Raw genomic sequence first — 144,179 nt, forward strand, 5'->3', positions numbered from 1 at the left:
CATTAGGGATGGTACCACGAGGCAGGAAAACCCAGTAATAACCCATATTTCTTTTTATTGAAATACTACACTGCAATAGAGAGACAACGGTTGGCTTGTAGTTGCGGCGCGGTCACATCAACCTCAATGGGCAACTTTGTCGTGGAAAAACCCACTATACGCTTTTGCGCTAATAAGCGCCCATTTCATCTAATGGTATAAGGCATCTTACCTATCACTCTATTTCCCGCATATCCCCAAGTAAACATACATGACCACCGCTTACGGCCTCATCTCAGCACGACTGCCCCCCACCGAGCACCGCACTGGCTCTTTTATTCAAAGACAACAAAAGTAATCACAAACAGGAAGTCATGGCCCCACAGGATATGACCTCACAGGATATGACCTCATGGGATATGAATGTCAACACAGGAAATCCTTCCAACAGGATGAGGTTATACAACAACCAATGAACAATGACTAGGGGAGTCTTATGGGCGTGTCTGGGCAGGCACAGTGTGTATGTTTTACCTGGAAGCCATGCTCTTCAACCAAACAAAGGAAGCCGCATGGCTAACAAACGTGAACTCCGTCCCTGACCATAACAACTCAAAAGCTCACGTTTTTACCGTTTTCCGTGAATCCTTATTCTGCTTTGTTCAGAGAACAAAGCATACCCGGACTATACTACCGTCCAGTGTGGGTGGGAGATTATCTGCAGGTGTAAGCCATGGCACCCCAAATATGTTGATTGGGCACACAGGGGTGACACGAGCGCACATCCGCTAAACCGATAATGTCTTTGCAGAGCGAACACATCCCCCCCCAGACGATCGTTCTGTGCATCACACAGGGGTCCTTCCCTGGCGGACAGATCCTCACTCCGCAAACACTTCTCTACATCCCCAAGGAGCTTTCCACTACCCAACGGGTCTCAACCAGCATCAGTCTGCCCCAGTCAGCTCTTTAGAGCGGCCTGCGGGAGAACGAACACTGGGAGACTCTATGACAATACATATTAAAATACATCTTCATAAAACAACTTTGACTCAGTAAGCCAAATGAAATTTGCCACGGCCATAGAATGTGTTTAGACCCCTTGGCTGCCATGTCTACTTGAAGGTGGGTGGTTCGGGGGGTGCTAACATTTTACAGCCCCCTGGGTGCCTGTGTGAAAGAGGCCTAAGAGTGCAATGAGCTTTATGTGGTTCCTGAGTATTGAATTTATTTATTTATTTATATATTTTTGTGCATTTTGTTATTTAACTTTTCAGCAAGAAAAAAAGTAATCACTGACCATCTTCCAGAAAGTTACCTGGCTGTCCTGCTGCTCCTCCATCTTCAGTACTTCCCGAGTCACCATAAATGTACCAAGATACCTTAGGTGTGTTCTAATTTGTTTATGGCACTGCGATAATCCCACTCTCCCTGTTTCCTCATATACCAAGGTACATCTATAAATGGTAGAAAAGGGGTTTAACCACTCGCCCACTGCAATACATATACTGTATATATGTCACGGCTTGTAAGTGGTTTGCCAAGGTTATGGTTGAAGCTGTCATCCATGATGCATAACTTCAGTATTTTTTTTTTTTTTCAATCAGCGATTGGCTTTCTCTTAATAGTAATCTGAGCAGCTAATTAGCTACTGGATTGTTTACCGGAGATGATCAGAGACTGCGGACGAATTACAGGAGATGATCAGAGACTGCGGACGGATTACAGGAGATGACCAGAGACTGCACACAGATTACAGGAGATGACCAGAGACTGCAGAAAGATTACAGGAGATGACCAGAGACTGCAGACATAGTACAGGAGATGATCAGAGACTGCAGACCTAATACAGGAGATGATCAGAGTCTGCGGACGGATTACAGGAGATGATCAGAGACTGCGGATGGATTACAGGAGATGATCAGAGACTGCGAATGGATTACAGAAGATGACCAGAGACTGCGACTGACTGTTATACACTGACCTTCATTTTCTGGTGCAGTCCAGGGCACTGAGGGCAGGAATTGGTCCTCTTCTCCTCCCACACCCCTCCTTGCAGTACATTTGAAATTTGTGAAAAAGCCGCACAGTGTGCACCAGGTCAGAGGACTGCCCCGTCCCCCCCACCCAAGCCAAACCGAGATGTCAGAGGACTGCCCACCTGAGCCAAACCGAGATGTCAGAGGACTGCCCCGCCCGAGCCAAGCCGAGATGTCAGAGGACTGCCCCGCCCGAGCCAAGCCGAGATGTCAGAGGACTGCCCCGCCCGAGCCAAGCCGAGATGTCAGAGGACTGCCCCGCCCGAGCCAAGCCAAGATGTCAGAGGACTGCCCCGCCCGAGCCTAACCGAGATGTCAGAGGACTGCCCCGCCCGAGCCAAGCCGAGATGTCAGAGGACTGCCCCGCCCGAGCCAAGCCGAGATGTCAGAGGACTGCCCCGCCCCAGCCAAGCCGAGATGTCAGAGGAACACCTCGACCTCTGCCCGAGCCAAGCCGAGATGTCAGAAGCGTAAGGCACGTACACATATGTAAACGGTGTTCGCACTACACATGTGGGATATTGCCACAAACGTTATATAGGGCAAAAATTTTAGCACTAGACATTCTCTGTAACTCTAAAGGGGTAACCTGGAAAAATTTTAAAAGCATCGCCTATGGAGATTTTTAAGTATCCTAGTTTGGTATTTATTTACTCTGCGTAATATCACCTTTTATATTTTACCAAATTTTGGGTTATATATTGTGTTTTTTTTTCATTATAATTAATTAAAGTGTATTTTTTCCCCCCAAAAAAACTGCATTTGAAAAACTGCTGCGCAAATACCGTGTGATGTAAAAAAATCGCAACACCCACCATTTAATTATCTAGGGTGCCTGCTATAAAAAAAAAATATATATATATATATATATATATATATATATATATACAAGTAATTTTCTACCAAAAGAATACAGATTTTTACTAGTAAACAAAAAGTGCCAGAAAAGGCCAGGTCCAATTGCCCCGGCAGGTAAGTGGTTAAGGGTGCGCCGCGCATGAAGAACTGGAGTGGGTCTTGCGGTGATTCAGCTCCTGCAGTCCATTAGAAGTATTCAGCTATTGATTACGTTTGTAGAAACATTAACAACCATACCATTTGTTATTTACTTAACAGAAAGTGTAGATTGCCATCGCTAAGTGGCTGATTGAACAGCTAGCGGTGAATGACTCAGCGCTCGCTTGTTTCCCCGTCTGCTCCGTTCTGCTGCTGGAAACATCATATTTAGCGTTGGATCGCCGTATCTGTATGCTCGCCGTGTAACTTCCAGCCCCAACAATTGCTTCAATTTAGAACACTTTCCTGCTGTGAATTTTGGGTGCTGAGCCGCTTGTGAAACGCGTCGGGTCGGCCTCTGCGAGACCCCACAGGGCGGCTAAGTGGTGCAAAAAGGAATTTGCGGTACCGATAAACATATAATTCTACAGCGTTCGAGTGTTTAAGATAAATGGCTACATAAAATACGATGGATTATTCAGCACTAGAAATGTAGATCACTGAAAATGGTCCATTTCCTTTCTTTCTCAAGACTTGTTAAAGCAAAAGTTCAGCTACAAATAACACAATAAACAAAAAAAAGTCAAGAGGTATAAGTGTGGCAATAAAATAACAAAGTCCTTGATTAGGTTGATCTCAATGGATATAAGCTGCAGCACTTCACAGGCTAAGGAATATCAGTAGAGACATAAGGAATAACATACAGGGCATCCAGAAAGTATTCGCGACGCTTCACTTTTTCCACTTTTTGTGATGTTACAACCTTATTCCAAAATGGATTCAATTCATTATTTTACAAACAATCTCCCATAATGACAACGTAATAGAAGTTTGTTTGAAATCCTTGCAAATTTATTAAAAACAAAAAAGGAAAAAATCCCATCTACATAAGTATCACAGGCTCCTCCCATGTAGATAAGTATCACAGACTCCTCCAATGTACATAAGTATCACAGACTCCTCCCATGTACATAAGTATCACAGACTCCTCCAATGTACATAAGTATCACAGGCTCCTCCCATGTACAGAAGTATCACAGACTCCTCCCATGTAGATAAGTATCACAGACTCCTCCAATGTACATAAGTATCACAGGCTCCTCCCATGTACATAAGTATCACAGACTCCTCCAATGTACATAAGTATCACAGGCTCCTCCCATCTACATAACTATCACAGACTCCTCCCATGTACATAAGTATCACAGGCTCCTCCCATGTACATAAGTATCACAGGCTCCTCCCATGTACATAAGTATCACAGGCTCCTCCCATGTACATAAGTATCACAGGCTCCTCCCATGTACATAAGTATCACAGGCTCCTCCCATGTACATAAGTATCACAGGCTCCTCCTCCCATGTACATAAGTATCACAGGCTCCTCCTCCCATGTACATAAGTATCACAGACTCCTCCCATGTACATAAGTATCACAGGCTCCTCCTCCCATGTACATAAGTATCACAGGCTCCTCCTCCCATGTACATAAGTATCACAGGCTCCTCCCATGTACATAAGTATCACAGGCTCCTCCCATGTACATAAGTATCACAGGCTCCTCCCATGTACATAAGTATCACAGGCTCCTCCCATGTACATAAGTATCACAGACTCCTCCCATGTACATAAGTATCACAGACTCCTCCCATGTACATAGGTATCACAGGCTCCTCCCATGTACATAAGTATCACAGGCTCCTCCCATGTACATAAGTATCACAGACTCCTCCCTTGTACATAAGTATCACAGGCTCCTTCCATGTACATAAGTATCACAGACTCCTCCCATGTACATAAGTATCACAGACTCCTCCCATGTACATAAGTATCACAGGCTCCTCCCATGTACATAAGTATCACAGGCTCCTCCCATGTACATAAGTATCACAGGCTCCTCCCATGTACATAAGTATCACAGGCTCCTCCCATGTACATAAGTATCACAGGCTCCTCCCATGTACATAAGTATCACAGGCTCCTCCCATGTACATAAGTATCACAGGCTCCTCCCATGTACATAAGTATCACAGACTCCTCCCATGTACATAAGTATCACAGGCTCCTCCCATGTACATAAGTATCACAGGCTCCTCCCATGTACATAAGTATCACAGGCTCCTCCCATGTACATAATTATCACAGCCTTTGCCATGACACTCAGAATTGAGCTCAGGTCCATCCTGTTTCCACTGATCATCCTTGAGATATTTCTACAACTTGATTGGAGTCCTCCTGTGGTAAATTCAGGTGATTGGACATGATTTGGAAAGGCACACCCCTGTCTATAGAAGGTCCCACAGGTAACAGTGCATGTCAGAGCACAAACCAAGCCATGAAGTCCAAGGAATTGTCTGTAGACCTCCAAGACAGGATTGTATGGAGGCACAGATCGGGGGAAGGGTACAGAAACATTTCTGCAGCATTGAAGGTCCCAATGAGCACAGTGGCCTCCATCATCTGTAGATGGAAGAAGTTTGGAACCACCAGGACTCTTCCTAGAGCGGGCCGCCCCGGCCAAACTGAGCGATCGGGGGAGAAGGGCCTTATTCAGGGAGGTGACCAAGAACCCAATGGTCACTCTGACAGAGCTCCAGCGTTTCTCTGTGGAGAGAGGAGAACCTTCCAGAAGAACAACCATCTCTGCAGCACTCCACCAATCAGGCCTGTATGTGGGTTGTGGGGTATTGGGAAGTCAAGGTGGTGTAGGGGGGGCAGTTTTCCATTTTCGCCCTGGGCACTGGATAGGGTTGCCACCTGTCCAGGATTATCCCAGGCTTTAAATCATGTTCCCGGGTTTCAGTCTGCCTGATACCCGGACACGTCATTCAGCCCGGACTGCTGCTCCTCAGCTGGGTTGCTGGCTACAGTTGTAAGCCGAGAGTGTCAGTTACACTCCCTCTCACTGCCCAGACCCGGCACTGACAGTTCCCTTCCCCCCCTGCAAAGACTGGAGAGGAGAGAGCTGATCTGCTCCTCCTCCTCCCGCCCCTCTCCTCCCGTGTCTGCCCCACCCACACTCCAATCCCCGGCAGTGCTGTGCTTCTCTCAGTGCTGTGTAAGGGGATGAGGCTGGGAAGTCTGAAGCCCAGCAGCCGCAGCTACATCCTGCACCAAAGATGCCGAAGTCTGAGCCTCCATCCTGGGGTGATTGAGCTCACCATCCATCCCCGGTCTGTGACTGAGTCTCCCTCCTCCCTCCCTTTTCTCTTCTGCCCCTGAGTTACTACACTAATGTAAGGGGGGCTCGGATGTAAGGGTTGCTCTGCGAACCCTGATGTAAAGGGGGCTTTGATGAGCAGAGACACCCTTATACCAGAGTTCTCCTTACACCAGAGTCCACAAAATTCCCCCTTTTATCAGATCCCCCCTTAAATCAGGGTTTCCAGAGCACCCCTTACAGCAGAGTTCCCCTTTACATTAGAGTCCACATAGCTCCTACATACAGTGGAAGTTGAAATACTGCGGACTCCAATGTAAGGGGGGCTCTGGGAACCCTGATTAATGGGGAATGCTGCAGGGCCATGCTGGATACTTGTGCTGTTGTATGAATCTTTTATGGTTTTTCTTTTTTCTTTTTGTGTTGTCACTTTACAAGTGTCATGTTTGTACGATGCTTAAAAAAAGGGGGGGGATACTGGGAAATATGATGTAAGCGGGGGCTCTGGTTACCAGAGATCCCCTTACATCAGATTTCTCCTTTACACCAGAGTCTGCAGTGTCCCCCCCCCCCCCCGACATCAGAGTCCCCTCCGTACATCAGAGTTCTCCATGTTCCTTCTTAATCTAGAGTCCCCAGAATTCTCCCTTAAATCAGTCTGCAGAGTCCCCACCTTACATGAATGAACGAATGAATGACTTGTATAGCGCTGCAATTGCCAACTGAATCGCCTCAAGGCGCTTGGTCCATCCTGTGGTCCAGCTTGTTAGAAGAGGAAGGTCTTGAGTTTTTCCTGAAGGCCTGATGGTTTTCTTCCATGCGGATGTTGGTTGGTAGAGTGTTCCATAGCCGTGGTCCTTGGACTGCGAATCTTCGTCTTCCTTTTGATTTGTAGCGGGATTTGGGGACGTGGAAGAGGTTTTGGTTGGTTGATCGAAGACTGCGATTAGGTATGTAGCCTTTTATTTTCTCGCATAGGTATTGAGGAGCGTTTTCTTGTAGGCATTTGTGGGTGAGGCAGACTACTGATCCAATTTGTGCATCCATCGTCATTTCTGAGTTCGTGTAAAGGGAGCTCTGCGGACTCAGATGTAAAGGAGAACTCTACTTATTCAGATGTAAAGAGGAACTCCACTTATTCAGATGTAAAGGGGAACTTTGTGGATCCAGATCTAGAAGAGAACTCCGTGGACTCTGATGTAAGGGGGGGACCATTGTGATTAACTCCCTATGATTTAATCACAAAATATATGTATAGTATATACCACAAAAAAAAATTGCTGTGCGCTGTTTTTGTTTGAGGTTTGGCTTGAAGAAAAGGGGGCGACCCTGGAGCTGGATGTCCCTGTCCCGGCATTGCCTGGTACCCTGGAGCTGGATGCCCCTGTCCCGGCCTGGCCTGGTACCCTGGAGCTGGATGCCCCTGTCCTGGCATTGCCTGGCACCCTGGAGCTGGATGCCCCTGTCCCAGAATTGCCTGGTACCCTGGAGCTGGATGCCCCTGTCCCGGAATTGCCTGGTACCCTGGAGCTGGATGCCCCTGTCCCAGAATTGCCTGGTACCCTGGAGCTGGATGCCCCTGTCCTGGAATTGCCTGGTACCCTGGAGCTGGATGCCCCTGTTCTTGCATTGCCTGGTACCCTGGAGCTGGATGCCCCTGTCCCGGCATTGCCTGATACCCTAGAGCTGGATGCCCCTGTCCCGGCATTGCCTGAGACCCTAGAGCTGGATGCCCCTGTCCTGGCATTGCCTGGTACCCTGGAGCTGGATGGCCCTGTCCTGGCATTTCCTGGTACCCTGGAGCTGGATGCCCCTGTCCTGGCATTTCCTGGTACCCTGGAGCTGGATGCCCCTGTCCTGGCATTGCCTGGTACCCTAGAGCTGAATGCCCCTGTTCTGGCATTGCCTGGTACCCTGGAGCTGGATGCCCCTGTCCCGGCATTGCCTGGTACCCTGGAGCTTGATGCCCCTGTTCTGGCATTGCCTGGTACCCTGGAGCTGGATGCCCCTGTCCCGGCATTGCCTGGTACCCTGGAGCTGGATGCCCCTGTCCCGGCATTGCCTGGTACCCTGGATGCCCCTGTCCCGGCATTGCCTGGTACCCTGGAGCTGGATGCCCTTGTTCTGGCATTGCCTGGTACTCTGGAGCTGGATGCCCCTGTCCCGGCATTGCTTGGTACCCTGGAGCTGGATGCCCCTGTCCCGACATTGCCTGGTACCCTGGAGCTGGATGCCCCTGTCCCGGCATTGCTTGGTACCCTGGAGCTGGATGTTCCTGTCCCGGCATTGCCTGGTACCCTGGAGCTGGATGCCTCTGTCCCGGCATTGCCTGGTACCCTGGAGCTGGATGCCCCTGTCCTGGCATTGCCTGGTACCCTGGAGCTGGATGCCCCTGTTCTGGCATTGCCTGGTACCCTAGAGCTGGATGCCCCTGTCCTGGCATTGCCTGGTACCCTGGAGCTGGAGGCCCCTGTCCCGGCATTGCCTGGTACCCTGGAGCTGGATGTCCCTGTCCCGGCATTGCCTGGTACCCTGGAGCTGGATGCCCCTTTCCCGGCATTGCCTAGTACCCTGGAGCTGGAGGCCCCTGTCCCGGCATTGCCTGGTACCCTGGAGCTGGATGCCCCTGTCCCGGCATGGCCTGGTACCCTAGAGCTGGAGGCCCCTGTCCCGGCATTGCCTGGTACCCTGGAGCTGGATGCCCCTGTCCCGGCATTGCCTGGTACCCTAGGCACAAATGAGCATTGAACCCTTACAGGGCAGGGGACCCCCATCATAAAGGTGCCTCTTTTTTCAGCTTTAATGAATTCTCTGACTTTCTCATTCTCTCTTGGTGAAGCCTCCTGTCCATCACTCAGCACGCGGAGCTCTCATCAATGCCGGAGCCATGTGTCTCCAGTCGGAAAGGCGTCCTTGCAGTTAGGGATAACAAACATTAGAGGACAGCAAAGATTTTGGAGATTAACCTATTTTCCCCGGCACGGCTTATAGTGGCACGGGGCTTTATTTTAAGGATGAAGGAGGAAGCTGACTCCCTTTGATGTAGAGATTCTTCCCAACCATGAAATTGAGCCGCGCTAAAAGCTGCTGTAGGTGATTACAAAAGGAGCCGTCCGCGTGCCATAGGCTCTTATCCATTGGCTTCTGATAAATGGAGCAATTGTCGCTTTCATAGGGAGCAATAAAAAGTTTTCATTTTTGCTTGGACGGCAATCTCCACAGCCCGGAGTCACATGGGGCGGCGCCAGGCGTTTTTTTCCGACAGCTCAGCGAGTCTGAGTGTTGAATTGTTGCTGTGTCTACGTTGTGCCGACTTGTTATCGGTGTTAATGGTTGATTTGGTGATTGTGAAGATTTTTTTATTATTATTAATTCCAATAATGTGAAAGGGTGCAGAGAACTTTTTACTGTTTATTTCGGCAATCTTGGTAGATCTTCTGGACATTGATATTGATTATGCTGGTAGGTAATTTCCCTCAATTACATACACCGATCAGCCATTACATTCTCACCACTGACAGGTAAAGTGAATATGATTGATTATCTGGATACAATGGCACCTGAAAGTGGACGGGATATATTAGGCAACAAGAGAATGTTGTCCCTTTATTTGATGTGATAAAAACAGAAAAAATTGACAAGTGTACGGATTGGAGGGTGTGACGAACCCTTGTCCTCAACAGGACTATGTCCACTGTAAATGCTTCCTTTGTCCAGAACCAGCACTATCCAAGACCCTTTAGCCCACACAGTCACTAGTCGTAACACAGTGTAGGGTGAAAAACATCAAACTCCCTTTATTCAAGCACATGTTACAACAGATATACAACTCAGAGACACTCCCCCCACCCTTGGATTCAGGTCAAGAGTCAACAAGAGTCCACAACAGAATGAGACAATATACAATATATATATATATATATATATATATATATATATACACACACACACACAACATTCCAGTGGTTGTACAGTGAGTCTGATTAGTACAGATCATAGTGGGGTTCTCAGCCACCCTGTGCCCCTAATGGACACAGGGTGATTTACACATAAGTGGGCCTGGGGAAGCTGGACACGGAGTTTCCAGAGCTCTCCAAGGTAAGCTGAGTTTCACAAGCCCCCCACCCAAAGTGACTCCCATCACAGAGGGACTTTGACAAGGACCAAATTGTAATATTTAGACAACTGGGTTACTAGCAACTCCAACTGTTATGGAAATGATTAAGAGCTACAATCGAGCTCAAGGTTATCTGCTGCTGTCTCTAATTTGAAAAGTGTTGATATGCATGCATATAAAAGTAAACACTCTGAGACACGCTCATAGCATTACTGTTACACTTCTAATTTATTCAAGGCGGTGTTAATGTTTTATACACACAAATACGTCATTGCTATGTCAGTCTAATAGGTACATCTCATTGGTTAAGATAGAAAAGAAGATGGATAATTTTCATAACGAGGTTTGGCTCTCTCTGGTCTTATCTCCAGTTCCGCATTCTTTTGATGTGTGGGAGGTAGGGGGTAATCGCCATCTTAAGAAAATATAGGAACAGAGCAAATCTGTATACTTATATAATGAGTAAGGAGAAAAATATGTATGCACATAAGAAAATAGACATTTTCAGATTACTATTATTATCTACATCACATTCCTTCACAATCCCCCCTAAAATGACTATTTTCTCTTTTCTGTCCCTAATACTAAAGGTCCCACTTTGGCCTGGCCCTTCTCCTCAGCAACTCTTTTAGGCTGTATATAGAATTGGGCAGTAACTGTTCACTTCCCTCCTCGATACAGCTGGAGAGGTGCAGTCAGGCGCTATCTATCCCTATAACCCTATAGGATTGTGAGATTATGGACAGGGAGTGACTGTAGAGGAGTGAAAGGGTTTGTCATCTTCCATCATAAGGGGGTCCTCTTCTTCTTGGTGGAGAAATGTAGGTGTGCTATTGTCTACAGCCTTGTTCATTAACTTTTTACAAAAGGTAGAATACAGCATACAATCAGGGCTAAAAGAACCAGGATTATTAATACCGTTACCCGTATCTGGGCGAGCACCTTCTGCCACCCACTCATCCAGCTAAAGTATTGATCCCATGGGTCTGTGATACCTGAGTTCTTCTTCAACTCCAGTGACAGATCTTCTCATTTCTTTATAGCTAAAGTAACCTTACCATTTGGGCCAATATTATCAGGAATGTATGTACAACAGGTTCCCGGTTTTTCCTATGATTTTACAGACACCCCCCTTCTCGGCTAACACCATGTCTAAGGCCATCCGGTTCTGGAATGTCATGTAGGTAGTGGGGGCTAGCTGGTCAGCAATTCCCTGGAGGGCGTCTTTAGTGTAATTTACGAATCTCTGTTGGTTATAATATGTGTAGTGTCAGGTCACCTAGAGGCTGGATGACAGATGCACTCCGTTGGGATCAGGAATGCACCGCAAGGTAGTGGACCCTAGCACTGACTGCTGCGGATTGTACCCTGGGAGGTTCAGGAAGCAGGTCTACTGGATCACTGACACAGATCCCACTGGGAGCTAGAGCATAGATTCCCCAGGGCGCGGAGTCTAAGAGCCAGCAGGTGTTCACCAGAGCCTCTAGTGGTGAGGATGGACTGCGCTGCAGTCTGGCTCCAGGTCGCGGCCCCCAGGGTCTCACAGCTCACGCTCACGGTAGACTACAGGAGCAGAGGAAGGAGGGAGCTGGCTGGAACATCAGGGTCACAGGCAAACAGGGATGGCCGGGAACAGGCCAAAGTCGGTAACAGAAATCAGATGTAGGAAACATAGCAAGTACACACATAGGCTAACACACAGTGGTTGATCAGCACTGCTGGCTTGCAGTGCACAGGTTAATATAGGGTTCCCTGATAGGGCCTGGGGTGGGGCCATGCTTAGAGGGGAGGTTACAAAAGCAGTCAGGTGAGGGTCAGCTGGTCTCTAGAGATGAACACATGGAGACAGGTATGCTGATCGACAAACTCTATTGCATAACCATGACATGTAGTTAATCCAATCTACATTCTTGCTGACAGTTGTTATGGGGATCAAAGACTCAAAACCAGCTTTTACCAGATCCCTGGCTTTAAATTCATCAGGGACCCCCCTTGAAACCCCTATGACATGTATGTATACATGAGGATCAAAAGCTTCCGGAGAGAGCTGCTCGCTTCCTCCTCTGTGTGCTGGGTCAGTGCATGTATCAGGGGTATCTTTGGTTAGGATATGGGGGCTTTCTATTTTCATCTTTTTTGTCTAATGCACTCTGTGGTCGCCCATTCTGGCCCTGTGTTCCAACCCACTGGCCCCCACAGAAGCCACAACTCTGTCCCCAGTAACTGTCTGTGTGGCATACATATATGTCCTTACCGTCAGGGATATCACTGTACCAATGGCATCACCATGAAGGGTCAAACGGACAAGGTACTATGTCACAGTAATCTAAGGTAAAGGTGGTCACATGTGTACCTGAAGAGTTACACCAAAACGTAATTATGTTATCATTTTTGTGATGGCCACCTCCTGGGCCCCTCCCCCCTAGATCAAACAGAAAAAGGATATGCAGCACCCGAAAACACGCTCTCCTGCAGTGATAAGCGTGCATTCAGGTGTTCTTCCTGGCCAACTTGACTGAGGTGGCTGTGGTCAGCAAAACTTGGAATGGACCATCATAACTTGGCTCAAGGATCTCCAGACAGTAGTTGGTGTGTTCCTGTATCTGATTCAGGATCTGGAATGGAAGAAAACACCTGGACATGCATTCAGGTTAATTCTCGTGATAATGTGGTTACATAATTAGTCAACACATCAGACTGCAACTGTAACTGTTGTGGAAAGTAACAACCAAGTCTGGGGGCTGAACCAAACAAAATTTCATAAGGGGATAGGGCATGTTTCCCCCGGGGGTGTGTCTGACACTAAACAGGGCAATGGGCTAACTGTCTGGCCAACTCATGTTAGTCTCTTGGGCCATCTTTAACATCCTGTTTTTAGTGTCCCATTCATCCTTTCTACCTTCCCGCTACTTTGAGGGTGGTATGGGATGTGTAGTGCCATCTGAACCCCCAGTGTTGCCCAAATCTCTTTTGTAAGGGTTGTTGTTAGGGCTGGTCCCTGATCTCTCAATATCACCTCTGGGACCCCAAATCTACATACTATCTCACTCAGTAGTTTCTTAGCTGTGGTCCTGGCAGTCGTGACCACTTCCACTAGGGCGTTTTCAAATCTGTCACTTCTTGGCACTTGAGAATGATCAATTTGCATCCTCTGGAATGGGGTATAGGGCTTTTGCCAGGTGCTTCTTCTGTGCATTCTGGGTTACATTTGGTGCAGATAATGCATGATCTGCAGAAGCTGTCGGTCAGTGGAGTAACTCTTGGTGCAACACTTGTTGATAAGAGAGTTCATAAAAGTCTTTGTCAAGTGGGCAGCTCCATGTGCCCATTGCACCACGGCTGGGTACATACTCCTGGGTAGACAAGGCTTCTTGTTGCACTCGAATAGTCCATTTCTGAGAGTTGTTCCTCTCCGTTTCCAGCTTTCCTTCTTATCCGCACTTGTTGTTTCCTGTAGTTCTTTTAGATAAACTCTGTCCACTGGGAAAGTCTGTAAGGTAAGCACGGGGTGGTCTTCTTCTACCACCCTGCTGTCCACTTCCCGTGGACCACCAGCTGTCTGTTTGGCAGCTGAATTGACTAGATGATTGCCTTAAGCTTCCTTTGAGTTCATTTTGTCGTTTGCTTTTACTCAGAATAGTCACTTGGGTTGGGAGAAGCAAGGCATCAATCAAGTTTTCACAGGTGTTCCTGCAGCCATCAGGAATCCTCTGTCCTAGATAACACCATAATCATGGGCAATGCTGAAAGCATATCTTGAGTCAATATGAATGTTGGCTCTTATTCCCTCTGCCCATTTACATGCTGTAGTAAGTGCTTACAGCTCTGCCTCCTGTGTAGACATCACTGGTGGTAAGGCTTCAGCTTGTAGAACAGTGTTTTCAGTGGTGACCGCGTGTCCTGTGTGGTCATGGGGTGACAAGCCAAGACTCTACTCCTCCTCCTTTTCCCCCCTCGAGAAGTGGAAGAAGGGTGGTAGGGTTCAGTGTTGGATCTTGGTTGAATATGGCAACAACATCATGGGGGGCAAGCACAACGAGGCAGTGTCCGAGGACCAAGTTCAAAGTTTTGTCAAGCAAGGCTTGTGTAGCGAAGCCAGCTCACAGACACAATAGGCCTCCTCTTGCTACCGCATCCAGCCGACAGGAATAATATCCTATAGGGCGTAGGCTGATGCCGTGTGATTGGGTGAGTACACCTGCAGCATGTCCCAGACGTTTGGATACAAAGAGCTTGAGCGTTTTGTCGTAGGCTGGGAGCCCTATCGCCTGAGATGGCACACTTGAGGGCCTCAAACGTAGATATTTCTTTAGGAGACATCTGGAAGGGGTCTGATTGCAGAGCATCAGTAGGAAGGCTTCTGGAATCCATGCTCTGCACTAGGAAATTAGTCCAAGGAAAATGACAGGTGTTGAGCACCACTGCAATTTGGGCTTTGAGGCTCTGCACCCCTGGTTGGCAAGATAGCACAACAGGCTTTCTGAGGTGACTTCAAGAGGGGGTAAGTCAGCTACACAAAAGAGAAGGTCATCAACATGTTGGAAGAGAATCACTTCCGGGTGTTCCTTTTGTCATGTGTCAAGGATGATAGCCATAGCTTTTGCAAACTGGCTTGGAAAGTTCTGTGCCCCTTGTGGCACAACTGTTTAGGTATGTTGCCGTTTCTTTCCGTGGATGAATGCAAAAAGGTACCAGCAGGAGGGGTGAGGGTGGACACTGAAGAAAACGTTTGTAAGGTCCACCTCTGTGAGGTATTTTGCAGTCAAAGGCATCCACAGTAGGTACCTGGTTCTCTTTTTAGGATTCTCTTCTTGGGGTTATTGTGTGGTTTCTGGGGCAATGATGCGCCCTCTTTTAGCTTGACTGAAACTGGTGGCACCTTTAAGTGACCGTTGTCTTCTGGTCCTGTGGACCATAGGCACGCAGGGATTCTGTCAAGTACTTCCTGCAGTATTGAACTTGAAGTTTTTTTCTTCATTAAGTGTCATCAGGAGAGACAGAGAACACAAAGCAGATTAGTCTTCTAAAGATAGGGGAGTATGTAACTTCATCCCCCCTTCAGGCGTGTCCTGATTGAGGCCTGTAGTCCGGACAACACGTCAGCTCCTAGTAGATTCAAGGGACATGTAGAGGACACCACAAATCTGGCAAACAAATCAGGAAGTGGACTGGAGCGGGGCACCCCATCCATTCCTACGCAGGAAACATCAATAGTGGAAAGAAAAGAATTATTAGGCAGATTCACCACCCTCAACACACTTTTGGCTGCACCCCTGTCCATCTCTGGGACATCTTGGGGCTCTGCATTCTTTTTTGAAGTGACCCCGTTTCCCACAGTTGTAACAGGTGATCCTTTCCCTGGTATTGGGCAGTGGTGGTGGACTAGTGTAGGCGGGATCTTCGTCATGGGTTACCATGAGGGGCGTTGGTTTTTTACCTTTTTGATTTTCTATACCTCTGGTCACCAACAATAAATCAGACATTTTCATTGAATGGTATTCAGGGCGGGCCACCATCAGGCCTTTTCTGATATCCTCTCTGAGCCCTGAAACAAAAGCAGTTGATAACATGTGTGTGTGTGCCTTTATGAGTCTAGCATGATACTTCTTCACAGACTCCCCTTTATCTTGGGTAATATCTAGGATTGTGGTCTTCTGATCCGTCAACTTCTCCTTTGCCCAGTCGTGGAGCTGTGCACAGAACTCCACGCCTGAGGTGTAGGAAGTGGCACTTGTCAGGCAGGCATCATTGAAGGCCATCTGCATGACTGGCCAAAAGACATATCCTGCTTTGATTTGGCATAGGCTGATCAAGTCTCTCCAGGCAGCTGAGTAAGTTTCTTGTATCTGCACTATCCTGTGGTAGAAGGGAATTGGCTGCTTCTCTGGGTCAGGCAGACTTGTCACTAAGGCCGCTGCTTGTGATAGAGTAAAAGCGACATACATCACTGGTGCCCCTTCTGGTAACCGAGACTGTTGTTGGGGCAGGGGCTGGCAAGGGGCACTGTTCTTTACGGTTGCCAGCATGTGTTTGAGATCCTCTCGGAACTGAGAGTCTGGAGCCGGATTGGGGGTTAAATCAGTGGGTGGCCTTGCTGCCTGCTGTCGGGCTTCCCACTCAGATGCTTCTTCATCATTAACATATCCGGCCTGGGAATGTGATGCTCCCGTATTGGGGAAGACAGGTGTGTGGTATGAACCATCTTGGTTTAAAACAGGGAGGGCTGGGTACAGGCTGTTTAAGCTTACTGGGTGTACCAAGATGGCCGCCGGCAGGAAGTGCACTGGACTGGGTAGAAAGTGAAGGCATGGGTGCACTAAGATGGCCGCCGGGCTGAGTTGTCACAGTGGGTTGTGCTTGGGTGGTGAGAAAGGAGTGGTTGTTAGACGGAGGGCAGTGCTGTCCCTCCCCTCCTTTGTTTAAAGTTCCAACATATCATCAGCTCTGTGACACACATATTAATACAATCGCCATCTTTCTTAACTTCCTTTATCCAATTTTCTTTATCACACAGGATTTTTCTCCCTGTCTCTTCAGCAACATAACTTTTGCCATTTCTTTCAACTTTGTTAACTATTTCAACATCTTCTTTGCAATATCACTTTCTTTTCCTTTTTTTTAAAAGAGAAAAATCACTTTCTTTTTTCTCTCGTACAACCAAGGGGTTAATATTTTTCTCAGCGTTCTTATCAGCAAATTCCTTCGGTGGGAGCTCATAAGACTAATGTACGGTTAATCTCAGAACAAGAACAAACACATCAGGGGGAGTGAGGAGCTACGGCCCGCGACCCAACAGATCCTTCGGGTAGCCTCCTTCCCCCTCTCGTGTATATCAAACAATAAACCACAAATACAATCACGACAGGACATTACACCTGCCACTCTTCGAACTGCAAAATTTCAGCAGGCTAAAATAACCACAAGGGCAGACCACCCTGCAAAATAAACACGTTTATAGACGTTTGCCACAAGGGAAACAATCTCATGCCAGAGATGAGACTACCCATTCACACATGTAGCACTTCAGGCTGCAAAGCCAGCAGCTGAAATTCCCCTCAAAGGTTCGTCGAACCTAGAGTAACAAGTCTACAACGTTTGCTACACGGGAAACAATCTCATGCCAGAGGCCAAAAGCTCATCTGGAGATGAGACTACCCATTCACACATGTAGCACCCTTAGACTGCTGAGTTTCGTAGCCCAAAGAATGGCAGACAGTGAACAAAGAATACAGTCAGCAGAAACCCATTGGCAGGTTCGTTAAAACAACCTCAGGCGAGGAAATACCTGCCTCTAAGACAGTCTCAGCATACCGACAGAATCCAGCCGTCAACCGAAAGATAAGAGAGTCGTACAGTGGTAAGAATATAAATCAACTCACCGGTACTGTTAGGGCTGCGCAAAGACCCCCTCTGTTATCTTTCAATTAGCGCCCGAATGCTTGTCGCGGTATAACTTCGACCGTAGCCTGAGGTCCCGGGTTTCGGCACCATCTGTTATGGAAATGATTAAGAGCTACAATCGAGCTCAAGGTTATCTGCTGCTGTCTCTAATTTGAAAAGTGTTGATATGCATGCATATAAAAGTAAACACTCTGAGACACGCTCATAGCATTACTGTTACACTTCTAATTTATTCAAGGCGGTGTTAATGTTTTATACACACAAATACGTCATTGCTATGTCAGTCTAATAGGTACATCTCATTGGTTAAGATAGAAAAGAAGATGGATAATTTTCATAACGAGGTTTGGCTCTCTCTGGTCTTATCTCCAGTTCCGCATTCTTTTGATGTGTGGGAGGTAGGGGGTAATCGCCATCTTGAGAAAATATAGGAACAGAGCAAATCTGTATACTTATATAATGAGTAAGGAGAAAAATATGTATGCACATAAGAAAATAGACATTTTCAGATTACTATTATTATCTACATCACATTCCTTCACACAACAATGCTGCTCTTGTGGGATGTTCCCGGTCTGCAGTGGTCAGGACCGTCCACAAGTGATCCAAGGAAGGAAAACCATACATACAAGTAGTGCTTTCTACCCGGTAAATTGTTTGCAACTGTATTTATCATTTTATAAATATTTATGTAATTATAGCATTCCCCTGACACCTCAGAGGCATGGTGGCACCTCCAGAAACAGGGGTGGGCCAGCATCTCCATGGCTAAAGTGCAAGTTTATGGCTAAACTGGGGGACTGAGAAAGAACATTGGGCGCCAGTCACTTTTGTCTTTTTTAAAGATTTGTCAAGGAGGTGAGGGTTGGCGCTCCCAGATATCAAGTAGATCCCTTACAGACTCACCAGATCCAGATCCATTTCCAGGTTCACAATGCCAGAACCTTTAAGCCAACCCGGCGACACTGTAGGAAGTAACTTCTCTCTCCATTCCCTAGGCTCAGTGAGTCCTCCTCCAAGCGAGTCACCAGGCCCTTACGACAACAAGGGTCCTCCCCTGGGGCTCCTTGGCACAGCTTCCCCCATCTACAGGTAAGACAGCTCCAGGACCACTTCAGGCCTAGATCTATATTCAGCACATTAGGCCCACCCAGGCGGTGGGGCCTAATAGCAGAGCTCAAGCCAGCAACACACCCCCCCCCCCCAGGCCTCAGTCTGGGAAGGGGGGGGATAGAGAGAGCACAAGACCTGTTCTATATATTTATTCCATCCCCCAGCAGGCACCAGTGGACTGAACCTCCTACTGAGTTGGCTGAAGGAAATATAAATATTCATAACTCAGTCTTGTTATGTAATCTCATACTATTACCAGTGGTACCAGTGACACCTACTGGCAGCAGTAAGAAATCACAACCCAACCAAACACAACCAAACTTAGGGAAAGACCAAGTAAGACGCTATACAATCTGTCTGGGCCAACTACCACCCCGCCAAAAACAACATTTATGCAGTAGCCCCGGTTTAAGACAGGGAGCTACATAATAATTATCATATTGGCATGCATTAAATAGGGGATCAACTCCAGAGATAAAACGATAATTCTCCCGCTCTACAAGACTCTGGTCCGGCCGCACCTGGAGTATGCTGTCCAGTTCTGGGCACCAGTCCTCAGGAAGGATGTACTGGAAATGGAGCGAGTACAAAGAAGGGCAACAAAGCTAATAAAGGGTCTGGAGGATCTTAGTTATGAGGAAAGGTTGTGAGCACTGAACATATTCTCTCTGGAAAAGAGACGCTTGAGAGGGGATATGATTTCAATATACAAATACTGTACTGGTGACCCCACAATATATAAATACCGGACTGGTGACCCCACAATAGAAATAAAACTTTTTCGCAGAAGAGTTTAGCAAGAGTCGTGGCCACTCATTAAAATTAGAAGAAAAGAGGTTTAATCTTAAACTACGTAGAGGGTTCTTTACTGTAAGAGCGGCAAGGATGTGGAATTTCCTTCCACAGGCGGTGGTCTCAGCAGGGGGCATCGATAGTTTCAAAAAACTATTAGATAATCACCTGAATGATCCCAACATACAGGGATATACAATGTAATACTGACACATAATCACACACATAGGTTGGACTTGATGAACTTGTGTCTTTTTTCGACCTCACCTACTATGTAACTATGTAACTATATCATAATTACAGATTTGTTGGTCTTCCCCTTTCCTCCTGAATAAGAGGAATATTCCTGCAAAACACATCAAAGTTCTCACCTCCCTTGGACATCCCAGCTCACCATTTTTACATCCATTGAGGCACATGCCTAGTTTCCTTTAATCAAATGGTCTACAGTATGTACAGTATATGGAGCATTTGTATTGTAAGTGTGGGATACTAAGGGGGTCTCCAATTAGGAGGGAGTTGTATACTTCTGCCCAGTACTTTAGGCAGAATGATGCTTTTTAAGGCTTTAAAGTGGTTGTAAACCTCAGACTGAAATATGAACAAAGCATCTTCCTCTATAGTGTGTACTTATCTCAGCTCAGAGCACTAAGTGTCATTTCTGTCTGCTGCCTCCTTCCTCTGCTATCAGCATGAGTCCCTTCTGAGAAGTTTTCCTGACACCAAGAGAAACATGGTGACAAGGGAGGGAGCATCCAGCACACAACCTGCGATTGACAGCCTCAGCCCTATTCCTTTGTGCTGTGTGAAAGGGGGTGTGTCGCTTCCCACCAATCAGCTCTCACTGAGCTCCACAGAGTGTAACGTCAGCTCCCCAACTGTTTTTTTTTTCTAAAATCCCAGACAGGCTTATAAATTCAGCGTTTTGAAAGGATCTAGAGAAAAATGTGGATTAACAGGTACAACTTATGTAGGAGGATTTTTTTCAACTCTGTGTATCACCTGAGGATAGTCTCTTCACTGGGTATATGAAAGGCTTTACAACCACTTTAATGTTTGTGAATGTTTTTTGTTTTTTTTTTGCATTAATAAACTTTGTACAGTTTTAATTATTTGTGTTGTACGCATTAATATTGATATATATCGAATATATAATATTTGTATCGAAGTTCAAGAATGATTTTGTCCCGGTAAACTGCTGTAATTAAAAGGAGGAAAATAAAGCATTGTAATACACCGATGTTCAAAATACAAATCAAGGGCCAGTAATTAGGAAAAAGGTTCACTTATCCCCGCTGCATTCTTCATACTTTCATTGTTCTTTCATTGTAATTAACCTTAAAAAGAAGAGAATTCCAACAAAGAACAAGTCTTTCATCTCTTTATGTCTCCCTTTGGTTTCTTTGTTCTCCTCTATAAGCTCCTCGTGACTTTCACAGGTTTGCAGAGATAAATCTGAGGCTCTGACCCATGTCAACTTCTCCGAGCCGCCTGGTGGGTCAAGTGATGCCTGTGATTCCACTTCTCCAACATAAAACACTTCAATATAGTAATGGCAATCAACCAAGGCTTGAGGTTTAAGAATGTCGTAGGAACGGCGAACGGGCGAGACGTCATTGAAGAGAATGGGTATAATTTCATTTTTTTTGTGTGTGTGTAAAGGTCAGGAGGAGGCTGACACCAATCTGCTGCAGGGAGGGGGGGGGGGGGGCGAGTTTTTGGAAAATGTTAGAGGTGATCGGAGACGTATTGGTTCTCTTGCAACAAAAACAATCGACTCTTTGATACTTTCTTATTTGCGCTGAAATCCAAGTTTTCAGGACAGGTTTTTGGGCTGAAAGCTGAAGAAGAATGATAATGGTGTTTGGCATAAAGGATAAAGGACTTCATGTGGACCTCAGTTTTCTAAATCCCTACCCAACAGTTTTATGATCACCGTCACCTCTACCCAACAGTTTTATGATCACCGTCACCTCTACCCAACAGTTTTATGATCACCGTCACCTCTACCCAACAGTTTTATGATCACCGTCACCTCTACCCAACAGTTTTATGATCACCGTCACCTCTAGAGACTCTTCCCCCTCTCCAGGCCACAGCTCTCTCCTTTCCTTATCTCACCAACTATCCAAGTTTAATTACCATTGCTGTATATATGTGTGCTTTTTTTTTGTTTTCCCTTGGAGACCGTCTAAAGCTGGATATACGTTAGTAGAATTTTTAACAAAATTTTTTTATGAGAATTCATACGAAAATTCTCAGTCCATTCAAATGTCATTTAAAAGTAGTAAATGAAAAAAAAAACTGCTCTATTAACTAAATATACCAAGCTGCAACTCAAAAATACATCTGACTTAAACCCAATTGAGCATCTCTGGAGAGACCTAAAAATGGCCGTCCACCAACGTTTACCATCCCCCCTGACAGAACTGGAGAGGATCTGCAAGGAGGAATGGCAGAGGATCCCCAAATCCAGGTGTGAAAAACTTGTTGCATCTTTCCCAAAAAGACTCATCAAAAGGGGCTTCTACTAAATACTGAGCAAAGGGTCTGAATACTTAGGAGCATGTGATATTTCAGTTTTTCTTTTTTAATAAATCTGCAAAAATGTCAACAATTCTGTGTTTTTCTGTCAATATGGGGTGCTGTGTGTACAATATGGGGTGCTGTGTGTACAATATGGGGTGCTGTGTGTACAATATGGGGTGCTGTGTGTACAATATGAGGTGCTGTGTGTACAATATGGGGGGCTGTGTGTACAATATGAGGTGCTGTGTGTACAATATGGGGGGCTGTGTGTACAATATGGGGTGCTGTGTGTACAATATGGGGTGTTGTGTGTACAGTATGGGGGCTGTGTGTACAATATGGGGTGCTGTGTGTACAATATGAGGTGCTGTGTGTACAATATGAGGTGCTGTGTGTACAATATGGGGGTGCTGTGTGTACAATATGGGGTGTTGTGTGTACAATATGGGGGTGCTGTGTGTACAATATGGGGTGTTGTGTGTACAATATGGGGGTGCTGTGTGTACAATATGGGGTGATGTGTGTACAATATGAGGTGCTGTGTGTACAATATGGGGGTGCTGTGTGTACAATATGGGGTGCTGTGTGTACAATATGGGGTGATGTGTGTACAATATGAGGTGCTGTGTGTACAATATGAGGTGCTGTGTGTACAATATGGGGTGATGTGTGTACAATATGAGGTGCTGTGTGTACAATATGAGGTGCTGTGTGTACAATATGGAGTGCTGTGTGTACAATATGGGGTGCTGTGTGTACAATATGGGGGGCTGTGTGTACAATATGGGGGGCTGTGTGTACAATATGGGGTGCTGTGTGTACAATATGGGGTGCTGTGTGTACAATACGGGGTGCTGTGTGTACAATATGAGGTGCTGTGTGTACAATATGGGGTGCTGTGTGTACAATATGGGGTGATGTGTGTACAATATGAGGTGCTGTGTGTACAATATGGGGTGATGTGTGTACAATATGGGGGGCTGTGTGTACAATATGAGGTGCTGTGTGTACAATATGAGGTGATGTGTGTACAATATGAGGTGATGTGTGTACAATATGAGGTGCTGTGTGTACAATATGAGGTGATGTGTGTACAATATGAGGTGATGTGTGTACAATATGAGGTGATGTGTGTACAATATGGGGGGCTGTGTGTACAATATGAGGTGCTGTGTGTACAATATGGGGTGCTGTGTGTACAATACGGGGTGCTGTGTGTACAATATGAGGTGCTGTGTGTACAATATGGGGTGCTGTGTGTACAATATGGGGTGATGTGTGTACAATATGAGGTGCTGTGTGTACAATATGGGGTGCCGTGTGTACAATATGAGGTGATGTGTGTACAATATGAGGTGCTGTGTGTATAATATGGGGTGCTGTGTGTACAATATGGGGGGCTGTGTGTACAATATGGGGTGCTGTGTGTACAATATGGGGTGCTGTGTGTACAATATGGGGTGTTGTGTGTACAATATGGGGTGCTGTGTGTACAATATGGGGTGCTGTGTGTACAATATGAGGTGCTGTGTGTACAATATGGGGTGCTGTGTGTATAATATGGGGTGCTGTGTGTACAATATGGGGTGCTGTGTGTACAATATGGGGTGCTGTGTACAATATGGGGTGTTGTGTGTACAATATGGGGTGCTGTGTGTACAATATGGAGTGCTGTGTGTACAATATGGGGGGCTGTGTGTACAATATGAGGTGCTGTGTGTACAATATGGGGTGCTGTGTGTACAATATGAGGTGCTGTGTGTACAATATGGGGTGCTGTGTGTACAATATGGGGGGCTGTGTGTACAATATGAGGTGCTGTGTGTACAATATGGGGTGCTGTGTGTACAATATGGGGTGCTGTGTGTACAATATGAGGTGCTGTGTGTACAATATGGGGTGCTGTGTGTACAATATGGGGTGCTGTGTGTACAATATGGGGTGCTGTGTGTACAATATGGGGGGCTGTGTGTACAATATGGGGTGCTGTGTGTACAATATGGGGGGCTGTGTGTACAATATGAGGTGCTGTGTGTACAATATGGGGTGCTGTGTGTACAATATGGGGTGCTGTGTGTACAATATGGGGTGCTGTGTGTACAATATGGGGGTGTTGTGTGTACAATATGGGGTGCTGTGTGTACAATATGGGGGTGTTGTGTGTACAATATGGGGTGCTATGTGTACAATATGAGGTGCTGTGTGTACAATATGGGGTGCTGTGTGTACAATATGGGGTGCTGTGTGTACAATATGAGGTGATGTGTGTACAATATGGGGTGCTGTGTGTACAATATGAGGTGCTGTGTGTACAATATGGGGTGCTGTGTGTACAATATGGGGTGCTGTGTATACAATATGGGGGGCTGTGTGTACAATATGGGGTGATGTGTGTACAATATGGGGGGCTGTGTGTACAATATGGGGTGCTGTGTGTACAATATGAGGGGCTGTGTGTACAATATGGGGCGCTGTGTGTACAATATGGGGCGCTGTGTGTACAATATGGGGTGCTGTGTGTACAATATGGGGTGCTGTGTGTACAATATGGAGTGCTGTGTGTACAATATGGGGGGCTGTGTGTACAATATGAGGTGCTGTGTGTACAATATGAGGTGTTGTGTGTACAATATGAGGTGCTGTGTGTACAATATGGAGTGCTGTGTGTACAATATGGGGGGCTGTGTGTACAATATGGAGTGCTGTGTGTACAATATGAGGTGTTGTGTGTACAATATGAGGTGCTGTGTGTACAATATGGGGTGCTGTATGTACAATATGAGGTGCTGGGTGTACAATATGAGGTGCTGTGTGTACAATATGGGGTGCTGTGTGTACAATATGAGGCGCTGTGTGTACAATATGAGGTGTTGTGTGTACAATATGGGGTGTTGTGTGTACAATATGAGGTGTTGTGTGTACAATATGGGGTGCTGTGTGTACAATATGGGGTGCTGTGTGTACAATATGGGGTGCTGTGTGTACAATATGGGGAGCTGTGTGTACAATATGGGGTGCTGTGTGTACAATATGGGGTGTTGTGTGTACAATATGGGGTGCTGTGTGTACAATATGAGGTGCTGGGTGTACAATATGAGGTGCTGTGTGTACAATATGGGGTGCTGTGTGTACAATATGAGGTGCTGGGTGTACAATATGGGGTGTTGTGTGTACAATATGAGGTGCTGTGTGTACAATATGAGGTGCTGTGTGTACAATATGAGGTGCTGTGTGTACAATATGAGGTGCTGGGTGTACAATATGAGGTGCTGTGTGTACAATATGGGGAGCTGTGTGTACAATATGGGGTGCTGTGTGTACAATATGGGGTGCTGTGTGTACAATATGGGGTGTTGTGTGTACAATATGAGGTGTTGTGTGTACAATATGGGGTGCTGTGTGTACAATATGGGGTGATGTGTGTACAATATGAGGTGCTGTGTGTACAATATGAGGTGCTGTGTGTACAATATGAGGTGCTGTGTGTACAATATGAGGTGCTGGGTGTACAATATGAGGTGCTGTGTGTACAATATGGGGAGCTGTGTGTACAATATGGGGTGCTGTGTGTACAATATGGGGTGCTGTGTGTACAATATGGGGTGTTGTGTGTACAATATGAGGTGTTGTGTGTACAATATGGGGTGCTGTGTGTACAATATGGGGTGATGTGTGTACAATATGAGGTGTTGTGTGTACAATATGGGGTGTTGTGTGTACAATATGAGGTGTTGTGTGTACAATATGGGGTGCTGTGTGTACAATATGGGGTGCTGTGTGTACAATATGAGGTGTTGTGTGTACAATATGAGGTGTTGTGTGTACAATATGGGGTGCTGTGTGTACAATATGGGGTGCTGTGTGTACAATATGAGGCGCTGTGTGTACAATATGAGGTGTTGTGTGTACAATATGAGGTGCTGTGTGTACAATATGAGGCGCTGTGTGTACAATATGAGGTGTTGTGTGTATAATATGGGGGGCTGTGTGTACAATATGGGGTGCTGTGTGTACAATATGAGGTGTTGTGTGTACAATATGGGGGGCTGTGTGTACAATATGGGGGGCTGTGTGTACAATATGGGGTGTTGTGTGTACAATATGAGGTGCTGTGTGTACAATATGAGGCGCTGTGTGTACAATATGAGGTGTTGTGTGTACAATATGGGGTGTTGTGTGTACAATATGAGGTGTTGTGTGTACAATATGGGGTGCTGTGTGTACAATATGAGGTGTTGTGTGTACAATATGGGGTGCTGTGTGTACAATATGAGGTGTTGTGTGTACAATATGGGGTGCTGTGTGTACAATATGGGGTGTTGTGTGTACAATATGAGGTGCTGTGTGTACAATATGAGGTGCTGTGTGTACAATATGGGGGGCTGTGTGTACAATATGGGGTGCTGTGTGTACAATATGGGGTGCTGTGTGTACAATATGAGGTGTTGTGTGTACAATATGGGGTGTTGTGTGTACAATATGGGGTGCTGTGTGTACAATATGAGGTGTTGTGTGTACAATATGGGGTGCTGTGTGTACAATATGAGGTGTTGTGTGTACAATATGGGGTGTTGTGTGTACAATATGGGGTGCTGTGTGTACAATATGAGGTGTTGTGTGTACAATATGGGGTGCTGTGTGTACAATATGAGGTGTTGTGTGTACAATATGGGGTGTTGTGTGTACAATATGGGGTGCTGTGTGTACAATATGAGGTGTTGTGTGTACAATATGGGGTGCTGTGTGTACAATATGGGGTGCTGTGTGTACAATATGAGGCGCTGTGTGTACAATATGAGGTGCTGTGTGTACAATATGGGGTGCTGTGTGTACAATATGGGGTGCTGTGTGTACAATATGGGGGGCTGTGTGTACAATATGGGGGGCTGTGTGTACAATATGGGGTGCTGTGTGTACAATATGGGGTGCTGTGTGTACAATATGGGGGGCTGTGTGTACAATATGAGGTGTTGTGTGTACAATATGAGGTGCTGTGTGTACAATATGAGGTGCTGTGTGTACAATATGGGGGGCTGTGTGTACAATATGAGGTGTTGTGTGTACAATATGAGGTGTTGTGTGTACAATATGAGGTGTTGTGTGTACAATATGAGGTGCTGTGTGTACAATATGAGGTGCTGTGTGTACAATATGGGGGGCTGTGTGTATAATATGGGGTGCTGTGTACAATATGGGGTGCTGTGTGTATAATATGAGGTGCTGTGTGTACAATATGGGGTGCTGTGTGTACAATATGGGGTGCTGTGTGTACAATATGAGGTGCTGTGTGTACAATATGGGGTGCTGTGTGTACAATATGGGGTGCTGTGTGTACAATATGGGGTGCTGTGTGTACAATATGGGGTGCTGTGTGTACAATATGAGGTGCTGTGTGTACAATATGGGGTGCTGTGTGTACAATATGGGGTGCTGTGTGTACAATATGGGGTGCTGTGTGTACAATATGGGGTGCTGTGTGTACAATATGAGGTGCTGTGTGTACAATATGAGGTGCTGTGTGTACAATATGGGGGGCTGTGTGTACAATATGGGGTGCTGTGTGTATAATATGGGGTGCTGTGTGTACAATATGGGGTGCTGTGTGTACAATATGAGGTGCTGTGTGTACAATATGGGGTGCTGTGTGTACAATATGGGGTGCTGTGTGTATAATATGGGGTGTTGTGTGTACAATATGGGGTGCTGTGTGTACAATATGGAGTGCTGTGTGTACAATGTGGGGTGCTGTGTGTACAATATGGGGTGCTGTGTGTACAATATGGGGGGCTGTGTGTACAATATGGGGTGCTGTGTGTACAATATGGGGTGCTGTGTGTACAATATGGGGTGCTGTGTGTACAATATGGGGTGCTGTGTGTACAATATGGGGTGCTGTGTGTACAATATGAGGTGCTGTGTATACAATATGGGGTGCTGTGTGTACATTAATGAGGAAAAAAATGAACTTAAATGATTTTAGCAAATGGCTGCAATATAACAAAGAGTGAAGAATTTAAGGGGGTCTGAATACTTTCCTTCCCCACTGTAAATCTGAAAATTGCACTGAAAGCATCAATTCAGAAAATATCCCAATAGTGTTAAAATAAAACTATACAATTAAAAAAATGGTAATGAATATGAAAACACATAATAACAATTAACAACCTAATTGGGTGACAATAGTGAAAATTGTTTATCAACCAAAAATAGTGTTAAATAATATCATAAGTGAGTCCATATAAAAAATATAAGAAAAAAAAATATGAAAAAAAAACATTTTAGTGGTTATTATAACTAAATGTGGTAGTAGTGACTGCTGAGTCTTTGGTTGATAAAGATCAAAAATAGTAGTCCATGCAAGATGTATCAATGAATTATCCACGGTGACATATATTCCAGACACCCCAGAAAAAACTGAAAAAATAGGAAAATGCCTCCCCCTGAGCACAGGCTGCCGCTTACCAGATCGGTATGATCCCTTATTACAGGGGACCAAGGAACGCCTATGGCTTGTAACCCAGCCTGGGGTCTCTGTGCCGTGCACCGAACTCCTCAGCCTCAGCGGTAATAATCCTCATACAGATGGACACGATTAATGGATCCCCATATAAGAACAAAAGACTTGCATAGTATAAAACCTTTTAAAATTTATTAAGCTTTAAAAGACAAGTGGACACTTAGGCCTCTTTCACATGGACGATCCGTATGTCCGTTTTTCATCCTTCCGTTTTCGGATGAAAAACGGACATACATTCATCCCTATGGAGCGTCGGATGTCAGCGGTGACATGTCCGCTGACATCCGACCCCACTCCGATCCGAAAAGTGTAACGGAGGAAAAACCTACTTTTCCATCCGTTTTCGGATCGGATCGGGTGACGACGGACACTATGGTCTGTCATCATCCGATCCCCCATAGGGGAGAGCGGCGCTCTGACAGGTCCGTCGCTGCACAGTGTGCAGCGATGCACCTGTCATCTTCCTGCTCAGCGGGGATCGGCGGAGCGATCCCCGCTGAGCCAGCGGATGTTCACGGGGCGGATCATCACTGATCCGCCCCGTGAGAAAGAGGCCTTACAGTTACGTAGAATAAAAACAGCAATAAGATAATCGGGCCGGCCGGCTCTCGATAGCAGCCCGTTGCTTCCAGGACTGGCGTAACATGCGGTGATGTCAGCACATCGCTCCTCCCTACGCGTTTCGTCACTCAAAGGACGTCATCTCGGGGCACGGGCGGCATCCTGACGCACCGCTTAAAACAGATAACCAAGCCTCGGTCTGAGTCCCGGGATGCCGCTGAATGGCTGAATAGTGCCCCATTGTTGGTGTCAATGGAAAGATTTCTACCCCATCACTGGTGTCAGTGGGGGGAATAGTGCCCAATTGTTGATGTCAATAGAAAGAATTCTGCCCCATCATTGGTATCAGTGGGAGGAATAGTGCCCCATCATTAGTGTCAATTGAAGTTATTGTGCTCTTTTGATAGTGCTCCACAGGAATTATGCCCCATTGTTGGTTTCAGTGAATGGAATGTCGTCCCAAGGGCCAGATAAAGGCAAGCAAAGGGCCACATCCGGCCCCAGGGCCACAGTTTGAAGACCTCTGATTTAGATCAAAAGCGGTGGAGGATAAATCATACAAAGAATTTGCTACTTACACTTGTGGGATTGAATATAGTTTATTTTGTACTCTTTTTTTGACACATATGTTTACCAACAAAATCATTTTTTGGCTACATTTGTTGGCACTAAGATTTGAGACTTTTATGGGCTTTTGATTTTTGTTTCTGTTCCTTGGTTATATATATATATATATAGACACATATACATTGAGGGGGGTGTTTTTTTTGTGGGTTTAGTCACCCACTTTTTTTTATTACATATTAGCGTTCATAGATTACATTATAGCAATTCGATTAATTACTTTGTTTTTATCACTTAATCTGATAGAGATTATAGTATTATTAAGTATTTGATTGAGATTTTAGTATTTGGATCACTATATATTATATATACACTCTTCACCTTTACATACACTTGGTTAAGCTTGGTCTCTTTTTATTTATTTCTTTGATGTTGAGATTTAGACAGCAGCTGGACGGGATTAATTCAGTATTATCACCTCAGTGCAGCCTAATTCTATATTTTATTATTAAGCTCTTATACTTGTACCTTTTGTACTAAAACTTTTGTTACCTTCAATAAAAATATTTGAACAAGAAAATAATAATAATAATAATGTCACTGTATTTCCAATACGGAGGGTGCAGATTTATAAAGAGATAAAAAGCTGATTGACTTTAATTGGGATCCAAAGTATATGAACGATCGCACCGCGTTCAATAATTAGAGGCCGGCGCGGTCTAATGCCTTATCGGAATGCCGCGTTCATGTTGGTGTGTTTTTCTCAAACGGCTGTGATAAGATGTCATCGTCGATGATTAAAGTACCAACTAGTAAGTTAAATACAGAGAAAAAAAAAAAAATTAGAATAAAATCAGCGCTAAGGAAAAGAAACACGATCCGGCGTCAGCAGTCAAGTGGTGTAATTACCAGCCGCATTCATAGCGGTGAGAGTCTCTCGAGATTCTTGTTGGGATTCTGTTATGACAAGGCTCACCAGCAGAAGCGGCAATGACTTTTATTATTAGTCCGGGACTCAGAGCAGATATTGAGGATTACATACCGACTTATTGGATGAAGGAACATCAGTTCACTGGGGGGGGGGGGGAGAGATCGGGGAGATCAGCATAGGGGGGGCAAAGTCTTGGCTTTAGATATTCATTAAGTGAACCTATAAAAAGTCGGACTAGCTCTGCCAGTTACCTGAATTTCATTGTCTGTTGGTGCCCCGCACTCCCCTCCCCCACCAACAGGGATTTGGACAAGTTCTGCCCATTGGAAAAGGACCGTTAGGCCCGGGTCACACTATCTGCGGCGCGGCTCGCGGTTTACCGTTTCATGTCCCAGTTAAGTCCAAATTTTTGCCTAAAATTGGCCCTGAAACTGAGCCAAAGAAGCACAAGACCTGCATCCAGGTGGCGGCTGGTGTTTTTTTCTTTCATGGGGGCGGCAAACAACAAACCCCCCCTCCCCGCTCAGAAGGAAGAGGGTGGGCGGGTAGCGTGTCCAGGGAGCGGCAGCTTTCTTTCTTCCACCTCCTGTGCATTACAGCAACTTCCACTGTGCATTTCCCTCCTCCTCCTAGGCGTCCAATAGGATGGCTTGTCCTTTCAGCCGGGAAATAGGTATCAGACCCGCGCTTCCTGATTGGTGGAGAGGCGATTCAGTGTTAGAATAGTGAATATTCATTCGCTATTCTAGCACACCTGGGTAGGCTCATGATGCAGTGCTCTGCGCCCCAAGTCCACCCTATTAGAGCCTTTGGCTCTAATCAGGTGCTTCAAACCCCCCCGCCGCTGTAATTCAGGCACCCTTCGTCCTGAAAGGGGCCAGACGCATGAATAAGAGAAAGGGGAGACAGTGCCCCATCATTGGTGTCAGTGGTAGGAATAGTGTCCCATCATTGGTGTCAGTGGGAGGAATAGTGCCCCATCATTGGTGTCAGTGGGAGGAATAGTGCCCCATCATTGGTGTCGGTGGGAGGAATAGTGCCCCATCATTGGTGTCAGTTGGAGGAATAGTGCCCCATCATTGGTGTCAGTGGGAGGAATAGTGCCCCATCATTGGTGTCAGTGGGAGGAATAGTGCCCCATCATTGGTGTCAGTTGGAGGAATAGTGACCCATCATTGGTGTCAGTGAGAGGAATAGTGCCCCATCATTGGTGTCAGTGGGAGGAATAGTGCCCCATCATTGGTATCAGTGAGAGGAATAGTGCCCCATCATTGGTGTCAGTGAGAGGAATAGTGCCCCATCATTGGTGTCAGTGGGAGGAATAGTGTCCCATCATTGGTGTCAGTGGGAGGAATAGTGTCCCATCATTGGTGTCAGTGGGAGGAATAGTGCCCCATCATTGGTATCAGTGGGAGGAATAGTGCCCCATCATTGGTATCAGTGGGAGGAATAGTGTCCGAAGAACCAGATAAAGGTAAGGACGGGGCTGTATCTGACCAATGGGTTGTAGTTTGAAGATCACTGCCTTAGACAAAACCACACAGGTTCAGAAAATGTGGTCTCTCTTTTTTGGGGTATGTAGCATTGGGGGAGGGGGTGATATTTAGTAATCATATCCGGTAGGAAGAGGCAGAATAATCGTTGTTATTCTTTTGTTGTATCTCTTTAAATGAAAGATCAAACGGGAAGAAATCTTGTATAAATCTCACATTAGTGACTCCCAACTTATTTACAGAGTTTGTAAATCTGATGATAAAACAGACACTTTGTAACAAAGAACTCCAAACCACATCCAACTCTGTATCTGCCGTTTTTTTTGGACATCATAAAGTGTCTCCCGGCGGGTTGTAAAAAAAAAGAGCGTGTGATGCGATTTTGGCTTGTAAAAAAAATCCATATGAGACAGAAAGAGGGAAAACAGCAGTAAAATACGGAGAGACGGGAACGAGGGCCGCGCATGCAGCTGCTCAACAAACGTTTGCAGAATCAAAAAGCTAAAAGCGCTTTTTTCTGAACTTCAGACGATCTCGGCGGTTCTAATGAACCAGCTGTCTGCCGATTAAAAAAACAAACGAATGCAAAACCAGGACGGAATATTGTCCTCCACATGTAGGATATCGGTCACATCTCTATACCCCGACCCAGAATTAGGAAACAAGACGCCCGCCATGTCCTGATCAGAGGAGGAGAGTCACCCGGGAATACCGCAAAGTACTGGAGAACATCAAACACCCCCCCTCCCCCGATTCACCAATCCGGGGCTCATTAACCACTTGCTTACCGGGCACCTAAACCCCCCTCCGGCCCAGACACATTTTCAGCTTTCAGCGCTCTCACACTTTGAATGACACTTACGCGGTCATGTGACACTGTGACACATTTTTATCATTTTTTTCCCATAAATAGAGATTTCTTTTGGTGGTATTTCATCACCTCTGGGGGTTTTATTTTTTGTTTAAAAAATTTAAAAAGACCGAAATTATTTTTTAAAAATACAAAACCGTTTTATATTTTGTTAATACATTTTGCAAACAGGTAATTTTTCTCCTTCATTGATGTACACTGATGAGGTGGCACTGATGGGCACCGATAGGCTGCATTGATGGGCACTGATAAGGCGACACTGATGGGCACTAAAAGGCGGCACTGGTGGGCACTGATAAGGTGGCACTTGTGGGCATTGATAGGTGGCATTGGTGGACACTGATGGGTGGCACTAATGGGCGGCACTGAAGGGCATTCATAGGTGGCTCTGAAAGGCACTAATAGGTGGCATTGATAGGTGGCACTGATAGCTGGCACTGATGCATAGCTCCCAACTGTCCCTGATTTCGAGGGACTGTCCCTGATTTGGAGCAATGTCCCTCTGTCCCTCTTTCCTCCTCATTTGTCCCTCATTTTGGTCTGATCTCTATAGTTGTATATAAAATGCACTTTTTATCTATCAAAAAGTGTTTTCCAGCACTAAAACCTTTCATCTGATTTCTAAATTTCTGTATTTTGAAATTCCAAAAGCCAATATAAAGGAATATTAGTGGTAAAAAAAAAAAAACTTGTGGGTTTAACCAATCCTTTTTTTTTTTTTTTATACAATTCTCCTTTAAGGGGGCGTGGTCAGGGGTGTGTCCTATGCCTGCATACTTTTGCTGATAGGTGTCCCTCATTCCCATCTGAAAAAGTTGGGAGTTGTGCTGATGTGCACTGATGGGTGGCGGTGATGGGCACTGATCGGCACTGGTAGGTGACAAAGATAGGCAGCACTGCTAGGTGGCACTGATGAGGCACTGATTGGCACCACTGGTGGGCATTGATAGGTGGCACTGTTTGCTGGCACTTATGTACTGGTGGGCACTGTGGGCACTAATTTGTGGCACTGGCAGACGGTACTGGTGGGCACATATGAGGATATTTTCCTATTCAGGACCGATGTCCCTTCAACAGAAGTCGGCGATCGGCTTTTTCTTCTCCTCATGCTGTCAGTGTGAGAAGAAAAACAAACTGATTACCGATCTTCTGTTTACATCACGTGATCAGCTGTCATTGGCTGACAGCTGATCACGTGATAAGTGGCCGGGATCGACCCCTCACTCCGATCTGTGATCACCCGAGTCTCATTGACTCAGGTGATCACAGCGCGCACCGCGAGCGGCCTTCTGGGGGGGGGGGGGCGAGCGTGCAAAAGGGGAGGACATCTATTGACGGCCTCCCGGCAAAGCAGATCGGCGCTGTAGCCGTCATTCCTCTAAAGCACGGATCTGAAGGAGTTAATACGAGAGCTGTACTGAAAGTAATGCAAAAGCGGGCATAACTCTTTTATTAACCACTTCAGCCCCAGAAGGTTTTACTTCCCCTTCATGACCAGGCCATTTATTGCGGTACGGCACTGCAATACTTTAACTGACAATTGCGCGGTCGTGCGGCGTTGCACCCAAACAAAATTGATTTCCTGTTTTTTTTCCCCACAAATAGAGTTTTCTTTTGGTGGCATTTGATCATCTCTGCGGTTTTCATTTTTTGCGCGATCGACAAAAAAAAGAGCAACACTTTTAAGAAAAAAAAAAAAACAATATTTTTTACTTTCTGCTATGAAACATCCAATAAAACAAATGTAAAAAATCTAATTTCTTCCTCAGTTTAGGCCGATATATATTCTGCTACATGTTTTTGGTAAAAAAAAATCTCAATTAGCGTATATTGATTGGTTTTCACAAAAGTTATCGCGTCTACAAACTATGGGATAGATTTCTGGACTTTTTATTTATTTTTTTATTGTTTTTACTAGTAATGGCGGCGGTCAGCAATTTTTAGTGGGACTGCGCCATTGCGACAGAACAAATCTGACACTAAGTGACACTTTTTGGGAACCAGTGACACCAATACAGTGATCAGTGCTAAAAAAAAAAAATGCACTGTCGCTGTACTAATGACACTGGCAGGGAAGGGGTTAACATCAGGGGGCGATCAAAGGGTTAAGTGTGCTCCTAGGGAGCGCTTTCTAACTGTGTGGGGGATGGTCTGACTATATGAAGACAGAGATCGGTGTTCCTACTTAGCAGGAACACAAGATCTCTCTCCTCCTCTCTGACAGAACGGTGATCTGCCTTGTTTACATGGACGGACAGCCATTCTGCCTCTCCAGCGAACGACTGGCGGGTACCAGCGGCCATTGCAGCTGCCGGGCCCGCTGATTGGCTCCCGTTGTGTTCAATCCCAGCGAGACCGGGCCGCCGGCGGTGCATGCACGCGCGCGCGCCCAGTGCCCCGATCTGGATGCAACGTACAGGTATGTTGTTTTGTGCATCCAGGCCGCCCTGTCGCTGTAAATGTGCGGTCCGGAAGCGATTAAAGTGTTCTTTTTTTTTTTTTTCTTTAAATAACAAACATGTCATACTTATCTGTTCTGTGTAATGGATTTGCACAGAGCAGCCCGGATCCTCCTCTTCTCGGGTCCCATGCTGGCACTCCTGGCCCCTCCCTCCTGCCGGGCGCCCTCACAGCAAGCAGCTTACTGTGGGGGCACCCAAGCAGGCACGCTCCCGAGCCGCATCTCTGTTTTCTATTCCCACACAGAGCCGTGGCTTGGCCCCGCCCCCTCCTGATTGGCTTACTGCCATTGATTGACAGCAGCGGGAGCTCCCACTGCTGCCAAAAGCCAATCAGGAGTGCGAGTCTGTCAGGGCTGGGCTCAGCTGTTCCTTCTCTGAGCTGGCTGCTCAGCTGTCGGCTAATTGCCAGCTCCTATCTTGCCACAGTTACTCGGCTGTTGATGATATCCTGCTCGTCAGTCCTGCCTACTTAAGCCAACTAGTCCAGAGGATCTCTGCCTTCACCTTGGTCAACATCACAGAAATTATCTCCTGCGGTCCTGTTTAATGACTTGCTTTGCTGACAACCTTTCTGGCTCCAGATCCTGCTTGCTGTTCCACTACTTTGATCCCTGACTTCTGGCTTGGCTGACTATCCATTCCGGTTACTGAACATTGGGTATGTTTTGACTATGTTTGTTCTTTTTACTTTTATTATTAAATAAGTGTGATTTAACTGTACTTTTGCCTCGGCCTGATTTCATGGTGTCTGACAGAGTCCCCGGAGAGCCAAGGTTCTCGTGGACATCACTGGATAGAGAGGGGGCTCAGGTGAGTATTGGGGGCTGCCTGGGGGGGGGGGGGCTGCTGCAGGTTTTTTACCACTGTGACGGACCCATCCAGCACCCAGCTTTGGTGCTTCCATCAGTATACAGCTTCCTCCAGTCTGGACATAGGAACCAGATTTATAGTGAACCATACAAGACAAGCTGACAATAGCTTGTATGAGAACTGGAACTCTTTATAGCTTGTATGAGAACTGGAACTCTTTATTGAAAACTCACACAAAATTCATAGTACACCAGATCAGATGTGCCTGATTCGATTATCGTATGTAAAGTATGTAACTGTATACAGGAATATAATTAACATAGCGAAGAACAACCAACATATACTATAAACATTAGGTTAATTAAACAACTAGTCACCCAGACATTTTGCAATTTATTCAGAGATCTCACTCCAGGTCAGACTGCCCGGCCCCCTAGGTCACAACAAAGGTACATTACACCTTACCATAACATCCCACTATAGTTTGCTAGCAGACAGACAGAAACAATAGGTGAGTTAATTAGCACAATTACCAATGGGTGAAAGACAGGTGACTTGAGCTGATGATATTAACATCTGATATGAGTCCCACAGTGTGAAGCAGTCATTATTTGTAGTGCTAGGCCCTAAACATGAATCCTGGGCCTAGATTCCCAGAGTCTGTGCATTTTGCGGAGACATGGACTTGAATCAGACCACTCCAAGGGTCCCCCAGGCATACTGTACATCTCCCAAAGAGTAATGTTCCCTTCAGGGCCAGGGCCCATAGTCAGTGGGTAAGAGGCTTGCCCCTAGTCCTCTCCAAAAGCCCCTGTCTTGGTTGGGTCTGCCACAACCACTTTAACTTACATACGTAGGTCCTTCAAATTTCACATGTTGGTTGGAGTAACTCTTCCTCTTTAGTAATTAGTCTTCTTTTTCATTGAAAGTAAATAATGGATTCCTAGCAGAAGCATCTTGTTGTCATTGAGTTCTTGATGAAGGAGGGATGCAGGATATCTGACATCCACAGAAGGCTTCAGAACATTGTCATTGTATCATCTCTGTAAATATTCTGTTGCCTTCTGTAGATGTTGGACAGCCTGCACCCCTCCTTGGTCAAGAACTCAATGACGGCACGTTGCTTCTGCTTGGAATTCTTTATTTACCTGCAAAGAAAAATGAGAGTTACTATAAAGAAAGAGTTGCTATAGAGCAGTGGTTCTCAACCTCAGTCCTCAAGTACCCCTAATAGGCCATGTTTTAAGGTTTCCTTTACTTTGCACAGCTGGTTTATATCAATATCAATGACATAGTATTGATAAAAGCTATTTTATCTAAGGGAAGTTCCCAAAACATGGCCCGTTGGGGGTACTTGAGGACTGAGGTTGAAAACCACTGCTATAGAGGAGGAGTTACTCTACCAACATGTGAAATTTGAACGACCTCTAGCAAAGGTATTAGCCTTTGTTAATACAAAAGTTACACTCACTTTCAGTACAGCCCCTGCATTATTATTTTTTTCAACAGGAACCCAGTTTCTGCTCCTCCAGCACTGAATGTAATGGCAAGTGGTGGTGGGGTGTGCTGGAGGGTCTAGGAATACTTACTGCTGGGGAATCTATTGTTCCTGGTGGGGGGGTCTATTGTTGCTGTTGGGGAATCTATTGTTGTTGGGGGTGTCAGAAACCATGAAATCAGACCGAGACAGAAGTACAGTTAAATCACACTTGTTTAATAATAAAAGTAAAAAGAACAAACGTAGTCAAAACATAGCCAGAGTTCAGTAACCGGAACGGATAGTCAGCCAAGCCAGAAGTCAGGGATCAATGTAGTGGAACAGCAAGCAGGATCTGTAGCCAGAAGAGATGGCAGCAAAGCCAGTCTTTAAACAGGAATGCAGGAGATGTTTCTTGTGATGTGACCAAGACGAAGGCAGAGATGCACTGGACAGGATGGCTTAAGTAGGCAGGACTGATGAGCAGGATTATCAACAGGTGAGTAATTGTGGAGAGAGATAGGAGCTGGCAATTAGCCGACACCTAAGCAGCCACCCCAGAGAAGGAAGGGCTGAGCCCAGCCCTGACAGCGGGAGGGAGGTTTAATTGTTGCTGGGAGGGATCTACTGTTGAAGGAGGGGTCTACTGATGCTGGGAGATTTATTGTTGTTCGGGGGTCTTATGTTGCCGAAAGGGAGGATCTACTGTTGCTGGGTGGGGGTATATTGTTGCTTGGGGGTATATTGTTGCTGGCTGTAGGGGATCTATTTTACTGCTTTTCTTGTTATCATTAACAAATTCCATACAAATTACTTTGTACCACAAAAATTACACCACAAAATGATACTTGGTTCTCTAAAAGAGGCAGTATTGGGAGGTGGATAGGGGGTGGAAGCAAGGGACAGTGCTGGGAGGTGGGTAGTAGGCAGAGACAAGGGGTGACTCAGAAAGGGGGGTGTACCTGCACCTATTCTCTGAGAAAAAGCCCTGGTGCTAACAATTTGTGCAGCACTTTACCAAATGGGAGGAGACAGTGCAGTAACAAAACAATACAATACAGGAGAGATTGGAGGACCTGCTCTTTAGAGATTAAAATCTAAAAGGAAGGGTCAAGGGATACAAAAGGTAATATCTCTAGGGAAATGAACTGGTGGAAAACGTAATACCCCTTTATAAGTCAGAAGCCAGATAGGCCTCTCTGAAGAGATGGGATTTCAAGGAAGGTGGATAAAGTGGGGAAAGTCAGGCAGATTGGGGTAAGGAGCTCCAGAGGATGAGAGAGGCTCTGGAGAAGTCCTGGAAGTAAGCATGATAAGAGGCTACAAGAAAGCTAGAGAACAGGAGGTCCTGGGAGGGACAGAGAGGTATTGGAATCAAGGTTACTTATATAGCTGGGGGAGGAGTTGCGGATGGCTTTGTATGAAATGTATCATCTGAGTATGCAGCTTGGTAGAAATGGTAGCAACATGAGCATGCAGATGCTATGACCTAGCCCATGTAGGACAAATTTGACAAGGTCTCTGCAAAGGTCCCCCACTGCCAACTGACTTATACTGACCTTACCAATGCTCTCCATCTACTTTGTCCACCACCATAGTCGATGGCATTACCCAGTGCTTTCATGTACGTAGAAGCATGTGACCCCCTACCTTGTGAGAGTACTTAAGGTTAGCAGCCAATCACTAGGCCAGCATGACTAAGGGGGTAACCTCACCAGTGGTCACCACCATCAGTGATTTCAGTGCCAGCAAAGTTTCTGATCACTCCTGATCACCTTTGAATGCTGTGGTTCCACCTGCTAGACATAACACTACAGGACAGAGTTGTTATGTAGGGGATGGGAGATGAAACCATCGTGAAGAGCCAAGCATTTGTCACAGTGCAAGGGTTAAAAGCTCAATTAGGTCTAGGGAATGGGAAAAGCAGTTCTACACACCTGATCAGGAGCAGGAGACAGCACTCCTCTCTTGTGGTGGACCGTTCCTGGGCTATGAACCCTGCCGTGAATTTGATGATGCAGCCGCCAGAGTATAGGGGTGGCCCCCTGGACCTAAACAAACAATTGACTCTGGAAGTGCCGGGGCAGCCCCACTACAAGGCAGCATTTTCACTTTCCCCGTTCGGCTTTAATTATAAATCTTCTTCCAGCGATCTGCAAACTCTATAGCGACTTAGCATAGAGCTGTGTGGGAAGTTGTGGTTCCTGAACTCATTTTGTTAATAAAATCAGCAACACATCATTATCACAGCAGCAGATGACAGTCACATACCACAAATTATTTTAAAAAATTCATTCCAGACAAGTACTCAGTGGGATTGTACAATTACCGATGTGACACTTTCTGAGTGGAGATGACAGCTTAGCAGTGATATTATTTACTAAATGTAACAAAATAACGTGACATGCTGTATTTGGAATAATTGGAAGTACTTGTCCATGCAGTATTAATGAATGTTGCTCAGAAACGACTATATTTCCTATATAAAGCTTCATTAAAAGCAGATAATATCACCGAAAGCAATAAAAAGCCTTATGGTTTAAAATCCATTGGGTGCAAGTCTTGACCTGTGCTGGCCTTCAGTTGATGTTAGGAAGGCCAATTTCTACTGACCTTAAAATGACCCCAATTAATTGTGACCTTCTCCTAAAGTTGTGGGTTCTATAAACATTATTGTTCTCTATGGGCATTCAAATGCATCTCCTACGCTTCATGGCCAAAAGTCCCTCCTCCTAATGATTGAGTTCAGGTGTCTCCCGTGACCTCACAAATGTTCTGTTGGATAATTGGGGTTCTGGCCTTCCCCGGTGCCTCCAGCCTTGTGTCAACAGTCTTGGAAAGGTCCTTTTCCGTTCTGGTATAACTGAACACAAAGCCAGCTCCATAAAGGAATGGTTTGACCGGTTTGTTGTGGAGGAACTCAAATGACCTAGCCCTGACCTCAACCCTACTGAATTGGAAGAGCCAAAAGAAAAATTGGCCAACAGGTGAACCTGTTGGTCTCACTGAACTCACAACCAGAATGATGTCTCACTGCACACTGTTACTAAGTATTTCCTTGGTGATGCTGATGTAAATACTGTTGAAACTTTGTTTCATTTGCTGCTCTTTTACAGGGCTAGCTGCTCTGTTGATGCTTTGCAGCTCCCTTCCTTGTTCCCGGTAGAGTTGCATAGGTGTCCTAGGACCTACCCTCTGATTTGAATGTCTCCCAGGGGGTTGCCCAGTAGCTGACAGGCTGGGGAAGAAGTGATCACACGTCAAAAAACGTCTCTAGTTCAGCATGGTGCATCACACAACACAGGTGGGCAGCTCTCTGCTCCAGGGTCTGGTTCCCAATGAGTCCATCCCTCTGTATCGGTAGGGTTACAGCCATCTTGGGCCTGTCCCCAGTGGAGGCTCCATTCATCTGTACCGACAGTGTCCATCACACGGACCACCCTCTCCTCAGGCTGTGGCCAGGGCTGGGATCCCTGGTTGCCTGTTTCTGGTCAGCAGTCCAGCTATTTGTCATGCTCAAGTACCAATAAATTGCTTTGTGAGTTCAATATTTTATCTTGTTTTAATAAATCTTTTCTAATTTACTACACTATGGGGTGTGCTCTCTCTCTCTCTCTCTTTGTATCCCTACCGAATTGGAATGCTGATTGAAAACCAGGTCTTCTCATTTAAGGTTCCAACCCTTTCCCACTCTATCCAAAGCTAAAAGAAAAAAAAGGTTTGACTGAAGTTGGCCATCATACAACGTACAATCAAAATGTGAATTAAACATAATAGGAAACCGGGTTCTATGAATAAAGAATGTAATGTATGTGGCCATCACAGATAAAACACTCCAACATCTTCTTGTTTCTGTGTTGAACTTGGACATTCTGTAGTTCTTATATCTTAGTGGATCAAACACCCGCAACAAAAGCTGTTTTATCCTATGGGGCTAACATGCATTTTAGCGAGAGTCATTTGTTAAATATGAACATTGCTTTAGGGAATCAAACAGAAAAAGTGAGACAAGCTGCAGAGAGCGCTAAAATACAGAAAATGAAGACGGTGTGAGTGACCTACATTGTCATTGCCAACAATGAGGTGACACCAAATGAGGAATGATCACAGGTCTCCAACATCTCCAAGGAATCCTATAATACAGAGATTCTATAGTGGGATCAGCAAACTGAAATGTTACACGATGTATAAGAAAGGGGGTGAATGGATGGATGGAAGGAAGGATGGTTGGATGAACTAGGATAGTTTAACCATAAAGCAAGGAGGTATCTAGTACTATACTCCCAGGCGCCTGGATATATAATACTAGAGAAAGATTATCTGTGGGGTTGAGTGTGACACAGCTTTCCCTAAGGTGGAGGAGTAAAGCTGGCCATCCACCAGCAGAATTTCAGATCTCAAATGGCTTGGATGGGTTGTGCCTGAATCCAACTGTTCTCTGATGTTTTGTGGAAGATAGATAGATGCAGTAGATAGACTAAATGAATTTCACATTAGAGGCCCCATTTCAGAGGTCTCCCCTTCACATCAGACATCTCCCCATTGCATCAGAGGTCTCCCCTTTGCATCATAGGTCTCTCCTCCACATCAGAGGTCTCCCCTTCACATCAAAGGTCTTCCCATCACATCAGAGGTCTCCACATCACATTAGAGGTCTCCCCTTCACATCAGAGCCCCCTTTACATCAGGGGTCTCCCTATCACATCAGAGCCCCCTTCACATCAGAGTTCTCCCTACCACATCAGAGGTCCCCTTCACATCAGAGGTCTCTCTATCACATCAGAGCCCCCTTCACATTAGAGGTCTTCCCTTTACATCAGAGGTCTCCCTATCACATCAAGGTCTCCCTATCACATCAGAGCCCCATTTACATCAAGGGTCTCCCTATCACATCAGAGGTCTCCCTATCACATCAGAGGCCCCCTTCACATCAGAGGTCTCCCCATCAAATCAGAGCCCCCTTCACATCAGATGTCTCCCTATCACATCAGAGCCCCCTTCACATCAGAGGTCTTCCCATCACATCAGAGGTCTCCCCTTCATATCAGAGTTCTCCCCATCACATCAGTGCCAGCCTCACATCAGAGGTCTCCCCTTCATATCAGAGGTCTCCCCATCACATCAGTGCCAGCCTCACATCAGAGGTCTCCCCATCACATCAGAGGATTCCCCTTCACATCAGAGGTCTCCACAATCACATCACAGGCCCCCTTCACATGAGAGGCCTCCCCATCACATCAGAAGTCTCCGCTTCATATCAGAGGTCTCCACAATCACATTCACAGGATCCCTTCACATCAGAGGCCTCCCTATCACATCAGAGGTCTCTGCTTCATATCAGAGCTCTTCCTATCACATCAGTGCCAGCTTCACATCAGAGGCCTCCCCATCACACCAGAGGTTTCCCCATCACATAAGAGGTCTCCCCATCACATAAGAGGTCTCCCCTTCACATCAGAGGTCTCCCCATCACACCAGAGGTTTCCCCTTCACATCAGAGACCTCCCCTTCACATCAGAGCCCCCTTTACAGAGTATCCCCCCTTCAGAGGCCCCTATCAAGTCAGAGGTCCCCCGTGACATCAGTTTCCCCTTTCATACTAGATGCCCCCTTTATGTCAGAGGCCCCCATTATGTCAGAGGTCCTCCCATGACATTATATTCCCTGAAATTAAGGGTAGGAGGAGATGAACACCGCTCCAGGGTCTCTTCATAGGCAAAAAATGAATCGATCTCGGTTTGGAGGTCACAGGTGCTGGCTTAATGCTGATAGCAATAGGTATGAATAGGTTCTGGACAGCCGCACTCAAATAATAGCCGAGTTTATTGAAGGATACACATCAAAATACAAAAGATCACAGCAGACAAAAACGAGCTGACGTTTCGCACTGGCATCAGTGCTTACTCATAGCTATGAGTAAGCACTGACGCCAGTGCGAAGCGTTAGCTCGTTTTTGTCTGCTGTGATCTTTTGTATTTTGATGTGTATCCTTCAATAAACTCGGCTATTATTTGAGTGCGGCTGTCCAGAACCTATTCATACCTATTACATTATATCCCCCCCTATAGATCAGAGGCTCTCATCCTGTCATAGGCCCTCCGACACATCAGAGCCCACTCAATACACCATAGGGCCCCTATAGATGAGAGTCACCATCACATCAGAATACCCCCATCACAGAACCCCCATCACACAGTCCCTTCATCACAGAGCCCCACAGTCTACTCATCTCAGAACCCCCCCCCCTAATCACATAGTCCCATCATCACAGAACCCCATAGTCTACTCATCTCATAACCCCCCCATCACACAGTCACCTCATGACAGAGCCCCCCCAATCACACATTCCCCGCTTCACAGAACCCCCCATCATACAGTCCCTTCATCACAGAAGCCCCCATAACACATTCCCTGCATCACAGAGCCCCCCAATCACACATTCCCCGCATCATAGAGCCTCCCAATCACACAGTTACTGGCACTGCATCACAGAGCCCCCCCAATCACACAGTCCCTTCATCACAGAGCCCCAAAGTCAAACAGTCTACTCATCACATCAGAATACCCTCATCACAGAGCCCCCCAATCACACAGTCTCTGCATTACAGAGCCCCCCAATCACACAGTCTCTACATCACTGAGCCCCCAATCACACAGTCTCTGCATCACAGAGCCCCCCCAATCACACAGTCTCTACATCACTGAGCCCCCAATCACACAGTCTCTGCATCACAGAGCCCCCCCCAATCACACAGTCTCTACATCACTGAGCCCCCCAATCACACAGTCTCTACATCACTGAGCCCCCCAATCACACAGTCTCTACATCACAGAGCCCCCCAATCACAGTCTCTGCATTACAGAGCCCCCCAATCACACAGTCTCTACATCACAGAGCCCCCCAATCACAGTCTCTACATTACAGAGCCCCCCAATCACACAGTCTCTACATCACAGAGCCCCCCAATCACAGTCTCTGCATCACAGAGCCCCCCCCAATCACACAGTCTCTACATCACTGAGCTCCCCAATCACACAGTATCTGCATTACAGAGCCCCCCAATCACACAGTCTCTACATCACTGAGCTCCCCAATCACACAGTCTGCATCACAGAGCCCCCCAATCACAGTCTCTGCATTACAGAGCCCCCCAATCACACAGTCTCTACATCACAGAGCCCCCCAATCACAGTCTCTGCATCACAGAGCCCCCCCCAATCACACAGTCTCTACATCACAGAGCCCCCCAATCACAGTCTCTGCATCACAGAGCCCCCCCCAATCACACAGTCTCTACATCACTGAGCTCCCCAATCACACAGTATCTGCATTACAGAGCCCCCCAATCACACAGTCTCTACATCACTGAGCCCCCCAATCACACAGTCTCTGCATCACAGAGCCCCCCAATCACAGTCTCTGCATCACAGGGCCCCCCATCACACAGTCCCTTCATCACAGAGCCCCACAGTCTACTCATCTCAGAACCCCCCCCCCTAATCACATAGTCCCATCATCACAGAACCCCATAGTCTACTCATCTCATAACCCCCCCATCACACAGTCACCTCATGACAGAGCCCCCCCAATCACACATTCCCCGCTTCACAGAACCCCCCATCATACAGTCCCTTCATCACAGAAGCCCCCATAACACATTCCCTGCATCACAGAGCCCCCCAATCACACATTCCCCGCATCATAGAGCCTCCCAATCACACAGTTACTGGCACTGCATCACAGAGCCCCCCAATCACACAGTCCCTTCATCACAGAGCCCCAAAGTCAAACAGTCTACTCATCACATCAGAATACCCTCATCACAGAGCCCCCCAATCACACAGTCTCTGCATTACAGAGCCCCCCAATCACACAGTCTCTACATCACTGAGCCCCCAATCACACAGTCTCTGCATCACAGAGCCCCCCCAATCACACAGTCTCTACATCACTGAGCCCCCAATCACACAGTCTCTGCATCACAGAGCCCCCCCAATCACACAGTCTCTACATCACTGAGCCCCCAATCACACAGTCTCTGCATCACAGAGCCCCCCCCAATCACACAGTCTCTACATCACTGAGCCCCCAATCACACAGTCTCTGCATCACAGAGCCCCCCCCAATCACACAGTCTCTACATCACTGAGCCCCCCAATCACACAGTCTCTACATCACTGAGCCCCCCAATCACACAGTCTCTACATCACAGAGCCCCCCAATCACAGTCTCTGCATTACAGAGCCCCCCAATCACACAGTCTCTACATCACAGAGCCCCCCAATCACAGTCTCTGCATTACAGAGCCCCCCAATCACACAGTCTCTACATCACAGAGCCCCCCAATCACAGTCTCTACATTACAGAGCCCCCCAATCACACAGTCTCTACATCACAGAGCCCCCCAATCACAGTCTCTGCATCACAGAGCCCCCCCCCAATCACACAGTCTCTACATCACTGAGCTCCCCAATCACACAGTATCTGCATTACAGAGCCCCCCAATCACACAGTCTCTACATCACTGAGCTCCCCAATCACACAGTCTGCATCACAGAGCCCCCCAATCACAGTCTCTGCATTACAGAGCCCCCCAATCACACAGTCTCTACATCACAGAGCCCCCCAATCACAGTCTCTGCATCACAGAGCCCCCCCCAATCACACAGTCTCTACATCACAGAGCCCCCCAATCACAGTCTCTGCATCACAGAGCCCCCCCCCAATCACACAGTCTCTACATCACTGAGCTCCCCAATCACACAGTATCTGCATTACAGAGCCCCCCAATCACACAGTCTCTACATCACTGAGCCCCCCAATCACACAGTCTCTGCATCACAGAGCCCCCCAATCACAGTCTCTGCATCACAGGGCCCCCAATCACACAGTCTCTGCATTACAGAGCCCCCCAATCACACAGTCTCTGCATTACAGAGCCCCCCCCAATCTCACAGTCTCTACATCACAGAGCCCCCCAATCACACAGTCTCTGCATTACAGAGCCCCCCAATCACACAGTCTCTGCATTACAGAGCCCCCCCCAATCTCACAGTCTCTGCATTACAGAGCCCCCCAATCACACAGTCTCTGCATTACAGAGCCCCCCCCAATCTCACAGTCTCTGCATTACAGAGCCCCCCAATCACACAGTCTCTGCATTACAGAGCCCCCCAATCACACAGTCTCTGCATTACAGAGCCCCCCAATCACACAGTCTCTGCATCACAGGGCCCCCAATCACACAGTCTCTACATCACAGAGCTCCCCAATCACACAGTACCCCAATCACTAAACCCCCCCCCCCCATCACACAGACCCCTCTTCACATCAGAGCCCTATGCTTTGGCTCCAGCATCATGTGTTGCCATGGTGCAGGCAGGCTGGTCACTATCACCATATCGATGATTGATGCTGTGAGCCCGCCCCTAGAGCATGATTGGTTGCTATGGTGCTGGTGGCTGCTCACTTTGGAGCAACTTCCTCTCACTTCTTGTTGTATCTTCAGCATGGGAATTGAAGGGAAGTTTCCCCCAATGAGACGCGGACAAAAAAAAACGTTCCAGAAGTTTTATCGATTCTCTGCTCTATCAAAAGTGCAAACAATTTTTAATTGAAATAGATCTGAACCGCCTATTTATGTGGAAGCTGAACATGGAATACAATCAAATACAGGTATATAGGGAAGGCTGTACATAATAAATCGATCTGGGTGAAGAGATTCCACTGATTAGAAGACTGGAGGACCTTCGGCTTGCAACTGATGTGATGCTGAAAACTTCTAAGCTGAATACAATGTGATTATTCATAATGAGATGTGATTTTCTGAAGTGCATTTGTCACCCGAGACTCGGATCCTCCGATTCATTACGCTGCCTACCTTCAGAAGACCTCTTTGCAGCATGGTATCAATAACAAGGATGTATATATATATATAATGTGGACCTTCCACAGATACATTCAAATTGTTTGTCAAGAAAGTGAGTGAAATAAGAGCCCATACGTTAGCACCGGTGACGCCTGGTGGCAAAATAGTCATTTTGCAGTCAAATCGATGATTTCTCAAACAGTTTCTGCTTTGCCATCTGCCTGTCCTGACATACCATCTACCGGCTCCAGAGTGTGCCTACCAGAATCATACAACTGATCCCCTTAGGGCAGCAAAGGGACAGTAAAATCAGGTGGTTGAGCTGTATTTTTACCCTAAACCGCCCCGCCCCCCCCCTTTCCTGACTTACCAATAAATTGATGGTTGCTCAGAAGAAGAGTTGCTCTTCCAACATGTGAATGACCTATGTAAGGTAAAGTTTTGCCCCTTTTTTCATTTCTTTAGGTAGTCTTGGATAATCTCTTGGATATTCAGCCGATTCTTTCTGCATTAACATTTTTCATTACAGTGAAACCTCGGACGTGGTTAACGAGCGTTTCGAAATACGAGCTTTTATTTTTTTAAATCCTGACTCGGTTTGCGAGTGTTGTGTCGTGAAACGAGCAGGATTCAAGCCTATGCGATGTGAAGTACCGCATTTGGCCAGGGGGGGCGCTGGTGACGTTCATCGCCGTTCGGAAATACTCAGAAGCACTCGGAAATACTCCGTTCCCGAGTGTTTCCGAGCAGTGGCGGCTGGTGCTCAAAATTTTTGGGTGGGCGCAAACAAACTGAAAAATTCTGAATACTTTAAAAAAAAAACATCAATTGCAGCCTCACTGTGCCTATCAAATTCAGCCACTTTGCCCATCAAATGCAGCCAATGTGCCCATCATATGCAGCCACTGTGCCCATCAAATGCAGCCACTGTGCCCACAAAATACAGCCACTTTGCCATCAAATGCAGCCCCTATGCCCATCATATACAGCCACTGTGCCCACCAAAAACAGCCACTGTGCTCATCATGTGCAGCCACTGTGCCCACCAAATACAGTCACTGTGCTCATCATGTGCAGCCACTGTGCCCACCAAATACAGTCACTGTGCCCACCAAATACAGCCGCTGTGCCCATCATGTGCAGTCACTGTGCCCACCAAATACAGTCACTGTGCCCATCATATGCAGCCACTGTGCCCACCGACCCCCCCACTTGCGGGATTCGCGGCTCTGACAGCACACTTGCACCCACGTCTCTGGGCTCTGACAGCGACACCCCCACCTTGGAGCTCGCAGCTCTAACAGCACCCCATTTCGGGGCTCGCGGCTCTGGCAGCAACCCCCCACGCATGCGGCTCTGACAGACCCCCTGTGGTCAGGCACTTACCGCCAGGCAGAAGCTCCTCTTCAAGTGCACCAGAGCGGCGGTCACCTCCACTCCAGCATGTGTCTTCTCCGCTCCTCTTCCTTCTTGGCCAATCAGGAAACAGGTCTGACACCCTGCCTCCTGATTGGAGGGGAGGAAGGTTAGTGTGAAAATAGCGAAAATTAATTCGCTATCGCCACACAATTGGGTGGGATCAGGGTGCACTCTCTGTGCCCCGAGCCCACCCTATTGTGAAGCCTATTAGATCCTCTGGCTCTAATCAGGTGCTTCAAAACGTACCACCCCCTCCTGCCCCCGCCATATAAATCCATGCGTCTGGCGTCCTGAAAGGGGCCGGGCGATTGGATGGGGGGGGTCACAATGCACGGGCCGCCACTGTTTCCAAGCCTTTGCAAGGGTTTCCGAGTGCATCTGAGCGGTCTCTGAGTATTTCCGAGTCTCTCCGGTGCCCCACCCCCTCACCTCTGGCCACATGCAGTATTGCATGCAATAGAAGTCAATGTGGAACAAATTATCTTCGTTTCCATTACCTTCTATGGGGAAACTCGCTTTGATATGCGAGTGCTTTCGATTGCAAGCATTCTCCTGGAACGGATAACGCTCATAATCCAAGGTTCCACTGTAATATAAAAAATTAGGTACATACAGTGCCTTAAAAAGTATTCATACACCTTGAAATTTTCCACATTTTATCATGTTACAACTGTAGCACCCTGAGGTTTAGGCAGGGCTGCTATCAAATTTAGTTACCAGGCTATCATTTCCTTGGCCAATTGTTAGGAGATCAATTGATTTCCGCCTAATTGCTGCACTTTTCTCTTCTGTCACTAGATGGCATTGTAGCTGGTAACATTAGATAAGACAAGGGCATAGCAAGGCCAGATTAGGAATGAATGGGGTGTCTCAGCCAATGGGCAGGGATTTTCTTAGGTCCCTTCACCTGCTGGGAGAGCCTATTTATTTGGGTGGAGTCAGGTGACCGGGGTTCTGTGCCACCTGGGCGGCTGTCTGGGTGGACGTGTGTTATGCTGCCCTGGGCTGCTGATATCCCGGGGACATCTGGCTGATAGGCTGTCTGAGGGCCTACCCAGAAGCAGGAGAGCAGTATAGGGTTGGGACTGCGGGCTTGTAGTCCAAGCAGAAGTAACGGTTCCGCCGGACAGGGAGCCAGCTGTGGTCGGAGGTAGAGGGGAAGCTGTCACCACTAAGGGACCATCCACCTCATTACCAGAGACCATTGTGATCAAGCTGAGGCCAGTACCAGAGTAGACTTCTCACCAGCCGGGGATGGTGAAGAAGTGGGAAAACTTCAGCAGGTGCCAAGCCAGGGACCCAGCGGGACAGCAGAGGTGAAACTTGAAGAGCATCAGTGAGTGCCAAGCCAGGGACCTAACGTGTCAGCGGGGTAAAGCTTGAAGAGCATCAGTGAGTGCCAAGCCAGGGACCTAAGGTGTCAGAGGGGGTGAAGCTTGAAGAGTATCAGTGAGTGCCAAGCCAGGGACCTAACGTGTCAGCGGGGTAAAGCTTGAAGAGCATCAGTGAGTGCCAAGCCAGGGACCCAGCAGGGAAGCGGGGGGGGGGGGGGGTGACCCTTGAGGAAGATATTGAGTGCTAACAGTGGAAGAGATCAGGGGATCCAGTGGCTATCGGATCTGAAGTCTAGGGAGAGAGACTGGGAGCTCGTTGAGTGAAGACCCACACAGGAGTGATTGTGGGGTAAGCTGAGAACTGTTCGTGTTGTAAATAGGTAAAGACAATTCAACAGCTACAAGATTGTTGCCATAGGAGACAGCGGTCCTAACTATACAGAAGTGGTGTCCAGCTGGAGGCCTTCACTTGTATAGCTGTAGAAGTCTCGGAGTCTGACAATTATCATTGCACCTACCCAAGGGTGTCCTGGCCCTAAACCCTCTCTCCCACAGTTCTGTTTAAGAGACAATACATCTCTTTGCATTCAAGAAGTGTCTGGTGCCCACCCTTTCACCTTGCATTACACCCACCATGCCTTGTAACCCTCTCTACACAAAAGGATGTGTAGCGCTGACAACTTCTGTTTCTAGTCATATGTGTGTTGTACAGTACATAAGTTGTGTTAGTGCCATCTTGTGGACATTTGAAAAAGTGCAATACGTTTACGTTTCATGATTAAGTGACATGGAAGTGATTTATTGTTTACTTCGGAACTTTAGCTCTGACCCACCCACAATGCTCCTGGACAAGGTGAGAACTGAACTGCATTGTGGGAGGATATAAAAGGGGAAGGAGCGGCCATCTTAAGTCTCTTGTTCCTGGGACGCGTGGCCTGCTAGCAGAACTCTGTGGGTGTGTGTGTCCTACAGGGTTGCGGCCTACTTTGCGAAGGAGCGGAGCAGCTGCAAGGATCCTGCCATCGCATCACAGCGTGCTGGAGCAGCAGAAGTGATCGTTCCGGAGACCCATGGGGAGATAACCGAGGACTCCTGGTCGTTTGTGAACGGAACAGTGTGACGGCGAGGTGGTGCCTTCATATGGACTGAGAACTGCTGAAAAGGAGACATCCCTCTGCCCGGATCCTGTGTGGTGAGAGGGTTAACACCCAGAAGTTTGTTTAACTACTACATACACGTTTAGAACTGTTACAGAGTGTTGCTGGGACTGATAGTCCCACGGAACAAGTGAAGTTGGAGAACTTTACATCTGAATAGACTTCAGTATTCAAGAACGGATGCTAGATGCTTGTTTTCTTCATATAAGAACACTTAGTCGATCTGTCGGATTACAATTGTTTTAGTGTGTTATATTACACTGCGCAACACCCAGGAGGAACCCCTTGCGGATTACAATTATAAAAAGCTAGCGAAGACTGAAGACGTCAGAACTACCTTTTCATTGCAGGGCCCTGCATTTAGTTACAAAGTATAGTGACTTTAAGGTCTAGAGCAGGGGGAAATCCCGGGTATAGATATATATAGTTAAATATATTTGTGTCTGTTACTGATTGTCATAACCATTTCTTATACTGTTACACTACGTTGGTGTGATAGTATAGTCATTATAATAACTTTTTATATAAATATATTATTTACTCAAAGAAAGAAGTTATTTTTGGTTATTATTGAAGTTTGTGTGCAGTGTTGTTGTTTCTCCTGCAGGTGGGGCTACCAGAACCCAGGTAGAGGTAAATATAACTATAAGTGTGTATTGTGGGTTAAAGTTAATACTCATATTATTACAACACTGCACTACATTTGTGTCAAGGGGATTGAATAATTTAAGAAGGGTGAAGAGTATAGAGGACAGGCCCGCTTAAACCAGCAGCTCCCCTGAGAGTTATTGCTACAGATGTCAGCTGTCCCTAACTCTGGAGGTCACCATTAGGCCTTCAGCCCCGGTTCACACAGGGGCGGCACGACTTGCAGGTCGCCTCCCCGAGGCGACTTGCGAAAACGAGTTCTGTATAGAAGTCTATGCAAGTCGCCCCCAAAGTAGTACAGGAACCTTTTTCTAAGTCGGAGCGACTTGCGTCGCTCCTATAAGAACGGTTCCATTGCACAGAACGGGAGGCGACTTGTCAGGCGGCTAGGTCGCCTGACAAGTCGCCCCTGTGTGAACCGGCACTAAAGGGCCCGGTACTTTGCTACACAACCAAAGATGTAAATGTATTTTATTGGGATTTTATGTGCTAGACCAACACAAATTGTGAAGTGGAAGGAAAATGATAGAAATAAATATGTGAAAAGTTTGTGTGGGGGGTACATTTGTATGGCGCCCCCCGGAGTCAATACTTTGTAGAACCCCCTTTCTCTACAAGTCTTTTTGGGGATGTCTCTACCAGCTTTGCACATCTAGAGAGGACATTTCTGCCCATTCTTCTTTGTAAAATATCTCAAGCTCTGTCAGATTGGATGGAGATCGTCTGAACAGCAATTTTCAAGTCTTGCCACAGATTCTCAATGTGATTTAGGTCTGGACTGTGACTGGGCCATTCTAACACATGAATATGCTTTGATCTAAACCATTCCATTGTAGCTCTGGCTGGATGTTTCGGGTCGTTGTCCTGCTGGAAGGTGAACCTCCGCCCCAGTCTCAAGTCTTTTGTAGATTCTAACAGGTTTTCTTCTAAGATTGTCCTGTATTTGTCTCCATCCATCTTCCCATCAACTCTGACCAGCTTCCCTGTCCCTGCTGAAGAAAACCATCCCCACCACATGATGCTGCCACCACCATGTTTCACGGTGGGGATGGTGTGTTCAGGGTGATGTGCAGTGTTAGTTTTCCCCACACATAGTGTTTTGTTTTTTAGGCCACAAAGTTGAATTTTGGTCTCATGTGACCAGAGCACCTTCTTCCTTCTACATGTTTGCTGTGTCCTCCACATGGCTTCTCACAAACTACAAACAGTGTGCCATACTCTTTCCATTTTCTGATGATGGATTGAACAGAGCTCCGTGAGATGTTCAAAGCTTGGGAGATTTTTTTATAACCTAACCCTGCTTTATACTTCTCCACAACTTTATCCCTGACCTGTCTGGTGTGTTCCTTGGCCTTCGTGATGCTGTTTGTTCACTAAGGTTCTCTAACAAACCTCTGAGGGCTCCACAGAACAGCTGTATTCATACTGAGATTAAATGACACACAGGTGGACTCTATTTACTAATTAGGTGACTTCTGAAGGCAATTGGTTCCACTAGATTTTAGTTAGGGGTATCAGAGTAAAGGGGGCTGAATACAAATGCCCCTCCCCCACACTTTTCACATATTTATTTGTATCATTTATCATTTTCCTTCCACTTCACAATTATGAGCCACTTTGTGTTGGTCTATCACATAAAATCCCAATAAAATTTATTTACATTTTTGGTTGTAACATGAGAAAATGTGGGAAATTTCAAGGGGTATGAATACTTTTTCAAGGCACTGTATATATTTACACAAACTTAGATAGATATAAACAAACAGTGTAACAATGTATAAACTAAAAAACAACTAAGATAAAATCATTCTAGTTTCTCTCACGAGTCAGCCTTGGCCAGATCTCTACAATTAAGGCCTCGCCATCTTTTTTAGAAAAATTAGCATCAGAGATTCGCTTACCACTCATGTTAATTTATGCGTTACCTAAAAATAAAACCAAGCAGCCAATTAAAAAAAAAAAAAAAAAAAAAAAAGTTCTAAACATTAACAGGAATAAATTTTAAGCTCAGGGCCCATCTGCTATTATGTGCAAAAAAAAAAAAAAAAAAAAAAAGTAACAGTAATTATAGTCAGAATTCAACGCTCTCCCTTTTGTGCGCCATACATTGGAGCCTGGGGTATTTTCACTTACCAACATTTAATGTGGATTGCACACGACTATTTAAACTAGGATTCAAAATAGAATATTTGCTGTAGAAAATAGTTGCCATGGCGACAGGTGCATCATACGCTATTACCGCTGCTTATTTGTACTTCTGAGATCTGCAGAAGCCTTTATGATGGAACGTTGTAATGATTGCTGTATAAGTAACGTGGTTGTTTATATCTGTCTTTTTTTCTCTGTACAGTAGGTCATTCCAGGATTCTCCTTTTTTCTGTGTTTATGTAATAAAAAAGCAATTTATATACTGTACATACAGTATCTGACAAAAGTAAGTACACCCCTCAGTGACATTTTTGTAAATCTTTTCTTCTCTCTTTTCATGTGACAACACTGAAGAAATGACACTTGTCTACAATGTAAAGTAGTGAGTGTACAGCTTGTATAACAGTGTAAATTTACTGTCCCCTCAAAATAACTCAACACACAGCCATTAATGTCTAAACCGCTGGCAACAAAAGTCAGTACACCCCTAAGTGAAAATCTCCAAATTGGGCCCAATTAGCCATTTTCCCTCCCCGGTGTCATGTGACTCGTTAGTGTTACAAGATCTCAGGTGTGAATGGGGAGCAGGTGTGTTAAATTTGGTGTTATCGCTCTCACTCTCTCATACTGGTCACTGGAAGTTCAACATGGCACCTCATGGCAAAGAACTCTCTGATGCAGGGGCGTTGCTAGGGGGTGGCTTTCGGGGCTATAGCCCCGAATCTGGGGCCAATAGCCCCGAGTCTCTGCAGGGGTCCCCAAGGGGAGGGGAGGCTCTCTGGGGACCCTAATGTAAGGGGGGCTCTCTGGGTACCCTGATGAAAGGGGGAGGCTCTCTGAGGACTCTGATGTAAAGAGGAGGCTCTCTGGGGATCCTGATATAAGGGGAGGCTCTCTGGGGATCCTGATGTAAGGGGGGCTCTCTGGGGACCCTGATGTAAGGGGGCTCTCTGGGGACCCTGATGTAAGTGGGGGGCTCTCTGGGGACCCTGATGTAAGTGGGGGGCTCTCTGGGGATATATATACACACACACACACGTATATTACTGTATATACATGTGTATGCTCGCCCAAGCGTATGACTTTCTTTACTTTCTTTACTACGCTGCTATGGGCTCTAGCCCCAAATCTTTTGTAGACCTAGCAACGCCCCTGCTCTGAGGATCTGAAATAAAGAATTGTTGCTCTACATAAAGATGGCCTAGGCTATAAGAAGATTGCCAAGACCCTGAAACTGATCTGCAGCACGGTGGCCAAGACCATACAGCGGTATAAGAGGACAGGTTCCACTCAGAACAGGCCTCGCCATGGTCCACCAAAGAAGTTGAGGTCACGTGCTCAGCGTCATATCCAGAGGTTGTCTTTGGGAAATAGACGTATGAGTGCTGCCAGCATATATATATACAGTATCTGACAAAAGTAAGTACACCCCTCAGTGACATTTGTGTAAATCTTTTCTTCTATCTTTTCATGTGACAACACTGAAGAAATGACACTTGTCTACAATGTAAAGTAGTGAGTGTACAGCTTGTATAACAGTGTAAATTTGCTGTCCCCTCAAAATAACTCAACACACAGACATTAATGTCTAAACTGCTGGCAACAAAAGTCAGTACACAAAATTGGGCCCAATTAGCCATTTTCCCTCCGAGTGTCATGTGACTCGTTAGTGAATATAGAGAAGGAGGGGTTCCCCTTGGGGTAGGACTTTAACGGCACTTGGATAGATATCACAAATCAATGTAATAGAAAAAATGTTCATATACATAAAAACATATGTAATGGAGTGTACATGGCAGCCACTACTGATGATGCAATAGTTACAAGTAGATTTATCCTTCACCCGACACGTTTCGGAGTCTACTAGAGTTACTCCTTCCTCAGGGAAGATAGGATATAAAAGCTCTACAAAAATAAGTACAAGCACTCAATGCCTATACATATCTTTAACAATAGAATTTCTATACATATATCTATTGCATTCAACACTTATGCCCCGTACACACGATCGGACATTCCGACAACAAAATCCATGTTTTTTTTTTCCGACGGATGTTGGCTTAAACTTGTCTTGCATACACACGGTCACACAAATGTTGTCGGAAATTCCAAACGTCAAGAACGCGGTGACGTACAACACGTACGACGAGCCGAGAAAAATTAAGTTCAATAGCCAGTGCGGCTCTTCTGCTTGATTCCGAGCACTTTGTGCGTCGGAATTGTGTGCACGCGATCGCAATTTACGACAGCGGATTTTGCTGTCGGAAAATTTGAGATCTAGATCTCAAATTTTGTGTGACGGAAATTCCGATGGAAAATGTCCGATGGAGCCCACACACGGTCGGAATTTCCGACAACACTGATATAAGCAACCATTTTTTGCTGAATGAAACTGAATAATTCCGTGTGTTTTGTTGTAATTAGCTGTAATTGGCCACAGCTGATCACATGGTACAGATGGGCTGTGAATGGCCGTGTCTGTGCCATGTGATCACTGTGACCAATCACAGCTAGCAACACAATTGTTCACAATGAATGGCATGAAAGGAAGCCATCCATTGTTTACAATTGTCATGTGATCTGCTGTGATTGGTCACAGCGATCACATGGTAGCGGCAGTTGGCTGTTACACTGATCAGTCATCAGCCGTGTCCAGTGGATTGTGCCGGAGTGTGGCCTGTGGGGTGCGCAAGAGACGCGTTCCAGGAGGACATCAATAAGGTCCACCTGGAACAACAAACGTTCTGCCCAGCCGTCATTTGACAAATAGGCTGGGTGGGAAGTGGTTTAAAAACAGCAGGGATAATTGGGGAGGAGATTTGTGCTCATGGTGAACTTAGGGGGGGGGGGGGGGGGGGGGGTTGTGCTAGGAGTGGGAATTGGGGATGGAATGTGTGCTAGGAAGGAAACTCGCTCATCCACACTATATTGCCAAAAGTATTGGGCCACCCCTCCAAATCATTTGGTGGAGGGGGGAGATTATGGTGTGGGGGTTGTTTTTCAGGGGTTGGGTTTGGCCCCTTAGTTCCAGCGAAAGGAACTCTTAAGGCGTCAGCATACCAAGACATTTTGGACAATTTCATGCTCCCAACTTTGTGGGAACAGTTTGGGGACGGCCCCTTCCTGTTCCTACATGACTGCACACCAGTGCACAAAGCAAGGTCCATAAAGACATGGATGAGCGAGTTTGTGGTGGAGGAATGTGACTGGACTCAACCCAATAGAACACCTTTGAGATGAATTAGAGTGGAGACTGCGAGCCAGGCCTTCTCATCCAACATCAGTGCCTGACCTCACAAATGCTCTTCTGGAAGAATGGTCAAACATTCCCATAGACACCCTCCTAAACCTTGTGGACGGGGCGGAGCCAACTCAATATTGAACCCTACGGACTAATGCCCCGTACACACGGTCGGACTTTGTTCGGACATTCCAACAACAAAATCCTAGGATTTTTTTCCGACGGATGTTGGCTCAAACTTGTCTTGCATACACACGGTCACACAAAGTTGTCGGAAAATCCGATCGTTCTGAACGCGGTGACGTAAAACATGTACGTCGGGACTATAAACGGGGCAGTGGCCAATAGCTTTCATCTCTTTATTTATTCTGAGCATGCGTGGCACTTTGTGCGTCGGATTTGTGTACACACGATCGGAATTTCCGACAACGGATTTTGTTGTCGGAAAATTTTATATCCTGCTCTCAAACTTTGTGTGTCGGAAAATCCGATGGAAAATGTCCGATGGAGCCCACACAAGGTCGGAATTTCCGACAACAAGCTCCGATCGGACATTTTCCATCAGAAAATCCGACCGTGTGTACGGGACATTAGACTGGGATGCCATTAAAGTTCATGTTTGTGTAAAGGCAGGCGTCCCAATACTTCTGGTGATATAGTGCATGTTCTACCTGAAAGCAGAGGCTTTCAGAAGTTTAATGCTCATCTCATAAGAGAAAATAAGGATTCCACACAAAAATGAGGAAGACTCGGCCGGCAGCTTTGTCTATTGATGTTGGTTACATAATTAAAAAGGTTTCAAAACTATGAAGCTTTTTTTTATTAATTGCATCGTCTTACTTTACCAGTGAATCCCGGAAGAATAACACAAGTCCTGCTGTCCAATCTCCCCAAACGATTACAGAAAGTAACATTCCAGAAGGACATGAACACCGTACAATGTAGAAGGAATGTGTTGCTCCCCGTTTTAAAAGTGAGACTTCCAGGGGTCTGTTTAGACCCCCTGATATCTCACCAAAGACCCCCCCACATCAGCATTGTGAAAAAAAAAATTATAAAATTAAAATTGTAAAAAAAATATAAATAAATAATGAAAATAATGAAAATGCCCATCCCATATGTAGCATAATTTAGCCACACCCACTGTTTGCTGCAATGTGATACATAGTAGGGGCCCCAGAGCATTACTTTGCCCAGGGGCCCATAATACTCTTAAAGTGGTTGTATACCCTTTTTTTTTTATATTTTTACCTACAAGTAAGCCTATAATAAGGCCTATGATAAGGCTTACCTGGAGGTAAAATGAATATCTCCTAAACCTGTGTGGTTTAGGAGATATTCACTTTGCATGCAGCCCCTGACGTCAGCGGCGCATGCGCTGTAAAGGCTCGGCTGAAGGTCCAGCAGAAGCGGCTCCGGCCACTCACAGCGCCGGAGCCGCAAATCCCAGAAGACACGCCGAGGGGAAATGTCAGCTCCCTCGGCGTGGACTGGGATCAGCTGCCGACGCCAAGTTCTAAGGTAAGTATTTCATAATGAGCTAGTATGCGGTGCGGAGCGGTGCGGTGCAGAGTGGTGCGGAGCGGTGCGGAGCGGTGCATACTAGCTCATTATGCCTTTTGCCTTACAGGTTTTTTATTTTTTTAATTTTGTGCGGGTATACAAGCTCTGTAAGGTGGCACTGTAGTTGCTAACAATTAAAAATGAGGTCCTTACCCGGGGTCCAGAGCTCTCTGCCCACTGCAGGTCTCCAGCACCACCATTTTAGATATGGGAGCAAACTATGACTTCCTGAGGAATCAAAGCCAACTCCTCACTGCACACGTGCAAGGGCAGGAGGCACGGGCATGGGGGTGTGCCTAAGTGCACGTCGTTCTTGCCTAGGTAAGTATTGAGGAAGTTGGAGCACTCACCTGTCAAAAAAGGTACCCCCCCCGCCCAAAAAAAAAGTGTTACAGATGGGGGTGGGGAGCTGAATAAGCGTCACTATCACTTTGAGGTAGAAAGAAAGAAAAGAGGGATGAGGAAAATGACAGGAAGCATGGGAAAGGAAAGATGGCAATGACAGGAAGTATGATGAAGGAAGGAAGGGAAGGAAGGAAGGAAGGAAGGAAGGAAGGAAGGAAGGAAGGAAGGAAGGAAGGAAGGAAGGAAGGAAGGAAGTATGATGAAGGTAAGAACAGAAAGGAATGAAGAGATAGAATGCATGGGGGAAGAAGGAAGGAATAGGAAGTATGGGGAAGGAAATCACAAGAAGAATGAAGGGAAGGAAGGGAAGAATGAAGGATCTATAAGGAAGGAGGGATTGGACAGAATCATAGAAAAGGAAAGTTGGAAATGACAGAAAGGAAGGGACATAAAGTTTGGGTGAGGAAGGAAGTCAGGAAGAAAGGGGAGAAGGATAGAAAGAATGGAAGGGGAGGGAGGAAAAAAATAATAGGAAGTATGAGGAAAGATGGAAGGAAATGACAATAGGAAGTACGGAGAAGGAAGAAATAGAAAGAATGGGAATGGAAGGAAGGATAAAGAAGGTAAGAAGAAAGGAAGAATGAGGAGGGAAAGAAGGAAATGACATGAAGAAATGAAGGGAAGGAAGTGAAGAATGAAGGAGATGTGAAGAAGGAAGGAAGGAAGAGAGGGAGGAAGAAATTATTGGAAGCATGATGAAGGAAAGAACAGCATGGAATGAAGAGATAGAATAGAATGTATGGGGGAAGAAGGCTGGAAGGAAGGAATAGGAATTATGGGGAAGGAAGGAAATCACAAGAAGAATGAAGGATCTATGAGGAAGGAAGAAAATGGCCGGATTCATGGGAAAGGAAAGCAGGAAATGACAGAAAGGAAGGAATACAAAGTTTGGGCGAGGAAGGAAGGAAGACCGGAAGGAAGTAAGGAAGAAAATAATAGGAAGTATGAGGAAAGATGGAAGAAAATGACAATAGGAAGTATGGAGAAGGAAGAAATAGGAAGAATGGGGATGTAAGGAAGGATGGGGAAGCTAAGAAGAAAGGAAGTATAATGAAGGAAAGAGGGAAATGACAGGAAGAAAAGAGGGGAAGGAAGTGAAGAATGAAGGAACTATAAAAAAGGAAGGAAGGAAGGAAGGAAGGAAGGAAGGAAGGAAGGAAGGAAGGAAGGAAGGAAGGAAGGAAGAAAAAGAGATTAACAAGGAGTTGAAAGTATAGAAAGGTGAACAAAGAATACAGAAAGGAAGGAAGAAATGAGGGGAAGGATAGGAAAGAAAGTAAAAAAAATAACAGCACCTATGGGAAAGGAGGGAAGGTAATGACAGGAAGGAAGGAAAGAAGGGTGAGAGAAGAGAAGGAAATGATAAGATGTATGGGGAAGGGAGAAAATGACAGGAAGTATATTATAGCACCCACATCCGGTACTCACTCCCAGAGATCGTCCAATGTGTGTGCTCCATGAGATCGAACGTCTATGGGCAGTGTGGCCCAGACCAGATAATTACCCTTCATCCATAGCTGTGTGAGGAGAAGTTTTCTAATCCCGGGCTCGGAGTTGCAGTCTTCTGCTCTCTGCGGCGTCTCTTCTTCCCTCCGATATAATGAGGGTTCTCCAAGGAAATGAAGAATGTCTTCCTGTGGTCGGGCCTGACCCGCAGAAAAGAGAACTTGCATCTTTCAGCACATACGCTCGCTTGTTAGTCTGACAGTAAATTGCAAATTTTATCACATCGCTGTTTACCAATTTAATAATAAAGAAAAGTCTGCAAAAAAGAAAAATGTTTTTCTACACGCTCCCAATCCACAGCAGGAAATAGTGGATGGGAAGTCAAGGTTCTTCCTCTATAGACATTGCGCTGGGTCAGCAGAAAGGGCAATAGGAAGCCAAAAGTTTAATGTCTAGACATGTGCACTGACAAAAAATGTGTTTGTTTTGGTTTTCGTTTAATTCGGGATTTTCTTTTTTGGGTCATGCGTTATGATCACGATTCGTAAATTCGAAAATTCGAAAGAAAATCCGAAAATTCGAAATAATAACTAACTAATAATGACTAACTATTAAATTATAGGTATTGGAATTTCCTTTCAAATGTGGCTGTTAGTGGAATGAATTAATAATAATAAATAATAATAGAACGTTTTTATTATTGTTATTTATTATTATTAATTTGTTGCGTTCCATTCGTTCAGATGCGGCATTCGTTATTTCGGATAATTCGTAACTTCAGATAAATTCGTATTCGTTACGTTCACTAACAGCCAAATTTGAAAGGAAATTCCAATACCTAGAATTTAATAGTTAGTTATTATTTCGAATTTTCGGATTTTCTTACGAATTTTAGAATATATGAATTGTGATCATAACGCATGCCCCAAAAAAAAAAAAAAAATTAGAATATACAAATTTCGAATTTTAAAATTTCGAATTTACGGATTTATGAATTTTCGTTAATTCGGATATTTCCGAAATAACGAATTTGTCGAAATTCTTTAAAAAACGAATTTGGAACGAAACGAATTGCACATGTTAATGTCAGACTTTGAACTGTTATTAAAGCTCCAGGTAGATAAAGAACTCCAGTTCATGCAGGTAAAGTGTTCGCTAAAAATCTTTAAGTGTATTTTTTAAAGAAAATAGTGTAAGTACCTGAATGTGACCTGGTATTGGCCTCTTGCAAGCCTTTGTACAGCTGTGCTTAGACTTGGAGAGGGAGAAACAGCACAAGGAGCCAATCAGGTGTGCTGTCATTCTTGTATGCTAAAAAAGAGCCCCCTGCTTAAATTCCCACTTCCAGCACAAATCTTTACCCCTCATCCCCATAATCCCCCCAACACAAATGCCCCTCCCCCCCCCCAAAAAAAGTCACCCCTCCTAGCATAAATTCTCTACCCCTCAAATTCCCCCTCTGCACACACATCTCCCCCCCCCACACTACAAACCCCCCTCCTAGCACAAATCCACCCCTCATTTTAAAGGCTAATATGCAAGTTATTGTCATAAAAAGGGTTTGGGGACCCGGGTCCTGCCCCAGGGGACATGGATCAATGCAAAAAAAAGTTTTAAAAATGTCAATTTTTTCGGGAGCAGTGATTTTAATAATGCTTAAAGTGAAAATATAAAAGTGTAATATCCCTTTAAATTTCTTACCTGGGGGGTGTCTATAGTATGCCTGTAAAGGGGCGCATGTTTCCCGTGTTTAGAACAGTCTGACAGCAAAATGACATTTCTAAAGGAAAAAAAGTCATTTAAAAGAACTCGCGGCTATTAATGAATTGTCAGTCCCTGCAATACAGATAAAAGTCATAGAAAAAAACGGCATGGGATCCCCCCCTAGTCCATTACCAGGCCCTTTGGGTCTGGTATGAATATTAAGGGGAACCCCGAACCAAAATTTAAAAGAAAAATTGCGTGAGGGTCCCCCCAAATTCCATACCAGGCCCTTCAGGTCTGGTATGGATATTGAGGGGAACCTCACGCCAATTTTTTTTTTTTAAATAGCGTAGGGGTCCCCCTCAAAATCCATACCAGACCCTTCAGGTCTGGTATGGATTTTAAGGGGAACCATGAACCAAAATGAAAAAAATTGGTGTGAAGGGTCCCCCCAAAAATCCATATCAGACCCTTATCCGAGCACGCAACCTGGCAGGCCGCAGGAAAAGAGGAGGGGACGAGAGAGCCCCCCCCTCCTGAATCAGGCCACATGCCCTCAACATGGGGAGGGTGCTTTAGGGTGGCCCCTCTGACGCACGTGGACTTCCCAATGGCTTCCCTGTGGTGTCAGAGGAGGGTGGGGCCACCCGTTTACGTACCTGCTACCATTTCAAACAAGGGGGGGCGGGATCTGGGGGTTCCCTTGTTAAAGGGGGCTTCCAGATTCTGATAAGCCCCTGCCCGCAGACTCCCACAACCACCAGGCAAGGGTTGTGGGGATGAAGCCCTTGTCCCCATCAACATGGGGACAAGGTGCTTTGGGGGCTACCCCAAAGCACCCTCCCCATGTTGAGGGGCCTGGTACGGTTCAGGAGGGGGGGCGCTCTCTTGTCCACTCCTCGGGGAAGCCATTGGGAAGTCCCCGTGTGTCAGAGAGGGATATGGATTTTGAGTTTGACCCCTACGCCATTTAAAAAAAAAATTTGGCGCAGGGTTCCCCTTAATATCCATACCAGACCTGAAAGGCCTGGTATGGAATTTGGGGGGACCCCACGCAATTTTTTTTTTCATTTTGGTTCGGGGTTCCCCTTAATATTCATACCAGACCCGAAGCACCTGGTAATGCACTGTGGGGGAATCCCAGGCCATTTTTTTCAATGACTTTTATGTGTATTGCAGAGACCCGACAATTCATTATTAGTCGCGAGTACTTTTCAACTTTTTTTCCTTTAGAAATGTCATTTTGTGCAGGGACTGTTCTAAACACGGGAAAAAAGCGCCACTGTACAGGCATACTATAGACACCCCCCAGGTACGAAATTTAAAGGAATATTTCACTTTTATTATTTCACTTTAAGGATTATTAGAATCACTGCTCCCAAAAAAAACAAAACGGCCATTTTAAAACTTTTTTTGCATTGATCCATGTCCCCTGGGGCAGGACCCGGGTCCCCAAACACTTTTTAGGACAATAACTTGCATATTAACCCTTAAAATTAGCACTTTTGATTTTTTACGTTCGTGTCCCATAGACTTTAACGGGGTTCGCATGTTAGAACTAATTTTTTGCCTGTTCGCATGTTCTGCTGCGAACCGAACCGGGGGGTGTTAGGCTCATCCCTAGTGAGAAAACAGAGGGAGTGAGCTGAGGGGTAGAGAAATAGATTTGGGTGTCGTCAGCGTAGTGATGGTATTGGAAGCTGTGGGAGGCTATCAGCTGACCCAGGGAGGAGGTGTAGATTGAAAATAGGAGAGGTCCAAGAACAGAACCTTGGGGGACCCCAACAGAGAAAGGAAGAGGAGAAGAGGAAGTAGAATTGTAAGTAACGCTAAAGGTGCGATTGGATAAGTAGGAATAGAACCAGCGAAGAGTACAGTCATGGAGACCAAAGGTGTGGAGTTTTTCTTGAAGAGGAGGGGGTGGTCAACCGTATTGAAGGCAGCAGAGAGGTCCAGGAGTAGGAGTACAGTATAGTGTCCATTGGTTTTGGGTCCAGGAGTAGGAGTACAGAATAGTGTCCATTGGTTTTGGGTCCAGGAGTAGGAGTACAGAATAGTGTCCATTGGTTTTGGGTCCAGGAGTAGGAGTACAGTATAGTGTCCATTGGTTTTGGGTCCAGGAGTAAGAGTACAGAATAGTGTTTATTGGTTTTGGGTCCAGGAGTAGGAGTACAGAATAGTGTTTATTGGTTTTGGGTCCAGGAGTAGGAGTACAGAATAGTGTCCATTGGATTTGGGTCTAGGAGTAGGAGTACAGAATAGTGTCCATTGGTTTTGGGTCTAGGAGTAGGAGTACAGAATAGTGTCCATTGGTTTTGGGTCCAGGAGTAGGAGTGCAGAATAGTGTCGGTTGGTTTTGGCTGTTAGTAGATCGTTTGTTAGTTTTAGGAGAGAAGTTTCTGTGGAGTGTTGAGGACGAAATACAGACTGAAGGGGATCAAGAATGTTATTATCAGCGAGGTGGTCACTCAGTGGGTTGTAGACCAGACGTTCGAGGAGTTTGGATAAGAAGGGGATCAGGGAGATTGGGCATAGGTTGTTAAGATTGGATGGGACCAGTGAGGGCTTTTTAAGTATGGGGCTGACAAGTGCGTGTTTTAGGGAGTTGGGAAAGATGCCAGAAGAGAGGGAGAGATCGAACATGTGAGTTAGAGAGCGTAGCACAGAGCCAGAGGGTGAACGTAGCATTTGCGAGAGAGCAGGATCCAGAGGGCAGGCGGTAAGGTGGACATTAGCAAGTAGTTTAGCAACCTTGTCTATAGTGGTGGGGTTGAAAGAGGGAAGTAATGGATTGTACCTGTGGGCATGAAGTGTAAAGCGTGGAGGGTACCTGAACAGTAGAGATCTCCTCGTGAATTGTATCAATCTTCTGTTTCTTCTGTTCTCCTTTTATCATCCAAGCAGGAACATCTGCCAGGATTGAGAACCAATTACCAAGCTCATCGATCGAACTCTGATCAACCCTTTGGACATTAATTGCAAGTATTCTTCTTCCCTGATTTTACCTTATTTCTTTGTGGCTGTATATTGTCGTTATCTCTTTGAAACATCTTTTTTTCTGTAAATGTTTTATTTGCACCAACTTTGACCTTTTCATAACCTTGTCTCTAAAGCTCTTAAAGTGGTTGTAAACCCTTTACAACCACTTTATACAACAGGCAAACATATATTTGTGCTTACCTGTAGCTGCACTGGATATCTTCGAAACCTGCACGGTTTCGGAGATATCCCTGTATTTGCATGTGCCGACGTCTTCGGCACATGCGCACTTAAGCCAGCCGAAGCAACGGCACGTACGTGCCATTGCTTCAGTTGTACTGTGCCGTTCCCGGCGGCTCCGGCCAATCACAGCGCCGGAGCCGCGATACCCGGAAGTAAGTCCCCGGGGAGATGTCGGCCGCCGGAGCGGTGAAGGACAGCTGCGGGGGCTTCGATCTCAGGTAATTCATAATGAGCTAGTATGCTATGCATACTAGCTCATTATGCCTTTATCTTGCAGATTTTTTTTTTTTTTTTGGATATCTTAAAACAGGTTTACAACCACTTTAATTCAAGCTATAAACAGACCTGCCTCTTGAAGAGTGCTACTGTTGTAGAGTTATGCCCTGTACACACGGTCGGATTTTCCGCCGGAAAAAGTGCGATCAGATTGTGTTGTCGGAAATTACGATCGTGTGTGGGCTCCATAGGACTTTTTCTGTGTTTCCGAATTTCTGACACAAAGTTTGAGAGCAGGATGTAAAATTTTCCGACAACAAAATCTGATCGGTTAAATTCCGATCGTGTGTACACAAATCCGACGCACAAAGTGCCACGCATGCTCAGAATAAATAAAGAGATGAAAGCTATTGGCTACTGCCCCGTTTATAGTCCCGACGTTTGTGTTTTACGTCACCGCTTTCAGAACGATCGGATTTTCCGACAACTTTGTACGACCGTGTGTATGCAAGACAAGTTTGAGACAACATCCGTCGGAAAAAAATCCATGAATTTTGTTGTCGGAATGTCCGATCAATGTCCGACCGTGTGTACGGGGCATAAGGCCTCTGAGCAGACCTGTCTGTGGTGGCGGTGTGTGTGTGTTGCAGACGCCCAGTGACATCGGCTCTCCTAGATTGTGGTCCCGCAAGCTGGAAAATCTTTGTTTTGGGCGCTGCTGAGAGTGGCGTTGTTACGTAAGTGGCAGCGTGGTGTGAGGTTGGCCAGTCCTTGGTCATGAGCAGTGGCGTCGCTAGGGGGTGGCTTTTGGGGCTATAGCCCCGAATCTGGGGGCCATAGCCCCGAGTCTCTGCAGGGGTCCCCAAGGGGAGGGGAGGCTCTCTGGGGACCCTGATGCAAGGGGGAGGCTCTCTGGGGACCCTGATGCAAGGGGGAGGCTCTCTGGGGATTCTGATGTAAGGAGGGGCTCTCTGGGGACCCTGATGTAAGGAGGGGCTCTCTAGGAACCCTGATGTAAAGGGGGGCTCTCTGGGGACTCTGATGTAAGGGGGGGCTCTCTGGGAACCCTGATGTAAGGGGGGGGCTCTCTGGGAACCCTGATTTAAGGGAGAGGCTCTCTGGGAACCCTGATTTAAGGGAGAGGCTCTCTGGGGACCCTGATTTAAGGGAGAGGCTCTCTGGGGACCCTGATGCAAGGGGGAGGCTCTCTGGGGACTCTGATGCAAGGGGGAGGCTCTCTGGGGACTCTGATGTAAGGAGGGGCTCTCTGGGGACCCTGATGTAAGGAGGGGCTCTCTAGGAACCCTGATGTAAAGGGGGGCTCTCTGGGGACTCTGATGTAAGGGGGGGCTCTCTGGGAACCCTGATGTAAGTGGGGGGCTCTCTGGGGACTCTGATGTAAGGGGGCTCTCTGGGAACCCTGATGTAATGGGGGGCTCTCTGGGGATCCTGATGTAAGTGGGGGGCTCTCTGGGGATCCTGATGTAAGTGGGGGGCTCTCTGGGGATATATACTCACACATATATTACTGTATATACATGTGTATGCCCACCCAAGCGTATGACTTTCTTTACTATGCAGCTATGGGCTCTGGCCCCAGATCTTTTGTAGACCTAGCAACACCCCTGGTCGCGGGTTAGCGAGGAGGGCAGAGATCTGACACCCGCGTTGGTCACATATCGGTGATGTACATCATGTACATTTATACAGAGTGTATTTCGTGTCACTTTAAGTTGGGCGGAGTGGTTGGAGGATGTATTTTTTTTTATAACTGCAACAATATTGCGGAATATCTGCTGACTAGAGAAAGGAGATTCTTTGCCTTTAATTTGTTAGACATAAAAGCCCATCTTGTAGACTTGCAGCAATTGCCGTCATCTTTCACAGTCTCTGCTTGAATGGCTGTAATATTCATAGCGAGCCAAGAGTCATGGAGCACTAATGGGCCGTTCGTTCTCGCGGTGCCGCTGACACCGGGACCCAGACTCGGCACATATTAAAAAGCTTTGTTCTAAGTAGGAAGAAGATTCATGTCGAAGATAAACCTAAAACCGTTCCCTACATCTTCCTATCAGCAAGATATTGCCAACAATTAATTGCCACAGAGTTATCGGGGAGAAGAGGAACAATATAAATGATAGCGTTGCTCCCGACTGTTTCACAATGAATGCCTGACTATATAAAGTCCCGCTGTGACGGCGTATATGAGGAATAAGGAGAATATTCCGGGAATGGTGATTAGCTGGATGGCGTACTGCGCACAACCCGCTCTGGGTTCAGGGGTCAGGAAAGTCTCAGGGAGTTGCTCCACACAAACCACATCAACCTCATGGATGAGACATCTCCAAAAAGAGTTGAAATCTGCCACCGTTCTGTGTAAATAGAGGCCAGGTACTGCATATAACCACCGTATAGGCAGGTGCAGTCTGTATTCTCCACTGCAGGTGGCGCTCTACCGCAGCTGCGATGCAGGTGGTGGGGGGGAGGAAGTTGAGAGGAACTTGGTTCCTCTATGATTTCCTCAGTCGCAAGGAGGCAGCTACCCTATTGGATGCTGGCGCCCCATGTGACTCTGGCGGCCATCTTGTGTCAGGCAGAGTCTATTTAACCACTTAAGGACCGAGCCTCTTTCTGAGATTTGTTGTTTACAAGTGGGTTCCAGCCTTTTTTTTTTTTTTTTAAATGTCAGCAACTACAAACACTGTAGCTGCTGACTTTTAATAAGCACACTTACTTGTCCATGGTGCCCGCACTGTCGTCCATCGGATCGGGTCCCGGCGCCGCCATTAGAACTAAGGGAAACAGGCAGTGGAGCCTTGCGGCATCATTGCCCATTTCCTACTGCGCATGCGCGAGTCGCGCGGCGCTTTGTGAATGGCCGGCTGTGTTCTGGGACACACACAGTTCCCAGAACACAGCGCGCCCCATTCCCCGGAAGACAACGCGAGGAGAAGAATGAAGATCACCACGGAGTAGGAAGTGGCAGATCAGGACGATCTGCCTAGCAACAGCCATTTCTGGTAAGTAAAAAAAAATGTTTTTTTTTCAAGTTTTTTTTTAAACATTTTTAGGAGCATGTTTATTGTTTATGTTTTTTTTTTTGTTTTTTTTTAGGGTGGACCTCCGCTTTAAGGACAGAGCTTTCTGAGATTTGTTCTTTACAAGTTAAAAACAGATTTTTTTTTGCTAGAAATTTACTTAGAACCCCCAAACATTATACATTTTTTTATAACACCCTAGAGAATAAAATAGCAGTCGTTGCAATACTTTCTGTCACACCGTATTTGCGCAGCGGTCTTATAAGCGCACTTTTTTTGGAAAAAACACACTTTTTTAAATTAAAAAATAAGACAACAGTAAAGTTAGCCCAATTTTTTTTTATATTGTGAAAGATGATGTTACATCGAGTAAATTGATACCCAACATGTCATGCTTCAAAATTGCGCCCGCTCGTGGAATGGCGACAAACTTTTACCCTTAAAAATCTCCATAGGCGACGTTTAAAAAATTCTACAGGTTGCATGTTTTGAGTTACAGAGGAGGTCTAGGGCTAGAATTATTGCTCTCGCTCTACCGATCGCGGCGATACCTCACATGTGTGGTTTGAAGATCGTATGCGGGCGCTACTCACGTATGCGTTCGCTTCTGCACGTGAGCTCGGCGGGATGGGGCGCGTTTAAAAAAAAAATAATTTTTTCTTATTTTACCTTTTATTTTTTATTTTTACACTGTTCTTTAAAAAAAAAAAAATGTGGGTCACTTTTATTCCTATTACAAGGAATGTAAACATCCCTTGTAACAGAAAAAAAGCATGACAGGACCTCTTATATATGAGATTTGGGGTTAAAGAAGACCTCAGATCTCATAGTTACACTAAAATGCAATAATAAAAAAAAAAAAAATGTCATTTGAAAAAAAACAAAAAATGGCCCTTTAAGAGCTATGGGCGGAAGTGACGTTTTGACGTCGCTTCCGCCCTGCAATGATATGGAGACAGGTGGGGGCCATCTTACCCTCGCTCGTCTCCATACCCAGCAAGGACAAGGATTCGATCGCCTCCGCCACTACCGATGGCTCTATCAAGCGGCGGAGGATACCGGTGAACGGCGGGGGGGGGGGGGGGCCCTCTCCAGGCGCCAATAAAAGTAATCTCACAGTGAATCCGCCGCAGAGACCACCATTATCAGGAACCAGACCGCCCGTCGAAGAAGAGGATACTGGGGTTTTGGCAGCTAGCTGCTGCCATAACAACTGTATCCCTCTTCAAAGTTAGGACGTATATTGGCGTGCGGCGGTCCGGAAGTGGTTAAGACTCCAGCTCCCGTGTTTAGCGCGCTTTTTGCAAGTGGCTAGTGCAGGGGAAGGATCCCCGTCTGTCAGGGACAGTACTTAAAAAACAGTTCTGGAGTAGTAGGGACAGTGCAGGGACTACGTCTACCTCCCAGGAAGCCTTCCTTTTTGGGTGTGGACTGGCCAAGCCGCATTCCTCTCCTCGTGGCAGACGCTGTCCACATCTTTCATTCTGGAACTTGCAGGTCCACCTCTGTCCAGTGGTTTCACTAGGGGTGGTGTCACCCGGTGCGGTAAAACATGGCGTCACACAAAGTGGTTAAAAGTGTAAGTTCAATCTTTTTTTTCTAAAAATGAAAAGGTCAACTAACTCCAAACATCCTGGCCACCCCTCTGGACCTCACTGCACATAGCGGCCATGATGACTCAAGTTGTCATTGTACCTGTCCATACACTGCAATGCACAGCCCCCAGTGAGTATCCATCATAATTGCGTCAATGGCATTCACTCATTGGTCAGCGGGATCAAGTGCTTCTTTTCTTCTGGGACACCTTAATGGAAGAAGAAAGCTCGATGCACTTCATATTGGTCAGTTGGTGCAATGACCAATGAGCTCTTGCCCTTGTGAGTATTATCAAGGATACCTGCTCTGGGGCTGTGCATTGCAAGACCCCTACATCGGCATCATGGGGCACATACTACTTGGCTCCATTCGTGACCTTCAGGTCCTCCTATGGTTGAACTTTTCTCTAGTTTCTGCTTATTTCAGCCATGAGAACATTCTCCGTGTGATGCTCGGTGTGGGCAGAGACGTGGCTCCCATCAACTCCAAGCACAGGGAACAAATTATCGCGGGTGTCTGTCTGCTTTACAAGCTAATCTGCATATTGGCATCCACCCCAGCTTCAGAAACCGAGAACACAAATTATGAAACTTCTTCTTCAGAATAGAACTTCATTCTGGAATACATCATCAAGTCTACATTGCCGTTTTCAGGCCCATACTGTATAAGACCCACCATATAGGATAAGATAGGGGGACAAGACACTGAAGTTTTTTTTCTTCTTCCTTTATCTTTTTAGTAGTTTCAAGGGGGGAAAAAAAGATATTGTGTAAGAGCAGAGTTCTCCTTTAAAAAGACCCCATCATCAGACCATTAATTTCAGCAACCATCTTCCTATAAGATTATGGCCTCATGCACGCGGACGTTTAGAAGCTCAAAGGTGCTGAAGCGCAAATTCCTGGTGATTTCCCACAGGTTGTGCGTATGGCCAGCCATGCTAGTTTAGGCTTCAAATCAAATATAATTAGCCTGGGGTGCACTGTCCACAGAACTGATCATTAATGACATGTACTGTACATCTGGCCACTAGGGGGCTTGTTTGGAAAGTAAGTATCTAAAAAAAAAAAGAAACAATGTAACAAAAAATTGTAACAATAAGCAAGATAAACAATCAATATAAAAATAGTGAGTAACCCTTAGTGGTGTAGAACACAGTGTAGCGCTACAAACCATCAAAAGTGTATTGTGTCATACAATATATATGAAACATATAATATATAAAGTGCTATAAACAAAAAGTGCAAAGCCCAATGGCCTCAGCCAATGATAAATGTGAATCACTGTATAGGGTGAATTCATGAAGGGTTAATAGCCAAAGCGTGAAGGAAATTAGTCCACTCTTGAGGGAGAAAATATGTTCAGAGGTGAGATAAGACAGCCATGATAGCAGATAAAACACCAGAGTAGTGTGTCCTCCACTCGGGATTAGGGGTAAATACTCTTACCGGACGTAGTGGACTCACATGCCAGCAGCAGTGGGTCAATCAAGCAAAAGACAACCAGGACATGAAACTCCAATGCTGGACCTTGGGACTCCCACAGGAGAGGATGGAACTGGAACTCAGATGCAGATCAATCGAGGCAGCGAGTACAGGTCACTCTCATCCAAATTGAAAGGGGGATTTGTAAAAAAAGAGAAGCCCCCATATGGTGTAGATCAAAATGGGTATATTTATTTTAAAAGTACATACATCAAATCAAGTCCATCATGACGTGTTTCATTCCAATGGACTTCGACTGGGGCATAAAAAGTTTTATGCCGCAGTCGAATTCCATTGGGACGAAACGCTTTGGGCTTTCGGCTCCACGCATTGCTTTTATTCTGTGATCACAATTTTGTACACATCTTTGGTTTGTATGTATGTTCTCTTCACGCTTTGGCTATTAGCCCTTCATGAATTCACCCTATACAGTGATTCACATATATCATTGGCTGAGGCCATTGGACTTTTTCTTTTTTATAGCACTTTATATATTATATGTTTCATATATATTGTATGACATAATAAATGTTTGATGGTTTGTAGCGCTACACTTTGTTCTACATTTTTCTTTAAACTTTTTAGTGTTAGCTGCTTCTTTATGTGGGTTAGTGCAGTAATTTCACCCATTTTCCAAACCCTTAGTGGTGCACATGTATTAGATGGACCGGATAAGGATATAGGTCTCATAGAATACAAGGCATACACACACAATGATAAGTGTGTTTGAAAATAGATCCCAGAGGGTATTTCGGAGTTGTACTCCCTATTCTCAAACCCAGGTACCAAACTCTTATACTAGACAGCCTGGGAGTTGGACTTGGGTGAGGTTTTAGAGGAGGAGGAGTGGACTCACTGGTTGACCATGGTGCACAGGAGGATCCTTAACACTTCCTTGGTGGAGGTGAACTATAAAGTGTTGTCCCAATGATACCTTGTAGCCAAAATCTACCCCGGTACCTCACCCTTATGTTTTCGAGGGTGTGGACAGGAGGGAAATATGGTTCACATCTGGTGGTCCTGTGCGAAGGTCCAACGATTCTGGATCAGGATATTTACCCTTCTTTACTCTGTAACAGGGGTGAATATACCCAAGGTTTCTAAGACGCCATTATTTACTGACCTGTTGAATGAGATCCCCAAACCTCTCAGGACTCTCGCCTTTTTTATCTTTTTGGCAGCAAAAATTATCATAGCGCGAGCGTGGAAATCCCCCGTGGTCAACGTTGTGCTGGCCAAACACATAACATCTTGGATTATGCTTCACAAATAACTGACAAGTATCCTCCAGGACAAGAAAACTTATTTTGAAAAAGTTTGGAACCCCTGGATTAGATACTTCTCAGTAATGGGTGTTTCCTAGGGGTTGGATGTCTGGGCCGAGGGGACTGGTTCTGTTCTCCTTTCTTCTCTCTCTACTCTTTCACTTTCTTCAACTTCTCTCATATATCTCATATGGATTCCTAGGTGCGGGTTCTAGGGCCTTTCCTAGCCTTATATGGGAGCATGGTACCTCACTTTTGGGCACTTGGAACACCAAATGGTCTTCTTCCCGTACCCAACCCTATTATTTTTTTTGGAACCATACGTCTGAAGTGGATCTACAATACGTTGTTGTGACACTTTGATACCATATTGTCTTTTGCACTCTGTACTTCTCACTTTTGCTCTCTACACTTTTTGATGACTAACACTACTTGTTGGGGCCTATTTTTGGTTTATCATTTATATGCTGTCTATGTTTTATGCGGCTGAGATGATCTGTTTTTTGACAATATTTGATAACACACCACCACGTGATATTTATTTGTATGTTTTTATATTTGTATGCCTTGTCTGGAAACATCTCTAATAAAAACTATTAGAAAAGAAAATAGATCCCAGAAGCAGGCCTAAAAACTATACAAAGATTGGCTAGCTGGAGGGCTCCCAGTCACCTGAACCAAGATTGGGAGACCAGAAGAAAGGAAAGAGAGGAGCACAAACAGCCTCATAGCTTAGTACTGTCTTTATAATAAATGAGCTGTGTGCGCATGCACAGGCAAAACACGAGCATGGTCACTTACAGTCATTCACTCACACACCACCTGGGAAAGGAGGTAGTTCGAGCTTTAGGCATAGTAGCAAGGTCTGGGCTTCTGTGACTGCCCAACATCATGCAGATCCATATTACTGGACAGGTACTATGAGGACCTCCCAGGCACTGAAATCTGAGGAGCTCCTGGAAGAGTCCTCTGAGGACCCCTCAGTCACTGTAATTTGAGGACCTCCCTGCAGAGTACTCTGAGAACTTCCCATGCACTGTATGCAGAGGATCTCCTGACAGTGTGCTCTAAGGACCTCCTGGAAGAGTAAGATTGTTTATAGCAGCATTTCTCAACCTTTTTTCACTCGCAGCGCCCTTTTAAAATATGTAAAATCTCAAGGCCCCCCAGTTGTAAAAAACATACATTTTTCTTTTCAATGGAAAAGCTGAGTCTGAGAAGATGAATACAACCACGTTGATGAAATTAACTTCACATCAGAAACCCCCTTTACATCCGAGTCCTCCTTCACATCAGAGGTCCCCCCATCAAATTAAAGGTCCCCTCATCACATCAGAGGTCCCACCAATCACATCGGCCCCCATCACAGACCCCACCAACTACATTGTCCTCATCAATCACACAGGCCCCCATCACAGACCCCACCAATTACATAGTCCCCACCGCAGAGCCCTCCAATTACACAGTACCCCACTACACATTACCCAATACAGAGTCCCCCCATCACAGAGCCCTCAAATTACACAATCCCTCATCACAGTCCCCCATCACACAGTCCCCCATCACAGAGCCCCCCCATCACAGAGCCCCCCCATCACAGAGTTCCCCCATCACAGAGCCCCCCCCATCACAGAGCCCCCCCCATCACATAGTCCCCCATCACACAGTCCCCCATCACAGAGCCCCCCCATCACAGAGCCCCCCCATCACAGAGTTCCCCCATCACAGAGCCCCCCCCATCACAGAGCCCCCCCATCACACAGTCCCCCATCACAGAGCCCCCCCATCACAGAGCCCCCCCATCACAGAGTTCCCCCATCACAGAGCCCCCCCATCACATAGTCCCCCATCACACAGTCCCCCATCACAGAGCCCCCCCATCACAGAGCCCCCCCCATCACATAGTCCCCCATCACACAGTCCCCCATCACAGAGCCCCCCCCATCACATAGTCCCCCATCACAGAGCCCCCCCATCACAGAGTTCCCCCATCACAGAGCCCCCCCCATCACACAGTCCCCCATCACACAGTCCCCCATCACAGAGCCCCCCCATCACAGAGCCCCCCCATCACACAATTCCTCATCACAGAGCTCTGCAATTACACAGTATCCCACTACACATTACCCAATACAGAGTCCCACCCAGGGGTGGGCTAACAACTCATGGGGCCCCCGGGCAATAGGAGAAGATTATGGGGCCCCCGGGCAATAGATTTTGGGGCCACACAGTATACACACACACATACAGTATACACACACAGACACAATATACACACACAGTATACACACACAGAATACACATACACACACTGAAAAGGTACTGGAGAGGCAGGGCAGCTATAATCTTGGGATTTTTAAAAAAACACAGATTTGTCCGCCCCTGGTCCCACCATCACAGGTCAGTCCGCCCCTGGTCCCACCATCACAGGTCAGTCCGCCCCTGGTCCCACCATCACAGGTCAGTCCGCCCCTGGTCCCACCATCACAGGTCAGTCCGCCCCTGGTCCCACCATCACAGGTCAGTCCGCCCCTGGTCCCACCATCACAGGTCAGTCCGCCCCTGGTCCCACCATCACAGGTCAGTCCGCCCCTGGTCCCACCATCACAGGTCAGTCCGCCCCTGGTCCCACCATCACAGGTCAGTCCGCCCCTGGTCCCACCATCACAGGTCAGTCCGTCCCTGGTCCCACCATCACAGGTCAGTCCGCCCCTGGTCCCACCATCTCAGGTCAGTCCGCCCCTGGTCCCACCATCACAGAGCCCTCATCCCTCATCACAGTCCCCCATCACACAGTCCCCCATCACAGAGCCCCCCATCACACAGTTCCCCATTACAGAGTTCCCCCATCACAGAGTTCCCCCATCACAGAGCCCCCCATCACACAGTTCCCCCATCACAGAGTCCCCCCATCACAGAGCCCCCCATCACACAGTTCCCCATTACAGAATTCCCCCATCACAGAGTTCCCCCATCACAGAGCCCCCATCACACAGTTCCCCATTACAGAGTTCCCCCATCACAGAGTTCCCCCATCACAGAGCCCCCATCACACAGTCCCCCATCACAGAGTTCCCCCATCACAGAGTCCCCCCATCACAGAGCCCCCATCACACAGTTCCCCATTACAGAGTTCCCCCATCACAGAGTTCCCCCATCACAGAGTTCCCCCATCACACAGTTCCCCATTACAGAGTTCCCCCATCACAGAGTTCCCCCATCACAGAGCCCCCATCACACAGTTCCCCATTACAGAGTTCCCCCATCACAGAGTCCCCCCATCACAGAGCCCCCCATCACACAGTTCCCCATTACAGAGTTCCCCCATCACAGAGCCCCCCATCACACAGTTCCCCATTACAGAGTTCCCCCATCACAGAGTCCCCCCATCACAGAGCCCCCCATCACACAGTTCCCCATTACAGAGTTCCCCCATCACAGAGTTCCCCCATCACACAGTTCCCCATTACAGAGTTCCCCCATCACAGAGTTCCCCCATCACACAGTTCCCCATTACAGAGTTCCCCCATCACAGAGTTCCCCCATCACAGAGCCCCCAATCACAGAGCCCCCCATCACACAGTTCCCCATTACAGAGTTCCCCCATCACAGAGTTCCCCCATCACAGAGCCCCCAATCACACAGCCCCCCAACACAGAGCTCACCATCACACAATTCCTCATCACAGAGCCCCCCATCACACAGTCTCAGCAGTTCAACAGAGAGTGGGAGGTGAATAAATGTAAAATAATATCCGCGCTTAGTAAAAAAGACAAACAAAAAGTGCAGCTGAGCACTATAACCCAAATATTGGGCACAGGAACAAAATGTGAAATATAAAGTGCAGGACATTCAGAATGATACAAATGTGTACCTAACTGAATAATATAAAAAATATGTGACTGCTATACAATATTTCATGTAAAACCAACACAATACAGATATGAACACGTTAAACTGTAAATTCCAGTAACATATAAAGTGCAAAATAGTGAAATCAAGTAACAGTGCAAATGTGAAAAAGTTCATAGGTGGCTTGAGTTCAATGAGAAAGATCCCTTGTGAGATATGTGCAGTAGTATGGATCAAATACTTGACCACGTGAAACCAATCACCACAGTAAGGTAAAAGGCTTACAAGAAAGCCGGTGACCACCCTTATTCAGGGGGGTCACAAAACGCTTATTGGCTCTGAGATCCACTGGAAGGATGTCCTGAGCGTCTCCCACCAGAAGCCTCCACAAACACCGGGCGATGATCAGATCCGCTCAGATATCCTCAATACCAGGAACGGCAAAATTATATTCTCTGCTGTCCCTCTTCATATAGTAGGTCAGTGGAACAAAACTGACATCCCAGCATCCTTCCCGCACATAAGACTTTCCTGCTCAGAAAACCCACCACTGCTGAGTTATGGAGGATCGTAAGGTCGGCAACAGGATCACTTTAACCAGTTCCCACCCGCGCTATAGCTGAAAGATGGCTACAGCATGGACTTACATTGCCAGGAGGGCGTCCATGTACGTCCTGCCATGATTGCACTGCCCGTGCTCCCCCTGCGGCAGGCGGGCGCCATGCTCTGTGATTGTTGTGTCCTCAGAACCCAGATGATCACAAATTGGGGTAAACGGCCAATCACAGCGGCTCTTTACCATATGATCAGCTGTGTCCAATGACAGCTGATCACGATGTAAACACAAGACGGTTATCGGCATTCCAGTGCTGTCATTCAGTGCCCACCAGTACAGCCTCATCAGTGCCCACCAGTACTGCCAATCATTGCCCACCAATGCTGTCTATCAGTGCCCACCAGTACTGCCAATCATTGCCCACCAGTGCTGTCTATCAGTGCCCACCAATACTGCCAATCAGTGCCCACCAGTGCTGTCTACCAGTGCCCACCAGTACTGCCACTAATTGCCCATCAGTGCTTCCGAACATTGCTCATCAGTGCTGCCAATCAGTGCCTCCTTATCAGTGTCATCTATCAGTGCCGCCTCATCAGTGCCTCCTCATCAGTGCCCACCAGTGCCGCCTCATCAGTGCCCATCAGTGCAGCCTATCAGTTCCCATCGGTGCAGCCTCATCAGTGCCCACCAGTCCTGCCAATCAGTGCCCACCAGTGCTGCCTATCAGTGCCCACCAGTTCTGCCTATCAGTGCCAACAGTGCTGCCAATCAGTGCCCACCGGTGCTGCCTATCAATGCCACCAGTGCTGCCAATCACTGCTCATCAGTGCTGCCTATCAGTGCCCACCAGTGCTGCCAATTATTGCTCATCAGTGCTGCCAATCAGTGCCCATCAGTGCCTCCTCATCAGTGTCACCTATCAGTGCTGCCTATCAGTTTCACCTATCAGTGCAGCCTATCAGTGTTCCCAATCAGTGCCCTTCAATGCCGCCTATCAGTGCTGCCTCATCAGTGCCTCCTCTTTAGTGCCCACCAGTGCCACCTCATCAGTGCCCATCAGTGTAGCTTATCAGTGCCCATCAGTGCAGCCTCATCAGTGCCCACCAGTGCCACCTCATTAGTGTCCATCAGTGCAGCCTATCAGTGCCCATCAGTGAAGAAGAAAAATTACCTGTTTGCAAAATTTTATAACAAACTGTGAAAAATGTTTTTTTGTTTTTACAAAATGTTCGGCCTCTTTTTGTTTGTTTACCAAAAACATAAAAACCCCAGAGGTGATTAAATACCACCAAAAGAAATCTCTATCTGTCTCAAAAAAATCATAAAAATGTCCTATGTGTATAGTGTCACATGACCGTGTAATTGTCATTCAAAGTGTGACAGCGCTGAAAGCTGAAAATTGTCCTGGGCAGGAAGGGGGGGAAGTGCCCGATATTGAAGGGGTTATGGGGGGGGCAATTCCGAAATTCCGACCGTGTGTGGGCTCCATCACACATTTTCCATCGGATTTTCCGACACACATAGTTTGAGAGCAGGATATAAAATTTTCCGACAACAAAATCCGTTGTTGGAAATTCCAATCGTGTGTACACAAATCCGACGCACAAAGTGCCACGCATGCTCAGAATAAATAAAGAGATGAAAGCTATTGGCCACTGTCCCATTTATAGTCCCGACGTACGTGTTTTACGTCACCGCGTTCAGAACGATCGGATTTTCCGACAACTTTGTGTGACCGTGTGTATGCAAGACAAGTTTGAGCCAACATCCGTTGGAAAAAATCCTAGGATTTTGTTGTCGGAATGTCCGAACAAAGTCCGACCGTGTGTACGGGGCATAACAGTGCTGTCCTACTCTACTCAGCAGTTAGCTGTAGCAGTGAAAGAGTTAACTTTACAACCGATATAATCAAATATTTTCTATCAAACAGATGCTTAGCGCTTTCCGGCATATCGAGAATGGGGGTGATAAATTGTGTACACAGCGCGAGGATTCTCATTTAAACATGACATTATGCTTATTAGGGAGCCGATAATATTCACGGCGGTGATAAATTGCTGAAATAAATGACATCTATTTGTTTGTAAAATAAGAGCCAACGTGACAATATTACACAAGGATCAGATCCACGCCTGCCGCACGCCAGCACCCCCAGCACCCCCAGCGCTCCCAGTGCCCCCAGCGCTCCCAGCACCCCCAGCACTCCCAGCACCCCCAGCACTCCCAGCACTCCCAGCGCCCCCAGCACTCCCAGCACCCCCAGTGCCCCCAGCGCTCCCAGCACCCCCAGTGCCCCCAGCGCCCCCAGCACCCCCAGCACCCCCAGCGCTCCCAGCGCTCCCAGCACTCCCAGCTACCCCAGCACTCCCAGCACCCCCAGCACTCCCAGCACTCCCAGCGCCCCCAGCACTCCCAGCACCCCCAGTGCCCCCAGCACCCCCAGCACCCCCAGTGCCCCCAGCACCCCCAGCACCCCCAGCACCCCCAGTGCCCCCAGTGCCCCCAGCACCCCCAGCACCCCCAGCACTCCCAGCACCCCCAGCACTCCCAGCACCCCCAGTGCCCCCAGTGCCCCCAGCACTCCCAGCACCCCAAGCACTCCCAGCGCCCCCAGCACCCCCAACACTCCCAGCACCCCCAACACTCCCAGCACTCCCAGCACCCCCAGCACCAATGGCGACCCTAGGGGGGGGCCAGAGGGGGCCCTGACCCCCCCAACATTATGCTGTGCCCCACCATGTGCCCCCCCAAAAAAAATTTTTTTTTTTTTTTTTTTTTTTTTACAAAAAAGGCAATGTCTAAGAGGGAGAGCGTCCCCAGTCAGCTCCTGCGGGTGATTCCTCCCCTCTCCCTCTGCTCGCTGACACTGCATAATGCGAGCGCTCACACAACCACGGCTGCCCGATCTGCTCCTTCCCCTGCATCCTCATTTGGCAGGGAGAAGAGCGAGTTGCAGGAAGGACTCCACCTGGACTCTCAGTTACTGAAAAAACAGACTGATTTCTCCCGTCCTTAGGACAGGAGAACCAGCCTGTAAATTCCAAGAGATGCCATACCAGAGCTGTCAATAGCAGGGGCAGGACAGCAAGAGGAGGCTGGGGAACCCCACAGTGGCAGAACACCAGGGCCCGGTGGCAAGACAACCTTTGCAACCCTGATAGTTCTCCCACTGCTTTGGACCCTTATATTTTCTTGGTATGCTGGTGACATATATCTCTTGTTTTCTGCCACCCTGGGGGGGGGCCCCAATACAGTAGGAAGGGAGCTCTCTGCAGAACACGTGAAAGGGCCGTTGTGGGATCGTAGTAAAGGGCCCCAGGATATATATAATTGCATTTTATAGTTGCCCCCCTACTTTTGTCCCTGTCCCCCCATGTGCCCCCCCTAAATATGAAAGCTGGAGACACCACTGCCCAGCACCCCCAGCACTCTCAGCACCCCCAGTGCCCCCAGCACTCCCAGCACCCCCAGTGCCCCCAGCACTCCCAGCACCCCAAGCACTCCCAGCGCCCCCAGCACCCCCAGCACCCCCAGTGCCCCCAGCACTCCCAGCACCCCCAGTGCCCCCAGCACTCCCAGCACCCCAAGCACTCCCAGCACCCCCAACACTCCCAGCACCCCCAGCACTCCCAGCACCCCCAGCACCCCCAGCACCCCCAGCGCCCCCAGCACTCCCAGCACCCCCAGTGCCCCCAGCACTCCCAGCACCCCAAGCACTCCCAGCGCCCCCAGCACCCCCAGCAATACCAGCACCCCCAGTGCCCCCAGCACTCCCAGAATCCCCTGAACCCTCAGCACTCCCAGAACCCCCAGCACTCCCAGAACCCCTAGCACTCCCAGGCCTCCCAGAACCACCAGCACTCCCAGGCCTTCCAGCACTCCCACCCCTCCCAGCACCCCTAGCCTTCCCAGCACCCCCAGCACTCACAGCACCCCCAGCTCTCCCAGCACCCCCAGCTCTCACAGCCCTCCCAGCACCACCAGCCCTCCCAGCACCCCCAGTGCCCCCAGCACTCCCAGCACCCCAAGCACTCCCAGCGCCCCCAGCACCCCCAACACTCCCAGCACGCCCAGCACGCCCAGCACCCCAGCCCTCTCAGCACCCCCAGCCCTCCCAGCACTCTCAGCCCTCCCAGCACCCCCAGCGCCCCCAGCACCCCCAGCGCCCCCAGCACTCCCAGCCCCAATACATTAGGAATGGAGCTCACTGCAGAACATGTGAAAGGGCCGTTGTGGGATCGTAGTAAAGGGCCCCAGGATATATATAATTGCATTTTATAGTTGCCCCCCTACTTTTGTCCCTGTCCCCCCATGTGCCCCCCCTAAATATGAAAGCTGGAGACGCCACTGCCCAGCACCCCCAGCACTCTCAGCACCCCCAGTGCCCCCAGAACTCCCAGCACCCCCAGTGCCCCCCAGCACTCCCAGCACCCCAAGCACTCCCAGTGCCCCCAGCACCCCCAGCACCCCCAGTGCCCCCAGCACTCCCAGCACCCCCAGTGCCCCCAGCACTCCCAGCACCCCAAGCACTCCCAGCACCCCCAGTGCCCCCCAGCACTCCCAGCACCCCAAGCACTCCCAGTGCCCCCAGCACCCCCAGCACCCCCAGTGCCCCCAGCACTCCCAGCACCCCCAGTGCCCCCAGCACTCCCAGCACCCCAAGCACTCCCAGCACCCCCAACACTCCCAGCACCCCCAGCACTCCCAGCACCCCCAGCACCCCCAGCACTCCCAGCACCCCCAGCGCCCCCAGCACTCCCAGCACCCCCAGTGCCCCCAGCACTCCCAGCACCCCAAGCACTCCCAGCACCCCCAGTGCCCCCAGCACTCCCAGCACCCCAAGCACTCCCAGCGCCCCCAGCACCCCCAGCACCCCCAGTGCCCCCAGCACTCCCAGCACCCCCAGTGCCCCCAGCACTCCCAGCACCCCAAGCACTCCCAGCACCCCCAACACTCCCAGCACCCCCAGCACTCCCAGCACCCCCAGCACCCCCAGCACCCCCAGCGCCCCCAGCACTCCCAGCACCCCCAGTGCCCCCAGCACTCCCAGCACCCCAAGCACTCCCAGCGCCCCCAGCACCCCCAGCAATACCAGCACCCCCAGTGCCCCCAGCACTCCCAGAATCCCCTGAACCCTCAGCACTCCCAGAACCCCCAGCACTCCCAGAACCCCTAGCACTCCCAGGCCTCCCAGAACCACCAGCACTCCCAGGCCTTCCAGCACTCCCACCCCTCCCAGCACCCCTAGCCTTCCCAGCACCCCCAGCACTCACAGCACCCCCAGCTCTCCCAGCACCCCCAGCTCTCACAGCCCTCCCAGCACCACCAGCCCTCCCAGCACCCCCAGTGCCCCCAGCACTCCCAGCACCCCAAGCACTCCCAGCGCCCCCAGCACCCCCAACACTCCCAGCACGCCCAGCACGCCCAGCACCCCAGCCCTCTCAGCACCCCCAGCCCTCCCAGCACTCTCAGCCCTCCCAGCACCCCCAGCGCCCCCAGCACCCCCAGCGCCCCCAGCACTCCCAGCCCCAATACATTAGGAATGGAGCTCACTGCAGAACATGTGAAAGGGCCGTTGTGGGATCGTAGTAAAGGGCCCCAGGATATATATAATTGCATTTTATAGTTGCCCCCCTACTTTTGTCCCTGTCCCCCCATGTGCCCCCCCTAAATATGAAAGCTGGAGACGCCACTGCCCAGCACCCCCAGCACTCTCAGCACCCCCAGTGCCCCCAGAACTCCCAGCACCCCCAGTGCCCCCCAGCACTCCCAGCACCCCAAGCACTCCCAGTGCCCCCAGCACCCCCAGCACCCCCAGTGCCCCCAGCACTCCCAGCACCCCCAGTGCCCCCAGCACTCCCAGCACCCCAAGCACTCCCAGCACCCCCAACACTCCCAGCACCCCCAGCACTCCCAGCACCCCCAGCACCCCCAGCACTCCCAGCACCCCCAGCGCCCCCAGCACTCCCAGCACCCCCAGTGCCCCCAGCACTCCCAGCACTCCCAGCACCCCCAGCACCCCCAGCACCCCCAGCAATACCAGCACCCCCAGTGCCCCCAGCACTCCCAGAATCCCCTGAACCCTCAGCACTCCCAGAACCCCCAGCACTCCCAGAACCCCTAGCACTCCCAGGCCTCCCAGAACCACCAGCACTCCCAGGCCTCCCAGCACTCCCACCCCTCCCAGCACCCCTAGCCTTCCCAGCACCCCCAGCACTCACAGCACCCCCAGCACTCACAGCACCCCCAGCTCTCCCAGCACCCCCAGCTCTCCCAGCCCTCCCAGCACCACCAGCCCTCCCAGCACCCCCAGTGCCCCCAGCACTCCCAGCACCCCAAGCACTCCCAGCGCCCCCAGCACCCCCAACACTCCCAGCACGCCCAGCACTTTCAGCACCCCAGCCCTCTCAGCACCCCCAGCACTCCCAGCACTCTCAGCCCTCCCAGCACCCCCAGCGCCCCCAGCACTCTCAGCCCTCCCAGCACCCCAGCCCTCCCAGCACCCCCAGCACTCCCAGCACTCTCAGCCCTCCCAGCACCCCCAGCACTCTCAGCCCTCCCAGCACCCCCAGCCCTCCCAGCACCCCCAGTGCCCCCTGCCCTCCCAGCACCCCCAGCACCCCCAGCACCCCCAGCACTCCCAGCACTCTCAGCCCTCCCAGCACCCCTGCCCTCCCAGCACCCCCAGCACCCCCAGAACCCCCAGCACTCCCAGCACTCTCAGCCCTCCCAGCACCCCCAGCACCCCCACCACTCCCAGCACCATCTAACGTCTTGCCGTAGTGGATTGCGGCTACCGCTGAGCTGGCACAAGGATCTTTGCCATTGTTTATCTGGGTATTTATTTCTGAGACTCATAGGTCTGCGACTGTTCTGCGATTGCACGTAGGTCTGTGAGTACCTGTGTATTGTCTTGTTGTGTACCTGTGTATTGTCTTGTTGTGTACCTGTGTATTGTCTTGAGTATTAGTGCCAGGAAGCTAGCTGTTAGGTAATTTGGACAGGGTAAAATCCCCAAATCCTCAATAATTTAATAGGTACGATGCCCGGCGGGTGTGGAGAGGCGACTCTTTGTACATCTTGCCGCATGTATGCGTTCCTTGATCATCAGATCGAGGGCGAATACTGCTGTGCAAAATGTAAGCACATTGTTTCCCTGGAAGCCCAGGTTCTGAATCTGGGGAAGCAACTGTCAGCACTGAGAAGTCCCTCCATACTAAATGAGAGCCAGGAACGTACACGGCAGGTGCCGGCAGGGGCCAGCACAGAGGCGGGTGGAGACAAAGAGGTGCTGGCACTAGCAAAGAGTAGATGGGTGACAGTCAGGAGGGGTAGAGGGGGAAAAGTCAGGGAGGCCGATCCAGGACTGGAGCATCCCAATAAGTACGCTACTTTGAGTGTCATTGGTGAAACCAGTCAGGGACCAGCACTGCTGGAGATGAGGGACTCTCCAAGCTGCCGGGGGAAGAACTCCTCCAGTGAGAGTGGGGGGGCAGCAAAGGGAAAGGAAAGACAGATTCTGGTGGTAGGGGACTCAATTCTTAGAAGGACAGAGAGGGCAATCTGTAACCAAGACCTGAAGCGCCGAACAGTATGTTGTCTACCGGGCGCTCGGGTTCGGCACATCACGGATCTTGTGGACAGATTACTGGGAGGGGCTGGGGAAGACCCGGCTGTCATGGTGCACGTTGGCACCAATGACAAAGTCAGAGGCAGATGGAGTGTCCTAAAGAACGATTTTAGGGACTTAGGAGCTAAATTGAGGAAAAGGACCTCCAAGGTAGTATTCTCAGGAATACTACCGGTACATCGAGCCACACCAGAAAGGAAGAGGGAGATTAGGGAAGTAAACAAGTGGCTGAAGAGCTGGTGTAGTAAGGAGGGGTTTGGGTTCCTGGAGGACTGGGCCGACTTCTCAGTTGGTAACCGGTACTATAGAAGGGACGGACTGCACCTAAATGAGGAGGGTGCAGATCTGCTGGGAAGGAAGATGGCCAAAAAGTTAGAGGGGTTTTTAAACTAGGCGATGGGGGGGAGGGTCCAGAGGCAGAGATAGCCAGCGCGGAAGATATTCCAGAGGCTAGTATTGGGGGCATTAGTGGTAGGTTAACCAAAGCACAAAAACACAAGGTGAGTATAGTAGCAAGTCCTAGTTGCAATCTCGAAACACCCAATACGAGGACAATATGCGACCGGTCTAAACTATGTGGCATGTTCACCAATGCCAGGAGCATGGCGGACAAGATGGGTGAACTAGAGATACTGTTGTACGAGGAGGATTTGGATTTTGTGGGAATTTCAGAGACCTGGTTCAACAGCTCTCATGATTGGCTGGCAAACATTCAAGGGTATACCCTATACCGCAAGGATAGAGAGGGTAAAAAAGGGGGAGGGGTATGCCTATATATCAAGAATAATGTACAAGTGAATGTGAGAGATGACATCACTGAGGGAGCTAGAGAGGAGGTGGAATCCTTATGGGTAGAGCTCCAAAGGGATAAAGCTAAGGGGAAAATAATACTGGGAGTATGCTATAGGCCCCCAAACCTGAGGGAGGAAGTGGAGACGGATCTCCTATCACAAATTGGATTAGCAGCAAGAATGGGAAGTGTTATCATAATGGGGGATTTTAATTATCCAGACATAGACTGGGCGGAGGGAACCGCACATTCATTTAAGGCTCGCCAGTTCCTTAATGTCTTGCAGGACAATTTTATGGGTCAGATGGTAGACGCACCAACTAGAAATAAAACATTACTGGATCTACTGATTACCAACAATACAGACCTGATCACGGATGTGGAAATGCGGGGCAATTTAGGTAACAGTGATCACAGGTCAATTAGTTTCAGTATAAATCACACAAATAGGAAACATAAAGGGAATACAAAGACACTGAATTTCAAAAGAGCCAACTTCCCTAAACTACAAACCTTGCTAAAAGGCATAAACTGGGATAAAATATTAGAAACAAAGAATACGGAGGAGAGATGGGTTTGCTTTAAGAGCATATTAAATAAGGGCATTAGCCAATGTATCCCATTGGGTAATAAATTTAAAAGAGCGAACAAAAGTCCTGGATGGCTTAACTCCAATGTAAAAATGCATATAAAAGCAAAGGAGAAGGCCTTCAAAAAATACAAGGTTGAGGGATCATCCTCAGCATTCAGACTTTATAAAGAATGCAATAAGAAATGTAAGCGTGCAATTAGGACAGCTAAGATAGAACATGAAAGACACATAGCGGAGGAGAGCAAAAAAAATCCCAAGAAATTCTTTAAGTATGTAAACAGTAAAAAAGGGAGGACAGACCATATTGGCCCCATAAAGAATGAGGAAGGACATCTGGTTACAAAGGATGGGGAGATGGCGAAGGTATTGAATTTATTCTTCTCCTCAGTCTTCACGAGTGAATCGGGGGGCTTCAGTAACCAAAACTGCAGTGTTTATCCTCATGACACAACACAGGAAGCACCTACATGGTTAACAGAGGACGGAATTAAAATTAGACTTGAGAAACTTAACATTAATAAATCACCGGGACCAGATGGCTTGCATCCGAGGGTACTTAGGGAACTCAGTCAAGTGATTGCCAGACCGTTTTCCTAATTTTTACAGATAGTCTACTGACTGGAATGGTACCAGCTGATTGGAGAAAAGCCAATGTAGCACCTATATTTAAAAAGGGCCCAAAATACATCCCTGGGAATTACAGACCAGTTAGCCTAACATCGATAGTATGTAAACTCTTGGAGGGGATGATAAGGGACTATATACAGGATTTTAGTAATACGTACGATATCATTAGCAGTAATCAGCATGGATTCATGAAGAATCGTTCTTGCCAAACCAATCTATTAACCTTCTATGAGGAGGTGAGTTGCCATCTAGATAAAGGAAGGCCTGTAGACGTGGTGTATCTGGATTTTGCAAAAGCATTTGACACAGTTCCCCATAAACGTTTACTGTACAAAATAAGGTCTGTTGGCATGGACCATAGGGTGAGTACATGGATTGAAAACTGGCTACAAGGGCGAGTTCAGAGGGTGGTGATAAATGGGGAGTACTCAGAATGGTCAGGGGTGGGTAGTGGGGTGCCCCAGGGTTCTGTGCTGGGACCAATCCTATTTAATTTGTTCATAAACGATCTGGAGGATGGGATAAACAGTTCAATCTCTGTATTTGCAGATGATACTAAGCTAAGCAGGGCAATAACTTCTCCGCAGGACGTGGAAACCTTGCAAAAAGACCTGAACAAATTAATGGGGTGGGCGACTACATGGCAAATGAGGTTCAATGTAGAAAAATGTAAAATAATGCATTTGGGTGGCAAAAATCTGAATGCAATCTATACGCTGGGGGGAGAACCTCTGGGGGAATCTAGGATGGAAAAGGACCTGGGGGTCCTAGTGGATGATAGGCTCAGCAATGGCATGCAATGCCAAGCTGCTGCTAACAAAGCAAACAGAATATTGGCATGCATTAAAAGGGGGATCAACTCCAGAGATAAAACGATAATTCTCCCGCTCTACAAGACTCTGGTCCGGCCGCACCTAGAGTATGCGGTCCAGTTCTGGGCACCAGTCCTCAGGAAGGATGTACTGGAAATGGAGCGAGTTCAAAGAAGGGCAACAAAGCTAATAAAGGGTCTGGAGGATCTTAGTTATGAGGAAAGGTTGCGAGCACTGAACTTATTCTCTCTGGAGAAGAGACGCTTGAGAGGGGATATGATTTCAATTTACAAATACCGGACTGGTGACCCCTCAATAGGGATAAAACTTTTTCGCAGAAGAGAGTTTACCAAGACTCGTGGCCACTCATTAAAATTAGAAGAAAAGAGGTTTAATCTTAAACTACGTAGAGGGTTCTTTACTGTAAGAGCGGCAAGGATGTGGAATTCCCTTCCACAGGCGGTGGTCTCAGCGGGGAGCATTGATAGCTTCAAGAAACTATTAGATAAGCACCTGAATGACCACAACATACAGGGATATATAATGTAATACTGACACATAATCACACACATAGGTTGGACTTGATGGACTTGTGTCTTTTTTCAACCTCACCAACTATGTAACTATGTAATTGTCTAGCAGACGCCGGGTAAAGATGCAAATATGCGACGGCATTTCCGAGACACTAAGAACAAAAAATTCAGGACATTAGCCGTGTGTTTTTTATACTGAGCAGTGGGAGGGGTCAAGGAAGGGAAGCTGCAAAGATTAAAATAAATGAAACATACCGCTGTCATAGTGCATTGTTCTGCTTCAAATGCTGCTTTGTGTATTAACAGTATAGTCACCTGCTGACTTGGCACCATCCACAGGCAGCTTAACTCTTCAATAAGACACAGGAGTTTAAACCAATCCTATTTTACTGATGATAATTACAGTACAGAGGATGTTTTTCCAGTCCTTTGAAGTGCAAGAAGACAATGACCTCCTAAGCCCTGTCTCTGCAAAGTACTAAACCTGCTGGAGGAAACATTGAAGAAACAGGTAGGGTCTAGCCAGTGGCGGTGGGGGGCGGCAAAGCAATGCCAACCCCCCTCCTGCACAGGAGACAGAAGGGAATGCGGTGACCCCCCCCCCTTGGGAGACGGACGGGAATGCGGCAATCCATAAACCCCCCCCATAAGACAGACGGGAATGCGGTGACCCCCCCCCCCTTGGGAGACGGACGGGAATGCGGCAATCCATAAACCCCCCCCATAAGACAGACGGGAATGCGGCGACCTTCCCCCCTTGGGAGATGGGCAGGAATGCGGCAATCCATAAACCCCCCCATAAGACAGACGGGAATGCGGCGCCCCCCCCCCTGGGAGACAGACAGGAATGCGGTGATCCATAAACCCCCCCATAAGACAGACAGGAATGCGGCGACACCCCCCCCTTGGGAGACGGATGGGAATGCGGTGATCCCTAAACCCCCCCCCCCGTAAGACAGACGGGAATGCGGTGACCCCCCCTTGGGAGACGGATGGGAATGCGGTGATCCCTAAACCCCCCGTGCAAGACAGACGGGAATGCGGCGACCCCCCTTGGGAGACGGATGGGAATGCGGCAAAACCCTAAACCCCGCCCCGTAAGACAGACGGGAATGCGGCGACCTTCCCCCCTTGGGAGATGGGCGGGAATGCGGCAATCCCTAACTCCCCCACGCAAGACAGACAGGAATGCGGCAACCCCCCCCCTTGGGAGACGAATGGGAATGCGGCAATCCCTAAACCCCCTCCCCCCTAAAGACAGACGGGAATGCGGTGACCCCCCCTTGGAAAATGGACAGTAATGCAGCGATCCCTAACCCCCCCGTAAGGCAGGCGGGAATGCGGCGACCCCCCCCCCTTGGGAGATAAACGGGAATGCAGCAATCCCTAACCCCCCCCCCCCCCCCGCGCAAGACAGACAAGAATGCGGCGGCGATCAGAGGCCTTCTGACCTTAGGAAGGAGGTAGATCAAGCAGACATGGATCCGGGCTGCAGCTCCTCGCTCCGGGCCATTGCTTCTCCTCCAAGGCGAACAGGAAGTGGGTCCTGACTGAGACCCGATTGGCCAAGAGTCCTGAGACTACTGGAATATTAATTCTGTATTGTCACACAAGTGGGTGGGCTCAGGGCCCACCCTTTTTGGAAGCCAATTAGAGCCTCGGGCTCTAACCATGTGCTTGAAAGAAAAAAACGCCACTGAAATCCATGTGTCCGGCGCCCTGCATGTAGATTAGGGAGCCGGATGCTTGGATGTTGGGGGCGGTGCCCATGCGCCCCATATGGACGGGCCGCCACTGGGTCTAGCTAGAACTGAACTAACTAGCACTAAACAGGAGGGCAGAACGGAGGGATAAACCAATTTACATAGCAAACAACCATTAAATGTCAGCATACTACAAAACAATATTAACCTGATACATTGTGATGCAATACAATACAATGTATTTTGTGCAAAATAGTAGATAGACCAATGCAACTAAGACATGAGAAAGGTGAAGACTATGTCCTGTGATGTAAATCCAATGTCAATCACCTTATCCAGCCAGAGGCGTAACTAGAACCTTCAAGAACCTTCATTGCAAGAAACCACGACTGGCCCCCCTGACCCCCTGGCCGGGGCCCTTCCCTCTGAGCTCAGTGGCAGAGTTGTGACCCTGGAAGTTCCGGCACTGGTGTCAGTAGTTTTTTATTTTTGTTATTTTATTTTTAAATATTTTTTACCATTCTATTTTATTATTATTATTAATTTTATTTTTTTAACAATTTTACTTTTTAATATTTTTTTACAGTTTTTTAGGAACCCCGTTTGGGGGGCTTTGGTAAAATATCAGGGGTTTAAACAGACCTCTGATGTAAGATTGAGGGCACCGTCTTAGCTGCACAGAATGTATAGACAGGAAAGACTCAGTTCATTCACAAACTGAAGCATAGTAAACACAGATTACTATGCCTCAGTTAAGAGGGAACAGTCAATGATCGGTACGGATTAAGGACTCTGTCTGTTCAAACAAGGAAGGGACCTGTAAATTTGATATATTTTATAAATAAACATATTTACTGGCTCTTTCCCCGCTCTATCCTGACAGATCCCTCACAGCAGCCGGCGGGAGTGGGGAGGGGGGATGCCGGCAAGGCTGTGTGGGATGAGGGGGGCCAGGGGAGCTCACAGGGGCCGGGGGGGGGGGGCAACAAAAAGGAGAGAAAGCTGGATAGGAGGGGCAGTGGGGACGGCATAAAATCATAATAATTTCCCTTTGGGATTAATAAAGTATTCTAAATCTGATTCTGATATTGAGGAACCAATCCCCTCCATTTTCCCCCTGCAGCTGCTGAATACCTATGGGAGGGAGAGGAGGAGAAGCGGGCATTCAGCGGCTGCGGGAGGAAAATGGAGGAGATTGTTTCCTCTATATGCCGTCCCCACCACCCCTTCTATCCAGGTGTAAAGGGGAGCTGCACGGGGGCCCCCCAGCACCCTGCCCCGCCGAAAAACAGAAAATCGGAAGTTCGGGACCCGGAAGTGACGTGACCGGAATGCGTCTCCACGTACGTTTCGTCTTACGACGTCATCAGGAAGCGAGACATCGTAAGACAAAATGTACGTCGAGGCGCATTCTGGTCACGTCACTTCCGGGTCCCGAACTTCCGATTTTCTGTTTTTCGGCGGTGGAACGCGCGCCGGCTCGAGGCTTTGGAGCAGCTGGCAAGTATTCCTTAATGTAAGCAGCCAGTTGGCTTTTAATATGCTATTTTTTAATAAATTTTTTTACACTATGGCACATTCTATGTCTTCTTTGTAATGGGTTATCTCGGAGGAGAGGAGGCTGTTATTTGGAAAGCTACCCCGGTTTATCCCCAGTGATCACGGAACTGCAAAGACCCACAAACAAAGCCCAATTTTACCTTTTTTTTTTTTTTAGTTAGAGGTCATGTTCTTCCGGTGAGTAGGAATTCTTACCACAAACATCGGGTGTAGCGTCTCGTATCTGTTTATGTTGACAAGTTTTGGAAATTTACCACAGGAATTTATCACAGAAGAACTTATGGACTTTTAAATGAAAATTTTCACTTATGTTTATTGTTGTATATGGAATGTAATATTCTTTTGCACTGAGCACTTTATTTAACCTGATTGTATGATTATATGTTTTGGTCTATTAATACATTAGCTCCCCCCCACCACTATTCACTTCTAAGTGTAGCAAGTTAGTTTTCATTATTGTATTTATTATACTAAACACCAACTTGCTACACTTAGAAGCGCCCCTGGTTTCCATTTTACTCTATTACAGATAATCTTCAATTTGCTGAAGAGTTGCTCTGGGGACAAGCATGCTGCCGTTATGTGGACTTATGAACGGTGTTTAGCTCTTGCAACGTTTGAAGCTACCGGTGGTGTTTGCACCATAAACTTATCTTAAATTGGTTCTAAAGGAAAGAAAAAAAAAAAAAAAAACAAATATGTTATACTTACCTGGTCTGTGTAATGGTGTTGCACAATGAAGCCCCCGATCCTCTTCTTTTGGGTCCCACACCAACGGTCCTGGCTCCTCCCCCCCCCCCTTGCCGAGTGCTCCCAATAGCAAACCTCTTCCTGGGGGGGTGGGGCACTTGAGCAGACTTGCTCTTGAGCTGCTGTTATGGAAATTTTATGAAGATGTATTTAATATGAATTGTCACAGTGTCTCCCAGTGTTAGTTCTCCCGAAGCCCGCTCTAAAGAGCTGACCAGGGCAGACTGATGCTGGTTGAGACCCGTTTTGGTAGTGGAAAACTTCCTGAGGATGCAGAGAAGTGGCTGCGGAGTGGGGATATGTCCACCAGCGAAGGGCCCCTGTGCAATGCACAGAACGATCGTCTGGGGGGGGGGAATTGTGTTCACTCTTCAGAGACATTATCAGTTACATAGTTACATAGTAGGTGAGGTTGAAAAAAGACACAAGTCCATCAAGTCCAACCTATGTGTGTGATTATGTGTCAGTATTACATTATATATCCCTGTATGTTGTGGTCATTCAGGTGATTATCTAATAGTTTCTTGAAGCTATCAATGCCCCCCGCTGAGACCACCGCCCCGGTTATGGGGGGATGTACGCTGTGTGTCTGATTAGCACATGGTGGTAGTCTATGGCGTGTTCCTGCAGATAATCTCCCATCCTCAGGAATGGTAGAATAATCCGGGTATATGTTGTTCTCTGAACAATGCAGAATAAGGATTCACACCAACGGTAAAAACGGGAGTCCGAATTGTTGTGGTCGGGGAGAGCGTCCATGATTTCAAGACCATCCATGCGGCTTTCTTTGTCTAGCTAAAGATGATGGCTTACAGAGACAGGGGGCGGGAAATCATACACACTGCCCCTGCCCGGACACGCCCATAAGACTCCCCTAGTCATTGTTCATTGGTTGAGATCTGTATAACTCCTCCTGTTTGCCTGATCATGATTGGCTGATTTGTGAAGCAACCAAGCTCTATTTTTATATATATAAGGATTGCTCCAAAGTTCAGACAGTCAAGCTGTGGAGTGTTGGGGAAAATTTATGAAGATGTATTTTAATATGTATTGTCATAGAGTCTCCCAGTGTTAGTTCTCCCACAACCCGATCTAAAGAGCTGACTGGGGCAGACTGACGCTGGTTGAGATCCGTTAGTGGAAAACTTCCTGAGGTTGGAGAGAGGTGTTTGCGGAGTGAGGATATGTCTGCCGGTGAAAGGGCCCCTGTGCGATGCACAGACGTTCGTCTGGGGGGGGGGGGGATGTGTTCGCTCTGCAAACACATTATCGGTGTGCGCTCGTGTCACCCCTGTATACCTAATCAACATATTTGTGGTGCCATGGCTTATACCTGCAGATAAGCTCCCATCAGCAGGAACTCTGTTCATTGGTTGTGTAAATTCATTTTTACTGTGTTGACATTCACATCCTGTGTTGTTACATCCTTATTTGGTCACATCCTGTGCTGTTACATCCTTATTTGGTCACATCCTGTGTTGTTACATCCTTATTTGGTCACATCCTGTGTTGTTACATCCTTATTTGGTCACATCCTGTGTTGTTACATCCTTATTTGGTCACATCCTGTGTTGACATTCACATCCTGTGTTGTCACATCCTGTGTTGTCATATCCTTATTTGGTCAAATCCTGTGAGGTCACATCCTGTGTAGGCGATTGGCTGTTGGAGCCAGGGCCTCCTGTTTGTGATTTCTTTTGTTATCTTTGAATAAAAGAATCAGTGAACTGCTCGGTAAGGCAGTTGTGCTGAGATGAGGACGTGAGTATGGTCATGTCTGTTTACTGGGGAAATGCGGGAGACATGGGTTAGGTAACACGGATTATTTAAGGATGAATTATACCATTATGCTGAAAGGGCACTTCATAGCGCAAGAGTACAGCAGAATATCCACGACAGGAGCTAAGGATGTAAGGATGGTGGTCATGTCTGGGTTACTTGGGAAGATACGGGAAACGGGGGTCGTACTAAGATGCATTATACCAGTGTTTCTCAACTCCAGTCCTCAGGGCGCCCCAACGGGTCATGTTTTCAGACTTACCATTATTTTGCACAGGTGATTTGATCAGTTTCCCTGCCTTAGTAATTACCACAGCTGTTTCATCTGAGGGAAATCCTGAAAACATGACCTGTTGGTGCGCCTTGAGGACTGGAGTTGAGAAACCCTGCATTATACCAAAAGGCTAAAAGTGACATGGACTACGTGCAGCGTGGAGTGGAATTTCCACGACACTGCGCTCTGCGTGTCCATTCACACACACAGAACGTGGCTCAGCCCCGCCCCCCCACTCTCTCCTCTTTGGCTCACTGGCTGCGATAGACAGCAGTAGGAGCTAATGAGGAGAGAAAGGCCTGGAAAGCCGCTGTTCTCATGCACATCACACCCAGGAGGGTCTTTTCCTTAATAAATAGAATGCATTAAGGAAAAAAAAGAAAAAAAAAAACGTTGAGTCTTTAGAAACACTTTAATCTACTGAATTTTCATGTAGACCACCCTAGGTAACACCCAGGTCATCTAGACCCTAGGGCCAACATGCCAAATTGTGCCCCCCTCCCCCCCAAGATGTATGATTAGGTGTTAGCAAACCCCCAAAAAATAGAGCACTAATCTGCATGCCCCACCCAAGAATAAATTCCCCCTCCTCCCAGTACAAATCCACCCCCCCCCCCACTGAAATCCCCCCTCCTGGCACAAATCTTTGTTCCCTCTCTTTCCATATGCCTCATGCACAAATCCCCCCCCCCCCACCTCCAAAAAACTCCCCCTCCTAGTACAATTCTTCTACCCCGATATTTCCCATCTAAGCACAAATCCCCCCCCCCCCCACTTCAAATCCCCTCCCCTACCACAAATGAAAACAAATTTCCGATCTCAGCACAAATCCCCCCTACCATATTACCTTTTCCAGCACAAACCACCCAAATCCCCCCTCCTAGCACAAATCCTCTTTCCCTATCCCTCCTATCCCAGCACAAATCCCCCCAAATCCCCCCTCCTAGCACAAATCCTCTTTCCCTATCCCTCCTATCCCAGCACAAATCCCCCCCCAAATCACCACTCCTAGTACACCTCCAAAAATGTACCCTCCTAGAACAATTATTACCCCCGTCCCCCCCAAAAAAGAGCTAGAGATTTGGATGTCCTCCAGCCAGGAAATGAGGGGGAGCTCTATATGACTTGCTGCAGCTTTTAATGCACATTGTGAGAAGCTCACAGTGTGCAGTGAAATCAGAGGAAGCCATTTCAGTCCTGGAGAGGAGCGGGTACATGTGGTGAGGATCAGGAGCAGCCACAGTCCATAAGGGGGCGCAGTGGCGCCACCCCCCCTAGTTTGCATGCGGGGATGCATGCGGGGCTCCAGACTCATAGGTCTCTATAAATTTTTTTTTTCAAGCCACATGATTACAGCTGAGACTCTAATTGGCTTGAAAAAGTTTTGGCTCGGGGGAGCAGAGAGCTGTGCCCTGAAACCCGCCCACTTGTGACACTAGCGAATCATAATTTGCTATTGTCTTCCGGCTTCTCCTCCCGGCCAATCAGGACAGGAGGCGGATCGGGTTGCCTGGGTGGAGAAGCCGAGAAAGCCGCAGAGCCGTGACCCACTTGTGAGCAGTGGTGACCCGTCCATTAGGGGTGCCCGAGCGCCGCCCCCTCTCTCCTTGACACCCCCTATATGCAATGGATAGATTCATGCATGGCATGAATCCATCCATGGCCGCCACGGCCACCCCCTATTCATGTGTCTGGACCCTTTCAGGGTCACTAGGGGCATGAATTACAGCGGCGGGATTTTTTTTTTGAAGCACCCGATTAGAGCCAGAGACTCTAATAGGCTTCAAAATAGGGTGGGCTCGGGTCGCAGAGGATGCTTCAGGAGCCTACCCAGGTGTGTTACAACAGCGAATGAAAATTTGCTGTTGAAACTCTGATTCTCAATACGGCAAAACAGAAGCGGGTGTGAGACCCGTTTTCCGATTAGCCGAAAAGAGAAGACTCACGATTGGCCACTGGGGAGGAGGGAGGAAGCAGAAGCCGCTGTTGCCGTGATGAACGGGAGAACGGGAGGCCGCCGTTGCGATGACCAGGAGAATGGGAGGCCGCCACCACGATGACCATGACCAGGAGAACAGGAGGCCACCTCCGCGATGACCAGGAGAACGGGAGGCCTGCCGGCATGATGACCCGAAGAATGGGAGGCCTGCCGGCGTGATGACCCGAAGAATGGGAGGCCTGCCGGCGTGATGACCCGAAGAATGGGAGGCCATCGCCGTCATGACCCGGAGAACAGGAGGCCACCTCCGCGATGACCAGGAGAACGGGAGGCCTGCCGGCGTGATGACCCGAAGAATGGGAGGCCTGCCGGCGTGACCTGGAGAACAGGAGGCCACCGCTGTGATGACCAAGAGAATGGGAGACTGCCGCCGCGATGACCCAGAGAACGAGAGGCCACCGCCGTGATGATCCGGAGAATGGGAGGCCGCCGCCGTGATGACCTGGAGAATGGGAGGCCACCGCTGCGATGACCTGGAGAACGGGAGGCCACTGCCACGATGACCAGGAGAACGGGAGGCCACCGCCGAGCAAAGGAAGCCACCGGTGATGGGGTATATGCTACCTACCGACTGACGGGGGGAGTTGGCATACTGTTTGCTCCCCCCCCAAGAACTTTTTCCACCGGCCTCCACTGCTTGTGAGACTCTGATTGACTGGTTGGTATGGAGGGCTGCAGATTGAGCGGATCTAGACTGATGAGACTCCGCTCCCTTGGGAACCCGTGAGTACATGACTGCCTGACATATCTCCTGCAATTCCCGCCATTGTCTCCTGATACCTTGATTTATTCCCCCCAGAACTGAATACCTCATTTAGCCTGTCCAGAATTGTGCCACGCCCCCCCCCAATAAAAGTTTAGCACCAGCACCAGCCACCACTGGTGGTGAGGATGGTTTTATCAGGTAAAAGGAGGTCAGATTTATTATGGCTCATATGACAGGTTTCTGTATCTAAAGTCATGAAGATAAAACCCGTCTCTGGATCTGGCAGGTTCTAGTAGAACGAGGACTCGGCAGTGTGGAAGACTGCCACCTTGCACGCATCAAGCTGCGCCGAGGTCAGCAGTAATTACCATCTTGTTTTGATGAATCCGAGGCCTAACGCATCGGGGGGTCAGCGGGGTCACCAGAGAGCGCTTGTTAAGCCGCCGCACGACCACCCACCGCTCGCCGATGTGTTTATTTCAGCTTCTATTTATTGAAAAACAGACGCGCCACAGATAAAATGACCCGGTTAACATTTGCTATGAATAGGCGTAATTAATGCCGTCTTCCCTCGCCATTTCTTCGCTTTCTTATTATTAGCTAATGATCTGACATTGTGCGGGAAATGTCAGGCGGACAAAGCCGGTGTGACAAGCATTGTGGATTTTCTGGCGGTGAGAGAGTTCTACACCATCTTGTTATTTCAATGTGCCGTCTAAATAATGTACACGCTCGTTATCTTGCCGTATCTCGGTGGGTTGGGAGAGAACAGGGACAAGTTTTCTGGAATTTTAGATGCAAACAATGAGAGAGCTGAAGATCTTCTGTAACGGAAAGGCTCACCTGCCGCACGGCGAGTCATTGTGACCTGCGCTTTACTAAAGAGGTGTAACATTAGAAACAATGAGGCAAAGCAAGGTCAGGATGGCAAGGAGTATGCATAATCTGCAGAATAAAACAGAGAATGAAAGCTGCACAGACATGGACTCTTCACAGCAAGTCCTCTGTGCCTCAATCGGGGCAACATGCAAAGCAAAGTCTCCATAACACGGATCTCCAACAAAGGGCCAGATTACAGTCCTTCAGACTTCAGGGGGACCGGACTGTGGCCAGTGAGATTAAACAATGCCTCAGTTTGGTTGTCAGTGGAAGTAAGAAAACGACACACTATTCCTCCCACTGACACCAATGATGGGGCACTATTCCTCCTACTGACACCAATGATGGGACACTATTCCTCCCATTGACACCAATGATGGGACACTATTCCTCCCACTGACACCAATGATGGGACACTATTCCTCCCACTGATACCAATGATGGGGCACTATTCCTCCTACTGACACCAATGATGGGACACTATTCCTCCCACTGACACCAATGATGGGGCACTATTCCTCCTACTGACACCAATGATGGGACACTATTCCTCCCACTGATACCAATGATGCGACACTATTCCTCCCACTGACACCAATGATGGGGCACTATTCCTCCCACTGACACCAATGATGGGGCACTATTCCCCCCACTGACACCAATGATGGGGCACTATTCCTCCCACTGACACCAATGATGGGGCACTATTCCTCCCACTGACACCAATGATGGGGCACTATTCCTCCCACTAACACCAATGATGGGGCACTATTCCTCCCACTGACACCAATGATGGGGCACTATTCCCCCCCACTGACACCAATGATGGGACACTATTCCTCCCACTGACACCAATGATGGGGCACTATTCCTCCCACTGACACCAATGATGGGACACTATTCCTCCCACTGATACCAATGATGTGACACTATTCCTCCCACTGACACCAATGATGGGACACTATTCCTCCCACTGATACCAATGATGGGACACTATTCCTCCCACTGACACCAATGATGGGGCACTATTCCTCCACTGACATCAATGATGGGGCACTATTGAATAGTGTCCCATCATTGGTATCAGTGGGAGGAGTTATTGCTTTGACCCAAGTCCAGGAACAGGAAGAGGAGGATTTCTTGGAGCAAAAATTGGTTGCTTTATTAATCGTGACCAGTTATGTCATATGCCTTTGCTGCGGGAGCTCCGGGAGAATAATCCGGATGATTTTTGGAATTATCTCCAGATGACGGACCCCTGATTTCACCAACTATTGGCACTGGTGACCTCCTATATTAAGAAGCAGGACACGTGCATGAGGCTTTTATTTTATTTTTTGGTCTAATAATGATTTGATTTGGTATATTTTCTATATTTTTGGATGCATAGAATGCACTTTTTGGTGAAGTTCTATTATATAGATATCATGTCTAATTTTATTTGTTTTCTTTTTTTAATGCACAATAAAAAAAATTCTGTAGAATAATACTTGGCTTTGTGTTTTACTTCAAATGACAGTTTGGGAGTCGGCAGTTACATTTATAAAATACAATGTAAAATTAACAAGGGACACTAACATAGTTGTATCTTTAATCCTAAAAACTACGGGATAATATTGGTGTTGTGGTAACTTGCCCCCCCAAAAAAAAAAAATTAATATTATTCTTGATATCACTAGAAAACAAAAAGCCTTTGAAAATACGTTTGGCAGAACTCCATCATTATCACCAGCAAAGCAGCTTCATTATTATCCCATTAAAGAAGAAGAGAATTGTGCGCTGCATTTCCACATTTCATAATTTGCCGCGTCACAAATGTTAATTCTCCATTACGAATGCGAGTTTACAAGACCGACCGCTTCCGGCTCATCCTTGCTTCCGAGCATGCGTGTTTGTACGTTGGACTTTTGTATGATGGACTTGTGTACACACGATCGGAAATTCCGACAACAGAAATTTGTCTGTGCAAAATTTATAATCCTTCCATCCAACAACTGTCCGATGGAGTGTACACACGGTCGGATTTTAGGCCAACAGTCTGTCATCACACAATTCCCGTCAGAAAATCCGATCGTGTGTACGCGGCTTTAGATTGTTTTTTTCCTTGGATTTATTCTTGGCCTTGTTTATATCTTATGTTGCCCTCCAATGCTGCTCACTGCAATGGTCAGCTATAGGTGGGGGCAGAGGTCCCCTTTTTGTAGCAGAGTAAATATTGGCCTAAATTTATGAAAAATATTGATCTTTTCATTTTTTTTATTGTATATGTTTTATAGCAGAAAGTAAAAAAATATTGTTTTTTTGTTTTCTTACAATTGTCGGTCTTGATTTGTTTATAGCGCAAAAAAATAAAAACCGCAGAGGTGATCAAATACCACCAAAAGAAAGCTTGATTTGTGGGGGGGGAAAAAATTACATAAACTTGTATTTGGGTTCAGCGTTGCATGTCTGTGCAATTGTCAGTTAAAATAACACAGTCCTATATCGCAAAAACATTGCCTGGTCATAAAGGGGGGGTACATCTTCTGGAGGTCAAGTGGTTAAAATAGACTGCTCAAGCCCTGAGGAAGGGGGAGACTTTTCCCCCTGAAACGGGTTGGTTGTATCTGAAGCCCTGAATCATTACTTGTTTGAAACAAGTAATGGTTCAGGGCTTCAGATACAACCAACGCATTTCAGGGGAAGAGCCTTCCCCTTCCTTAGCGCTTGAGCATTCTATTTTAACCACTTGACTTCCAGAAGATGTGTTTCAAAGAGTCCCTCAAGCCCTTAACCATTACTTGTTTCAAACATGTAATGGTTAAGGGCTTCAGATACAACCAACACGTTTCACGGAAAAAAGCCTCCTCCTTCCTCAGGGCTTGAGCAGTCTTTTTTTAACCACTTGATCTCCAGAAGATGTGTTTCAAAGAGTCCCTCAAGCCCTGAACCATTACTTGTTTCAAACAAGTAATGGTTCAGGGCTTCAGATACAACCAACGCGTTTCAGGGGAAGAGCCTTCCCCTTCCTTAGCGCTTGAGCAGTCTATTTTAACCACTTGACCTCCAGAAGATGTGTTTTAAAGTGTCTCTCAAGCCCTTAACCATTACTTGTTTGAAACATGTAATGGTTAAGGGCTTCAGATACAACCAACACGTTTCACAGAAAAAAGCCTCCTCCTTCCTCAGGGCTTGAGCAGTCTTTTTTTAACCACTTGATCTCCAGAAGATATGTTTCAAAGAGTCCCTCAAGCCCTTAACCATTACTTGTTTCAAACAAGTAATGGTTAAGGGCTTCAGATACAACCAACACGTGTCAGGGGGAAAAGCCACCCCTTCCTCGGGGTTTGAGCAGTCTATTTTAACCACTTGACCTCCAGAAGATGTGTTTCAAAGAGTCCCTCAAGCCCTTAACCATTACTCGTTTCAAACTCCTCCTTGCTTCAGATACAAAGCCAAAACCTCCCCCTTCCCCAGGGCTTGAGCAGTCTATTTTAACCACTTGACCTCCAGAAGATGTGTTTCAAAGAGTCCTTCAAGCCCTTAACCATTACTTGTTTCAAACAAGTAATGGTTAAGGGCTTCAGATACAACCAACAGGTTTCAGGGGAAAAAGCCTCCCCCTTCCTCACAGCTTGAGCAGTCTTCTTTTAACCACTTGACCTCCAGAAGATGTGTTTCAAAGAGTCCCTCAAGCCCTTAACCATTACTTGTATCAAACAAGTAATGGTTAAGGGCTTCAGATACAAGCAACACGTTTCAGGGGAAGAAGCCTTCCCCTTCCTCAGGGCTTGAGCAATCTATTTTAACCACTTGACCTCCAGAAGATGTGTTTCAAAGAGCCCTTCAAAGCGAGATGAACTTTTATACTAGGCGCTCCTCCACCATACGCATCCAGGAACCCACCACTCTTGGGGTGGACATCCTGCAGCAACCATCCTTCGTGAATGCAGAAGGCCGCTATGGAATAAACAGCTGCCGCATTGTTGATGCACAAAATCTGCGATATGCAATTGTTTCAAGGAACTATAGCGCCTAACAAGGATGACAATACGGCTTCTCTAGGGCTTATTATCAACTTCCCCTCTTGTAGAAACCCCAGGCCTGCCCATTACCGCAGACAAGCTATGTTGATTTTGCACAATGAATGTAAACTCTGTGACACGATTTGCATGTTTTCCTGTACCAGCGGCCTGTATAGCTTTATTTAAAAAAAAAAAAAAAAAAAAACACACACACACAAAAAACAAAGGATAACAAAGCTCAAAGCCTCAAACAAACAGTTTGGCACCAGCTGCAAGGAACAAAAAAGATTATTACCATCTCATGTCTGCAAGTAGACTTTTTCTTCTATAAAGCCTTAAATGGGAAAATAATAAAATGCTTTCACTGGCTTCAGTGTGGCGGGATTAACCGCGGCGGCACAAAGACATATTTTATTGTATTTTATTTTTTGTTGTTTTGGCTCTAAGGCTTATGCTTCTGTTTTTCTTGACATTATCCACTTGATCTCTGGACGATTTACCCCCCCCCCCATGACCAGGCCAAGAGCCTACTTTTGGTGGCATTTGATCACCTCTGTGTTTTTTTTGTTTTTTTTTTTTGCTCTTTAAACACAAAATTTTTGGGGGGGGGATAATATTTTTCACTTTCTGCTATAAAACATTAAGAAAAAAAGAAAATGTAAAAAAATCGAATGTCTTCATAAATTTAGGCCAATATGTATTCTGCTACATATTTTTGGTAAAAAAAAAAAAATCCCAATATCATCATCAGAGGGACATCAGTCCCTTTCTCTGCAATCTCAGCTGCACAGATGAATGAATAGGAAGCACTCTCTAAAGCTTCCTGCTTGTCCAACAACTGAAGCATAGCAAATGCAAATGCCTTGTTAGCATTGTTCACCGGTTTCTTGTGCTGCTTCCGCCTGTCCCAGTCTGAGCTCTGCTGTAGAAGAGACTGCAGGACAGCTGTGCCAAAAACAGACTGCTTTCATACCTGCCCGGAGTTCAGCCTCAGAGCACATTCACTGCTTGTTAGGAAGATGTGAATATCTGACTGTCCACATCCGGGCCACGGGTTCACTTTATGGACCGAGCTTTTATTAATGTAACAAATCGGGTCATGAAAAGTCCCCCCCCCCCCCCCCCCCGTGACACGGACAGTTTATGAAAGTCGTACAATACGGATTGTTTTCTAGAGCAGTAAAATGATTTCTGTCATCATGGCTCCAGACATGAAGTCTCCTTTGTATAGGAAGAGATCTCACAATTCTCTATCTATGGATACAATGTACATCAGCTTTTTTCATCATTCATACATTTCCAGTCGCCCTCTGACCTCCGCCGCCCCGAACGTCTGCCTAGGGGTGAGAAGTCATCTCCAATCCTCCGCCAGTATCAGAGGCCCGACCTCGGCCTTGTATTGTGCCGCTTCTTTCAATTCCCCGGATCTTTATTTCTCATAGATCTCTTCTTCCAATCAATCACCATCTCCAAATTATTCATCGCCTTCTTCAAAAGCCGCCAGATGACCGCAGATCCGCTTCATCTTTTCTTAAAGCCAGCAATCGTTTTTTTTAGTTCTGGCTTCTCCATTTCTGAATGGAAAAATAATGGCTGCAACCTATATAGATATAGATACTGTGTATAGATATATATAGTTATAGATATAGAGATATAGATACTGCATATGAATGAATGAATGAATGAATGAATGAAGGATTTGTAGAGCGCTGCAAATGCGAACTGAATCGCCTCAAGGCGCTAGAATGCGTTCTCTGTGCCAGCTTCTTAGAAAAGGAAGGTCTTTAGTTTTTTCCTGAAGGCCTGATGGTTTTCTTCCATGCGGATGTGGGTCGGAAGTGCGTTCTATAGTCGAGGTCCTTGGACTGCGAATCTTCTTTCTCCCTTTGCTTTGTAGCGATATTTGGGAATGATGAGGAGGTTTTGGTTAGCTGATCGAAGGCTGCGATTAGGTGTGTAGTGTTTTATTTTCTCCTGGAGATATAGCGGAGCGTTTCCTTGAATACATTTGTGGGTGAGGCAGAGGGTCTTGAATTTGATCCGATTCTTTACGGTTAGCCAGTGTAGGCATTTTAGGGATATATAGATATATATAGTTATAGATATAGATACTGTATATATATATATTAGTGGCAGCTGGTGGTTTATTGTTTGGGGGGTGGCAAACAACCGAACCCCCCCCCCCCGTGGCAACTCAAACCCCCCACACACACCCCCATTCCCCCTCCCCCCGCTGTCCACAGGTTGGTCCACTGGCACTTACCCCATCTAGGCAGCGGGATTGGGCATCCGTGGAGCGGCAGCGGGGCCCAGGCATCCGGGCATCGGCGGAGACCGGGCGTCCAGGCATCAGCGGAGACCGGGCATCCAGGCATTGACGGGGACCGGACATCCAGGCATCGTCGGGGACCGGGCATCCAGGCATCGGCGGAGACCGGGCATCCAGGCATCGACGGGGACCGGGCATCCAGGCATTGACGGGGACCAGGCATCCAGGCATCGGCGGAGACCGGGCATCCAGGCATCGACGGGGACCGGGCATCCAGGCATCGGCGGAGACCGGGCATCCAGGCATCGACGGGGACCGGGCATCCAGGCATCGGCGGAGACCGGGCATCCAGGCATCGACGGGGACCGGGCATCCAGGCATCGGCGGAGACCGGGCATCCAGGCATCGACGGGGACCGGGCATCCAGGCATCGACGGGGACCGGGCATCCAGGCATTGACGGGGACCAGGCATCCAGGTATCGGCGGAGACCGGGCATCCAGGCATTGACGGGGACCAGGCATCCAGGCATCGGCGGAGACCGGGCATCCAGGCATCGACGGGGACCGGGCATCCAGGCATCGGCGGAGACCGGGCATCCAGGCATCGGCGGAGACCGGGCATCCAGGCATCGACGGGGACCGGGCATCCAGGCATCGGCGGAGACCGGGCGTCCAGGCATCGGCGGGGACTGGGCATCCAGGCATCTGCGGGGACCGGGCATCCAGGCATCGGCGGAGACCGGGCATCCAGGCATCGACGGGGACCGGGCATCCAGGCATCTGCGGGGACCGGGCATCCAGGCATCGGCGGAGACTGGGCATCCAGGCATCGACGGGGACCGGGCATCCAGGCATCGGCGGAGACCGGGCGTCCAGGCATCGGCGGGGACTGGGCATCCAGGCATCTGCGGCGACCGGGCATCCAGGCATTGACGGGGACCGGGCATCCAGGCATTGACGGGGACCGGGCATCCAGGCATCATCGGGAACCGGGCATCCAGGCATTGACGGGGACCGGACATCCAGGCATCGTCGGGGACCGGACATCCAGGCATCGTCGGGGACCGGGCATCTAGGCATCGTCGGGGACTGGGCATCCAGGCATTGATGGGGACCAGACATCCAGGCATCGGCGGGGACCGGGGGGGCCTTCTCCGCCTCTCCTACGCTGTGCGTCTCCTCCCCTCCTCCTAGGCGTCCAATAGGATCCCCCATCCTTTCAGCCAATCGGGAGACAGGTATCAGACCCGCTTCCCTATTGGCCGGGAGGAGGATCAGTGTTGCAACAGCGAATATTCATTCAGTGTTGCAACACACCTGGGTGCGCTCCAGACGCATCCTCAGCGTCCCGAGCCCACCCTATTTTGAAGCCTTTTAGAGCCTCTGGTTCTAATCAGGTGCTTCGGGAAAAAAAAAAACCCTGCCACTGTATTTCATGCGCACGGAGCCCGGAAAGTGGCCAGACGCATGAATAGGGGGCGGCCATGGATAGATTTATACCGTGCATGAATCTATCCATTATGCATATAGGGGTGGCTTAGAGAGAGGGGGCGCCGCCCAGGCGCCCCTAATGGCTGCCACTGATATATACAGTAGATATTAAAAAAAGTGCAAAAAAAGGGTTGCAACATAGATATCATTTTATTTCAAAATTCCATCAAAGAATTGTGACAAATAAGCAGCAGTTTCAGGCAAAAAACGCCATTGGCCTGATGAAGGGATTTTTGCCTGAAACTGTTGCCAATTTGTCACAACTCTTTGATGAATTTTTAAAAAAATAAAATAAAAAATAATAATATATATATTATATAGCATCCACTTTTTCATATCAAACCTCTGGTTGCTGGCGTTTTTCACATTAATCGCAGGTGCTAGACATGTGCATGGCGAAAAAAAATGTGTTGCATTTTGTTTCGTTTCGATTAATATAGTCATTTTGTTTTGTTAAATTCGGTTGATTCCTTCAATTCGTTTTCGGAATTTTCTTCAAATGTACTGATTTCTTTTCGATTCGAAACGTTCAAATCGATAAATTTCGAATCGGTCGACGTGAAAATGTTATATATATATATTTTTTTTTATTATTTGAATGTGGCAAAGTGAACAAACAAAAGAAAGATCTTCATCAAATGATTACAATGACTCTTTAAATCACCTTTGGCCTAACAAAAACAGCATTATTTCCAAATGGTCCTCTAATAACACACACAGGGTGTCGTTTACTATAGCGATGCGGCGCTAATTAGCGCTGATTTCCCAATTTACTAACGTATATTCGCCGCTAATATCGCTCTTTTTCATTCGCACGTTCACCTGTTGAAATCTTGATAGCCTAAAATGGGCGCTATTATATGTATTAGTGGCCAGTACTTCCCGGCGCTATAGTAAATGACCCCCACAGTCTTTGATTTCAGAAATGTGTTCACAGTTCGAATTCGACTGGAATTCGGTGTAAAATTTGATTGAAATTTCAAATTGAATTTTGGAAATTTAGACAAATTTAGTTTCGTTATTCGGAGCATTCAGTAAACTTTGTTTATACTGTAATTCTGGGATTCGGATATATCCGAATCGCTGAATAACGAAATATTTAGTCTGAATATTAATTTGGAACGAAACAAATCGCACATGTCTAGCAGGTGCTGTCAACCTTTCTCTTTATACTGTATATTGGTATATTTAATAGAGATGTGCAGAATGGAAAAAAATTTTTCCTTTTGCTGTGGATAAATTTCACTTAATCGTTTCGTATATTTGTTATATTCAAATTTCGATATAATTTGAAATTCGAATTTTGAAATATGGCTATATTCATTCTCTTTTATTCTATTTTATTCTAAGCTATTTTTTCTATTCTATTGTGACAAGGGACGATCCTTAGAGGTGGGCAGGGGGCGGTGACAAGAGATGATGCTCAGAGGTGGGTAGGGGGCGTTGACAAGAGAGGATGCTCAGAGGTGGGTAGGGGGCAGTGACAAGAGACGATGCTCAGAGGTGGGTAGGAGGCGGTGACAAGAGACGATGCTCAGATGTGGGTAGGGGGCGGTTGACAAGAGATGATGCTCAGAGGTGGGTAGGGGGCGGTTGACAAGAGATGATGCTCAGAGGTGGGCAGGGGGCGGTGACAAGAGACGATGCTCAGAGGTGGGCAGGGGGCGGTGACAAGAGAGGATGCTCAGAGGTGGGTAGGGGGCAGTGACAAGAGACGATGCTCAGAGGTGGGTAGGAGGCGGTGACAAGAGAGGATGCTCAGAGGTGGGTAGGGGGCGGTGACAAGAGACGATGCTCAGATGTGGGTAGGGGGCGGTTGACAAGAGATGATGCTCAGAGGTGGGTAGGGGGCGGTTGACAAGAGATGATGCTCAGAGGTGGGTAGGGGGTGGTTGACAAGAGATGATGCTCAGAGGTGGGCAGGGGGCGGTGACAAGAGACGATGCTCAGAGGTGGGTAGGGGGCGTTGACAAGAGAGGATGCTCAGAGGTGGGTAGGGGGCGGTGACAAGAGATGATGCTCAGAGGTGGGCAGGGGGTGGTTGACAAGAGATGATGCTCAGAGGTGGGTAGGGGGCGGTTGACAAGAGAGGATGCCCAGAGGTGGGTAGGGGGCGTTGACAAGAGAGGATGCTCAGAGGTGGGTAGGGGGCGGTGACAAGAGACGATGCTCAGAGGTGGGTAGGAGGCGGTGACAAGAGAGGATGCTCAGAGGTGGGTAGGGGGCGTTGACAAGAGAGGATGCTCAGAGGTGGGTAGGGGGCGGTTGACAAGAGATGATGCTCAGAGGTGGGTAGGGGGCGGTTGACAAGAGATGATGCTCAGAGGTGGGCAGGGGGCGGTGACAAGAGACGATGCTCAGAGGTGGGCAGGGGGCGGTGACAAGAGACGATGCTCAGAGGTGGGCAGGGGGCGGTGACAAGAGACGATGCTCAGAGGTGGGTAGGGGGCGGTGACAAGAGATTAAGCTCAGAGGTGGGCAGGGGGTGGTTGACAAGAGATGATGCTCAGAGGTGGGTAGGGGGCGGTTGACAAGAGAGGATGCCCAGAGGTGGGTAGGGGGCGTTGACAAGAGAGGATGCTCAGAGGTGGGTAGAGGGCGGTGACAAGAGACGATGCTCAGAGGTGGGTAGGAGGCGGTGACAAGAGAGGATGCTCAGAGGTGGGTAGGGGGCGTTGACAAGAGAGGATGCTCAGAGGTGGGTAGGGGGCGGTTGACAAGAGATGATGCTCAGAGGTGGGTAGGGGGCGGTTGACAAGAGATGATGCTCAGAGGTGGGCAGGGGGCGGTGACAAGAGACGATGCTCAGAGGTGGGCAGGGGGCGGTGACAAGAGACGATGCTCAGAGGTGGGCAGGGGGCGGTGACAAGAGACGATGCTCAGAGGTGGGTAGGGGGCGGTGACAAGAGATTAAGCTCAGAGGTGGGCAGGGGGTGGTTGACAAGAGATGATGCTCAGAGGTGGGTAGGGGCGGTTGACAAGAGAGGATGCCCAGAGGTGGGTAGGGGGCGTTGACAAGAGAGGATGCTCAGAGGTGGGTAGGGGGCGGTGACAAGAGACGATGCTCAGAGGTGGGTAGGAGGCGGTGACAAGAGAGGATGCTCAGAGGTGGGTAGGGGGCGTTGACAAGAGAGGATGCTCAGAGGTGGGTAGGGGGCGGTTGACAAGACCTGATGCTCCAAGGTGGGTAGGGGCAGTGACAAGAGACAATGCTCAGAGGTGGATAGGGGGTGGTGACAAGGGACAATGCTCAGAGGTGGATAGGGGGTGGTGACAAGGGACAATGCTCAGAGGTGGATAGGGGGTGGTGACAAGGTACAATGCTCAGAGGTGGATAGGGGGTGGTGATAAGGGACGATGCTCAGAGGTGGATAGGGGGTGGTGATAAGGGATGACGCTCAGAGATGGATAGGGGGTGGTGACAAGGGACAATGCTCAGAGGTGGATAGGGGGTGGTGATAAGGGATGATGCTCAGAGGTGGATAGGGAGTGGTGACAAGGGACAATGCTCAGAGGTGGATAGGGGGTGGTGACAAGGGACAATGCTCAGAGGTGGATAGGGGGTGGTGATAAGGGATGATGCTCAGAGGTGGATAGGGAGTGGTGACAAGGGACAATGCTCAGAGGTGGATAGGGGGTGGTGATAGGGGATGATGCTCAAAGGTGGATAGGGGGTGCTGACAAGAGATGACGCTCAGAGGTGGATAGGGGTGGTGACAAGGGACAATGCTCAGAGGTGGATAGAAGGCTGTGACAACGGATGATGCTCAGAGGTGATTAGGGGGAGGTGACAATGGGAAAATGCTGAGAGGTGCATAGGGGGTGGTTACAAGGGACAATGGGGTAGTGACAAGGGATGGTGCTCAAAGGTGGGTATGGGGCAGTGAAAAGGGACGGTGGTTAGAGTTGGATAGGGGGCAGTGACAAGGGATGGTACTCAGAGGTGGGCAAGAGGTGTTGACAAAGGATGGTGCTCAGATGTGGGTAAGAGGTGGTGACAAGGGACAATGCTCAGATGTGGGTAGGAGGTGGTGACAAGGGACAGTGCTCAGAGGTGGGCAGGGGGTGGTGACAAGGGATGGTGCTCAGAGGTGGGCAGGGGGTGGTGATGATAAGGGACAGTGCTCAGAGGTAGGTGTGGGGTAACAAGGGATTGTGCTCAGAGGTGGGCAGGGAGCAGTGACAAGGGAAGATGCTCAGAGGTGGGCAGGGGGTGGTGACAAGGGATGGTACTCAGAGGTGGGTGGGGGGCAGTGACAAGGGGATGGTGCTCAGAGGTGGTTAGGAGGTAGTGACAAGGGATAGTGCTCCGAGGTGGGGGATGGTGACAAGGGACAGTGCTCAGAGGTGGGTGGGGGGTAATAAGGGATGATGCTCAGAGGTGGGTAGAAGGCGGTGACAAGGGACAGTGCTCAGAAGTGGGCATGGGGTGGTGACAAAGTATGGTGTTTAGAGGTGGGTAGGGGGTGGTGACAAAGGACAATGCTCAGAGGTGGGTAGAAGGCAGTGACGAGGGACAATGCTCAGAGGTAGGTAGGGGGCAGTGAAAAGGGACGGTGCTCACAGGTGTATAGGGGCGGTGACAAGGGATGGTGCTATGGGATGGGTAAGCAGCGGTGAAAAGGGACAGTGCTCACAGGTGGCTAGGGGGTGGTGACAAAGGATGGTGTTCAGAGGTCGGTAGGGGGAGGTGACAAAGGATGGTGTTCATAGGTGGATAGAGGGCGGTGAAAAGGGATTGTGCTCAGAGTTGGGTAGGAGGTGATAGCAAGGGATGGTGCTCAGAGGTGGGTAGAGTGTGGTGAAAAGGGATGGTGCTCAGAGGTGGGTAGAGTGTGGTGAAAAGGGGTGACTCAGGTGAGGGGGGGCACTTTCTGCACCTATTTTCTGAGAAAAAAATCCTGACTATAAATCCTGAGCACAGGACTGAGCATGAAGTCAGTAGAATGGAGGAAGCTCAGAAAGCGGAATAGATATGACGGAGCATGTGAGGTGCAGATGAGGCGAGAGCGAGAAATCTTATTACATCCAGGTAATTTTCCAAGACAGAATTAATTGCGCCGGATCCTTCCTTTGACGAGCCTTCAATCCCGTGAGATGGGTAAAATGAGATTAGCCGATTCCCTCTGAATGGTTGCAATGTGTATTAATATGACTGTTTTATTAAACTAGTCGCTGAACCGTGGACAATATACTAAACGCGTAATTGGCTGGCTGCAAATCTCTGCGATTATCCGTTCAACTCGCAGGAAATAATGGCAACAAAATATAACATTTCAGTCGCTTTTTTTTTTTCTCCCTGCGATGAATCGTCTGTTTAAAATGCTGCTTTAGAAATGTGATTTGAAGACGGAGCCGAGGGGACATTTCAGATTTGAAAAGCGTCACGTCTTGCGCATATCACAGAACGTTCTCTTTGTAATTTTTTTTTTTTTTTGTGTGCATAAAAGAGATATATTTCCACCGTCGCTTTAAACACGTGTCCTCCGGTAATTGCCGCGGCGTCGCCCTGTTTTGTGACAAGTGGAAAGGTGTTATCGCTTGAAATCATCTTTTTTGAAAGCGCCAACGGAAAATAAATATATATCTGTTTTACAAATTGCTTTTCTAATAAGAACGGAGGTTTTAAATAATTAGATTCTGGCGGGCTGCGCTGTTGGAATTCAGAGCTAGGCGGTACACGGGGGCTGGCTGGTTTGGATGTTAAAGAGGAATTTCTACAGGCGAGGTGTTAACAAGTGATTCGCTGTCATTATCCAGGAAATGCTGCAGTTACGCTAAAACCACAAAACCCGCTGCATGCTTATCCTGTTCCCACCGGACATATCCATACAGTACCGTGCAAAACTTGTGGTACTCCCACCCTGATCACACCCCAGATACCCCACTAGATCCCTCCACTCTGATCACACCCCAGATACCCCACCAGATCCCTCCACTCTGATCACACCCCAGATACCCCACCAGATCCCTCCACTCTGATCACACCCCCCAGATCCCTCCACTCTGATAACACCTCCAGATCCCTAACCAGATCCCTCCACTCTGATCATACCTCCAGATACCCCACCAGATCCCTCCACTCTGATCATACCTCCAGATACCCCACCAGATCCCTCCACTCTGATCACACCTCCAGATACCCCACCAGATCCCTCCACTACGATCACACCTCCAGATACCCCACCAGATCCCTCCACTCTGATCATACCTCCAGATACCCCACCAGATCCCTTCACTCTGATCACACCTCCAGATACCCCACCAGATCCCTCCACTCTGATCACACCTCCAGATAACCCACCAGATCCCTCCACTCTGATCACATCTCTAGATACCACACGAGATCCCTCCACTCTGATCACACCCCCCAGATCCCCCACCAGATCGCTCCACTCCGATCACACCTCCAGATACCCCACCAGATCCCTCCACTCTGATCATACCTCCAGATACCCCACCAAATCCCTCCACTCTGATCACACCTCCAGATACCCCACCAGATCCCTTTACTCTGATCACACCCCCAGATCCCCCCCAGATCCCTCCACTCCGATCACCCCCCCAGATCCCCCACCAGATCCCTCCACTCTGATCACACCTCCAGATACCCCATCAGATCCCTCCACTCTGATCACACCTCCAGATACCCCACCAGATCCCACCACTCCGATCACACCTCTAGATACCCCACCAGATCCCTCCACTCTGATCACACCTCCAGATACCCCACCAGATCCCTCCACTCTGATCACACCCCCAGATCCCTCCACTCTGATCACACCTCTAGATACCACACGAGATCTCTCCACTCTGATCACACCCCCCAGATCCCCCACCAGATCCCTCTACTCTGATCACACCCCCAGATCCCCCCAGATCCCTCCACTCCGATCATCCCCCCAGATCCCCCACCAGATCCCTCCACTCTGATCACACCTCCAGATACCCCACCAGATCCCTCACTCTGATCATACCTCCAGATACCCCACCAGATCCCTCACTCTGATCACACCTCCAGATACCCCACCAGATCCCTCCACTCTGATCACACCCCCAGATCCCTCCACTCTGATCACACCTCTAGATACCACACGAGATCTCTCCACTCTGATCACACCCCCCAGATCCCCCACCAGATCCCTCTACTCTGATCACACCCCCAGATCCCCCCAGATCCCTCCACTCCGATCATCCCCCCAGATCCCCCACCAGATCCCTCCACTCTGATCACACCTCCAGATACCCCACCAGATCCCTCACTCTGATCATACCTCCAGATACCCCACCAGATCCCTCCACTCTGATCACACCTCCAGATACCCCACCAGATCCCTCCACTCTGATCACACCCCCAGATCCCTCCACTCTGATCACACCTCTAGATACCACACGAGATCTCTCCACTCTGATCACACCCCCCAGATCCCCCACCAGATCCCTCTACTCTGATCACACCCCCAGATCCCCCCAGATCCCTCCACTCCGATCATCCCCCCAGATCCCCCACCAGATCCCTCCACTCTGATCACACCTCCAGATACCCCACCAGATCCCTCACTCTGATCATACCTCCAGATACCCCACCAGATCCCTCCACTCTGATCACACCTCTAGATACCACACGAGATCTCTCCACTCTGATCACACCCCCCAGATCCCCCACCAGATCCCTCTACTCTGATCACACCCCCAGATCCCCCCAGATCCCTCCACTCCGATCATCCCCCCAGATCCCCCACCAGATCCCTCCACTCTGATCACACCTCCAGATACCCCACCAGATCCCTCACTCTGATCATACCTCCAGATACCCCACCAGATCTCTCACTCTGATCACACCTCCAGATACCCCACCAGATCCCTCCACTCTGACCACACCTCCAGATACCCCACCAGATCCCTCACTCTGATCACACCTTCAGATACCCCACCAGATCCCTCCACTCTGATCACACCTCCAGATACCCCACCAGATCCCTCCATTCTGATCACACCTCCAGATACCCCACCAGATGCCCCCACTCTGATCTACATCAAATCAATATTTGGTGTGACTGCCCTTTGGCTTCAAACTAGCATCAGTTCTTACACTTGCACACTTTGTACACTCGCACAAAGTCAGGGTTTGTGTAGGACTAGAGTCAGGTGTTTGATTACCAGTTATACCAAGCAAGGGCTAATGATCATCAATTGCTTATGTAGGTTGAAACAGTCATTAACTGAAACAGCTGTGCAGGAGGCATAAAACTGGGTGAGAAACAGCCAAACTCTGCCACTGAGGTGAGGTTTGGGAAGACAGTTTCATGTCACAGGTCATACACCATGGCAAGATTGAGCATAGCAACAAGACACAAGGTAGTTATACTGCATCAGCAAGGTCTCTCCCAGGCAAAGATTTCAAAGCAAACTGGGGGTTCAAGATCTACTGTCCAGAGAAGTCTGGAGGAAACCTGTGGGGCACAGGTACTCCGTCTACTGTCCAGAGAAGTCTGTAGGAAACCACTGGTATCCAGGTACCACATCCACTGTCCAGAGAAGTCTGGAGGAAACCAGCGGGACCTAGGTACCCTCATCTACTGTCCAGAGAAGTCTGAAGGAAACCAATGGGACCCAGGTCCCCGATCTACTGTCCAGAGAAGTCTGGAGGAAACCAGTAATACCCAGGTACCCCATCTACTGTCCAGAGAAGTCTGGAGGTAACCAGTGGGACCAATGTACACCCATCTACTGTCAGGAGACATCTGGAAGAAACCAGTGGGATCCAGGTACCCCATCTACTGTCCAGCGAAGTCTGGCGGAAACCAGTGGGACCACTGTACACCCATCTACTGTCCAGCGACATCTGATTTAAACCTGGTACCACATCTACTGTCCAGAGAAGTCTGAAGGAAACCAGTGGGATCCAAGTACCCCATCTACTGTCTAGAGAAGTCTGAAGGAAACCAGTGGGACCCATGTACCCCATCTACTGTCCAGAGAAGTCTGGAGGAAACCAGTGGGGACCAGATACCACATATACTGCCCAGAGAAGTCTGGAGGAAACCAGTGGGACCTAGGTATCCCATCTACTTTCCAGAGAAGTCTGGAGGGAACCAGTGGGACCCAGCAACCCCATCCACTGTCTGGAGAAGTCTGGAGCAAACCAGTGGAACCCAGGTACTCCTATCTACTGTCTGGAGCAGTCTGGCTAGAATTGGTCTTCCTTTAAGAATTGCAGCCACAAAGTCTTCAACGTGGAAACAAGGCCGAGCCACTCAACTATGCAGGAAAACATACAAACTGGTGTGCAGAAGAATGGCAGCAGATGCTCTGGACTGATGAGACACAAAGTGGAATATATGGCTGTAGCGGAAGGCAGTTTGTTGGGGTAAGGTCTGAAGAGCAGTACAGTAATGAGTTCCTGCAGCCTACTGTGAAGCATGGTGGAGGTTCCTTGCAAGTTTGGGGCTGCATTTCTGCAAATAGAGTTGAGGATTTGGTCAGGATCAATGGTGTCCTCAATGCTGAGCGATACTTCTCCATCATGCCATACCATCAGGGAGGTGCGTGATTGGCTCCAAATGTATTCTGCAGCAGGACAACCACCCCAAACATACAGCCAGTGTCATCAAGAACTACAGTATCTTCAGTGTAAGGGCCCTTTCACATGGGCTTTCCGATGAGTTTCACCTGTCATTTTTTTAGGGTGACCTGATCGGACCCTGCAGTCTCCTCTATGGAGTGGTGGATGTCAGAAGAAGATGTCTGCTGACACTCGCTGCCATCCAATCCGATCCGATCCTGTCTGCCAAAACCAGCCAGATTTTGGTCCTATTTTCCATCTGTCCAGCGCATCGGATGGCATCGGATAGTAACGGACAGGCGGTCCGTTTCCATCCGATTTCCCCGTAGAGGAGAGCGGGACTGTTTCTGTGTCCTCTATGCATAGTGGAGCGTACACAGACCTGTCATCCACCTGCTCAGGGGGGGATCAGCGGGGCCCGTGTAAAAGGGGCGTAAAGAAGAACAAGGAGTCCTGGAAGTGATGGTTTGATCCCTACAGAACCCTGATCTCATTATTATGGAGTCTGTCTGGTATGACATGAAGAGACAGAAGGATTGGAGACAACCAGTATCCACAGAAGATCTGAGCTTAGTTCTCCAAGATGTACAGAGAACAACCTACCTGCCGAGTGCCTTCAACAACTGTGTGCAAGTCTACCTAGAAGAAGGCAAAGGGGGGTCACCCCAAATATAGATTGGATTTGAATTTCTCATCTCTTCATTTACTTTCCATTTTGTTAACTGATTAAAAAAATAAACAATTAAAATATATTTTTTGAAAGCATTCTTACTTTACAGCATTTCTTCACAGCTCCTTTCCTTCAGTCAGGCTTCATTTTCCCAGTTTGCATCTTTCCTGATTTCTGATTCCAGCTACTTCCTCTTCCAGATGAATTCTTCCTTCCTCCACCCTGAAGAAGGACCTAAATGTATACTTGTTGGGTGCCTGAAAACACCAGGACAGTACAAATATCCACCAAATGACCCCTTTTTGGAAAGAAGACAGTCCAAGGTATTTAGTAAGAGGCATGGAGATTTAGGAGAAATTGGCTAAGACTTTTGAAGGAGGATCAGGAATGTTACAAAAAGGCTGCTGACAGACATCGCAGATAACTTCCTACCTTTCATGTGAGTGACAAAGCTTGGTTAGTGACCAAAGATTTGAAGTCGTTATCCATTGGTGCGCAGTTCCTGTCTCAACGGTCGCCCATTGGTGCGCTCTTGCTTCTTTGGTCATCCATTTGATGCGCAGTATTTATTTCCTGCTAATGAATCATGGAAGTTTCTCCTGACTGATGCCAGTTGGTCACCTGGGAATCCCTAACAGTGTTCCTGCATTTTCTATTAATGCCTGTTTTGACCCCCCTGAGAAGGGCTGTCGCAGGCTTTCTGGTAAGCCTCCACTGTTTACTATAAGGTGACGGGCAGCACAAGCGGAGAACATTGACCCTGGTTCCTGTATTGAAGTTTTTCCATTGGGACACCTTCACTTATGAACTTTGCTTGTCATATTTATGCACATAATTTTTTAACACATAAATTTATGTATGGATTTTCCCCTTTTCATTTATTTTCACCTGATTTTTCAACTTATTTTATTTCACTTGATATTTTTGATTATGAAATATATTTAATTGTAATGTAAATTTATATATTATGTTCACTTGGTAAAACCATTGGTTTATTATCCCGTGCTGCACTTTTCTATATATTTATATTTATTCACAGCTGCCTAAAACTATTGCACAGTACTATGTATACAGTGCCTTGATGTAAAGTAAGAATGCTTTCAAAAAGTATTCATACCCCTTGAAATTTTCCACATTTTATTGGGAATTTATGTGATAGACCAACACAAAGTGGCACATAATTGTGAAGTGGAAGGAAAATGATAAATTATACAAATAAATATGTGAAAAGTGTGGGGGGGGGGCATTTGTATGGCGCCCCCCGGAGTCAATACTTTGTAGAACCCCCTTTCTCTACAATTACAGCTGCAAGTCTTTTTGGGTATTACTCTACCCAGTGGCGTAAATAGAACCTTCAGGCCCCCGTTGCAAGAAACCATGAAGGGCCCCCCTGAACCCCAGCCGGGGCCCTTCCGAGTTCGGAAGTGGGACTCCAGGGCCCGGTCACAAGTACGACCATTGTGAGTCCTGTAGTTCCCCCACAGTAGTTTTTTTTTTTTTTACATAGTTTTTTAATTATTTTTAACATTTTTTTAGGAGCCCCGTTGGGGGGCTTTAGTAAAATATCAGTGGTCTAAACAGACCTCTGATGTTCCACCTTTGATAGGAAGATTGAGAACACGGCCCCCAATCTCCTTCTCTGCAGAATCAGCTACACAGAATGAATGGACAGGAATAGCTCTGTACAGAGACTTCCTGTTCCGCAGTTTACTATGCCACAGTTATGACTGGACAGAGTCAGTGATCGGTACAGATCACAGACTCTCAATTCAGAAAAAAGAAGGGGCCAGTAAATGACATTTACCGGCTCATTTCCCACTCTCCGTCCTGACAGATCCCCTGCAGCAGCCAGCAGGAGAGGGGATGGGGGAACCTTGCAGAGCCAACGAGGGGGGTCCGGGAAAGAGCGCACAGGGGCTGGAGAGCACACCTCGCTGGTACTGCTGTACCCCCCCCTATTTCCAGTGACCCCACGCTGGTACTGCTGTACCCCCCTCATCCTCCACACTGGTATTGCTAGACCCCTGTCTGTCCTCCAGCCTCCCCACGCAGTACCCCCCCCCCCCCTGGTGTCCATGACTCCTGCTGGTACACCCCCCAAATTCCCAAGTGGCTGGGGATTCGGGTTTCCTCTGTGTGTTCTGCCCCATCCTGGCACCCTAGGGTGGCTGGCGCCAGCCTTGCCAGCCAGCAAGGTCTGTAGATGGGGTTCCTGTTCTTAGAGGAGGTGGGGTCCCTAGGTGAGATGGAGTCCCCGTTGCCAGAGGAGATGGGGTTTCTGTCCCTAGGCAAGATGGGGTTCCCATCCCCAGGGAAGATGGTGTCCCCATCCCAAGGGGAGATGGGGTTCTTGCCCCCTTGTGAGATGGGGTTCCCTTCCCCAGGACAGATGGGGTCCCCATCCCTAGAAAAGATGTGGCCCCCGTCCTCAGGTGAGATGGGGTCCCTGTCTCCAGGTAAGAAGGGGTCCCTTTCCCAAAGAGAGATGGGTACCTGTCCCCAGGTGAGAAGGGGTCCTTGTCATTAGGGGAGAAGGGGGCCCCTGTCCTCAGGGGAGAAAGGGTCCCTGTCCCCAGGTGAGAAGGGTCCCTTCCCCCAGGTGAGAAGGGCTCCCTGTCCCCAGGTGAGAAGGGGTCCCTGTCCCCAAGGGAGATAGAGTGGGGTATGGGATGGTGTGTGGGGGATATGGGGTCATCTCACTCACCATAACCAAGTCTGCAGGGCCCTCATTCATGGTCATCTGGGCCCCCTCCAGCAGCAGCAGCACAGACGGGCAATCAGCTTATCTCCCAGAAAGATCTGTCATCTGTGTATGCTGGGGGGGGGGGGAGGGGGAGGCTGGCAGACAAGCCTGTGGTGTCCTCCGAGGAGCCGTCTATCAAAGGACTGCACCTGTGTGCTGAAAGTTTGTTTGCCCAGGAGGAGCATGCAGTGCACTGTGAGCCGGACTCAGGAGGCAGGATTCTGGCTGGGGAGGACTCAGCTAGTCACCCCCGTCCTCCAGCCACCCGTGCGCTGGTACTCCTACCCACCTATTCTGCCACTGGCCATACATACAGGGGGGCCAAACGGGCCCCCTGCAGCATAGGGCCGGGTTGCAGTTGCGACTCCTGCAACCCCTAGCTACTCCCCTGTCTCTACCAGCTTTGCACATCTAGAGAGGGACATTTTTGCTCATTCTTCTTTGCAAAATATCTCAAGCTCTGTCAGATTGGATGGAGAGCGTCTGTGAACAGCAATTTTCAAGTCTTGCCACAGATTCTCAATGTGATTTAGGTCTGGACTTTGACTGGGCCATTCTAACACATGAATATGCTTTGATCTAAACCAGTGGTCTCAAAACTGCGGCCCAGGGGCCAACTGCTTGCTTTATTCCTCTCACTGATACAAAACACTATTCCTCCCCCTTACACCAACACCCGGCCCCTACTAAAGTCTGAGGGACAGTAAACTGCCCCTTTGTTTAGAAAGTTTGGAGACCTCTGATCTAAACCATTCCATTGTAGCTCTGGCTGTATGTTTTGGGTCGTTGTCCTGCTGGAAGGTGAACCTCCCCCCCAGTCTCAAGTCTTTTGTAGACTCTAACAGGTTTTCTTCTAAGATTGTCCTGTATTTGTCTCCATCCATCTTCCCATCAACTCTGACCAGCTTCCCTGTCCCTGCTGAAGAAAACCATCCCCACCACATGATGCTGCCACCACCATGTTATACGGTGGGGATGGTGTGTTCAGGGTGATGTGCAGTGTTATGCCCTGTAGACATGACCGGTTTTCCCGACGGAATTCCGCTCAAGTTGTCTTGCCTACACACGGTCACACCAAATTCCGACCGTCCAGAACACGGTGACATAAAACACGTACGATGGGACTAGAAAACGGAAGTTCAATAGCCAGTAGCCAATAGCTTCCATCTCGTACTTGCTGCAGAGCATACGTCGTTTTTGGTGCGTCGGAACAGCATACAGACGATCGGTTTATCCGATAGTAATTTTTTTAGTCGGAAAAATATAGAACATGTTCTCTATCGAAGTCCGTCTGAATTTTCGACGGAAAAAGTCAGATGGGGCATACACGCGGTTGGAATATACGATGAAAAGCTCACATCGGACTCTTTCTGTCGGAAATTCCGACCGTGTGTAGGCAGCATCAGTTTTCCGCCACACATAGCGTTTTGCTTTTAATCCAAAAAGTTGAATTTTGGTCTCCTCTGACCAGATCACCTTCTTCCACATGTTTGCTGTGTCCTCCACATGGCTTCTCACAAACTACAAACAGGACTTCTTATGACTTTCTTTCACCAATGTCTTTCTTCTTGTCACTCTTCCATAAAGGGCAGATTTGTGGAGAACACGACTAATAGTTGTCCTGTGGACAGATTCTCCCACCTGAGCTGTGGATCTCTGCAGCTCCTCCAGAGTTACCATGGACCTCTTGGCTCTTCTCTGATGAATGTTCTCCTTGCCCGGCCGGTCAGTTTAGGTGGACGGCCATGTCTTGGTAGGTTTGCGGTTGTGCCATACTCTTTCCATTTTCCGATGATGGATTGAACAGAGCTCTGTGAGATCTTCAAAGCTTGGGAGATTTTTTATAACCTGACCCTGCTTTATACTTCTCCACAACTTTATCCCTGACCTGTCTGGTGTGTTCCTTGGCCTTCGTGATGCTGTTTGTTCACTAAGGTTCTCTAACAAACCTCTGAGGACTTCACAGAACAGCTGTATTTATACTGAGATTAAACGATACACAGGTACAAATCCCCCCCACACACACACACACTTTTCACATATTTATTTGTATCATTTATAATTTTCCTTCCACTTCACAATTATGAGCCACTTTGTGTTGGTCTATCACATAAAATCCCAATAAAATACATTTATGTTTTTGGTTGTAACATGACAACATGTGGGAAATTTCAAGGGGTGTGAATACTTTTTCAAGGCACTGTATATCTCTATACATCCCCTTTAAGGCAGCAGGAACAGCAAGACATTATGGTGAAAGGGTAAGAATTGGTCACATAGGTGGGAAGATATTCCCATTGTCCTACCCATAGTTTTGGATGGACTCACCCTTTAATTATTCATTCCACTCATCCTGTTTCCGGTCACTTTTATTTTTTTGTTTAATTTTTTTACCAGTCAATCTCAGGCTCCAATTTAGAGGTGTTGTTAAAAAAAAAAGAAGAAGAAGAAAAAATAGATGAAATAATTGGGCAGGTTCAAGGACAGTGCAGATTTAACAATCTCGAACTGCTGCTTTTTCCAAAGTCCTGCAAATCAAAGAGTGATTGCCGGCAGCTCCGGATAAAGAGGCACGAAACATTAAGTGCTAAACTTGAGACCCGCGCTACTGAATAGATATTTATGTCAGCCGGTTTTGACCTTTTTTTTGTGATCTGCCAACACATCATGGAATGCCTATTATGCTTGTCGCATGGAGCTTCATGTAGATAGAGAGCCAAACACCAGCAGCAATCCATAGAATAGATCTAATGAGGTGCATTACATTTCCGGGATTATTATTAAAGCGCATCCAGCATTGTCTTTTTGAAAGCTGAACTTCAGGCAAAGTGCAGTTGAATTACAAGAATTAGAGCAGGTTTACCGTTTGAAGGATTTGTAGTGGTGTTCAGCCAGTCTTGTGATTGAAGCCCCAATGCCCAGCCAGGTTCTTAACCATTCTCAACCATTCTGCAGACTACCCTGCAGCCAAGCCTGTAAGAGAAGACTGGGCCATTGGACTAGAAGGCATTTTATACCCGGGCGGTCCAGGGCTTTTTTTTTAGCTAGGACTTGGTGGAACTCAGTTCCACCACCTCTGGCTCAGGCCCTCTGCTTCCTGCTCAACAACTATCACTTGTAAACACAGAAGTCCGGCTTCGGTGTTTACAAGTGACAGCCTGACTCCCAACGGCTTCCACAGATCTGATCTCCTGAGCGGCTCCCGCTGTGTGCAGGATGGGGACAAGCAAAGGCGTAACTAGACCCTTCAGTGCCCCGATGCAAGAAACTTTGGTTGGCCCCCTGACACCGTCTCAGGGACCCATTCTATCGATCCAGGGGCCCTTGACACTGGTCCAGGTGCCCTTTCCACTGATTCCTGGGCCCTTAACTACCGTTGCGGGGCCCTCTCTTATGGTCCTGAAGCAGGACCCTTTCACATGTAGCACCCTGATGTTTAGGCAGGGTTGCTAGTAAATGTATTTGCCAAGTGATAGTCGCCTTGGCCAATTGATAGGAGGTCCATTGATTTTGCCCTAATTCTGGAATTGCTGCACATCTCTCTTCTGCCACTAGATGGCCGGGTATCTGGTGGCATTAGATAAGAGAAGGGCATTGCAAGGACAGGTTAGGAATGAATGGGTGTCTCAGCCAATGGGCAGAGATTTTCTTAGGTCCCTTGGCCTGCTGGGAGAGCCTATTTATTTGGGTGATGTCAGGTGGTCATGGGTTCTGTGCCACCTGGATGGCTGTCTGGGTGGACGTGTGTTGTGCTGCCCCGGGATGCTAGGCTAGAGCCTGAGGCCTTTTCCGGGGAACGTCTGGCTATCTGAGGGCCTATCCAGAAGCAAGAGAGCAGTGTAGGATTGGGACTGCGGCTTGCAGTCCAACTAGAAGTGATGGTTCTGCTGGCTGGAGAACCTGTCGTGGTCGGAGGTAAAGGGGAAGCTGTCGCCACTAAGGGACCATCCACCTTACTACCGGTGACCACAGTCAGTAGCTGAAGCAAGTACCAGAGCAGTATTCTCACCAACCAGGGACGGTGAAGAATTGGGAAACCTCTGCAGATGTCAAGCCAGGGACCCAGACAGTGGAGGGGACGCTTGCAGAGCAATATTGTGTGTCAAGCCAGGGACCGAGCAGGTCAGTGGGGTGACACTTGAGGAGTATCTGTGAATGCCAAGCTAGGGACCCAGCAGGGACGCGGGGGGGATGCTTGAGGAAGATACTGAGTGAGAAGAGTGGAAGAGCTCAGGGGATCCAGTGGCAGTGGATCAGCAAGTCTAGTGAAAGAGACTGGGAGCTCAGGTGAGTGAAGATCTACAATAGGAGATTGTAGAAGAAGTGAATAAGTTCTTTACCACCTTTGTTAGAAACTGTTTTAGGATTGTTGCCGTAGGAGACAGCGGTCCTACTCACGCAGATGTGGTGTCTTGCTGGAGGCCTTTCCCTGCATGGTTGTCTATCTATAGAAGTCTCGGAGTCTGCCAGATAACATTGCAACTACCTAAGGGTGTCCTGGCCCTAAACTCTCTCTCCCACTGTTCTGTTTAAGAGACAGTAAATCTCTTTGCATTCAAGAAGTGTCTGGCGCCCATGAATCTACCTTACATTACACCCACCATGTCTCGTAACCCACTCTACGCAGAAGGATGTCAGCTGTCCCTAACTCTGGAGGTCACCATTAGGCCTAGAGATGCCCAGGACTTGGCTACACACGTGTTTTGAAGCGGGACCCCTGACCTTGCTGACCTTTCCAAAAAAATTTCAGGGACACTTTTTTTGCCAACACACACACACACAGCAGAGTACTTTAGGTACCGTGGTCACCCAATGGCAACTTACCTCTGCTGCACATATTTTTCGGTAGCTCTGCAGTTCTCGGCATCTCTGTATGGAGCGCATCCCTTTACTCTGCACTAGGTACATTATGCACCCCCCAAACTCAACTTTGTGTGTAAACCTCCCCCCTCCCCCCCAACTCTACACTCTGTACTTCCTATGTACTGTACTATGCACTCCTAGTATTTAATGCCCCTTTAAGACCCTCCCACTGTTAGTGAAATTTGACCACACCTACTATTTGAGGGGTGTGTGTGTGTGGGAGGGAGAAGGCGGGATTTGTGGGGTTGTGATTAAGTTCCTGCACCTATTTTATGAGAAAAAAGCCACTACAAATAAGCATAGCTGGGAACTTACTGGATTGCTTCCATCCCTGGGATTTATATGCCGGAGATGGTAAAGGGGTTGTAAATCCTTGTGTATCCTATGCATTAAGGTGAAATAACTTCTGTCACTGACCGGTCCCCCCGTTTTACTCACCTGAGCCCAGGGCAGTTTTTTCCACTGGGCACGCTGGGCAGTTGCCCGGGGGCCCCACTTGCCTGGAGGGCCCCATCCAGGGCCGATCCTCAGTGCTGCAATCTGCTGCTTAAGTTGACTGACTGCACTGGTTGCTCACTTGCTAGAATTGCCGGCCGCCCGGCGTCTAGCTAGCAACCAGTGATGTCAGCCAGAGGCCGCGGCCACCCCAGCATTCATAGCGCGTCACGGCCGCCCCTAGTGGCTAGTGAACAAGCTCCGCCCACCTCTGCCAAGTTCTTCAGACAGCGTGTAGAGGGAGCAGAGTGGAAAGACGGCCTGATTGATAGCTGGCACTGCCTTGCTGCTGTGAGTGACACACTGTACTGCACCAGGCCGGGGGCCTCAAGTAAGTCTAACACTGTCTACTTAAGTAAGTTCAAGTTGTGCATCAAACACAGCCACTGTCTGTGCCCCTCAAAAGCTGCCACTGTGCCCATCAAATGCAGCCACTGTGCCCATAAAACGCAGCCACTGTGCCCATCAAACGCAGCCACTGTGCCCATCAAACGCAGCCACTGTGCCCATCAAACACAGCCACTGTCTGTGCCCCTCAAAAGCTGCCACTGTGCCCATCAAAAGTTATATTGTCCAAACGTTGTGTTAATGTTTAAACACTGATTTTGTTGGAAGTACAAATATAGCCTTATTGATAATTTGCATTTTTATTCTCGTGCGTGATTGAGTAGCCAGGGCCCCAGTGCACTGTATTGCCCGGGGGCCTATAATGCTCTTAAGATGGCCCTGCCTGAGCCCTGTAATTCCCAGGCTGGGGACACGCTCACCCTCTCTGCCCGTTGTCTCGGCTCTTGATTGGATAGATTGATAGCGTCAGGGCTGGGCTCAGCCCTTCCTTCTCTGAGCTGGCTGCTCAGCTGTCGGCTAATTGCCAGCTCCTTTCTCTCCACAGTTACTCAGCTGTTGATGATTTCCTGCTCATCAGTCCTGACTACTTAAGCCGCCCAGTTCAGAGGAGCTCTGCCTTTGCCTTGGTCAACATCACAGAAATGATCTCCAGCGATCCTGTTCAAGATTTGCTTTGCTGACATTCCTTCTGGCTCCAGATCCTGCTTGCTGTTCCACTACATTGATCCCTGACTTCTGGCTTGGCTGACTATCCGTTCCGGTTCCTGAACTCTGGCCATGTTTTGACTACATTTGTTCTTTTTAATTTTATTATTAAACAAGTGTGATTTAACTGTACTGTCTCAGCCTGATTTCATGGTTTCTGACAAATAGCAGCACAGCCATTGGCTCCCGCTGCTGTCAATCAAATCCAATGATGCGGGCACCGGGGGCGGGGCCGAGTCCTACATTCTGCGTCTATGGACGCAAATGCTGGACTCGGGAGCGCGCCCGCAAGGTAACCCCACCCCTGGGAAAGCACTTCTCCTAGGGTTTTATACGATGCAGGGAGGAGCTACCAGCACCGGGGGGACCCCTGAAGTTGGGGATCGGGGCCACTCTGTGCAAAACAAACTGCACAGTGGAGGTAAGGATGACATGTTCGTTATTTTAAAAAAAACAAAAGACAAAGCTTTACAATCACTGTTACAAAGCAAAGCATACATGATGTCGTTTTCTGAGTAAAGCACGCTGCGCCTGTAGGTGGGGTGCGGCGGCAATAACACAATTGCAATAGAAAGTTGAAGTAGGGCAGCAACAGTTCTCAGCAACCTGGTGGGACAGCTACCCAGCTGGGCACACTCACAGTTCCCAATAAAGTGAAGAAGAAGGTTCCAGCCGAAAACCAACAACATCTGAGAAGGTACAGAATGCGGTCTAGCCATCTCATGCCCTATCAGGAAGGTATCCAGAAGAAGTGCGACCCTATGCTTTCCCTCCTCATCAGGAACCTTCCCCAACCACCAGTACTGTCCCTAACAGACGGGGTACCTTTCCCTACACTACCCATTTGTAAAGAGCGCCCAAACCTAGGGGTCAAGGTCCTAAATAGACTCTGCCACACCTAAGATGGCCACCAGAGTCACATGGGCAGACAGCATCCAATCTGATTGCTGCCTTAGTGACTCAGGAAACCATAGGGGAACCCTGTTCCTCATGACTTCCTCTCCCTCCGCATTACCGCTGCAGTTGAGCGCCACCTGCAGTGGAGACAGCAGACTGCGCCTGCCTACATGCCCTGCTGGTAAATACCAATAGTCAGAAACCATGAAATCAGACCAAGACAGAAGTACAGATAAATCACACTTGTTTAATAATAAAAGTAAATAGAACAAACGTAGTCAAAACATAGCCAGAGTTCAGGAACCGTAACGGATAGTCAGACAAGCCAAAACTAAGGGAGACGGAGATGAGCGTAGTAAAACAGCAAGCAAGATCTGGAACCAGAAGGGAAGTCAGCCAAGCAAGTCTTTTAACAGGAATGCAGGAGAGCGTCTCTGTGATGTTTACTAAGGTGAAGGCAGAGATCCTCTGGGCTGGACGGCTTAAGTAGGCAGGACTGACGAGCAGGTTATCATCAACAGGTGAGTAACTGTGAAGAGATAGGAGCTGGCAATTATCCGACAGCTGTGCGCCAGTTCAGAGAAGGAAGGGCTGAGCCCAGCACTGACATAAATACCGGCTGCAGACAGAAGAATGAGGGAGTGAGAGGAGCTGGAACTGGGTCTACAGTTGTGTCTGGCCCTATACAAATAGGCATAGCTGGGAACTTGCCGGATTGCTTAGCTTCATTTTCTGTCTCACTGCCGGATTGCTTAGATTTCTGGAACTTCTATCCCAGAGATGTAAATAAAGCAAAGCATGCATGTCATACTTTTGAATCATGCACGCTGGTCCACCTAACCAAAGGGCCTGGTGGACTCATCTCCTCAAGGCTAGCTGAAGCCAACCACTGAGTACCGGGTAAGGGGCTCTCCTGACAAGATGCCCCCAAGCAGAGGAATAAGGAACCTAAGGGACACATATTTTTTTTTACCCGTGGTGGTACGCAAAAACAAAACACCTGTAAGAGAACAAGAAAACTGCATGTGAAAAACACACACAAAAAAAGTGCACTCTCTAGTCAACCTCCTGAAGAAGTAGGACCATACCCTGTCCTCCCCGGGGCACAAGGCTTCTGGCAGGGGCAAGGCACACCCATGGTCCACCTAGCCAAAAGGCCTGGCGGACCCCTCTTTTTATGGTCAGATGAAGCCAACCACTGAGTACTAGGTGAAGGGCTCTCCCAAAGAGAGACCCTTTGGTTCAGGGAAAGAAAAAATGGCCACACTAGGGTTGCCACCTCACCCTTTTAAAACTGAACACATATTAATTACACAGTCTCTGTGGCTGATTAAGGTGGTAATTAAACTCACTTGGCGCCTTAACTACATTAAATTAGCCTCAGAACCTGTGTAAATCTTATGTGTTCAGGTTTAAAGGGATAAGGTGGCAACCCTAGGCCACACATCCATCCTCTAGGCCAGCCTTTCTCAACCTTTTCAACACAGAGGAATGCTTGAAATAGTTCTCCAGTCTCGGGGAACACCTGCTAAAAATTAAAAATCTACAACTCATGATACATTAGTGTGATGGTCAGTGGGAAGAATGGCCCTTACACTTGTGGTTATTGGGAAGAATTACCTCCTTATAGATAGCTAAAAAGATCAATGGTGTCTGTGGGAACTTATCCAAGAGGCAAAAATGGCCCAATGCTGAAGGAACCTCTAGCAACCTCTGGAGGAACCCTAGGGTTCCACAGAATCCTGGTTGAGAATTACTGCTCTAGACTTCAGGGTAGGCCCAAGTACCCGCACCCTCCATCCAAGTGAAAAGAAACACAGACAAATGTGCATAGTGACAAACATGTGGAAAGAAAAAAATACATTTAATAAATAGCGCCAGTGCATTGGCTAGGCCTTGCGGACTGGTAACAATTGCCCCGTACTTTACCCAAAGGCTTAGCCCAAGAGGCGCTGTGCAGAAAAAGCAACAGGTGATGTGGCCTGTGATACTAAGAGGATCTGGGGCAACCAACTCCCAGGGTCACAGACACTATGGGCTCTCTGCCTTCCGAGCCCATGGCCAGACCAGGCAGCACCATACAAATCAGAAGGCACTGGGTCCCTCCGAACCCTCCATGCCAGGGAAGTAATTATGGCCTAATCCTGTAATGGTGCACGCTCCGGATTACTTAACCCATTGGGATGGTCCATCATACCAGTAGAGATACTTTACAGCCAGCTATTCCTACCAAAAGGCTAGATTGACAGAGGAGCACCCCTACTGGACACTGATAAGAACAGACACCACACTTGATCTTAGCCACACATCCTCCCCCTAGACTTCAGGGTTGGCCCGAAGACCCACACCCTCAATCCTGAGTGAGAAGCACACACACAAAAGGTGAAATGACACAAATGGAGAGAACAATAAATAAAAAGTGCACAATACAATGACTAGGCATTGCAGCTGATTTAGTAGCAAAAATTGCCTTGGTCTTGGCCAAAAAGTTTAGCTTATGAGGCAAGGTGCAAAAGAAAAAGCAAGCGGTATCCTGGTCAAGTGCAATTTCACACAGTGGGGCCCCAAACCCATAGTGGTACACCAGCACCCCAGGGCCACCACTCCCAAGGGGTGCTTTACCAGGTAGCATCGCTCACTCCAGGAGGTGCTGCATCCCTCTGAACCCTTCACACCAGGGAAAGGGTGCAGGGTACACCTGTACTGTATTGTGTAATAGGAGACGCGTTGGGTTGTAGGGTACACCTGCACAGTATTGTAGTGTACAATGGGGAACCTGGTAGGGTGCAGGTTTGGTCTGTACCATACTGTACTGTACAATGGCGGACCTGGTGGGGTGCAGGTTTGGTCTGTACCATACTGTACTTTACAATGGGGGACTTGGTGGGTTGCAGGGTTGGTCTGTACCATATTTGTCCGGCCGGCATGGGAGAGATCTGTCATCACCTCACTTCATAGTGCGCAACCCGGCTCAGCCTCAGGGCCGCTGCATTGTTGAAAGGTAGCCAATGGCTGTGTAGCAATGCCGGTTTCTGAAATTCCAGCCAATGAGGCTGTAGCAATGTTCCTGCATGACGTTAGCCCTCCCACTTCATGCAGTGATGTGAGAAGGAGGAGAAAAACACAAAGGAGTGAAATAATAAAAGAGGTGAGTGAGGTGTTAGAGAATATATTTAGTTAACACATTTTCATACTGAAAAATAAATGCTCTAAAACTTGGAGGACAGATATATGTTCTGTCCTATGCCCAATAGTGGAATGTTTTTTTTGCGCATTTGTGTATAGTTCATATACTGTTTTTGTGCGTATTTGCAAAATTAAAGTGGGCCGGTCTGGATGAAGTCCAGGGCCAAATTTTTGTCCCAGTCCAGCCTTGGAGACCGGGTGGGGTGCAGGGTTGGTCTGTACAATGGGAGACACTGTGGGGTGCAGGGTGCGCCTGTACTGTACAATGGGAGACCCGTGGGGAGCAGAGTATGCCTGTGCTGTACAATGGGAGATCACTGGGGTGCAGGGTACACCTGTACTGTACAATGGGAGACCAGTGGGGTGCAGAGTACACCTGTACTGTACAATGGAAGACCCGTGGGGTGCAGAGTACGTCTACTGTACAATGGGAGACCAGTGGGGTGCAGGGTATGCCTGTACTGTACAATGGGAGACCAGTGGGGTGCAGAGTATGCCTGTACTGTACAATGGGAGACCAGTGGGGTGCAGAGTACACCTGTACTGTACAATGGAAGACCCGTGGGGTGCAGAGTACGTCTACTGTACAATGGGAGACCAGTGGGGTGCAGGGTATGCCTGTACTGTACAATGGGAGACCAGTGGGGTGCAGGGTGCGCCTGTACTGTACAATGGGAGACCAGTAGGGTGCAGAGTACACCTGTACTGTACAATGGAAGACCCGTTGGGTGCAGAGTGTGTCTAATGTACAATGGGAGACCAGTGGGGTGCAGGGTATGCCTGTACTGTACAATGGGAGACCAGTGGGGTGCAGAGTATGCCTGTACTGTACAATGGGAGACCAGTGGGGTGCAGAGTACACCTGTACTGTACAATGGAAGACCCGTGGGGTGCAGAGTACGTCTACTGTACAATGGGAGACCAGTGGGGTGCAGGGTATGCCTGTACTGTACAATGGAAGACCAGTGGGGTGCAGGATATGCCTGTACTGTACAATGTAAGACCAGTGGGGTGCAGGGTATGCCTGTACTGTACAATGGGAGACCAGTGGGGTGCAGGGTGCGCCTGTACTGTACAATGGGAGACCAGAGGGGTGCAGAGTACACCTGTACTGTACAATGGAAGACCCGTGGGGTGCAGAGTGTGTCTAATGTACAATGGGAGACCAGTGGGGTGCAGGGTATGCCTGTACTGTACAATGGGAGACCAGTGGGGTGCAGAGTATGCCTGTACTGTACAATGGGAGACCCGTGGGGTGCAGAGTACGTCTACTGTACAATGGGAGACCAGTGGGGTGCAGGGTATGCCTGTACTGTACAATGGAAGACCCGTGGGGTGCAGGGTATGCCTGTACTGTACAATAGAACTGGTAGGGTGCAGAGTACACCTGTACTGTACAATGGGAGACCACTGGGGTGCAGGGTACACCTGTACTGTACAATGGGAGACCACTGGGGTGCAGGGTACACCTGTACTGTACAATGGGAGACCACTGGGGTGCAGAGTACACCTGTACTGTACAATGGGAGACCACTAGGGTGCACGGTACACCTGTACTGTACAATGGGAGACCACTGGGGTACAGAGTACACCTGTACTGTACAATGGGAGACCACTGGGGTGCAGAGTACACCTGTACTGTACAATGGGAGACCACTGGAGTGCAGGGTACACCTGTACTGTATAATGGGAGACACTGTGGGGTGCGGGGTACACCTGTACTGTACAATGGGAGACCAGTGGGGTGCAGGGTACACCTGTACTGTACAATGGGAGACCAGTGGGGTGCAGGGTACACCTGTATTGTACAATGGGAGACCACTGGGGTGCAGGGTACACCTGTACTGTATAATGGAAGACCCGTGGGGTGCAAAGTACGTCTACTGTACAATGGGAGACCAGTGGGGTGCAGGGTATGCCTGTACTGTACAATGGGAGACCAGTGGGGTGCAGAGTATGCCTGTACTGTACAATGGGAGACCCGTGGGGTGCAGAGTACGTCTACTGTACAATGGGAGACCAGTGGGGTGCAGGGTATGCCTGTACTGTACAATGGAAGACCCGTGGGGTGCAGGGTATGCCTGTACTGTACAATAGAACTGGTAGGGTGCAGAGTACACCTGTACTGTACAATGGGAGACCACTGGGGTGCAGGGTACACCTGTACTGTACAATGGGAGACCACTGGGGTGCAGGGTACACCTGTACTGTACAATGGGAGACCACTGGGGTGCAGAGTACACCTGTACTGTACAATGGGAGACCACTAGGGTGCACGGTACACCTGTACTGTACAATGGGAGACCACTGGGGTACAGAGTACACCTGTACTGTACAATGGGAGACCACTGGGGTGCAGAGTACACCTGTACTGTACAATGGGAGACCACTGGAGTGCAGGGTACACCTGTACTGTATAATGGGAGACACTGTGGGGTGCGGGGTACACCTGTACTGTACAATGGGAGACCAGTGGGGTGCAGGGTACACCTGTACTGTACAATGGGAGACCAGTGGGGTGCAGGGTACACCTGTATTGTACAATGGGAGACCACTGGGGTGCAGGGTACACCTGTACTGTATAATGGAAGACCCGTGGGGTGCAGAGTACGTCTACTGTACAATGGGAGACCAGTGGGGTGCAGGGTATGCCTGTACTGTACAATGGAAGACCAGTGGGGTGCAGGATATGCCTGTACTGTACAATGGAAGACCAGTGGGGTGCAGGGTATGCCTGTACTGTACAATGGGAGACCAGTGGGGTGCAGGGTGCGCCTGTACTGTACAATGGGAGACCAGAGGGGTGCAGAGTACACCTGTACTGTACAATGGAAGACCCGTGGGGTGCAGAGTGTGTCTAATGTACAATGGGAGACCAGTGGGGTGCAGGGTATGCCTGTACTGTACAATGGGAGACCAGTGGGGTGCAGAGTATGCCTGTACTGTACAATGGGAGACCCGTGGGGTGCAGAGTACGTCTACTGTACAATGGGAGACCAGTGGGGTGCAGGGTATGCCTGTACTGTACAATGGAAGACCCTTGGGGTGCAGGGTATGCCTGTACTGTACAATAGAACTGGTAGGGTGCAGAGTACACCTGTACTGTACAATGGGAGACCACTGGGGTGCAGGGTACACCTGTACTGTACAATGGGAGACCACTGGGGTGCAGGGTACACCTGTACTGTACAATGGGAGACCACTGGGGTGCTGAGTACACCTGTACTGTACAATGGGAGACCACTAGGGTGCACGGTACACCTGTACTGTACAATGGGAGACCACTGGGGTACAGAGTACACCTGTACTGTACAATGGGAGACCACTGGGGTGCAGAGTACACCTGTACTGTACAATGGGAGACCACTGGAGTGCAGGGTACACCTGTACTGTATAATGGGAGACACTGTGGGGTGCGGGGTACACCTGTACTGTACAATGGGAGACCAGTGGGGTGCAGGGTACACCTGTACTGTACAATGGGAGACCAGTGGGGTGCAGGGTACACCTGTATTGTACAATGGGAGACCACTGGGGTGCAGAGTACACCTGTACTGTACAATGGGAGACCACTGGAGTGCAGGGTACACCTGTACTGTATAATGGGAGACACTGTGGGGTGCGGGGTACACCTGTACTGTACAATGGGAGACCAGTGGGGTGCAGGGTACACCTGTACTGTACAATGGGAGACCAGTGGGGTGCAGGGTACACCTGTATTGTACAATGGGAGACCACTGGGGTGCACGGTACACCTGTACTGTACAATGGGAGACCACTGGGGTGCAGGGTACACCTGTATTGTACAATGGGAGACCACTGGGGTGCAGGGTACACCTGTACTGTACAATGGGAGACCACTGGGGTGCAGGGTACGCCTGTACTGTATAATGGGAGACACTGTGGGGTGCAGGGTATGGCTGTACTGTACAATGGGAGACCCGTGGGGTGCAGAGTACGTCTACTGTACAATGGGAGACCAGTGGGGTGCAGGGTATGCCTGTACTGTACAATGGAAGACCCGTGGGGTGCAGGGTATGCCTGTACTGTACAATAGAACTGGTAGGGTGCAGAGTACACCTGTACTGTACAATGGGAGACCACTGGGGTGCAGGGTACACCTGTACTGTACAATGGGAGACCACTGGGGTGCAGGGTACACCTGTACTGTACAATGGGAGACCACTGGGGTGCAGAGTACACCTGTACTGTACAATGGGAGACCACTGGGGTGCAGAGTACACCTGTACTATACAATGGGAGACCACTGGGGTGCAGAGTACACCTGTACTGTACAATGGGAGACCACTGGGGTGCAGAGTACGTCTACTGTACAATGGGAGACCAGTGGGGTGCAGGGTATGCCTGTACTGTACAATGGGAGACCAGTGGGGTGCAGAGTATGCCTGTACTGTACAATGGGAGACCAGTGGGGTGCAGAGTACACCTGTACTGTACAATGGAAGACCCGTGGGGTGCAGAGTACGTCTACTGTACAATGGGAGACCAGTGGGGTGCAGGGTATGCCTGTACTGTACAATGGGAGACCAGTGGGGTGCAGGGTGCGCCTGTACTGTACAATGGGAGACCAGTAGGGTGCAGAGTACACCTGTACTGTACAATGGAAGACCCGTTGGGTGCAGAGTGTGTCTAATGTACAATGGGAGACCAGTGGGGTGCAGGGTATGCCTGTACTGTACAATGGGAGACCAGTGGGGTGCAGAGTATGCCTGTACTGTACAATGGGAGACCAGTGGGGTGCAGAGTACACCTGTACTGTACAATGGAAGACCCGTGGGGTGCAGAGTACGTCTACTGTACAATGGGAGACCAGTGGGGTGCAGGGTATGCCTGTACTGTACAATGGAAGACCAGTGGGGTGCAGGATATGCCTGTACTGTACAATGGAAGACCAGTGGGGTGCAGGGTATGCCTGTACTGTACAATGGGAGACCAGTGGGGTGCAGGGTGCGCCTGTACTGTACAATGGGAGACCAGAGGGGTGCAGAGTACACCTGTACTGTACAATGGAAGACCCGTGGGGTGCAGAGTGTGTCTAATGTACAATGGGAGACCAGTGGGGTGCAGGGTATGCCTGTACTGTACAATGGGAGACCAGTGGGGTGCAGAGTATGCCTGTACTGTACAATGGGAGACCCGTGGGGTGCAGAGTACGTCTACTGTACAATGGGAGATCAGTGGGGTGCAGGGTATGCCTGTACTGTACAATGGAAGACCCGTGGGGTGCAGGGTATGCCTGTACTGTACAATAGAACTGGTAGGGTGCAGAGTACACCTGTACTGTACAATGGGAGACCACTGGGGTGCAGGGTACACCTGTACTGTACAATGGGAGACCACTGGGGTGCAGGGTACACCTGTACTGTACAATGGGAGACCACTGGGGTGCAGAGTACACCTGTACTGTACAATGGGAGACCACTAGGGTGCACGGTACACCTGTACTGTACAATGGGAGACCACTGGGGTACAGAGTACACCTGTACTGTACAATGGGAGACCACTGGGGTGCAGAGTACACCTGTACTGTACAATGGGAGACCACTGGAGTGCAGGGTACACCTGTACTGTATAATGGGAGACACTGTGGGGTGCGGGGTACACCTGTACTGTACAATGGGAGACCAGTGGGGTGCAGGGTACACCTGTACTGTACAATGGGAGACCAGTGGGGTGCAGGGTACACCTGTATTGTACAATGGGAGACCACTGGGGTGCAGGGTACACCTGTACTGTATAATGGAAGACCCGTGGGGTGCAGAGTACGTCTACTGTACAATGGGAGACCAGTGGGGTGCAGGGTATGCCTGTACTGTACAATGGAAGACCAGTGGGGTGCAGGATATGCCTGTACTGTACAATGGAAGACCAGTGGGGTGCAGGGTATGCCTGTACTGTACAATGGGAGACCAGTGGGGTGCAGGGTGCGCCTGTACTGTACAATGGGAGACCAGAGGGGTGCAGAGTACACCTGTACTGTACAATGGAAGACCCGTGGGGTGCAGAGTGTGTCTAATGTACAATGGGAGACCAGTGGGGTGCAGGGTATGCCTGTACTGTACAATGGGAGACCAGTGGGGTGCAGAGTATGCCTGTACTGTACAATGGGAGACCCGTGGGGTGCAGAGTACGTCTACTGTACAATGGGAGACCAGTGGGGTGCAGGGTATGCCTGTACTGTACAATGGAAGACCCTTGGGGTGCAGGGTATGCCTGTACTGTACAATAGAACTGGTAGGGTGCAGAGTACACCTGTACTGTACAATGGGAGACCACTGGGGTGCAGGGTACACCTGTACTGTACAATGGGAGACCACTGGGGTGCAGGGTACACCTGTACTGTACAATGGGAGACCACTGGGGTGCAGAGTACACCTGTACTGTACAATGGGAGACCACTAGGGTGCACGGTACACCTGTACTGTACAATGGGAGACCACTGGGGTACAGAGTACACCTGTACTGTACAATGGGAGACCACTGGGGTGCAGAGTACACCTGTACTGTACAATGGGAGACCACTGGAGTGCAGGGTACACCTGTACTGTATAATGGGAGACACTGTGGGGTGCGGGGTACACCTGTACTGTACAATGGGAGACCAGTGGGGTGCAGGGTACACCTGTACTGTACAATGGGAGACCAGTGGGGTGCAGGGTACACCTGTATTGTACAATGGGAGACCACTGGGGTGCAGGGTACACCTGTACTGTATAATGGGAGACACTGTGGGGTGCGGGGTACACCTGTACTGTACAATGGGAGACCAGTGGGGTGCAGGGTACACCTGTACTGTACAATGGGAGACCAGTGGGGTGCAGGGTACACCTGTATTGTACAATGGGAGACCACTGGGGTGCACGGTACACCTGTACTGTACAATGGGAGACCACTGGGGTGCAGGGTACACCTGTATTGTACAATGGGAGACCACTGGGGTGCAGGGTACACCTGTACTGTACAATGGGAGACCACTGGGGTGCAGGGTACGCCTGTACTGTATAATGGGAGACACTGTGGGGTGCAGGGTATGCCTGTACTGTACAATGGGAGACCCGTGGGGTGCAGAGTACGTCTACTGTACAATGGGAGACCAGTGGGGTGCAGGGTATGCCTGTACTGTACAATGGAAGACCCGTGGGGTGCAGGGTATGCCTGTACTGTACAATAGAACTGGTAGGGTGCAGAGTACACCTGTACTGTACAATGGGAGACCACTGGGGTGCAGGGTACACCTGTACTGTACAATGGGAGACCACTGGGGTGCAGGGTACACCTGTACTGTACAATGGGAGACCACTGGGGTGCAGAGTACACCTGTACTGTACAATGGGAGACCACTGGGGTGCAGAGTACACCTGTACTGTACAATGGGAGACCACTGGGGTGCAGAGTACACCTGTACTGTACAATGGGAGACCACTGGGGTGCAGAGTACACCTGTACTGTACAATGGGAGACCACTAGGGTGCACGGTACACCTGTACTGTACAATGGGAGACCACTGGGGTACAGAGTACACCTGTACTGTACAATGGGAGACCACTGGGGTGCAGAGTACACCTGTACTGTACAATGGGAGACCACTGGGGTGCAGAGTACACCTGTACTGTACAATGGGAGACCACTGGGGTGCAGGGTACACCTGTACTGTATAATGGGAGACACTGTGGGGTGCGGGGTACACCTGTACTGTACAATGGGAGACCAGTGGGGTGCAGGGTACACCTGTACTGTACAATGGGAGACCAGTGGGGTGCAGGGTACGCCTGTACTGTACAATGGGAGACCACTGGGGTGCACGGTACACCTGTACTGTACAATGGGAGACCACTGGGGTGCAGGGTACACCTGTATTGTACAATGGGAGACCAGTGGGGTGCAGGGTACACCTGTACTGTACAATGGGAGACACTGTGGGGTGCAGAGTATGCCTGTACTGTATAATGGGAGACACTGTGGGGTGCAGGGTACGCCTGTACTGTATAATGGGAGACCACTGGGGTGCAGGGTACGCCTTACTGTACAATGGGAGACACTGTGGGGTGCAGGGTATGCCTGTACTGTACAATGGGAGACCAGTGGGGTGCAGGGTACACCTGTACTGTACAATGGGAGACCAGTGGGGTGCAGGGTACGCCTGTACTGTACAATGGGAGACCACTGGGGTGCAGGGTACGCCTGTACTGTATAATGGGAGACCACTGGGGTGCAGGGTACGCCTGTACTGTATAATGGGAGACCACTGGGGTGCAGGGTACACCTGTATTGTACAATGGGAGACCAGTGGGGTGCAGGGTACACCTGTACTGTACAATGGGAGACACTGTGGGGTGCAGGGTATGCCTGTACTGTACAATGGGAGACCAGTGGGGTGCAGGGTACACCTGAACGGTATTGTGCTGTAGACTGCACTGCCACCATGAAGAAAATTCTGTAAATTATTGGTCTGTAGTTTTTTTAAATCGGGGCATGTAATCAATGATCAATCATCACGTCAGATTCAACACTTTATTAAATTCACAGAAAATAAATAAGCAATGAGAACCGCCCGAACACTTTGATGAGTAAATTACAAAATAACAAATTTGGTTAAAATAACTCATAATACTTAGCGTATTGACGCCAATGTTTTCTGCACGGCATCCATAAATTACTGATTGATTGCCGCCTTTATTTTCTCTGTAAGTTACAAAAAAAAATTGTTGATTTAAAAATTTCCATCAGCATTTCCTGCTGGGAAAGAAATCAGCAGACTTTTTACTTTGCCGTCTCTTTTAAACCTGAGCTAAAGTGCCTCGTCCCCCTTTAGCTCTTTGTTCGGCGTACAATGGGTTTGCGTGAAAGACAAAAGCGCAGGAGTCGCAATCCTCCCGTTCTCCCTTCTACGTCGCCCACATCCTTTTTATGCCTTTCCAGCGGTTTCTGCTTTTTTTTTTTTCCTCCCCGCACCTGATAATTATACGGAATAAGGTTGCATTGTGACGATAACTGAAGTGCAATCTGATATTAAAGCGGCAGAATATGTTGTTATAATTTAATATGAGCAGCAAGCTAACACAACAACAATGTAATTTAGTTGTGGCGTGACATGTCTCAGCAGGGGCCCCCTGATTGGCTGGATGGGATCCACGCTAGGAAAGCCTCCTTCCCCCGGACTGCTATTAGGCTCCCAGCGCACATTTAGTTGCGGCCATAATATCAGAGGAAATTTAATAAGTCGGATCATCAAATATTTATTTCATTTTGCTACCTTGTATAATTCCTGGCTGCTGAAATCAACAGAATCTTCTCCCGGCTTAATGAGCTTGTTGCTGCGTTGTGTCCCCCGTCACTTTGCTCTGTAATTTATGGTTGGATTCCCTTGTCGCTAGAGGGTTGTCCTACCCGCTGGAGAGAAGTCACCGGTACTGTAATAAACGGATTGATGGATTATGAAAGGGACGTCTTTTACCTGCTCCTAGCTGCGGTGAAAGAAAACAAGTTACTCCTGGGCTTATGAATATACTGTATATATATATATATATATTGTATAGTATATGCTGGGGGGGTCTCCAAACTTTTTAGTATGAGGGCCAAATTGTGGCCAAAATAAACCCCTGTTAGAGCCCCCTTATATCAATGTCCTCCTCCTTTACATCGGGGTCCCCATCACAGTCCCCCTTACATCTGAATGCCTTCTTACATCAGGGTCCCCACTAGAATCCTCCCTTATGTCAGAATCCTCATCCGAATTCCCCCCTTACATCTGAGTCCCCCTTACACCAGGGTCCCCATTAGAGTACCCCTTACATAAGTGTCCCTCCTTACATCAAGGTCTCCATTAGAGTCCCTCCTACATCTGAGTGCTCTCTTACATCAGGGTCCCCATTAGAGTACCCCTTACATAAGTGTCCCTCCTTACATCAAGGTCTCCATTAGAGTCCCCCTTACATCTGAGTCCCCCTTACACCAGGGTCCCCATTAGAGTACCCCTTACATAAGTGTCCCTCCTTACATCAAGGTCTCCATTAGAGTCCCTCTTACATCTGAGTCCCCTTTACACCAGGGTCCCCATTAGAGTACCCCTTACATAAGTGTCCCTCCTTACATCTAGGTCTCCATTAAAGTCCCCCTTACATCTGAGTCCCCTTTACACCAGGGTCCCCATTAGAGTACCCCTTACATAAGTGTCCCTCCTTACATCAAGGTCTCCATTAAAGTCCCCCTTACATCTGAGTCCCCCTTACACCAGGGTCCCCATTAGAGTACCCCTTACATAAGTGTCCCTCCTTACATCTAGGTCTCCATTAGAGTCCCCCTTACATCTGAGTCCCCCTTACACCAGGGTCCCCATTAGAGTACCCCTTACATAAGTGTCCCTTCTTACATCAAGGTCTCCATTAGAGTCCCCCTTACATCTGAGTCCCCCTTACACCAGGGTCCCCATTAGAGTACCCCTTACATAAGTGTCCCTCCTTACATCAAGGTCTCCATTAGAGTCCCTCTTACATCTGAGTGCTCTCTTACATCAGGGTCCCCATTAGAATACCCCACTATGTTAGAATCCCCAACAGGGTCCCCCCCCCTACATCCAAGTCCACCTTACACCGGGGTCCTCTTTAGACTCCCTCTTACATAATGCCGCGTACACATGGGCGGACTTTTCGACCGGACTTTCAGACAGACTTTCGAATGAATGGACTTGCCCACACACGATCACACCAAAGTCCGATGGATTCGTACATGATGACGTACACCGGACTAAAATAAGGAAGTTTATAGCCAGTAGCCAATAGCTGCCCTAGCGTCGGTTTTCGTCCATCGGACCAGCATATAGACGAGCGGACTTTTCGACCAAACATGTTCTAAATCTAAAGACCGTCAGATTTTCGACCGGAAAAGTCCGCTGCAGGTCCGATGGAGCCCACACACGGTCGGATTGTCCGCCGGATTCGGTCCGTCGGGCCAGTACAGTCGAAAAGTCCGCCCGTGTGTATGCGGCAATAAGTCCCTCGTTACATCAGGGTCTCCTACATCTGAGTGCTCTCTTACATCCGGTTCCTTGTGGGAGTCGCTCCTTGTCAGTGGTGGTGCGTCCATAAGGGCGCACGGGCGCCGCCCCCTCTCTCCATCCACAGCTTTTATAACCAATAGATAGATTCATGCATTGTATGAATCTATCTATTGTCGCCACTGCCACGCCCTATTAGGCCCCGGGTGCCTGAATTACAGCAGTGGGGGGTGTTTTTGAAGCACCTGATTGGAGCCATAGGCTCTAATAGGTGTCAAAAAAGGTGACCATGCTGGGCGCTCGCAGGTCACTCAGCTGTGTTAGAAAAGCGAATGAATATTCGCTTTCCTAACACTAAACCGCTGAAACAACAGTCGCTGCGATTGGACCAATCATAGCAGATGGCGGGAAGAGAGGACAAGAGAAGACATTCAGGAGCATTGAGGAGCTCAGTGGTTGCGTTTGATGGGCACAGTGGCTGCGTTTAATGGGCGCAGAGGTGGCAATTGATGGGTACAGTGGCTGCGTTTGATGGGGCACAGTGGTTGCGTTTGATGGGCACAGTGGCTGCGTTTGATGGGGCACAGTGGCTGCATTTGATGGTACAGTGGCGGCAATTAATGGGCACAGTGGTTGCGATTGATGGTATACAGTGAGGCTGCAATTGATTGTTTTTTTTTTTTCTGAACTTTTCAGTTTGTTTGCCCCCACAAAAAAATTTTGAGCACCAGCCGCCACAGCTCCTTGTGTTAGAGTCCTTATCAGAATCCCCCCTTACATCTAAGTTCTCCTTACATGAGGGACCCCTTTCATAAGTGTCCTTATATCAAAGTCTCCATTAGAGTCCCCATCAGAGTTCCTCTTCAGTCTCCATCAATGCAGCCTATCAGTGCCCATCTGTGCTGTCTATTAGTGCCAATCAGTTCTGCCTATTAGTGCCCATCAGTGCTGCCTATTAGTGCCCATCAGTGCTGCCTATTAGTGTCTATCAGTGCTGTCTATTAGTGCCCTTTAGTGCCAGTCAGTGCCGCATATCAGTGCAGTCTCATGAGTGCCCACCAGTGCCTCCTCATCAGTGCTGCCTATTAGTGTCTATCAGTGCTGCCTATAAGTGCCCTTCAGTGCTGCCTATCAGTGTCTATCAGTGCCCTTTAGTTCTGCCTATTAGTGCCCATCAGTGCCGCATATCAGTGCAGCCTCATCAGTGCTTCCTCATCAGTGGCTCCTCATCAGTGCTGCCTATTAGTGCCCATCAGTACAGCCTCATCAGTGTCCATCAATGCAACCTATCAGTGTCCATCAATGCAACCTATCAGGGCCCATGAGTGCAACCAATCAGTGTCCAGTGCAACCAGTGTCCATCAGTGCTGCCCACCAGTGCAGCCTATCAGTGTCCATCAGTGCAACCTATCAGTGTCCATCAGTGCAACCTATCAGTGCCAATCAGTGCAACCTATCAGTGCCAATCAGTGCAACCTATGCATGCCCATCAGTGCCGCCTATGCATGCCCATCAGTGCCACCTATCTGTGCCCATCAGTGCCGCCTATACGTGCCCATCAGTGCAGCCTCATCAGTGAAGGAGAAAAACTACCTATTTGCAAAATGTTACAACAGAAACTAAGAAAAACATTTTTTTTTTTCAAAATTGTCGGTCTTTTTCCGTTTAGCAAAAAAGAAAAACTCCAGAGGTGATTAAATACCATCAAAAGAAAGCTTTATTTGTGTAAAAAAAATGATAAAAATCTCATATGTGTACAGTGTTGTATGACCGCGCAATTGTCATTCAAAGTGTGACAGCGCTGAAAGCTGAAAATTGTCCTGGGCGGGGGGGGGGGGGTGCCCAGTAGCTATGTGGTTAAGAAAATAATTTTTTTTCGGGTCAAGGGTCTTCAGATATGTGTTCATGTGTACTGACAATACAATTTCCCCCCCAATGTCAGAGAAAGAAAAACACTTTTAGTTCAAAAGGAAAACAACATTCTCTTTCCTCCTACCCAAAATGTTTTATCTGGCGGTTCTCCTATCTAAAGTGTTCATTTCTCTGTTTCTGAAATCCACAATGGCTTCCCTTTCATTTGGTAAAACGTCTTAATCCTTTAAATGGTGATAATTACATCCTTTGAATTTTAATATATTCCAATGCTGAATACCTCATGTTTCGCAGGAATCGGGGATCGTTCTTCAGGCGTTTGTACTTCTTGTCAATATCGTAATTATATCTCCTCTGTGTTTTCAGCCTCGCAAAAAAAAAAAAAACCAGAGCTGAATGTGGCGATGGGAGGGCAGTGCCGCGGCGTATTCTCGAAAGGAACGGGGCGTGACTTTCAGCTCCTCGCTGGGATAATGTCGCAAGACCTAAAAGGAAATCGTTTTACCTTTTAGGAAGAATGGCGGCAGACCGAGGCCGGTTCGATCACACGCCGAGACAGGAAAAAAGAAACTACCATTGATCAGAATTTCTTCTGTTGAACTCACATTAAAAAAAAAATCACCGAGGCTCGTATGTGGGGCCAGTCCTAAAAAATAAGAGAGCCAAAGGCCTATGAAAAAAAAATAAACAGCCAATGCCGGGGCAAGGTCACCCAGTGCCCGGGGGCGAAGACGCCAAACTGTGCGCCCCCAATCACCTTCTGCGGCTTGGATTTATGATACTGGCACTACAATGCTGCTTCTGTCCGTCTGACGGTTGCAAAAATAAGAAAAAGTCAGGCAGCCGGCCAGCACTCCAGAACTGCTGGCACCTACTGTAACCCCAATTATCCTGCCCCCCCCCTCCCCCCCAAGTAACCCACTGCTGAAGACAATGGACCTCACCACCAGAGACATCAATTGCCCTCTGCTCGGGCTCCTCCTGTCAGGTAGGGCAGTCCCCAGGCAGCAGGGAGAGCCGACAAGGCTAGCTTCTGAAGACCTTTGCGTGTCGGGAACGCTCATAAAACCGCGTGATTTCCCAACACATAGAGAACCATGAGGGCGGAGCTTACAGCGCCCCAATGCAGGGACCAGACAAGAGCAAATAGGAACCCAAAGAGCCCAAGGAACCTTTGACCTAAATACAGTTCCTCTTCATTTTTTTTTATGTTTTGTCCAGCAGAGGGCAGCACTTCTCGGAAAAGCCCGGGAAAGCCTGGCCATCGGATTTAACCCTTACCTCTTACCACTTCTACTGGTGCACATTAAAGAGAAAAGTAAACCCCGATGGGTTTTACTTCCTCTTTTGCTCCCCCGCAAGGCCTGCAAATTAAAAGCATTTTGGGCTAGTATGCATTGCATACTAGCCCATTATATGACACTTACCTGCTGTCAGGAACTGTGTCATTA

This window comes from Aquarana catesbeiana, linkage group LG10 (assembly GCF_042186555.1).
Source record: "Aquarana catesbeiana isolate 2022-GZ linkage group LG10, ASM4218655v1, whole genome shotgun sequence".
NCBI classification, from domain to species: domain Eukaryota; kingdom Metazoa; phylum Chordata; class Amphibia; order Anura; family Ranidae; genus Aquarana; species Aquarana catesbeiana.